The following is a 121354-nucleotide window of genomic DNA, read 5'->3' as shown; positions in this document are numbered from 1 at the left end:
TTTTTACTACTCAAGCTATGCTATGGTTTTGAGTGCTGCATTTTCATTTCGCAAGATGGAGAGTTTTGATGAACCAATTAACAATTAAAACAAACCAATTAACACAGTTTGTGTTCAGAGCTTTGAGAAACTGAGCCACAGTTTCCAGATATGTATATAAATGTCTGGGGAATAATATAATTTTGAAGTAGGGAATTGATGTTACATAATGAGTATGAGTCACTTATTTCCCCTTTTTTCTGGTTAAAAAATAAGTGAACGCAAAGATCATTGAAGTCAGTTTTAATGAGAATTGAGAGTCAGAATGATACACAGAGCCACCTTAAAAAATCACCACGTCTAAGCTTTTCAGAAAGATGTTATACAAGTTTTATAAGTCAAATGATTCACATACATATGTGTTGAGATGGATATACAACAATTAGAAAAGACATGGATTCTTAATAGAGTAATGATGTTTCTTACATATTCAGCTTAGAAACTTTGTATGGTGAAGTGACAGTGGGAAAGGGGAAGAGAATAAATGAGAACACAATAGACGAAAAAGAAGAATACAAAGAGCAAACAGAGAGAAAGATTTAATTTAACCCAAATATCATTAGAAACAACCAAGATTGTCAGTCTGTGAAAGCTTAAGGCTTGATCATACAGGAAACATTTATCTGGTGATTTCTGTTTTGTAATACAATTTGATGTATTTTGCTAGCCAATTGTGTCCTCCAGGAAGCTTGCATGTATCAAAATAGCATGCTTGCAGCATTTAGGAAAGTCTCTTGAGAAAACAGGATAAGGTTAACCACTCATAGCTGCCCCTCCCTGAGCCTGGTTCTGCTGGAGGTTTCTTCCTGTTAAAAGATAGTTTTTTCTTCCCAGTGTTACCAAGGATGTTGTTTGATTGTAAAGGTTTTCTCCATATTATTGTAGGGTCTTTACCTTACAGTATGAAGCACCCTGAGATGAGTGTTGTTCTGATTTGGAGCTATATAAATAAAATTGAACTGAACTGAATTGAATATGGTTCTGTTCTTCAGTTTCTTCTAACATGGCTTGTTGGGTCCCTAATTTTGGCTTGAGCATAAAAATAAAATTGAGATGAATGATCTTTTGCCCATTTCTTACAAACAAAAAGTGGAACTATGTACAAAATTGTAAAAATATAAAGTTTTTGTATCATCATCATAACTCCAAGCTGCTAGGAAGAGTTCCACTGCTCTCACTCAAATCTAAATCACAGTTTTGCAAATCTCTGAACACAAACACATTTTGTTCTAGAAACATGGCCTCAAAGTACACTCTGACTATTAATTCATCTCGCTCATGCTCCTCCTTTGAACCACTCAACCGGAAGAACGATCCTGTATCAGAGGATAGCATCAGCTTCAAGTGATAGGGAGAAGATGAAGCAACCAAAACACAAAGGAAGAGGAAAGGTAAGAAAAAAGCCTAGGAGGAAGAAGGCATTCTTTTATTTTTGTCAGTTCATCTGAAAACTTTGTATTGTGGTAACAAATAAATGTTTTGTTTGTTACGTTTTTTCTAAAAATCTGTGCACTGATTTGCTTTGTTTTGTTTCTCATTTATTTCCATTACAAAGGTTATAATGCACTAGATAACTGTAAATGGTATCTAAGGACAAAATAAAAATAAACATGTATACTTTTCCAAAACAAAAAAAAGTATGTACCATGGCCAAGCCAAGCCAAGACATAGTCAAACACCTCTGATGGTAGGTTTTGAATTGATCCAATCAGTGTTTTTTATTCTCTCTTAATCGTATAATAGCTGTTTGTGTTGTTTAGTTGGAAAGAATCAGTTTTGAGGGTGCTGTGTTTCATGTTGAAAGAGTTAACTTCTTTGATTTTATGTTTAGAGTTCTGTGCAACCGACTTTTTCTAGAAATGTGTTGAAATTTCTCTAAAATCTGGATTTTCTTTTGTGTGTAGAAAACAAATGAAACAAAATTTAATTCTGTAATTCACTAAGTAATACTGACTTCCTGGAGGACTTGGAGTAAGCAAACACTCATAGTGAGAGAAAGACACAATTTAAAGCACTGACACTAATGCAAATATAATCAATTTGCTCAAATGAAATGAATAGCTTAGAAACAAGAGTTCACATTATGGATGATACTTGGTAAGCAAGTCTACTGTAAGATAACTTTGATCATGTTTTATCCTAGCATTAGGATTGCAGTTTAGAAATGCACATATCTTTAATTACACAGCTCTAATCTAAATTTAGAAAAGATACAGAATCAGATTTCTTCATACTACCCAGGCAATGCAGGTGATGCACCTGCTTAATGTTTATACAATATACCTATATATCAATGCAAATCCCAGGTATATGTTCAGTTATTTTAGATGAACTGTTTTAGAATAAATACACTTTTGGGAAACAAAATCTTATAAAAACCAACACCAACTACGTGACACTCAAACATCACGCACAGAATAGGATGACAGTGACTCACAGTATTGTAAATCTGTCTCATTTAACAATAAGGGACGGAATAAATGAAGTCTGTCTTTCACTGTAGACTGATGATACATTCAAATATCAATAAATAATTAATTAAAGGCTTTTCATTTTGCTCTTCAGATGACTCTTCTAATGGCTTAGGAGGGGTTTCATGTATCAAGCTAATGGACAGCATGCTGCTGCCCTTTGTTGATTCAAGTAAAATAAAGAAAAATACCGATTCCTGCATCTCATGATGCTCGCTGAAAACTGAGGTATAGAGTCAGTAAGGCAATGCTAAACCCAGTACTCACTCATTGACCCAAGAGCATATGAAGTTAACAACTTTATGCACTGAATTCCTTGTGAGACTAGATTTTAAATTCTTTAGGCCAGTATGGACAAAACAGTTAAAATCTCAAATACAGTGTAGAGACTAGGTGCACGACACATCATTAGACACACTGATGAAAGTGTTGTCATTTTTTGACTGTGGTCGATGAATGACAAACTATTTCTTTTAAATTAAAGAATGCATTTGATCCTTGAACAGTTCTTGAAGAGGGCAATAAAACATTGACTTTTTAGCATTTGTAACTTTGTAGTTTTAATCGGTTTTCCTGACTTATTATTTTTTATTAATTTATTTCAATTATATGAAATGCCTCACAACCCTGAATTGGATAAGAGGAAGAATATGGATGAATCGATGGATGCATAGTATAAAATGACACAAAACAAATTGACATTTCTTAAATCTAGATTTTTTTTAGCCAGTCTCTAATGAGATAAATGCAACTCGTGACAGTAAATTACAACTGGAAAGCAAATCAAAAGATCTATTAGATTTAAATTAATCATATAATAACATATTGAGAAACAAGAAAATAATCCAACATAGGAAAACAAAATAAATATCTTAAGACAGACAGATTTACAGTATATACATCCTAGTGTCTCAAGTATTATCCTTTCAGTTCACACATATATCAGTTCATTCATTTTTTTTAGCTTTGGAAAATGGCAAAAGGTTATTTGTAAACGGTCTAGTAGCACACCTTGCTAATAGTGAGTTGGGCCAGTTTCTAATTTCAAAACTGCCATAATTCTTTGCGCCATAAAATCAACAAGGTACCCCAAACATTTCTCAGAGATTCTGATCCATGCTGACACAGTTAGTACAGTTTTTTTGGTTCTACATCCACAACGTGAAGCTGTGGTCTCACCACACCCCAAAAGATGGGTATGCTGTGATCATAGTTATGGCCAACAACAATGTCTAAATATGTCTAAATATACTGGGTTGCTGTCATGTGATTGGCTGATTTAATACTTATGCTAATGACCAGTTTAACAGGTATACCTAATAAATTGACTGGTTAGTGTATATGTAATGTAATTTCAATTTCACGTTGGGTAGTTTGGCTTTTAATTTTTTTTTTTTTTGCTTTAAATTTAATTTTTTTTAATACAGTAGATACTTATGAAACTAGGTAATAAGAAAAACAAGAGTTTACAGCTAGTGGCCATTAGGCAGGTAAACAAAATGTAAAAGTGCTATTATTTTGAAAGACTACTTTCCTGGTTCCTAGTGTTCAGAAAGAAGTAGGAGGCACTTAGGTCCATTTCTATAGTGGCAGACAGTCACTCAGGCCATGCTTCCAGGCTCAGGATTGGAAGGTATGGTCAGGGTCTTGTAAAGCTAAGCAGCTCAGTGAGCTATCATGAGCTCAGGACTTAAAAGTGTTGTAACAATGATGTTTCAGATAAAAACTGTGTTGCAAGCTGCCACTGAACTAGCACTTAAGAACAGCAGTCATGTGTAGCAGCTGCTGTACATGAAATATTTGATTTATGTGCATTGTTCTATTTTTTCACCTCCTTCCTTAATTTATACATGAACAGAAAGAAAAGTCAAGAAATATAATCTGCACATGGTCACACAAACTACACATTTCCTTGACATTGAGATACAACTATCTGGTCTTTGTAAATGCTCAATAACTGTGGTCTATTCCCCAAATACCTGCGTCAGAACAACTGTGTCACAAGTCACAAGACTGTTGGTGGTTTCAGGCAGAGGCAGAGCCAAATTGTGGCCACAGTGTAACATAAACAACCAACAGCAAAACGTTTTAGGGATCCATGTGCTGATCCACGAAACTGAATTACATCTAGTGAATACTGTTTCTCTGAAAAAGGGGGGATGGAAAGGGCTCTAAAAAGAAAGTGAATTTTCTGTGCTCAACCTCAGCCTTTCAGCCTGGCCACCCCTGAAAATATTTTGGCTCTGCCATTGGTTTCTGGGGTAGCCAAAAGTTAAAAACAGAAAACAGAAATGCTAGTACTTTGAAACTTTATAGTCACCATCATTACTTTAGATTAAAGATGGCTACCATTGCAACCCAAGGTATGAGAAAGATTTTGGGAAATTGACCAGCTTGGGCACAGATAAAAATGTAAATAATTAAAAAGAGAATAAATTAATCCTTCTGACTTTTCACATTTCACAAATGAAGACCTGGCGAAGATAAGCCAAAGGAAGACTAGAAGGTTACTTAAGGTTTGTGAAACCAACTGAGATCAATGTAATCCTGGGCAGGATTACTACCAGTAAACTACCAGTCCAGGTCAGGGTTTATTAACAGTTGATTAGAACTAGTGCTGCTATGATCAAAACAGGGTGAAACCCACATTATTATGATGTGACACCTTAACTATACCACATCAGAACAATCAGCATAATCACTCCACATCGTTGCAATATATACTGTATACTTAAGTCTTTTTAGTTACAATTCCATTTGAAAAAACAAAATGGGTATAGAATTTGCAGGTTCCAGATTATTAGGTACTGATGCAATTCAGATCATTTTGGTCCAGTTAAATAAACATAATATACAATGTGTTAGTTGCAGTCCTCAAATATCTGGCAGATGAAAACAGGGTATTTTCAGCCCCTAATCCACAGAGTATGCAGACAGATCACTTCTGTTCGGGGGCAATTCAGTGCTTTGAATATATTCCATTAGTGTCTCCTTGGGGCTATTATTATCCCAGTATGTCCAGATAGACTGGTGTGGCTTTCATCAAAGTAAACAGCATCTTCTGGATGTCCTTAATGTTGAGACGTTGTTGCGGTTCCCTCTGCCAGCAGCCAAGCATAATATCGTAGATTTCCTTAGGACAGAGTCTTGGGCGCTCCAGTACTCTGCCTTGAGTAATACACTCGATTACCTGTAAAGACACAGAGACCAGTAGTTGAGCAGAGATACTTTACTGTCTTGTTTAAGAAAGGACTGCTACGCAACCAGACTTGCATCAGTTGTGCAATGCACTGGCCGGGGCTATGGCTGTATTGTGGAGTGTCATTACACTGACAGGCAACAAGTGATGCACACAGTATATAATGACTACATCATACAAATAATCCAGGTACATATTATCCTGTAGAGTACAGTTTTAGAAAACAAAACAGCCTTTTAACAATAATGTTAAAATGTTTGAACCTTAGGAAGACTTCTTTTAAATACCCTTCTTACAAATGAAACCAAGCAGTACATCTACTGAGTTTTCCTGTTAATGCCAGGAGTATGAGGAAAATCTGAACATTGTTAAAGCCAGTGATTGTACTTGTTTGTGTCATCTGCATCATAAGAAAGAAATAAGGATATGTGAAGATTTTGAAGCAAAACTGGGTCTGTGTTATTGCTTCAAACTCTGACTTAAATTCCACTGGAAACCCACGGGGTGACCTGAAGACTAAGGTCCAACAAAAATAGCCTGGGATTGCTCAGAAAACATGTATGAAACCTTACAACAAGGATACACAACCTACTTTTAGCATGATTGGGGTAATAATTTTGACCTAATTTTTAATAGGGGGGCTAATAATTGTGTCGTCATCTGTAGATCATCAACAGACTCTTCCCTTGTTACGCCAGTAATGACCTCAATGGGCACTCAAGTGTCCACTGAGGATTGGATTCCACACCAGAAAGACCCTGCAGAAAGACCTCTGTTGTTACTGTGAAAGGACCAGATATTTTCTTACTGTACTGTCATTTTGTTTTCCTGATACCACAGGGTAGGTTTTCTATAGCTGTTGCAAGTCCTGTAGTGTCACCGGCCCTAAAGGCTGCCTTGGGGGGCCTATGAACCTGTCCTGTGAGCGATGGCTTCTGGTGAGCATGGACAGTAACAGTTTTGCAGTGAGTGACATTATCAGTGCATTTTGCAATGTATGCTGCAACAGCGTCAGCGTATTCCTTAATGTCTGTTTTAGGTGGGTGCTTGTTTGATGATCAAGGTTCAAGGTTTTTTATTTGTCACATGCATAGTTAGGGCCCGGATGGCTTGGGGATAGAAGCTCCTCTTGAGTCTCTCTGTCCTTGCCCGGAAGATGCGGAACCTTCTACCAGATTGCAGAAGTTGGAACAGTTTGTTGCCAGGATGGGACGGGTCCTTCAGTATCTGCGTTGCTCTAGTCCGGCATCTCCTGGTGTAGGTGTCCTGAAGCGGGGGGAGAGCAATCCTGCAGCAGCGTTCTGCTGTACGGATCACTCTCTGGAGAGCTTTTTGGTCCTTCACACAGCTGTTCCCAAACCACGATGTCATGTTCTGTGTGAGGATGCTCTCCACAGCGCCTGTATAGAAAATCCTGAGGATCTTTGGAGAGACCCTGAACTTCCTCAGTTGTCGTAGGTGATACAGGCGCTGCCTAGCCTTTTTGGTCTGGACCTGAATGTGGGCAGACATGTCAGGTCTGAGGAGATGTGGAGACTGAGATACTTGAAGGACTGCACCCTCTCCACTGGAGCTCCATTGATGATAATGGGCTTGTAGTCTCTGTGCTGACTCCTTCTGAAGTCCACCACCAGCTCCTTGGTCTTGCCAACGTTCAGCTGGAGGTGGTTTTCCTGGCACCACGATGCCAGATTCTTCACTTCATCCATATAGGCCGTCTCATCGTTGTTGGAGATGGCACCCAACACCACTGTGTCGTCAGCAAACTTCACAATGGTGTTGGAGCTGTGGGTGGACACATCCCTGTGGTGCTCCTGTGTTGATGGTGATGCTGTTAGAGACACATCTGCCCACCCTCACCACCTGAGTTCTGCCAGTGGGGAAGTCTAACACCCAAGCACACAGACGGCTATTGAGTCCCAGATCCCTGAGCTTTGTGAACAGTCTGCAGGGCACTATTGTGTTAAACGCTGAACTGTAATAAACAAACAGCATTCTCACATAGTTACCCTGTTTCTTGTCCTTGTGTTCACTCTCCTCAATGCCGTTCGGACGTCGTGCTCCGCGATGCTGATCACCGGTCAGATGTACCAGTTTGTAGTGCTGAAGCAATCCTTCAGAGCAGAGGAGGCCCCCTCTGGCTACACACATCTGATTTTGTGTTGGTCTGAAGGCCCTCACTCTGGGTCTGTATGCAGGTCTCAGAATGATGGTGATGTGATCAGAGAGCCTGACTTGGTGTACTCAGCATCCAGTAGTTATCTTCCACGGTCCTAGCTGTGGCGTTAGTGGTGGGAGGGATGCAAACAGCAATAAGGTCAATCGATGTAAATTCCCTTGCTAGGTAGACTGGTTGGCACTTAATGATAACAAACTCCGACAGTGGAGAACAGTGTTTGTGCACAGCAGTAGATTTCAGTACCAAACGCTGCTGATGTAAACATCAACACTGCCCTGCCACAAGTCCTTCCTCCTTCCATTAAGACTTGGTTGGCATGATAGATTGTTACCTGATCTAGCTGAATGGAAGAGTCCAGGATGTAGTCCAGGATTCCATGAAAATAAAAGCACATCTTGCACTGTGTGTAAGATATACTGGATCAATTTTGTTGTTTAATGAGTGAACATTGGCCAGAATGGCCTCTTTAGGCTAGTGGCTAGCCTAATCTAGATACCTTCATACTTGTCCCACTTGTGCTCTCTCTCACTGCCCCAGTGTCTCCTCTCTGGGTGAGATAGAGTCCGTTGATGTGGTAATCCAGCAGAGAAGTCTCAGTCCCCTGGAGTATCTCTGTAACTTTCTGGTCTAAGTTGAGGGTGTTTGGTTTTATTTGTTATATCCAAAAGGGAGTGGTTACAGTATCTTGTAAACTACATCAAGCACTTGACATTGTAGTAATTAAACACAGCTTAGACTCTAAACAACAACAAACAGCTTATTGTCAATTGCTGTTGACAATTCTTTTGAGCTTCTGGTACCCAAGGTACTGACAATCAGTTATCTGATTAAGGATACCTGTGAGTTTGGACCCTGCTACAGTGGTCAGTTGGTGTCTGTTCTGAACTTGCCATGTTTGACTAAATTAGCTAGGACTCGTGCCATAGGGCAACCATAAGCTGATGTTCTGCAAAACCAAGTGGCAGAAGTATCTGGAGTGAGTCCTAGTAAATAAATAAATACTAAAAAATACTAAAATACTAGTAGCATCTCTAAATTGAAGGCCCAGTTCCATATAACAGGGGATGTCAGAGACAGGGCACCAACTGAGCATTCCAAGAAAATTACACCACCAAAAGACAGATTCAGTCCAACTGAAATTTATTTATATAGCACAAAAGCACAGCAAGAATTGCTTCAAGGTGCTTTACAATGTAAGTTAAAGACCCTACAACATTATTTTGTGGAAATTCATAAGTTTTTGGAGAAGTTAGGTAAAATGAGAGTGGCTATTAGTTCTGCTCATTAACTTACAGTGATATATGCACCTCTATTTTTTTTCACAAAGCTGGACTAATAAATTGGGTCCCTAGGGGAAAAAGCTAATTTGAGTAAAATGTTCAAATGTTTTGTTCCTGGTAATTACATCATGTCCTCAGCAAATGACAGTGTTGAAATAATAGTTTACCTCATTATTGGCGAGCTGGAACCATGGCTGTTTTCCATAAGTGAAGATCTCCCACAGAATAACGCCAAAGCTCCACACATCACTTTCTGTGGTGAATTTTCTGTACATGATGCTCTCTGGGGGCATCCAGCGGATAGGCAGCATGGTGTGACCTCCCACCTGAACATACAGATACATACACACACATTGAAATGCTTTATGGGAAAGGTATAAGCAGTATGATAACTTCAAAACGTACACAAACAAGTCAGAATCAACATGGCAAATCTGACTTATACATTTGTGATAATCATTTGAATATAAAAGTAAATACATGAATTCATGCTGGACTGAATTTTGGGCACTCATAGTCTTTTTTGCAGATAACAAAGTAACACATTCCACTTAGTTACTCAAACAAGCAAAAGACATTTTCTTGGCTTTAACACGTTATAAAATAAATGCTGACTTCACAATGCAATGGCTGTAGAAGAATGACATCACACTTAGATTACCTGTCTTCAGAAAATGTAAAAGAAAATTATGCCATACACCAAATGTAAATGTACCAGAATAGCCCATCTAAAGTTTAAAAATGTTGTCTATATTTTTAGCCTTCATGTGTGCACTGTACAGGGTGGGCCATTTATATGGATACACCATAATAAAATGGGAATGGTTGGTGATATTAAAGTCCTGTTTGTGGCACATTAGTATATGTGAGGGGGCAAACTCCTCAAGATGGGTGGTGACCATGATGGTCATTTAGACGTCGGCCATCTTGGATAAAACTTTTGTTTTTTCAATAGGCAGAGGGCCATGTGACACATCAAACTTATTATTGTCACAAGTAATGTAATGTTAAGTAATGTCACAAGAAAAACAATGGTGTGCTTGGTTTCAACGTAACTTTATTCTTTCATGAGTTATTTACAATTTTCTGACCACTTATAAAATGTGTTCAATGTGCTGCCCATTGTGTTGGATTGTCAATGCAACCCTCTTCTCCCACTCTTCACACACTGATAGCAACACCGCAGGAGAAATGCCAGCACAGGCATCCAGTATCTGTAGTTTCAGGTGCTGCACATCTCGTATCTTCACACCATAGACAATTGCCTTCAGATGACCCCAAAGAGCCCACTATCGTTGTACCCCATATACCACACCAAACCATCACTTTTGTTGTTCCAACAGTCTTGGAGGGATCCATCCAATGTGGGTTAGTGTCAGACCAATAGCGGTGGTTTTGTTTGTTAACTTCACCATTCACGTTCATGAGTTATTTACAGGTTTCTCTTTGTTCACAACCATTGACATGTCGAAGAGGATGACCCAGATTGACCCAGATTGATTGACCCAGATTGACCCAGAAGTTAACAAACAAAGTTTGTTAACAAACAAAGTTTGTTAACTTCACCATTCACATAAAAGTTTGCCTCATCACTGATTGATTGACCCAGATTGACCCAGAAGTTAACAAACAAAGAAGTTAACAAACAAAGTTTGTTAACTTCACCATTCACATAAAAGTTTGCCTCATCACTGAACAAAATCTTCTGCATGAACTGAGGGTCCTGTTCCAATTTTTGTTTTGCCCATTCTGCAAATTCTGTGCACCGATCTGGGTCATCCTCGTTGGGATGCTGCATTAGCTGGAGTTTGTAAGGGTGCCATTTGTGAGTAGCTAATATCTGCCGAAGGGATGTTGGACTAATGCCACTCTCCAGTGACATGCGGCTAGTGCCACGCTGTGGGCTCTTGCTGAATGAAGCTAGGACAGCCACTGATGTTTCTTCATTAGTGACAGTTTTCTTGCATCCACATTTTGGCAAATCCAACACTGAACCAGTTTCACAAAACTTAGCAAGCAGTTTGCTAACTGTAGCATGGGAGATGGGTGGTCTCGTAGGGTGTCTTGCATTGAAATCTGCTGCAATGACCCGGTTACTGCGTTCACCAGATATCAACACAATTTCGATCCGCTCCTCACGTGTTAACCTCTTCGACATGTCAATGGTTGTGAACAAAGAGAAACCTGTAAATAACTCATGAACGTGAATGGTGAAGTTAACAAACAAAACCACCGCTATTGGTCTGACACTAACCCACATTGGATGGATCCCTCCAAGACTGTTGGAACAACAAAAGTGATGGTTTGGTGTGGTATATGGGGTACAACGATAGTGGGTCCATTCTTCATCAATGGAAACCTCAAGGCCACTGGATATTTGAAATTGCTACATGATGATGTGTTTCTCTCTTTATGCACTGAAGCTGGCACGTTCCCTGAGTTTTCCCAGCAAGATGGTGCACCACCACATTATGGGTGCCAGGTCCGAGCATTCCTAGATGAACAGTTTCCTGGAAAGTGGATTGGTCGTCGTGGGCCAGTTGAATGGCCCCCAAGGTCTCCCGAACTTAGACTTTTATCTTTGGGGTCATCTAAAGGCAATTGTCTATGGTGTGAAGATACGAGATGTGCAGCACCTGAAACAATGGATGCTGGATGCCTGTGCTGGCATTTCTCCTGCGGTGTTGCTATCAGTGTGTGAAGAGTGGGAGAAGAGGGTTGCATTGACAATCCAACACAATGGGCAGCACATTGAACACATTTTATAAGTGGTCAGAAACTTGTAAATAACTCATGAAAGAATAAAGTTACGGTGAAACCAAGCACACCATTGTTTTTCTTGTGACATTACTTAACATTACTGTCAAGTGTTCTCTGTCTGTGAGGTGCCCACACTTGAAAAAGACCAGACTTTGAATTTCACTCACTTTATTTTGACCAGCTAGTTAGATAGCTGATAGGTAGATAGATGGATAGGTAGATGGATAGGTAGGTAGGTAGGTAGGTAGGTAGATGGATAGGTGAAAAACCGATAACCCATCTAGCTCAAAGTCTTCCTCACAGTGGAAAGTGGATTGTGCTTTGTTTGCTGTCCTCTCAGTATGTTGCACCCAGGTCAAATGACTGCTGCATGCATTTTAAGGTCTACTAGGCACGCCAGCCCTTGATTGCTCTAATTCAGCTCACCTGGCGGAGCAGCTCGCACCAGGCCGCGCTTAGTTGTAGATTGCACAAGGTCTAATTAGCGGCCACGCGCAAGCAGCAGCACAGAGCAGGTAGTGAGCAGGAGGAGGAAGAGAGGAGTAACAGCCACACAGACCTACTAGGTCAGCGCGACAATTACATTACTTGCGACAATAATAAGTTTGATGTGTCACATGGCCCTCTTCCTATTGAAAATACAAAAGTTGTATCCAAGATCGCCGACGTCTAAATGGCCACCATGGTCACCACCCATCTTGAGGAGTTTGCCCCCTCGAATATACTAATGTGCCACAAACAGGAATTTAATATCACCAAGCATTCCCATTTTATTACGGTGTATCCATATAAATGGCCCACCCTGTATTCAGAAAATATATAGAACATATCATATTTTTGTTTTTAATAAATTTGCAGGAATTTCACACAAAAATTTTTCACTTCATCATTATGGGCTATTATGTGTAAAATTTTGAGGTGAAAAATAAATAAATAAATGTAATCTCTTTTGGAATAAGGGTGTAACATGACACAATGTGGAACAAAAGAAGTGCTGTCAACGCTTTCTGGATGCACTTGCAAAGGTCCCTGTCATAAAACAGATGTTACAGAACAATTCCTCTGCTTTTCCAGCTCTTGAAAATTTCAGAAAAGCTGTTTTTATAAACTGGCATTAAGCGTTTACCAATATGTCTTCAGAGTAAACACATCAGTGTAACTGTAATGAAACGTGTAGAAGATATGTCAAATGCAATGGTACTCACGAAGAAACACTTTGTGTATTTCTTGCCTTTTAAAAAGGCTTTTGATACTACAGGTCTTACATTAATGATGAACAATTCAGTAGAGTTGGATGTCTCGAGACCAAGACCGGTCTCGAGACATCCAACTCTACATCCGGTCACAAGGCCACTTTATGTGGTCTTTGTCTTGTCTTAGTTTGACAGACTTTGGTCTTGGTCTTGTCTTGGTCTCGCTGTCTCGGTCTTGCAGCTTCAGATCGACATAGTGGTCGGGAGATTTGGAGTCAACAGTATCCATGACACACAACGTTACGTTTGTTAATGTGTTGTGTGCAAAAGCATCAGCTCTAAGCGCCGTGCTTAGAGAGTGCTTTGTAGTGAGTAAGAAGAGTCGACTCCCATTGAGCGAGAGCCGGCTCCTCACTCAATTTCCTTTCACTGCTCAGCTCTCACACAGTGGCTCAGCTATGCTCCAATCCCTCCATATTGTGGCCAATCACATGCGAGGATATAGGATAATATCATTATGTGAAAAACAGAGAGGGTGAGAGACGCGACAGTCAAGTGGAGCGTGCGTCTGTCCTCTCAGTAAGTGAGTGAGACAGTAGACAGTGGTGAGGAGGGCTGTGCGAGTGCATCGCAAAAACACATAAATATGCCTGACACCCGTAAACGAAGCAGCATCTGGCTGCAGTTTAAAGACTTTTTTGTCTCGGTCTCGTCTTGGTCTCGATACCCTCTGGTCTTGGTATTGTTTTGGTCTTGGTTTTGGCAATCTTGACTACAAGTCTACAATTTAGCAATGTTGCCCATCTGCAAATAAAACTAATTTAGATTGTTCTGGGCAAAGCGTGTTCGCCTCAGTAATAACCACCATTTTGACTGAGCAGCCTAAATTAGTGACTCAAAAATCCACAGACCAGAGAAGGGGGTGTGAGGGGAAGAGTGGTGGCCTTATTAACCAAACTGATGCAGTATAGGCACAATGTCCATGATTTTTTTAAAGATTTGATTATTTGACTTGATTTATAACCATGCTTTACTAATATAACTTGAAGGTAAATGTAAACATTCCACAGATTACTGCTGTAACACCTCACAGTATAAGTGTACCATATGTGAAGAGCTGCACTTAATTAAACTTACCATTTCATTGCTCATCTTTGAAAACATTTCCAGTTTTGATAAAAAAGAGGAAGACAAAAATACAAGAAGAAAAATGTCCTTACCCTGTAATAATCTGTGCTGTAAATGTCTCTGGACATGCCAAAATCTCCTATTTTGACCAGAAGACCATTCCCCACCAAGCAGTTCCTGGTTGCCAGATCACGATGCACAAAGTGTTGAGATGCCAAGTAGATCATCCCAGCTGCAATTTGGCTGGCTATATGAAGCATCTGGGACAGACCGAGTTCACCACTCGTCTGCAAAGGCTGTCCATCCACTAGGATCATGGCATCTGGCCCATGGGCTCTGATGAGAAAATCATCAGAGGGTTGCACTGTTAGAATTGCAGGACATTCAGGACAATTTTAATGCAAGACGGTTCGACTTAAAACACGTAATCTTCTGCACAGAAAACGGAATGAGGCCTACGAAGAAAAGAACACAACACCTACCACAGACAAACATGGTGGAGGTTCTAAGGTGTTTTGGGGATGTTTTGCTGCTTCTGGCAGTGGATGTCTTGACTGTGTGCAAGGCATCACTAAATCTGAAGACTACCAAAACATTTTGGAAGTCAATGTAGGGCCCAGTGCCAGAAAGCTGGGTCTGCATTAGAGGTCATAGGTGTTCCAGCAACACAGTGACCCCAAACATCTCTCAAAGCACTCAGAAATGGTTGAAGACAAAGTGCTGGAGAGTTCTGAAGTGGCCAGCAATGAGTCCGGATCTAGATCCAATTGAACACTTATGGAGAGATCTCAAAACTGCTGTTGGGAGAAGGTGCCCTTCAAATCTGAGGGGCCTTGAGCAGTTTGCAAATGCAGAATGGTCTAAAATTCCAGTTGAGAGGTGTAAAAAGCTTGTTGATGGTCATAGGAAGTGAATGATTGCAGTACCAAAAGAGAGTGCAACCAAATATTAAGTTGAAGGTGCCAATAATTTTGTCCAGCCCAGTTTTTGCATTTTGTGGGAAAAGCTGTCAAATTCAAGTTTGTTTATGTTGATCCACTGCACACAAAGGAAATAAAGATGTGTACACCAAAACAAATGTAATTGTAACAATTTTATGGGAGAAATTGTGCATTTTTTGGAAAACTTCCAGGGGTGCCGATCATTTTGGCCATAACTGTATTTATAGATGGAAGTGTAATGGCTGCAATTATCTCCGTGAGTCTTTATTATATGGCGTGCTACTGGGAAAAGCCAGTTCTAACCTTTGAGTCCATACTCTTTTATGAGTCTTGCTTAGGTTGTGGAAGAGGTTTGTTGTGTTAATGTCTGTAGGACATGTTTGCTGCGTAATTTGTTCAATACAGTTTCCTGCTTAGTGTCAGACTTTCCATAATAAACCATGTCCATGCTACAGAGGTAGCCCCTCGTTTAGGAAGTTCTTTGGTGACCATTACTGTTATCTAAAGCAATGAAAAATGTTGACAGTAAACAGTGTGTTTTGCAACATCACGAAATAAATAATAGAGTACAATATGAAACAATAGATGTTTTAATGTGTGAATGTGCGAGTGAATGTGAGTGCGAATGGTTGTCTGTCCCTGTGTGTTGGCCCTGCGACAGACTGGCGACCTGTCCAGGGTGTACCCCGCCTCTCGCCCTATGACAGCTGGGATAGGCTCCAGCGCCCCCCGCGACCCTGAAAAGGATAAGCGGAAGCGAATGGATGGATGGATGGATAGATGTTTTAATATTGTCATCATATCTCTCACAGACACACATTAGTGAATAGCACTGTTACAAGTAGAATCTACTGGTAAAACTGTCATCAAAACCCTGTAGAAGAAGAAAGACACACCTGCTGCTTCAATGCTTGACTTACCTGAGAAACTTATTGAGATCTCCGTGCTTCATGTACTCAAAGACCATGATGAGAGGGTCTCCATCCACACACACTCCGTAGAACTTCACTATATGCTCGTGTTGAAGGTTAGTGAGGAGCTCAGCCTCACGCTGGAAATCCTTTCTGGCTGCAAGTGTGGGATCCTTCAGCGTCTGGGAGATTCAGAGAGTATTCTGTTGTCATACAATGGTATCACAGCACAAATGTTACACTCGGATAGCTCGGATAGCTATGGTAACAGTCCTCCCTCATGTGTATATCCATAAGCTTTTCAAAGTAAGGGAGTTATATGCACTCGTGAACTTTTCAACAGAAACTTCATTAATTACTTACAGTAAATGATCCTTAAATTGGGCCAGATTCTGCCAGCATCTGACCACAAATGCCAGTTATTTTCTGTACTTAACACCGGTGAGTTGTCACACAGACTTCCATTTTTTGGCACCCTGTTAAGTGGCAGCCTGTTACAGCACTTCCCATTATTGTTGTTGCTGTGCTGTTTTAAATGACTTTATCACCCGATAAGGTTGACCTTCCTTGCACAACTAAGTTGAGATAACTCATTGTTTTGCATCTCATGTCCTACAGCCTGGAGTAAGACTTGTAATTCTGAAGGAGCCACAGGGGAGACAGACCATGAAGTAAGTGGACAGCTAAGAAGAAATATAAACAGGATGTACCAGCTGTAATTGATGTAAAGTCCTTGGAAAATAGGGTGGACGAGCTAGGTAAGCTTATTAACAGAATAAAGGAAAACTGTGAATGCAGTTTGTAGTGTTTCATGGAGATGTGTTCACACTCACACTGGCTTTTTGAGTGGACAGGGATGATAACCTCAATGTTAATGAGAAATGTGCAGAGACTGCACTGTTTGTGAAGGGTTATTGCCATTGCTCTTTGAACTCAGTTTGAATCAACACAGTGCTTAGATTCCTTCACTAATATATTTTAACTTCGACCAGATGCTTTTGGTAGTCATCACCAAGCTTCTGACATAATTCTGGCTGGATATTTGACCACAGTTCTTGGCAGAATTGGTAGAGTTGATTTAAATTGGTTGATTTCCTGCCACAGACCCAGCTTTTAAGAATGGGCCAGAAATATTTTAAAGAAGTCAGGGTTTTGGGTTGGGCAACATCAGAGGTCAAGTTAAAAGACACCGAAGAGAGTGTAGTAGTCTGACTCATCTGTGTAGGTTCTCAGTCATCCAGGTCATAGTAAATGGTAAATGGACTGGTTCTTATATAGCGCTTTTCTACAAGTACACAATGTACAAGTACACAACCTGTACATTCACCCATTCACACCAGCACATTTTTCTAAGTGCTTTCTAAGTACCGTAATTGTCGGGCTACAAGCCGCTACTTTTTGCACAAGTTTTGAACCCTGTGGCTTTTAGTCAGGTGCAGCTTTTCTATGGATTGTCTATGATTTTTGTCATATCCTAAGACGATTTGTTTTGTTTGTTCCGCTGTTGTACGGCACTACGTTGCCTGGCGGAAGGGCGTGTGATCAGACACACAGTATCGGGGTTCAAGAGTGGTATGTTGGTCACATGTCCATCCGCCAGGCAACATAGTGCGAAAAACAAACTTCAAAGTAGCGCTACGCATTCAGCGGGAGTCGTGGATGACGAGCGGCGATAAACTTGCGAAAAGTTATGCTCAACTCCACCGGTGGAATCTGACAGCGTGGAAAAGTGTGAAAACATCCACGATCACCAACGGATTTTGAAGGGCTGGACTGCTGCATGATGAAGAGGAGGACACCGCCACGGCCCTTCTGAGGGTGTTCGACTCCGACACTGACAACGAGGATTTGTTTGGTTTTGAAAGTGACAACGAAGGAAAGAAGCGGAGAGTGGATGACGTAGCCATCCTGAGCCTGTTCGTATCCGACACTGGAGAAGAGGACTTTGGTGGTTTTAGTGGGCAGGAAGATGGTGGTGAATGACTGACTTTTCTTCTTGTTAAAGCCGTGTCACTGCACCTGAGCCTAAAAGGTAGTCCGAATCTATTTTTCTGGTGTGCTGTAGGTTATTGTTATGTACTACATTTGTTACTCATTTATGAAGCACAGTACATGTTTCGTACTTGTAATTACCACTACTTGTACATATACCTAAAAAGTTATGCAAATATGTACCCATAACTTGTTTTTCAAAATATTAATAAAAGTGATGTCTCCAAACAGCCATCTTTTTCCTGACAATTCCCTTTGTGCATATTCTCTTACATATGATAAGTCAAAATTGAAACACCTGCGGCTTTTAGTCACGTGCGGCTAATGTATGTACAAAACAGGATTTTCCCCTGATTTTAGCTTGTGCGGCTAATATTCAGGTGCGCTTTGTAGTCCGGGAAATACGGTAACATTCACACACACACACTCATACTCCGATGGATGCATCAGAGAGCAATTTGGGGTTAGTGTCTTGCCCAAGGATATTTGGCATGCAGACTGGGGAAGGCAGGGATCGAACCACCAACCTTCCGATCAGTAGATGACCCGCTCTACCACCTGAGCTAAAGCCTCTTTAGACAGTAGTCTGTTTCTATAATGCTCTGAGCACACACACACACACACACACACACACACACACACACACACACACACACACACACACACACACACACACACACACACACACACACACACACACGTTACATCTATGTAGCTTACCTTTACAGCCACCAGCATCTTGTCCTTAGTGGGACTCAGGTTGTAACACTCGGCCAGGAACACCTTACCGAAGGCTCCCTCACCAAGCTCTCTTTTCAGAATTATGTCCCGTCGCTTAATATGCTGAACATCTGAAAAAGACAGAGATAAGGAGGAAATGAGTTTTCAGCCATTATTATTACTACAAAACAGCCACTCAAATGAAACCTCCCAAGTATTCATTCCCGCTGCTTATGTTTGATTGCCACCTGTTGGCTACAATTTACATCATGAAGTTGAATAAAACTGCAAAACTTATCAATAGATCTACTTTAAACTAATCAAACAGAAGATTACTGAAACTGTTCTCTGTGGATGATCTAAAATAGTTTTGGGTTTGTTTTTTTTACATGTGTTTTGTGGATTAAAAAAAAGAAGATTTTTTTCATTTGAACACACTGTTTTGGGATTTAGCACAAGTGGATTTTATTTACAACAGATATTTTTCCTGCCTGTAGCAGTGAATGACACATTTTCAGAGACTAAAATGGGCTTCGATTACACCTTAATATTATATCTCAAATAGCGTATATTTATGCAAGGAATTATTTTAATATAAATTTATGTGATCATATGGCTGCTTGGTAATTAGTACAGTTACTGTCATTAAGGAGGAAGTTATCTAAGACACACACACACACACACACACACACACTGAAAACTGTTCCACCACTGGGTCACAATTAATGCCACTGTAATATACCATGGGACTCATCATCATTGAGTTTCTTACACACAGCTGCTACCACAGCTGAGGAAGGTGATGGCAGCAGAGTAAGTGCATATCATAATAATCATCGGAATAAAATGATAACAAAGATAACATTGTTACATACACAATCAATGAGTTTCATGACTGAATAACACTTTGTGGAATTATTCAAAAACATCAGCATCAAGATTTTATTTAACAGTGAACCAGTTTATTGGCATTTGACCATTTAATGTCAGGGGTATAAGGCCTTTTGTGGCGTTTCTTGTCCCTGCCTCTAATGCTCAGAAATGTGTGAAGCTCTGCTCCACCAGAACCATATCAAGTGCAAAGCACAGTTTGCCTTAGTGAATCATTGTAAGATTCATTTAAATATTCTCCTCTCAAAATTTGTGTGTGTATGTGTGTGTGAGAGAGAGAATCTGAATACCTGCATCTGAACAGTTCCCTCATTTTCAAGGGGAAGCTATTCAGAGACAAATATATCAGACTAAATCCACCTCTATTTTAAGTCCATATTGATATTTTTTTAAGAGCACAGTAATCAAACTGTTAACAATGAGTACACAGTGGCTGCTGTGATTGCAGCCATTCCCTAACTCTCTGTGAGTGGTACTCATGGCGACTAATCAATGGTCTCCGATCAATGATCAGTGGTCTGATCAATGGTTGTTGATCAATGGTCATGACAATTTGGATATTAATGATCAAAGACCTGACCTCACAGCCCATTGTTCATTCAGTGGGCTGGTTTCAGTTATTGTGCAAATGTACTGTTTATAAGGTTGGGGGAAACTGCAGTCAGCTGAGACTGAAGAAGTCACTTGGATGACTGTCAAAGCGCACTTCTCTCACTGAAAACGTTTCGTCCAGATGAACAGAATCAAGCTTCTGGCATTTACTTACCTGGTTGATTGAGCATGCATCAAGACATTAGTTATTATTAATCTCTGGTTCTATTTCACAGCATGTCTTTGTCCTCCCCTCGTCCCCAAATGGTCGCGCCAGATGGACTCACTTCCCTGAGCCTTGTTCTGCAACCAGTTCTTCCTGTTAAAAGGGACTTTTTCTATCCCCAAGTGCTTACTCATAGGGGTCGTCTGATTGTTGGGTTTCCTCTGTCTTTACCTTACAATATAAAATACTCCAAGAGTGTTGTTGTGAATCGGTGCTATATAGGTAAAACTGAAGTGAATCGAACTGAAAACTGAATACATGTTTTCACTTACAGGTGGTAGGTTTGTTGCAGTTGTGGCCATGTCTGAAGTACTGTGGGTTCTCTATAACAGGAATTCTAGTCATTCCAATCACCACTGCAGCTGGTCCAGCATCCAGTGTACAGGGGCTAATGATCCCATGGTTAACATGATGAAGGGGACTGGCAGAGTCTTCCTCACCACTTATCACTGCCACCGGACCTACAAAGACACAGATGGAGTGTTTAGATTGGATGAATATCTCTATACTGTCAGTCACTAACTGTTTCTAAGTCTAGGACACTTCCTCAAATATTTCCTGTTATTATAAGAAGAGTCTCTGAAACAAAGGGATGTGATGCAAGGGTAAAAGCAGAGTTTCTTCACTGACTTATCCTCCTGAGAACCGAGGAAAAAAGTATCTTTCAGTTCAACGGTTTTTATGCGCTACAGAGGACATAATGAATAGGCTGTGTTTTAGGACGATATAGCTAACCTTAACAATCAGTCATAACAATCAATCAACAAACTAGAATCCAAACAGCTTGTACTTCAAAGCCAGTTCAAGATATACTTTATGTCACAAACATGACAAATATAAAAACAAGGCAAACATGAATTATATTGTTGTCTTAGTGACAGTAGTTGTTTAAAGTGCTTTAATTCTCTCTGTTGACAGTAGACTGTGGGATATTTAGTAGTGAGGACATTTCATAGTTGGACTTGCACAGGTGGCATCCTATCACAGTATCATGGAAATTACTGAGCTCCTGAGAGCGACCCATTCTTTCACAAATGTTTGCAAAAGCAGTCTGGATGCCAAGGTGCTTGGTTTTATACACCTGTGGCAGTGGAAGTTATTGGAACTTCTGAATTCAATGATTCAGATGGGTGAGTGAATAATTTTGTCAGTACTACAGCTTTGTCTTATCTGCCTTATTAGCAATCCTACTAAGTTGTCAACTGTTTACTCAGTAGGTCAGTCCAGAGTTTTTATGTATCTGTGCTGCCCAGAGGACTGTACTACGAAGCAGGATTTCACCTTATCTCTGTAACGTCAGGGTTAACCCTGGGTTTTCTGTACTATGAAGGTGGTTGATTATTTATCGAAGTACAATCTCCATAGTAACATGCACTGCAGATTCGAGATCAACTGATTTGAAATCACTACCTATTGACTAGGGGTGCAACGATATTCGTATCGATATTGAACCGTTCGATACAGTGCTTTCGGTTCGGTACGCATATGTATGAACAATACAACATTTGTAATTTATTTTATCATCTTTCCTTCTGACGATGCTGTCTGTGTTGAGCGCTCAGTGAATCTGCGTTCGACTACTCCGCCTAGGCTGCACTGTCGAGCGCAGATCCACTGAGCGCTCAACACAGACAGCATAGTCAGAAGGAAGAGCGCAGGGCAAGCTAGCAAGACAGAAGTTAAGCTCTCCTTGCAACATGGACCTCCCCCACCCTCATTCAGATCTGGCGTTTGGAATTATTTTGGTTTTCATGTGACGTATGACCCTGAAGGTAAGCGAGTCATGGACTAAAGTAAAACAGTATGTTGGATGTGCCATGCAATGCTCAATTACATGGGTGGGAACTAGTGTGTTAGCGCAGTTAGCTCGTTAACGTGTTGGCCGTCCAGCCCCATGCACGGGGCGATCGGCGGTAGCTCGTTAACGGAGATTTGCCGTGTTGTGGTGTTAAGGTCATTTCAACGAGATTAACCTGAAAGCACTAGTGGGAACACAACGAATATGACTGCACATTTACGCCGACATCATCCTAGTGCAAAGACAAAAACAACAAGCATGCTACTAACTTTAGCCGAGTCATTTAGACAGCTGTTAGCACATGATTCTCCTTATGCTGCTGAGAATAAAGCCCAGAAGAAGCGGATAGTATAGCTTTTATTTTGGAAAGAGACATTTCTCTGTAATAAACTCTCTTTTCCAAAGATGCATGATTCCTCAATCAGATACAGGGCTTGCAATATCGCTAGCCCGACGTCCTGGGGCTAGCGATTTTTTTACCGCGGTAAAGTGAGCCGTCATTTGTGAGCCGCGGTCAAGCCAGCCGCCTCCTATCCGCCGCATAAATTTCCTTGCGCTTTTACACCAGTCTTTACGGTAGCGCCTTTTCGCTTTATATCCTGATTGAAAGCCTAGACTCGCGCACACGTGCGCGCGCGAACACACAAATTACAATGGAACAGCCCAATACAGCCATTGTGACAGTCTGGTTGCATATTCAAAAATTCATTAAAAATCATTCTTAAAAGTTGATGCCAAGCTTTCAACACAATCCTCTTCTCGGACACCTACTTTACCTCTGGGCCAGGTTTTACCCAGATTTACTGTAATATTACTCAGAAATCACAGTAAACTCATATTCAGTGCAATACAGTCAATACACTATAATTATGTTTATTTCAAAAATTCATTAAAAGTCATCCTGAGTAGTTGATGTCCATATATATATTGCTCATATAGTACGTGCGCGGGTATAGGCTTTCAATCGGCACATAAAGCGAAAAGGCGCTACCGTAAAGACTGGTGTAAAAGCGCAAGGAAATTTATGCGGCGGATAAGAGGCGGCTGGCTTGACCGCGGCTCACAAATGACGGCTCACTTTACCGCGGTATTTTTTTCAGTCGGGCTACCAAAATCTATCTCTTCCCTACCCGTCGGGCTATTGTAGGAAGGAAAAATATATGTCAATGCTTTTGCATTCTTTCAGAAATGTAGCTGGGTAATTATGTCATTGGCATCGGTGAGCCACTGTCAATATGTGACATATTGAAATCGCGTTTGAATTTGCGCTTGTTTTTTTGCTTTCACTTTGCAATCGTGCGAACTGTGTATAGAGAGCGACAGCACTGATCTGTGAGTGATGATAATTTGTGCACCAATTCCTCTGACATCGTCTTATTAATTGTTAGCTTACTATGCAAACATGACAAGTGAAATCTCCCGCAGCTTAAACATGTGAGAGGTTGATTGCGCAGAGAATCGCTGAGCTTATGTGAGTGTGTGTAAAAGCAGCAGGAGAAGTTATGACAAATCAGACTATAAGGCAAAAAGAAAGTGCAGCTTTATGGTTTCATGGACAAAAGAATTTCTGTGGCTGCAATATGACGAGCTAAATAACCAGGGCTGCACATAAGTGGTCCGCAGGTGCGCATTCGCTGTCAAAATAAAAAACACGCACAAGGGTTAGGGTTAAATTTAAAAACTGTACTTTTGAGTTAAAATATATATTTATAATTTTAATAAATGACAAATTAAAAAGGCATGAACATTTTTTTTGTATCGAAAAAATATCGAACCGTGACACCAAAGTATCGAACCGAACCGAACCGAACCGAACCGTGAATTTTGTGTATCGTTGCACCCCTACTACTGACTTCAAATAATTTCAACCTCATCTTCACTCAAATATTTGGATATCTATCGCAGATATCAGTGTAAACAATTACAATATAACAAATGACGCAGCTAGACTGCTGTATCATTTTTTGTTTTTTATGATTAAGGTGTATTAATAAGGCAGCACGGTGGCACGGTGGTTAGCACTGTTGCCGCACAGCAAGAAGGTCCCGAGTTCAATTCCAACATCAGGCCGGGGTCTTTCTGTGTGGAGTTTGCATGTTCTCCCCGTGTTTGCGTGGGTTCCCTCCGGGTACTCCGGCTTCCTCCCACCTCCCTCCAAAGACATGCAGCTTGTGGGGATAGGTTAATTGGATAAACCAAATTGCCACTAGGTGTGAATGTGCGAATGAATCTGAGTGTGAATGGTTGTCCCTGTCCCTGTGTGTTAGCCCTGTGACAGACTGGCGACCTGTCCAGGTTGTACCCTGCCTTTCGCCCTATGACAGCTGGGATAGGCTCCAGCGTCCCCCGCGACCTTGAAAAGGATAAGCGGAAGCGAATGGATGGATGGATGGATGATTATGGTTTGGCTGTGAGTTCACTTCCTGACCTTTAAGAACATTTGAGTTCGAAACTGTTTATCCTTTATTAGATAATTTAGTCATAGTTGCCAAAAAAGGCTGTACGCTCACGAAAAAGTGAGTGTACAGCCACAGACGGACTATATAAAGATGGCTAAAACACTCAGAGCCTTTTCACTGGCTTGGGTGGGAAACTCAGAGAAAACACTCAGTTGTCACAGCAACAAACTCATTGTGATGCTGGTTGCTGCTTTGTGCCTTGAATGTTACAGCAGTGTTGACAAACTGCAAACATGACATTCTTTGAAGAAATGAACTGAATAAAAAAAAGAATATGTGATTAATCCACAGATGAATATAGTTTTAACATGTGCAGCTTGTTAAAGGGGGGGGGGGGGCTAAAATTTTATCCCTCAGACACAATGAAAAAGAACCCTCTCAATACAATAAAGTTACAATTCAGATATTTTGTAAGTTAAGAATTGTCCACCAACATGTTAAACCTAAATCTACATTTTATTATCTAAACCCTGAATTACAAATGCACCGAACTAAATAAATATACAGTATGCCTAATAGTTTTTCATAATTAATTTTCATATAGATTTTCTGCATGTAGTACAGCCTCGATTGAATTTCACTCCCAGAAGACCTATATGACTATATGCATCAGACAGACAGCTGTAGAAAGACAGACCGTAGCTCAATGGGGGGAGAGCATGGTATCATTCAAGGTTTACAGTAGAATAAAACAACTAAAAAAGGGTCATACTAAAGAATGGACTGGACTGACCAAGGACCATAACACATTCAATTACAGACATTTTTTATTCTCCTAAGAACACAACAATCCTATTGGAACCAAAAGGAGAGTACAGTGACATAAAGATGCCAATGTTCTTAGAAGAAACCAGAGAGTTTCTCCCCAAAGAGTCTCTGAGGAGCAGGATTTATGAAGCCCTAATGGAATCATCCCTTTTTTATTCTTTTACAAACCATGCATTTGGAGCAATGGAAGTGAACAGTGACACAATATCAGTACACTTCATCTCACTGTAAGCTAAATGTCTTCAAAATGTGAGCGTGCATGCACGTGAACAGCCAGATGGTTCATATTGGGTTTCTGTGTGTTCATGGCCATTAAAACACAGTTTCTCTAGGGCTTCACTCAGGCCACACTGATCACACTGAGGGCCAGACATAGGTCACTGATGTATTTTAATGTAAAGTAAAATTGGCATCTCATTTATCATCTCATTCATCTCATCATATCATCTCATTTATCATCTCATTCAACCAGGCTCATTCCATGAGCCTGGTTCTGCTGGAGGTTTCTTCCTGTTAAAAGGGAGTTTTTCCTTCCCACTGTCGCCAAAGTGCTTGCTCATAGGGGGTCATATGATTGTTGGGTTTTTCTCTGTATCTATGAAGCGCCTTGAGGCGACTTTTGTTGTGATTTGGCGCTATATAAATAAAATTGAATTGAATTTACTCTCCTAACAATCTCTTTTCATAATCTATATCAATTAGATACAATTAATTATGCTTTGTAACAATTAGTTACAAAATTATTAATGATGTTTGCCATTCGCTGGCTGTAATTTTTAGCAATATTTTTTTTGTCAAATGTTGAATAATTCTTCTTTTAAATCCTTTGAGATACAGATGATGACGATTGGTTGGATTCATCCTTTCTATGTCATTTTAATCTGTAGACCATCAGGATCAGCTGTGAGTTTCTTAGTGTATTTTGGTGATTTCTTATTGTCCTCCATTAAGTTGGAAAGAATCATTCTGTTGGGGAGTTTAAATTTTCATGTTGATTACAGCTTGTGCTCCATAGCTTCTGACTTTCATAATCTTCTAGAATCTTTTCATTTTATTCAACATGTGACTCGGTAAACACATAGCTGGCCCAGCCAACCAACTATGATTCTGTCACTTGGCCTGGACATTTTTATTAGTGATTATAATGTCTTTTATTTGATGGTTTGTTTGTTTTTTAGCCTTGACAGCTTCTCTATTGCACATACCAAGTACTCTTGACACATTACTGGTGGAGAAAATTTGGAGAACTTTTTGCTAGAAATATCTTTGTGATGATATGGAAGTGTGTGCTGCTTTCACTGTGTTTAAATATACTAGCAAAGTGCCACTTTAGTCAAGCCAGCACTCCTTGGATCTCTGAATCCATCCACAGTTTTAGGGGAGTTTGCCATAAAACGCATAAGCGCAGACAATAGTCAGGACCCGTTCCCCAACCTGAAGGTGCAGGAAACAAACCTGCTCATCTACTGGGAGAAACCCAAATGTACAGGCAGGAAACTGGGTTGATACTAGGATACCCACCCCGGCTCACCACCTCTCTCCATGGGCAACTCCAGACTGAGACAGAGTCCAGCCCCTCTCCAAGAGACTGGTTTGAGAGCCCAAGCCATGTGTTGAGGTGAGCCCCACTATATCTAGCCAGTACTTCTCAACCTCAGGCACTAACTCAGACTCCTTCTCCACCTGGGAGGTAACATTCCATGTCCCATTAGTTTTGGTAGTCGGTTATCAGTCTGCCAGGGCCCCTGCTCCTGGCTGCCTCCCGACACACATTGCACCCAAACCCTACGGCTTCTGCTGTGGGTGGTGGGCCTACAGGAGGATGAGCTCATGTCACTTTTTCAGGTTGTACCTGGCTGGGCCCAATGGACTAAGGCCTGGCCGCCAGACGTTTGCCCTCCCCGGGCCTGGCTCCATGGTTGGGAGCCCTGGTAATCCTATCCCAGGCTGGGTAAACTGTTCCCTCAATGTTCTACTCATAGGGGTCTTTTGAAGACCCCTATGAGGTCTTAAAATGACTTAGAAGATATATCTGAAATATTGACCAAAATGAAACCTCAGTCCTCTGTAGTCACTCTGATATATTGCTCTTTGCGTTCAGGTTGTGTCGCCAGATGCTTTAAACGGGTTTATCCAACCACCACTGAAAAACAAACATTGACACACCACTGAAGAAAACCTACAGGCCCATTTCCAAACTTCCTTTCATTGCCAAAATATGTGCCCAAAAGTTTGAGACACAATTAAGGAATGTTGGAGAAGCACAATATTCTTGAAATTTTCAATCTCTCTGTGGAGACTACGAAACAACTGTAATCTAACTACACTGCAGTACAGCAATGTGAAGATGAAGTGATACACTCAGTATTTCTCTGTTGATGAGAAATTGTCCCAATAAGTATCACAGTTAATGGTCACCCATCACTGAGCTCTGACCTGTGTGCATACTGTCAAAGCTAATAATTATCATAATAACTGCAACTATGGGGTTTCTCATTTGTGTAAGAACATCATCACCTTAAGTAGTTCAACTCATTTTACCTCAGAGAGCACAGGGTATCTTTGCAACTCCAATATTTAACAGCCTTTAGTTTTATTAAGAATGAACCTACACACAAGTCACAAAGTGATTGTGCCTTCTGCAAGGTGAAACACCATTTTTTTTGTCAGTTTCTCTTCAGAAAAAGCTGCCTGACAGCAGTTTCAGGATAGAAAACATTCATCTAATTGGGCTTTTGTTGCCTCTTTCTTTTACACCTTTGTGAAACCCTTTAAATTAAAAATGTAAAAGCTGCACTTCAATCACATCTCAATTGTTCGATTTATGGATTGTGTTGGTGCACAGAAGAAATAAAAATTGTCTAGTAACTTTAATTCTCATCAAGACACTAAAAAGAAAATTTGGTTTGAACTGAAGCACATAAACTCTCCAACCAAACAGAGTGACAATGTGAAGCTGAGAAAAATCCAAGCTTGACTCATCATGCCTGGACCTTTTCCCACTCTAATCCCTTTCGAATCCACTGATATGAGTCAGGCTGGTAAACATGAGCATTCTGTGGACAGTTTACTTTCACTATTTCTAGATTTGATGTGTGCAAACACCCACCTCTAGATACCACCTCATGATGGCAGTGTGTGAGTTGACATGCAGTAGCTTTAAACCTCTGTTCTGCTGCAGACACTCAGCTAGGAGTGTGTACTACTGCACGGCAAAGGCCACATGCTACTCAGTGTACCCGTTCCACCCATACTGCATGCCAGTAGCATGCTTCTCTTTGTTGATTTTTTTATAGTCAAGTTTTCACCACTAGTGTCTCCCCATTTATTTTCAATGTAACATTTTGATTTCAATTCAATTCAGTTTTATTTACATAGCGCCAAATCAGAGCAACAGTTGCTTGAAGGTACTTTACATTGTTAGGTATAGACCCTACAATAATACCGAGCATGTTTCTAATTGCTTCTCAGAATAACAATAGGGAGAATAAATTATGCATGGAAACATCTGTTTCCCAATATTTCCAAGGAATTGTACTGCTTTTGTACACACTTGTGACATTTAGCAAGCTAAAAATCCCAATATCTTTGCCATCAGCAGTATAGCTAATCAAATAACATACAACACAATGTATTGCTTAGTCTTGCAATATGTTATCATAATCAGTTCATATAGATTTCAACAGAATGCTGTGCTGGTTGTTCCTTACTAGTCAGTAAATAATATAAAATAAAAATCTTATCCAACCAAAAAAATGATTTCATCCCAGCATGCATCAAATGACAAAGGGGGAAAAGAAAGATGCTGTAGAGGTCAAAGGTGAAAAAAACGCCCAGACTGGCCAAACAGTCAAACTGTTTTTTTGGCACTTTGTTGTCTCCTATGTGTTCTTCCATTGTTCCTCCATTTGGTCTTGACTGCACTTGTATTGCTTGCATAGTATAGTACCATGTTTGCATAGTATGTCACAAATATTATCTGCAATTTTCTGCAGCCCACCACACTATATACTCATATGAGTGTGTGCACACAATGAAAAAACGAGCAAAGCAGATTTCACACTTTTAATATTTCCTTCCAAGGATTCAGTTCAATTTTATTTCTATAGTGCAGATTTAGAACGACTACAATCAGCACTGTGAGCTCCTCTTTCTGCTGCCCACCTTCATACAAGTCACACATGTGATTTTTATTCCAGATCAAAGACAGAGTAGAAAGACTAAAAATACATTCGCTCTTACCTTTCATGCCAAACTTGGATCGTCCACCATACTTGTTGATGAGAAGAAAGAGAACCACCAGCATTAAACTTAGGGCAAACCCTGCCAGGCCCACTGCTATGGATACCTGTAAATCACATGAAGTCTAAACGTCACAGTCACACAGTTTCACGGCATTGAATTGAAAGTACCTGACTTCTAAAGTATTTTCAGGAGCGAGGACTCAGTATCTTTAGACCCACAAACATCACAAAATACTGTCTTCAGCAGGCAGTAATCTTTGAACTAGTAAGATTTTTAAGTTCTAAAACCAAATGGTGAAGAATCCCAAGTATTTAATCCCTAGATATGAGGGTCGTCAGCTCACTATCAATCATGGGCCTCACCACATGCCAAGGTGTGAAAAAAGCTGTGGGTCATTATCAGCAGAGGTTTCGGGTGAAACGATTGGGAGACCTTAGCTCACCCTATTATTTGACCCACTGAAATCACCTGATGCAAGATGTGAATGGCAGTTGAGATGCCTGGGAAGGGGTCTAAAAACTGCACTGTAGGCAGCAGACAGTTTCTCTTACCCCAAAAGTATCTTCCTCCGGTATGTGAGTCTCTGCAGTTGGAATTACTGTAAGAAAAACACAAAAAATGTTAGTTTGTTTTCCCAGGCAGAGGTAAAGTACAGGTGCATCTCTTAGTTGTTGGGTGTAGCTGGTTAGTGTTCGGGGCAACATAACTGACTCGTTTTAGGCGGTGGCATCTTATTCCACTCACCTTTTTCTGTGGGTCCTTTAAGAAAAAGAAAGAAATCACACATTATTAACAAATTCTTGCAGTTTTGCTTGATATGATTTCTGCTGCTGAACAGTTTCGTTTGTTGAATGTTTTTTTTCATAATGTTAGACAAAACAACAAAAAATAATACATGCAACAATTCAACTCAATTCAGTTTTATTTGTATACTGCTAAATCACAACAGTAATTTCCTCATGGGGCTTTTTATTGTAAGATAAGGGACCCTACAATAATACAGAGAAAACAGAGGAAAACCCTATGAACCCCTATGAACAAGCACTTTGGTGACATTGGGAAGGAAAACATCCCCTTTATCAGGAAGAAACCTCAAACAGAACCAGGCTCATTGGAGGAGCAACTATCTGCCACGGCCTGCATTACTCCATATTAAACCTTGGTGTGTGAAGAGGGGTCTGTAATTACATAAACAAGCACCACTTCATCTTCAGCATATGAGTTATTTGCTCTAAGGTGTGTGTTTAAGAGTTATACCAATGATTCAAGTACTGGTAGTGTTTCCCAGAGGAACCACAGTATGGAGTCTTACACAGTGAAGATGTAAAACTATTAGTAATATAATTTACCTCTGTGGGAGTCGAGTTCAGGAAGCTGTTCTGTATTGTGTTAGCACATGACACTCAAGTTGACAGTGAGGGAATTATATCCTTAAATTTAGTTAGACCACTTTCAGAAAGACATTTACTGCAATGAAATTTATTCCCAAATAATCTGTAATCTATTATTGTAAATGTTATTAGCGTTAGTAAGGAATTAGTTAGGGCTTGACCCTGAATCCTCAGCTGCAATAGCTCTAGGCTGATGATGCCTTGAGTGTTTCAGCTTTTTCACTCACTTTGTGTTTATGCACCTCTCTGAATTCAATGATTATTATTTATTAATAATCCCTGACTCTTTTCCACAGTGTGTCTTTGTCTTCCTCCCCTCACACGGCAGATGGCTGCCAGTTCTGTAAGCCTGATTCTGCTGAAGGTTTCTTCCTGTTACAAGGGAGTTTTTCTTTCCCACCATCACTAAAGTGCTTGCTCATAGTGGGGTCAAATGATTGTTGGGCTTTTCATTGTATTGTTTTTTTGTTTTTTTTTTAAAGGAAAACAAATGAAATGGAAAACTACATAATTTCCCCTAGTGATCAATAAAGTATTCTGATTCTGATAATGTATTGATGGATAATAAAACTCACCATAATCGTAATCATCTATAAAAGAAAGAGAAGAGAAAAAGTGACGATTGGAAAAGATCCTCTGTAAGGCATACTCTACAAAGGAATCTGATCAAACAACCTACGGCATCACTTCAAAGAAAGCAGGTGTAAATGACTGAAAATGACTTAAAACTGAAAATGTGAAAAATTTGGAAATAAATAACACTACTAAGAAGCTTATCATATCCTGTATGACTTTTCTAATTTCTCCGCATCTAATTTACACTTAGGCTAAATATAAGCATTATTTCACAACTATATCCAGTACTAACACAGGGCGATGATTAGAGCATGTTTTGTTTTATAAGAAAACTGTGACACTGAGTCAAACCGAATGCTAAGTCATGACAGTGTGCTTGATCGTAATCTCTGATAAAGCACAGGGAACTAAAATGTCCCTTTAGCAGAAACTTGTTGTTTTGTTTTGTTTTTACTTTTTCCTGCAAAGGTTCTAAACAAAACTGAAAACTGAGCTTGAAAGCAGCAGAATAATGCAGTGGTTCCTTGTGGTACAAGGCTAAATTAGACAGGGAACATTTCATGTTTTGTTTGTTTGAATATTAAACATTCTTCTTGTTCTAGTTTGTGAAAGATTTTGATAAAATAGAAATGGCATGGAACACATCTGCAATGATACATGTAGATTTCTCTCTGGACTGGCAGAAATGGATGACATTTAAACCTTTTAAGAAAGGGACTGGAAAATGTGCTCCAGCTACAAGAGGATCCCATTCCTCAGCCTCCCTAGGTAGATCTATGCCAGGGTATTGGACTGGATGCAATTAGTTAAACCTCGGATTCAGAAGAAACAATGCAAACTATCGGATTCCCAGACGGAGAACCGTGGTTTGACTTCCAGCCAATACTAAGATGGTTTGCAGCTCATCTGAACTGGCAGGAAAAAGAATTAGGAACTCGACATTCAAAGCCACGGCTCTCAATCAGAAAAGGATGGAGTGCCCACTCAAAATGTACTGCCCTTTCTCTGAGTCTTGTTCAAAAGTAAGGGGAAACTGGAGCAGGTGAGTGACAGATTGATGTAGTGCCGACAGCGATGCAGGTGCTGTGGTGAAGACACAGCTGGGGTGAAGGCAAAGCTTTTGATTTACTTTAGTATAACTCTAAATGATTGAACTTACCAAAAGGCTTTTCCAGGAAGTGCCCATACACAGTACTGGTGGCTATGCCCAGGTAGTTTCTGGCCTCCAGAGTATAATTGCCATTATTGTGGTGTGTTGGGTTTTTAAAGGTTAGGCATCCCTCTATGTAGTCCAGGTAAATATCCATGTCAGGCCGCACATACTCAGTGTGGGAAATTTCCTACATTGTCAAAAAATGACAAGGATTGATGTGAAAGAGATCAGCTACAGCCCTGAAAACTTATGTGCATGATACAGTATACAGAGCTCTGTAACATTTCTTCTAAGACTTTGTAGAAACCTTTACTTTAAAAGTAAGTTTAATATTTTTTTCTAAAACCCTAGTAGTTATTGTTGGTAGTTAACAAAGCAGGTTTTTTCTTAAACCAAACAGCAAATAGTAGTCCCTCAGAAATGTAATGATAAAGCTAGATAGAAGTCTAAATAAAATATATTAATAAGCTGATAACAATGGATGATATTTGATATTAATTGAAATTCATCTTCCCCTATGTTCCAAACATTGCCCTTTTGGCTGTTTTGAGGTAATGATGTGAAGAAAATGACATGGAAACAGTTATGGTAGCTTCTGTGTAACATTTGGACTGTTAAACAAACCTTTTCTCCTGCATTTCATAAAATAGAACAACATATCTAGCATTTGCTAATTCATATTGCATTATGATTCAGTGGACCCAAATTGTATTTTTATGCTTAGTGTCAGTCACCTCCTGTTTTTAAATTCTAACTGCAATGCCACATACATACTAGCACGGTTGTTTCCAGGATCTTTCAAAGGACTTGTCACGTGGGGAAACAGCAACAAGTCTGAGGGGTGCCACAGGAAATATGAATATTTAATCAGAAATAACTTTTCTTCTTCTGTCAGCTGCTCCCTTTAGAAGTCACAGCAGATCAACTGCCTCCATCTCTTCTTATTTCTAGAATCCTCCTCTGTCACACCAACCCTCTGCTTGTCCTCCTCCACTTAATCCATGAAAGTTCCCTGTACCCCTCATCTGCACATATCCAAACTATTTCAGTCTTGCCTCAAAACCTGAACTGTCCCACTCATATGCTCAGTTCTAATCCTATCTCATCCCCATTTAGGATTACAAAAAACAAATTTAGCATTTCTATGGTACATGAAACAAACCAAAAAACTAAAATCTGAAAGGACTATTTTCAACTTTATATAATCCATAGTAAGGTTATTAGAATTACCAAAATAAACCTTGGATAACTACAATTGTAAGTGGAATTGAAGCTTTACAGACAATATGTTTCTAATAAATGGTTGCTGAGTTACTTTCAACTTAAACCAGTCACAACCTCGCAGTACTCGTATTAGAGTTGATGAGTATGTCTTTTTTTATTTTATTTACCTCTTCCCAGTGGCATTTACCCAACAATTTACTGTAATGTACTGAGTAAATACTAACCAAGGGGCTGTAAATGTAACCGCTTTTTTGATGAGCATAGAAATTCTGTTTTTTCATAAATGACATTTCCTTTTACAGAGAGTAACAAGTACACAACACATTTTTATCAAACAAAAAAAAAAAGTGCACAATAGATTTACGAGCATGAAATTAAAAATATACCTTATCTTCATAGAACCATCGTAAGACTGGGTGGGGTGAACCACGAACGGTAAACTCAATGCACGTGTCATGGCGGCGTTCTGGCTCCTTCAGCCTAATAATGGTGGGAGGAACTTGAGAGACAAAGAGGACAAAGAATAAAGAAAAAAATGTAAACGATCTGCACTTGTATAGCACATGTTAACAGGTACTCACCTGCCTAAGTTAAAATTAAACCAAAGAAAGAAGTAAACTATTTTTGTGTTTCCCATATAAACTTGATCGTTTTTACTGTCAAAAAACCTTAAAACACTGAAATGTGCACTTCTGAAATTGCATTGGATTTCCTTTCAGGTTTAAGGTTTTTAAGGTTTTAAAGTAGCAGTTTTAAAAAAGAAGATTGAGAAAAACTGAATGATTTTGGCTGTCTTGTAGAAAGCAACAAAATGACAGAAGTATTTCTACCCTTTCTACCACCTGATCTGCTTGTGTCAGAAATTAAATCCCACTTCACCATCAGCCTCCAGAAAGTCTCATCAAAGCAAACTACACATCAGGACAAATTTAAAGGGTATTTGCATGTGGACAAAACTTCAAGTATGAAATTATTTTTATAGGTATTTTAAATAATTTTGCCTTTAACAACACCAAGATAGCGGATAGACAGTGCAGCAAGTTCCACAGCCAGACTCGGCTCATGTTCATTACATGTTCTTTTGGTCAGTTGGCCATAGCTGGTATAATTTTTTCAATAAACTAATACTGAGTAAATTACATAAACCAGTTTACCTTTGTAACATTTTCTGTTTTAGTACCAATAATAATCCTCTATGCTCCTCCTCATGGATCCCTTTGTGTGTAACTATGCTTGTGTATGGGATGAACTTGAACTTAAACATGCTTACATCTAGTGCTGAATTTATACATCATCAGGAACACAGTGGAGATGTCTCAAGAGGTGATAATATTAGATGATGTTTTTCTAGATGTACTGAGTTTATATAGCTGTTACCTTGGACAGGTCTCCATTAAAACGGGTTTTGATGTCAGTGGGACTTCCGAGTTAAACAAAGTTTATTATAATAATAACAATAATAATGATAAAAATAACAACAAATATCATTATACATAAATGGATGATTGTATATAGATATTTAAAGCTGTAATGAACACATTAAAAAAAAGAAAAAGAAAAAAAAAAAGCTTGGGTGGTAATGGTAAATGGACTGGTCATGTCCCCGGGTTTCTACCAAGTATTTTGAGTTTTTGTTTTGGGCTCATAATTTGTTGCTTTTAAATTTAGTTCTGCATTATTTAGTCTTGAGTATAGCTCTTGCTAGTGCCTCTGTGTTTTGTTTCTAGTTCCTTGTTTAACTGTGTTAATTCCCCTTTGTGTCCAGTCTGTCCTGTCCTGAAGTCAGTCTCATTTCTGTATTCCTTTTCATCTCTAGGGCGTGTCCTTGTCCTAAAGCTTTTCTTCTCTACCTGAGTAATCGAAGTGTTTTATAGAAGGTACCCCATTCACCGATTCATACAAGCACTTCTTTTTATTCATTCACACAGATTAATACACATATTAACACATTAATGGATGCATTGGAGAGCAACTTGGGGTTAGTATCTTGCCCAAGGACACTTTTGCATGCAGACTAGACTAGATTATAGCTACCCCAGTAAATAGGTGAAATATAGTGGGTAATCCCTAAATACCTGAAAATACCTGGAAATTGGAGCAATACAATAATTAATTTAAAAAATGAATACATACAAAATAAAAACTATATGGTCAGAGGTCCCGGGCAGCTCAGCAGAGTGAGCCCAAGCAAGTCAGGAAATTTGATAAATATATAGATCTCTGTATAATGGAGACCTTCCTCACTTTTAATGGTTACTAAGAATAGCATTACACAGATGTTTAGACTGGAATCACACAGCTGTCTTGATCAAAGGGAGGATGACCCAGTGCATGACCCCTGCCAAAAAAGCCCCCACACTATGCTGGGAGACAGCTTATTGGTTTCTTTGCATTTGCTGCCCCCTCATGGGGTTATTCAGACTGGTCCAGATCAATATACTACAATAACCTGCTGTTGATACAGATGAGGGAAAAAATCTACTGCAGCTTAAAAAAATAATTATGCAGCTTATTTCCAGGTGACTCATCCCCCTGTATTACTGCATTGTTAACCCTGAACTCGGTTTCTCCACCTGCCAGATCCCACTTTAAACACTGCTAAATAATAATAGAAATAAAAAATAACCAAAATAGTTATAGTATACATCACAAAAACAAAGTGGTCTTTCGGCAGTTGAACACAGCCTCTACAACACTTAGTGTGAGACTAGGTACCAAGAATAGAATAGAATAGAATTCAACTTTATTGTCATTGCACATGTCACAAGTACAAGGCAACGAAATGCAGTTTGCATCCATCCAGAAGTGCCACTTCTGGACTGGCAGAAAACAAAACCACACTGTAAGAAAATGAAGTCAACATGTAGTGATCATGAGCTGGCCGTGATGTTTCCAAACAAGAAATGTAAGAAACTGAGATTCCGTTCCATCCAATTCTGAGGAGAAGCAGCAGCAGGGAGACTGGTTTGATCCAGGAGTTAAAGCTGTATAATGGCCTTTATACATATTTCAGGATGTCAGTGGGACAGTTTGAGCTCTTGCTGGCAGAGTTGGGACCACATCTAAGGAGGCAGTGAAATCCTTTTAGAGTGCCCACTGACCCAGAGCAGCATCTACTGTAGCTGTGGGTCTGAGATTAAATAGGATTACTCTACTATTTCCCAAATCTTTTTTTTTTTATCAGTACTGGTTCTGAAAATTTAAAAAGAATCGAGCTTGGTTTGAAAACATAAATTCCGCCAGTTACATGGTTGGTGTAAACAGCTGCATTAAGAATAGTTGAGTCTGAAAACTAGTTTTAACACATAAAATATGTCCACTGATTTTACATGTCTGTTGTGCATAGGCCTTTATTGCTATAATATTCTTGCAGCCGCTTCAGTCCTTTACAATCCAAGGCCTACCCTACAATCTCAAACACAGCTGCAACATATTAGTCACTGTGTGACATTATTTAGCCCTCTGCATATACAGTACCCTTGGCTGCAATAAACCTTAAATACCACTAGTATGCACTCAAAGAAGACAACTGATACCACAGTAATTTCTCCCTGCAATATTCTAAGATTTGCACAAACATTAACCTAAGTACAAAGAAGCAGCTATCTAATAACGCTAATATATTATATACTACTATATACTAATACTTATAAATATTGATTCAAGACAATTACAAAATTTGGCAGCTAAAATAGAACTAAAACAAAAATAGATGTAAGGTCAAAATTTTGTCAGCTCCCATCTTTAACTAGTTATTACTATTATTAATCTCTTCCACAGTATTTCAGTCACTTAACTGCCTCATAGAAATCTCAAAGACAATCTCGTAAAGTAAAGCTAGAGTTTTAATTTATGAGTAGGGCTGGGCCATATTATACCGTTCACGATAATACCGGTATAATGTTAGGCAACGATAGGAAAATGAAATATCGCGATAGAATGGGAGTAAAACGCGCATGCGCAGTGCCTTTGTTTTCATACGCACATGGCCGGTCGTTGAGTGAAACAGATGAACCAGAATTGGTTTGTAAAAATGGTGCAACTTCAGTGATGTGGAACTGGTTTGGTGTTTGTCCGTCAGATACACAACAAAGCACATTTTTTTTGCAGAACATGCAAGCGGCCATCGTTATTGTCGTATTTGTCGGACTAAGATGCTCTTAAATCTGGGAGTAATCTGGGTCCTAAGCTCCGTAATCTTCAGGTCAAACAACACTGCAGCATCACTTAGAGTTAAAAACTGTCTAAATTCTTTCATCTTTAATAAAACGATCAGCATTGCTGCTTTACCAGGTGTAACTATAAAGTTTAACTTCCAGGCATTCATGAAAACAAAAGTTATTACATTTAACGGAGTTAGAAGTTAGCAGGAAGCTAGCGGAAGTTAGCTCGCTAGTTTCGCTAGTTACCTAAGCATGATATAGCATGTTCTGACTGAGAGATTTCTGAAAAAAAATCAAACGTACAGCTCTGCTGTCACTTCCAACATAAATGAAGACAGGAAACTAAACAGCAGTGACGTTTGTAGGGTTACTGAAGTTGGGCTAGCTGGTATATAATGATGTGCTACGTGATCGCTAGCGACACAGCTATGTTAGCATAACATAAGCAGTGAAGCTGGAGGACGAACACTAACACTTTTCCACTTATAAAAGTTAATGTGAAGGTTCTTCATGGTTAGAGACAAATGCAATCGCATGGCAGGATGCTGTAAACGGACCAAACTTCAGTCAGGAGAACAACTGAGATAATCCATCCACAATACGAGGTTAGTTATTAATATACTGCAACAACATGGGAATAGAGCAGCTGCAGAGAATTCAACATTAATGAATCAATGTTACAGAAGTGGAGGAAGCAAGAAGAATGAGTTTAATAAAGTTTGATTTATCTGACTGCTTTGTTTCGCTTAATGTGCCTTATAATCCTGTGCACCTTATGGTCCGAAAAATGTGTACTGCACACTGCAGTTTAATGTTGCAAAGCACCTCTTTTTAACTTCAGTGGATATTATACATGGTTATGCTCAGGATATGTCAGCCCATTTCTACTGGAAATGCCTTTTGGTTAAACTTTCAGCAAGGAATTTGCATTTGCACTGTTACATTTTTATAAAGCTTTAATGTACATAAAAACCAGCTTCTTGTTTAAGTGAAAATAAATGGAAGGTTGTCTTTTTGCACTAGTAATGTTGTGGAGTTGTATTTTGTCTCGCATCAATTATATCGTCGGTTATATCGTTATCGCAAATTTTCAAATATATATCGTGATAAATATTTTTGGCCATATCGCCCTGCTCTATTTATGAGTGCATCTTACTAAGATTTATATATTTAAAAGAAGAGAGCTTAAAATGGATACAGTAGCCAACTCACATTTCCACAACTATTTATAATGCTACTTTTCACAGTTTTTATGGAGTGCAGTTTTGTGTATAACGTTGTGTCTGTGGTGTATCTACTTACAGTGAACAGTTAGCTGAACTGAAGCGTTGGTCATGCCCACTATGTTGGTGGCAGTGCATACTAATAGGAAGTTGTTGTCATCTCTGCTTACATTGACCAAGGTTATGTTGATGGAGTGAATAGTATTGTCGTAGACTCTAGCCTGGAGGGACAACAAGATAAAATAAACAAGCATAAGCAACAAAAATATGGTCCAATAGAAACATTGATTGTTTAGAGGATGTCATGGTCCTGGGCCATGTTGGCCCAGCATTCTCAGTTTTCATGCGTCTTGTATTTTTCTTTATTTATGCCTTGGTTCCCAGGTTGTCCTGTTAAAATGTTCCTTATTTGATTACCCCCTGTGTGCCCCTCTGTGTATCTGTGAGCCCTCATTTCCCCTCCTTGTGTTTCATTCAATGTTTTCCCCAGCCCGTTATGTCTGTTCTCTCTCTCCCCTCCTGTCTGCACCTCTGTGCACTTCCTGTTTCACTTTGTCAGTCTCCCATCAGTGTTGTTTACTCCTGCCGTGTCTTGTTATAATTATCAGTGTCACCTGTGTTCCCCGTGTGCTCCTACTTCCCTCGTTAACCCTCTGAGTATTTATGTCCGCGTCTCCCTCAGTTCAGTGTCGCGTTCTCCCTCATGACTGTGTGCCCCTCCGTGTGTTTCCTCGTGAGTCAGTTCCTTTATGACTCCCCAGTTTAGTTTCATATTATTTTGTATCGCCTTAACTTCCATCAGCAATAAAGCTGTACTTTGAGTTCAGTCCTGTTCTCCCGTGAGTTTGCGCTTGGGTCCTCATCCTGCCTGCACACAGCCTAAATATGACAGAGGAAGCAATTAATGAACTATACTCAGCAAGACCAATCGAAGAGAAACAGTCTCAGCGGTTAGTTATACTTTTATTTATGAAGAAATTCATCGCTAGTTTAAAAACACACAGCTCAACAGAGTTCTTAATCTGAAGAAAGAAACTTGGTCTTGTTCCAGTTTTCCTCTATCAGTGACGAGTAGTAAGATGTCTTTTCTTTACTAAGGTTTTTTTTTTTTTTTTTTTTTTAAACTTAGAGTAACAAAACATTTTTAATAAATATCTACTAAATTACGGAAACACTTTCGAGCTACTGGGTTATCTGTTTTAAGGAGTGCGTTTGAGAATTATACTACAACTCAAACCAAGAGCACAAGTTTTGGAGTGTAGCTGCACTAAATAAATGGAAAAATTGCAATACTAAGCTGAGCACCAGATGCAATGTCCTGGAGACGCTGCTCCTACCTGAGATGCCACCTTTCCCTCCGGCGCAGCTGACTCCCATCAGCAATTAAGGGTATTTAAGCCCAGAGCAGGGTGAGCTCTGGGCCAGAGTGCCATTTTGTGTGGGTACAGCTAGTGAGCTGAGTGTTTGCGGTGGTTTCCAGCTAGTGAGCTGTGTAGTGTGTTGTCCAGCTAGTGAGCTGTGTAGTGTGTTGTCCAGCTAGTGAGCTGTGTAGTGTGTTGTCCAGCTAGTGAGCTGCGCTTTCCTTTTGACTTTTTGCTTTATTTGACCAACGCCTGAGTTTTGTTTGTGTTTTGTTGGTGTTTTATGGTGATAACGGCTTGTCCGTCTCTTTTAGTTGACTTACTTCAATAAAACTGTTTTATTTAAACTGTTTCGCCTCCTTGACTCCTTTTTCTGACCCGGTCACTTTTGTTACTTCCCCCTCACCGCCTAGACCCCCCCCCGCCCCAGGGGAACGTAACAAGTGGGGGCTCGTCCGGGATATTTGAAAAGGGAGTTCTGTGTTGGATTTGGTTTTCTTTTTGATTATCTCGCTTTGGCACCTTTTAGAGATTAATAACTTCCCAGTTAAGGTAGGTGAGTGCCCAGCTGAGCTTTTTAAGTTCCTCCTTCGGGCACTCTTGTTATTTTGCCTTTGTTGTTTTTGGAGTAATCCTGGGTGGGGATTAATTCTCTGTCGGGGGTAGGCAATTCAGGGCTCCGGTCGCTGAAGTTCTGCCTTTAAAGTTGCCTCGAGCCCAGCACGCTCCGGAAGATAGACAGGGCAAGGTTTTGGAACTGGGTAAGTTGTTTTGTTAACGTGTGTGTGGCGGGAGGTTAGTTGGTCAGCTAAAGGAAGTTGTGTAGTGGTCTGTTAACTGTCTTAATTAGGTTGTGTTTTTCTAACTCTTCACCATCCCCAAAATGGTTGACACAGCTGCTAGTGTACAGGTGTCTAGAGGCTCGTTTGTGAGCAATAACATTCACCTGGTTCCAGACTTCTGTGAATCCAGTGTTCACAGCTTTTTCAGTGTGTTCGAACGCCTGGCAACTGCACTGCAGTGGCCTCAAGATGTGTGGGGGTTGATGTTGCTGTGTCGGTTGACAGGTAAGGCTCAAGAAGCGTGTTCTGGTCTGTCTAGGCAGGACGGCCTGGTTTATGGAAAGATCAAAAGTGCCGTCCTCCAAGCCTATGAACTGGTACCTGAGGCCTATAGGCAGCATTTTCGAGGGTTGGAGTTGGCGCAGGGACAGTCCTATCTTGACTTCGCCAGGGAGAAGGCGAGGCTCTTTGATAGGTGGTGTGCGGAAAGCCAGGTTAAAGATGTGGGGTCCATACGTGAGCTTATGCTGGTGGAGGATTTTAAAAACTCTGTTCCCAAGTCTGTGGCCCTTTAAGTGAACAGAGGGTTACAACTCTACAGCAAGCTGCCACCCTGGCAGATGAGTTTAAGCTGATTCATACAGCAAGTGCGGTAGGACAGGATATCCCTCTGCACTATAGCGCAGCCTGGACAGGTAAAAGTGGGCCAGCTAAGAAGGAAAATGCAGTTATGGTGTTAAGACCTATGCCCAAACTGTGTTTTTTCTGTCACAAGCCTGGCCATGTGGTTGCCAATTGTGTCAAACTGGCACTCAAACAGAAAGCCCACTCAACACAAAAGGGGCCTGTTTTGAGAAAAGTCAGTCGTGGCTCTCAAACTGACAAGCTTGCCAGGCCTACGGAAAGGCTAAACCTGGAGCACAATTGCTCGGTAGCACCCCGTAATCGGTGTACGAGGCCAACTAACCCTGAGCTGCCGCTGGTTGATCCGTTCTCCGGTTCATGTTCAAAACCACCCTTCAGATCTGCACCCCTTGCTAACATAAATTTGACAAACCATGGGTTTGCATTTATGGGAGGGGGTGTTACGGCCCTAGCAGGGCCTCTCTCTCTCCTGAGGGTGCCTGTGTGGGCGTGTCCCACTACCTCCTACCTGAGATGCCACCTTTCCCTCCGGCGCAGCTGACTCCCATCAGCAATTAAGGGTATTTAAGCCCAGAGCAGGGTGAGCTCTGGGCCAGAGTGCCATTTTGTGTGGGTACAGCTAGTGAGCTGAGTGTTTGCGGTGGTTTCCAGCTAGTGAGCTGTGTAGTGTGTTGTCCAGCTAGTGAGCTGTGTAGTGTGTTGTCCAGCTAGTGAGCTGTGTAGTGTGTTGTCCAGCTAGTGAGCTGCGCTTTCCTTTTGACTTTTTGCTTTATTTGACCAACGCCTGAGTTTTGTTTGTGTTTTGTTGGTGTTTTATGGTGATAACGGCTTGTCCGTCTCTTTTAGTTGACTTACTTCAATAAAACTGTTTTATTTAAACTGTTTCGCCTCCTTGACTCCTTTTTCTGACCCGGTCACTTTTGTTACTTCCCCCTCACCGCCTAGACCCCCCCCCCCCCCCAGGGGAACGTAACAGTGGTCTACAAAAAATTTGTTCAGTGCCTTCTTGGAGAGACTGCACAGTAGGTCTGCTGCCATCGACCAGCGAGCCAACACACATGTATATTAAAATCTCTAACAATGAGAACACAATCATAGTTGGGCATAATCCCAGCTACAGTGGGGCAAAAAAGTATTTAGTCAGCCACCGATTGTGCAAGTTCCCCCACTTAAAATGATGACAGAGGTCAGTAATTTGCACCAGAGGTACACTTCAACTGTGAGAGACAGAATGTGAAAAGAAAATCCATGAATCCACATGGTAGGATTTGTAAAGAATTTATTCATAAATTAGGGTGGAAAATAAGTATTTGGTCACCCCAAACAAGGAAAATCTCTGGCTCTCACAGACCTGTAAAGTCTTCTGTAAGAAGCTTTTCTGTCCCCCACTCGTTACCTGTATGAATGGCACCTGTTTGAACTCATCATCTGTATAAAAGACACCTGTCCACAGCCTCAAACAGTCAGACTCCAAACTCCGCCATGGCCAAGACCAAAGAGCTTTCGAAGGACACCAGGAAAAGTATTGTAGACCTGCACCAGACTGGGAAGAGTGAATCTACAATAGGCAAGCAGCTTGGTGTGAAAAAATCAACTGTGGGAGCAATCATCAGAAAATGGAAGACATACAAGGCCACTGATAATCTCCCTCGATCTGGGGCTCCACGCAAGATCTCATCCCATGGGGTCTAAATGATCATGAGAACGGTGAGCAAAGATCCCAGAACCACACGGGGGGACCTGGTGAATGACCTGCAGAGAGCTGGGACCAAAGTAACAAAGGTCACCATCAGTAACACACTACAACGGCAGGGAATCAAATCCCGCAGTGCCAGACGTGTTCCGCTGCTGAAGCCAGTGCATGTCCAGGCCCGTCTGAAGTTTGCCAGAGAGCACATGGATGATACAGCAGAGGATTGGGAGAATGTCATGTGGTCAGATGAAACCAAAGTAGAACTTTTTGGTATAAACTCAACTCGTCGTGTTTGGAGGAAGAAGAATACTGAGTTGCATCCCAAGAACACCATACCTACTGTGAAGCATGGGGGTGGAAACATCATGCTATGGGGCTGTTTTTCTGCCAAGGGGACAGGACGACTGATCCGTGTTAAGGACAGAATGAATGGGGCCATGTATCGTGAGATTTTGAGCCAAAACCTCCTTCCATCAGTGAGAACTTTGAAGATGAAACGAGGCTGGGTCTTCCAACATGACAATGATCCAAAACACACCGCCCGGGCAACAAAGGAGTGGCTCCGTAAGAAGCATTTGAAAGTCCTGGAGTGGCCTAGCCAGTCTCCAGACCTCAACCCCATAGAAAATCTGTGGCGGGAGTTGAAAGTCCGTGTTGCTCGGCGACAGCCCCAAAACATCACTGCTCTCAAGAAGATCTGCATGGAGGAATGGGCCAAAATACCAACTACTGTGTGTGCGAAACCTGGTAGAGACCTATAGTAAACGTTTGACCTCTGTTATTGCCAACAAAGGTTATGTTACAAAGTATTGAGTTGTATTTTTGTTATTGACGAAATACTTATTTTCCACCCTGATTTACGAATAAATTCTTTACAAATCCTACCATGTGGATTCATGGATTTTTTTTTTTTTCACATTCTGTCTCTCACAGTTGAAGTGTACCTCTGGTGCAAATTACTGACCTCTGTCATCATTTTAGGTGGGGGAACTTGCACAATCGGTGGCTGACTAAATACTTTTTTGCCCCACTGTACAAAAAAAAAAAAAAATCAGGGAAGTTGTTTATGAAGTTCTTATTGTATTTCAGGCAGCTGCAGATGACAGCACAGAAAACTGGGTTAGTGCGACTTATTTGAAATGAGGTAAAGTCGAAGCTGGAGAATGAAGATTGTAGAAACCATTGCTTCCATTTGTAATCCTTTTTGTATTAATATACAGTATAGTCGCCAGAATTACTGAGCATAAAATCTGCTCGGACCAGGGTCTACCACCCTCGGCTGACAGGTTGGTAGAACAGCTGAAGACTAACAAAGAGGTGAGGCAGTTTTTGGGGGCTTGCTGGCTATGACGGCGGGTTCGTTCTCAACTTCACAGAGCTGACCAGCCCCCCAAAAGGGTGCCCCGAGTCTGGTTCGGTAGACGGGGCAGTGTTAGGTGGCATATGTGTTGGTGAAGAAGGCTCTCTGTGGGGAACCCTTGCTCTAAACCCCTGATTCTATTGATTATGGTAAATTTAAAAGTTGTCAAAAATGGTCATTAAAAAAGGAGGGTTTTTTTGGTATATGATCAGTTTTTATGTCCTATCCCAGGACAAGATCAGAATGCGATTAAACTTGTGAGTAAGCTTATTTTAATTTTGAGGACAGCCTGTTGACTCAAATATTAAATTAAAAGTAGTCTTGAGGCAGTTATTTCAAGCTTCTACGTGATTGTTAAAATCAACTCCCATAAAAAACAGGCAAGTGATTGAGCTACAACAATTAGTTGTTGCAGCTTTGTTAATTAACCCTTTCATATCAGTAGCTAAAGCTAACTTTTAAAATAAATCCAAAGAGTACAGTGGTCTCTTTCTAGTAATAATTATGTCAATAAATGATACCAAGAAGACATAGAAAAGCTATTTATGAAGGAACGTCCTGCTGCCATTTGGTATCAATTTACGGAATGCCGTCATTTCAAGCCTAGGATTAGTCCGTTCTCTGTGAAGTTGTGAATTTGTGCATGCCCTCCCTACCTCTTGTGCATTGATGGAGTGCAAGCCAGTGACAGGCCAATCCACTTCAGGTAATGGTGAACCAGAGCCATTACAGATTGCCGTTACTTGATCACCTTCGACAACTGTGAGGTTGCTGTGGCTGACGCTGATATCTGGTAGGTCTGAGAAGGGAATACAGAGAAGGAGAAAGAGAAAAATATGTTATCCTATGTTCCTCCTTCTTAAAGTATGTATTCACCAAAGTCGTTTCCATCCTTTTCACAAAACCCACCATCATCTGAACAATCTCTCCGTAACACCATACCTACCTAATACCTTCTCATCACCTCTGTTCCCTTCAGCTACAGGTCTATTAAAGTCTGCTCTAATCACTGCTCTCTCCACCCTGGGTATGCTCTACCACTGAGATTCAAACTGAAACTGATCTGATACCACCCCAAAGAGATTTTTTTTTTTTTTTAAATGTTTGAAAATGGCTAAAATTTCCAACTGTGTTAGGTTTCAAGTTCACCAAGTTGTCACTGTGGATGTCCAGGTACTTGCCCCACCATATCAGCACCTTGTCCCAGCACAGACACAGGCCATGCAGCCATCCTCTTCCTGCTGAAATGACCACTAGATCACTAGGTTGTCTAGCGCTGTTCACATTCAGAAGCAGATGATTACTCCAAGAACACTTCACAAAATCGTTCACATGTGCTTGATCCACCTCCTACTGTACTGCTCATCACTAATACACTGTTCAAAAAACTTTGTAAAAACATCAGATATTAATGAGGAAAAAACCCTGCTGGATATCTACAGTAATATCGACTGATAATGTGTTAGGAACAAAAGGATGTCACATCATTGGTTGGAAATGAAAATGATCAACCTACATTGGGCTGAATTCAAGTACGCAACAAATTCCTTCTGACTCTCTCTCCTGACTTCGAGAAAGAAATTCATGCCTTAATTCCATCCAGGTTTGATTACTGCAACAGCCTTTATTTTGGAATCAGTCAGGTCTTCTTTTCTTTGCAACTAATTTTGAAGGGGGCTCCTCCTGACATGTGCATGCAAATAGAGTAAGACCATATTTCTGATTTTTTGACTTCTTTAGACTGACCTCCAGTACATTTTAGAATTTTTTGTCATTTTAAGTCTTTAAATAGATTAGCACGCCCTCACCTTTCCAAAATTTTAACAATGCACGTCTAATAGAACTTTAGGGTCAGCTGATCAGATTCTTCTGGTTTTCCAAAAGCAGACTAAAGCATAGAAAAGATCAGGCCATTGCTGTAGTTGCACCTAAAATTTGCAACAGTCTGCTTCTTTAAATTAGGAACTCACCAACACTTAATACCTTTAAACACTTGAAGACCTATCTTTACACCCATATCTTTACGCCCTTGTGTTTAAATGTGACACTATGTTTTTTTTCTTGTCTGTCTTAAGTTTTTTTCTGCATTTTCCTGCTCTGTTTTATTCCTTTTATTTATACAACACTTTTGTTAACCCTTTTTGTTTTTAAATTTTGATTATAAATAAATTGACCTAGCTCAGTGTGGACCAGGGCATCACTAAGATCCAGGACAGATGGAACCTGGTGGGATTGGATGGACTGAAACATAATGTCCCAAAGGGGTTCTATTGGATTTATGTCAGGCAAGCGTGGGCCCAGTCAATGGTATCAATTCCTTCATCCTTGAGCAATTTCCAGCATATTCTCATCTCACACCTAATGGCAGTGAGGATGCCGTTGCCAAGCATGTAGAGGTCTGTGTGTCCCTCCTATTCCTACCATCACTGACCCACCATCAAACCAGTCATGCTGAACAACATTACCGTCAGCATAATGCTCTCCACAGCTTCTCCAGACCCTTTCACATCTGTCACATGTGCTCAGGGTTCAACTGCTCTCATCTGCACACAATGCCAGAGGTGAAGCTGCCAATTCTGGTACTGGGCGACTGTGGCTCAGGGGGTTGGGAATTGCATCTGTAACCGGAAGGTCGCCGGTTCGATCCCTGGGCTCTCTGTCCTGGTCGTTTTGTCCTTGGGCAAGACACTTTACCCTACTTGCCTACTGATGTTGGCCAGAGGGGCCGATGGCGCGATATGGCAGCCTCGCTTCTGTCAGTCTGCCCCAGGGCAGCTGTGGCTACTGATTGGTTAAGGGCCTTCTACGTCCTTGTCCAGCTCTCCTAGGGTCCTAGCATTTCCTTTGCCTCACCCTTTGGTCATGCTGCATTCTCCTCAGTTCTTCTCTGTGCCCGAACCTGAAGATGTTGGATTTAACCCTTTAATTAAGTAGTTCCTTTTGGTTACTAGCAATGCAAGGCTTATTGTTCATTTTGTTAGTCTGTGATGCAAGGGAAACTGTTAATGTCTCCTCCATGCAGATTATAAAGTACTTTCCAGGCTCCAGACTCAAAGCAGACCTGCAGTGTCTTCACAGCCTCATGAACAACTCTTGTAGATACAATGTGTTGTTAAGCAAGAGGAACCTTGGTGTCAGCAGGACTACATTGTGGTCAGATGGTCAGAAGAGGGATTGCAGTGACAACAATAAAAACCCCAGAATTCAGGGCTGGCAGGCATTTTACCGAGGAAAGAGTGATGTTACATGCTGCATCTTCATCAGCTGATGGTTCAATGTAAACAACACCAACAATAACCGATAAGAAGTACTATGAATGCAGTCTAACACCGTCCAGATCAATATCTGGCCCACATAGTAACATGTCCAGGATTGTACCATTTTTCAGTCACTAATGCTGTCATCTGGGATGTGTGAGTTCAGCCATGTTTAGATGATGCACAACATACTAAACTCACAGTAGTCCCTCTGTGTCATAATCAGCCCTCTTTAATCTATCCTATGCTCAAGGAACTCACATTCCCCATGATGTTAGCTGGAATGGACAGGTTACATCTCTTATTTTCGAATCACTTAGCTTTACCCATGCAAGCCCATTGTCTCCTCCGGAAGAGACAGATTATTCTCCTTAGAATACCAGGTCTTGCTCACCAGTGTTAAAAAAAAACCTAAATTAAAGAAAAAAAGCCCAATGAGAAAAAAAACGTGTTTAAGTAGCAAAGTCATAAACACAAGGGCTACTGCAACAGCTTGCATCTCAACACAGCACCATGGTAATATGAATACAGAGAGACGGAACAAAGAAGAACAAAGAGATACACATTCTTAGACGATTGTGTTTTGCTTGATTACTTTAGTAAGAGTGTGCCTGTGTGTGTACAAAGGGGGGGGGAAAGAACAGCTATCTGCTGGAGCTGCAGGTCCAGTCAGTGGCAGGTGCCTTCTTCTTTGATCTTTGAACCAACAGGTAACTGATAACTGAACATATAAGAATAATTTAACCAACTAGCATTTCTAGTATACAGTATATGGTGTATGTTTGTGTGTGTGTAAAAAACATTTCTGCCAACATTTCTATTATTATTATTACTATTATTATTATTATTATTATGGTAAATGGCCTGTATTTATATAGCGCCTTACTAGTCCCTAAGGACCCCAAAGCGCTTTACATATCCAGTCATCCACCCATTCACACACACATTCCCACACTGGTGATGGCAAGCTACATTGTAGCCACAGCCACCCTGGGGCGCACTGACAGAGGCGAGGCTGCCGGACACTGGCGCCACCGGGCCCTCTGACCACCACCAGTAGGCAACGGGTGAAGTGTCTTGCCCAAGGACACAACGACCGAGACTGTCCAAGCCGGGGCTCGAACCGGCAACCTTCCATTATTATTATTATTATTATCTTTTAATAACAATAAAAACAACAACAATAATCATCATCATCATCCTCAAGCTAGTGACTTTTATCCATTTTTGTTTAAAGGTGCTGTGTTCAGTTTTTCTCTCTGCTGATTTTATGAGGTTGACAGGGATACCTCAGTAGCATCGACAGACTTAAGCTGTGCAAACACTGTGCGATTTTTTTCAGTCGCGTTATTCAGCTCCTGCTCAAACTGTATGATTGACTTGCAGGGGTTAGAAGTTCGTAGGTCACGATGCAGAGTCTCACACTATAAAGCCCGAGGCTCTGATGCGACCTGAGTGCTCACACTGTGCGTCCATAACATGAAGGTTATAGCAGAAAATCTGTCGCTCGCTCTCCCTCTCTCTTCCTCTCTGTCTTTCACTCACACAGACACGCACACCACCACCATCAACCTTGCTAAATTGCTAATAAAAAACTATGAACAGGCAGCTGTGATTGAGCAGCAATGTCCATCCAATTATTTTCACGGTTGTTGTAGTCGTGATAATTTTGTGAGGCCGACAAGATTTCAAACAGGTTTGATTTTCTTATGACCAAACGATTGATGATCGGGAGCTGGACGTGAGGTGTTAATCGCTTCTCGTTACCCATGTATACTACATGATGCACGACACACGATGAAGTCGGTCGCACGACTGAAAAATCGGCTCAAAATGGGCCAAAAATCACACAGCGTATGCCCAGCATTACTGAAAGAAAGACAAATGCTCTGACCATCATTTTACTGGCTGCATCTTGATGGATGCTCAATCATCCAGGTAAGTAAATCTCCAATAGCTGATTCTGTTCATATCACATCAAATTCACCAGGGAGGATATGAAAAGTGGCAGGTTAGCCTTCTTAGACTGTGAGATTTCCATCAGCAATGGGGGACATCTAAAAGCTGATGTGTACCGTAAACCTACGCATACGGATCTGTATTTAAGGTTTGACTCTCATCATCCACTGGAGCATAAACTGGGTGTCATCAGGACGCTACAACACAGAGCGAACACCATCACCACAGACACAGCGGCCAGGGAAGCAGAAGAACAGCACCTCAAGAAGGCCCTGAGTAAATGTGGTTATTCCAGCTGGACTTTTGTCAAAGCTGGGAAGGCGCCAAAAGCAAGCTCCAGCCGATCCAGGAGAAAAGGACAACCACTGCTTAAGCGAAAACCTGTAGTGATTCCGTACGTGTCAGAGCAGTTGAGACACATTTTTTCTAAACACCAGGTCTCTGTGGCTTTTAAACACCAATACACGCTGCGCCAAAAATGGGTCCACCCCAAGGATCGGGTCCCCCGACACAAACAGAGTAACATAGTGTACGCTGTTAAATGCCAGGAGGATTGTCAGGATTTATACATCGGGGAAACAAAACAACCTCTGGCAAAGTGGATGGCACAACACAGAAGAGCCACCTCGTCAGGCCAGGACTCTGCAGTCTATTCACACCTACAGGCCCGTGGACACTCTTTCAATGATGAGGATGTACACAGCTTGGACAGGGAGGAACGCTGGTTTGAGTGCGGAGTCAAGGAGGCCATTTACATGAAAAGGGAAAGACCATCTCTGAATCGAGGAGAGCGCCTAAGGGTACATCTTTCGCCATCTTACAATGCTGTGATTGCAGCCATTCCCCAACTCTTGGTGAATGGTACTCATACCCATTGATCAATGGTCTTTGATCAGTGGGTTTTAGTCAGTGGTTGTTGATCAACGGTCATGAGAATTTGCATAATTAAGATTAAGGAACTGACCTCCCAGCCCATTGTTCCTTCAGTGGGCTGGTTTCAGTCATTGTGCAAATGTACTGTTTATAAGATGAAACCTGCAGTCAGCTGGGACTGAAGAAGTCACTTGGATGAGTGACGAAACATTTCTCCTACAAAACGCTACATCCAGATGAACAGAATCAACTACTGGAGATTTACTGGCTGCAATTAAATGGAATCAGCAGAATACCATGGTTAATGTGTATATTTAGAGTATAAATATAACCACACAAGCTTACCACAACTGCTGATGTTCATATCTTGAAGCAATATTCTCCTGTAGCTGTCAGCACAGTATAACTGCTGGCTGCTAAGACCTGCCTCTCCTCTCTGTTGCCATAGCTGCAGCCAGCGAATCTCACAGCCACAGGTGAACACCACATCCTCCAAATGCCTGAAAAGAGAAGAGCACTGACAGAATTAGCAATGCTCTAAATCTCATACTCACCTTTAGACTCACTGCCAGCGGAACAAGAACGTTTGTCATTTTCAAAACTTTTTAAGAAGGTTCTGATTAGATGTTAGTTCTATAGAACTAGCATCTAATCAAGAAGTGCAATGTTCCATGAGGTGACTTGCTCCCCAGCGGGCCTAAGCCGAACACACTCCAGTTTGGAAGTCCTGGAATCCATGGCAACAAAGACTGGTGTAACAGTGAACATTAATGGGTCTATTTGGGTCTATTTCCTTTGAACTGTGCATTTTCAGGCTGGTGAAATGAATCAGCCAAGTAATTATATTAAAATAAATGAGTCAGCTTGTATTTAAGATATTTTTAGAAACTTCTGGCATAAATTTAGAGAAAGACAACCATACTGGAATCTTACCAACATCAGCACAAATCAGCTAGCTGGTATATAATGATGTGCTACGTGATCGCTAGCGACACAGCTATGTTAGCACAACTTTTTTCTACTCGATGAAAGTTAATGTGAAGTAGGGCTGCACGATTTTGCATAAAATGAGAATCACGATTTTTTGGCTTAGAATTGAGATCACGATTCTCTCACGATTTTCTTTTCCAGTATACATATTTATTGCACTTATTAACTGCACATCAACTTCGTAACAGTTGAGACTGAACATAAAAACAATAAATAAACATAAAAACAACAAATGTCTCACGTTTTGTTGTTGCCGCAAAATGTTGTACTGCTTGAAATTCCAGCTCTTTATCCTCTCCAGGATACTTGAGGGTGCATGGGAGTTTGCCCAACCAGTCTACATGTGTTTTGTGGACTTGGAGAAGGCATTCGACCGTGTCCCTAGGGGTGTCCTGTGGGAGGTGTTGCGGGAGTATGGGGTGTCTGGCCCATTGCTACGGGCCATTCGATCCCTATACAACCGTTGCAAGAGCTTGGTCCGCATTGCCGGCAATAAGTCGGACTCGTTCCCGGTGGGTGATGGGCTCCGCCAGGGCTGCCCTTTGTCTCCGGTTCTGTTCATAATTTTTATGGACAGGATTTCTAGGCGCAGCCAAGTGGCGGACGGCTTTCGCTTTGGTGGCCTCAGAATCTCATCTCTGATTTTTGCAGATGATGTGGTTCTGTTGGCTTCATCGGGTGAGGGCCTCCAGCTCGCACTGGAGCGGTTCGCAGCCGAGTGTGAAGCAGCGGGAATGAGGATCAGCACCTCCAAATCTGAGGCCATGGTTCTCAGCCGGAAAAGGGTGGAGTGCCCACTCCGGGTCGGGGATGAGTTCCTGCCCCAAGTGGAGGAGTTCAAGTATCTTGGGGTCTTGTTCGCGAGTAATGCGAGAAGGGAGCCGGAGATCGACAGACGGATTGGGGCTGCAGCTGCAGTAATGCAGACGCTGCACCGGTCCGTCGTGGTGAAGAGGGAGCTGAGTGTAAAAGCGAAGCTCTCAATTTACCGGTCGATCTACGTCCCTACCCTCACCTATGGCCACGAGCTGTGGGTAGTGACCGAAAGAACGAGATCGCGGATACAAGCGGCAGAAATGAGCTTCCTCCGAAGGGTGGCTGGCCTCTCCCTTAGAGATAGGGTGAGAAGTTCGGCCATCCGGGAGGGGCTCAGAGTAGAGCAGCTGCTGCTCCACATCGAAAGGAGCCAGCTGAGGTGGTTTGGGCATCTGACAAGGATGCCCCCTGGGCGCCTCCTGGGTGAGGTGTTCCAGGCATGTCCCACCGGAAGGAGGCCCCGGGGCAGACCCAGGACACGCTGGAGAGATTATATCTCTCGGCTGGCCTGGGAACGCCTTGGTATTCCCCCGGATAAGCTGGAGGAGGTGGCTGGGGAGAGGGAGGTCTGGGCCTCTTTGCTTAGGCTGCTGCCCCCGCGACCCGGCCCTGGATAAAGCGGATGAAGATGGATGGATGGATGAATCAATAGTACGGAAGTGGAGGAAGCAAGAAGAATGAGTTGAGTAAAGTTTGACTTATCTGATTGTTTTGTTTTGCTTAATGCGCCTTATAATCCTGTGTGCCTTATGGTCCGAAAAATACGGTATTTAAAAACCTTTTGTTACCCAATCTTTCCTCCATTCATTGGCATAGGACACAGGTGTCGAACTCCAGGCCTTGAGGGCCGGTGTCCTTCAGGTTTTAGATGTGTTCTTGATCCTACACAGCCGATTTAAATGGCTACATTGCCTCCTCAACATATCTTAAAGTTCTTGAGAGGCCTGGTAATGAACTCGTCATTTGATTCAGGTGTGTTGACCCAGGGGGATATCTAAAACCTGCAGGACACCGGCCCTCGAGGTCTGGAGTTCGACACCCCTGGCATAGGATACATTTTCATTGCTCTACAGATGATACCCAACTTTATTAGAAACCAGATACTTACTCTGGATGGCATTACCTTGGCCCAGTAACACTGTGAGGAATCTTGGAATACTTTTTGACCAGGATATGTCCTTCAATGCACATATTAAAGAAATTTGTAGGACTACTTTCTTCTATTTGCGTAATATCTCTAAAATTAGAAATATCATGTTTCAAAAGGATGCTGAAAAACTAGAATTAGAATTAGAATTCAACTTTATTGTCATTGCACATGTCACAGGTACAAGGCAACGAAATGCAGTTTGCATTCATCCAGAAGTGCTTTAGCCATGATATAGATATATTACAGTATATATTAGCAATAATATAGATATGTGAGTATATTACAGAAATGGGTCTATTATGGTATGTTATAATGTACACGGTATGAAGTATGTTATGAATATGCTATAACTATAAGTATGTACAGGCTGTATTGAGTACAAGCTATGTACCGGCTATAAACAGGATATAAATATGAAAAACTATACAGAAATATGAGCTATACAGCTATACAGAAATGTGAACTATGCAAGTTATAAACAGTTGTAGATTTAAAATTTATCGTATGTACAGAATGATTATTTACACAGAATTATACAGTAGTGCAGTTAAGATAAGTGAGATATGTGGATAATGTCTACAGAGGCTATATAAAGTGCAAGTGGTTGTGAGTGGTGGTTCAGTCCATGTTATTATTGTGTGTATGAGGGTACAGTTGTCCATTGTGTGTGTAGGTGGTTGTGGGTGTGTGTATGTCCAGTCCATGTGATAACATGGGTCAGATGTCAGGAGGCAGAGTTCAGGAGTCTGACAGCTGTGGGGAAAACTAGTTCATGCATTTATTACTTCTAGGCTGGGCTACTGTAATTCATTATTATCAGGTTTTTCTTGAAGCTCCTTCACTTGAAATCACTTGAAAAATTTGTATTCAAAATGCTTGGAAATATTTTGCCCTTCAGTTTTCAGGCTCTTCTTTTGTGGATCCAGCTCCCAGTTTAGACGTGGGAGGGAGACACATTCTCAACTTTTAAGATTAGGTTTAAATCGTTCCTTTTTCCTAAACCATATAGTTAGGGCTGGATCAGGTGACTCTGAATCCTCCCAGGCTTCTTGGGGTTTCTCATAATGCACTGGGCGCTTCTTCTTTACTTGCCTCTTTCTACTCTTAGTTATTATTAATTTCTGTCTTTTGCATCAGATGTCTGCACCTTCTGCCAGAGGTTTTTTTTTCATCTGACAGGGAATTTTTTCCTTCCCACTTTTGCCAAGTGCTTGATTGTTTTGGTTTTCTATTATTGTAGGGTTTTTATCTTAAAAAGCACCTTCAGGCAACGGTTGTTGTGGTTTTGCGCTATATAAAATTGAATTAAATGTGCTATTAAATAATAAATACACGGCTGCATTTTTTACAAGCACTACAAAACAGATGGGGAGATGTGTCCGGTTTGATGCTCAAAAGCTACTTATTTGGTGCCAGTTCTTTACAAAATGGTATATTTATATCAATAATTGTGCATCATTGTCAAATCTTTTGATCACTAGTTATCATTATTGTCTGAAAACATTTCTATATTACACTTAAAAGAAATGGAGAATGTTAAAAAGGAAACTATCAATACATTATTTGTTTATGGGAATAAACATTTAATACATATGTATTAACCTCTGCTTTAAACCAACATCACCAATGATGATCCTCTACACTAGAGCAGGGCGATATGGCCAAAAATATTTATCACGATATATATATATGAAAATTTGCGATAACGATATAACTGACGATATAATTGATGCGAGACAAAATACAACTCCACAACATTACTAGCGCAAAAAGACAACCTTCCATTTATTTTCACTTAAACAAGAAGCTGTTTTTTATGTACATTAAAGCTTTATAAAAACGTAACAGTGCAAATGCAAATTCCTTGCTGAAAGTTTAACCAAAAGGCATTTCCAGTAGAAATGGGCTGACATATCCTGAGCATAACCATGTATAATATCCACTGAAGTTAAAAAGAGGTGCTTTGCAACATTAAACTGCAGTGTGCAGTACGTATTTTTCGGACCATAAGGTGCGCGGGATTATAAGGCACATTAATCGAAACAAAGCAGTCAGATAAATCAAACTTTATTAAACTCATTCTTCTTGCTTCCTCCACTTCTGTACCTTTGATTCATTAATGTTGAATTCTCTGGCAGCGGCTCTATTCCCATGTTGTTGCAGTATATTAATGACTAACCTCGTATTGTGGATGGATTATCTCAGTTGTTCTCCTGACTGAAGTTTGGTCCGTTTACAGCATCCTGCCATGCGATTGCATTTGTCTCTAACCATGAGGAGCCTTCATGTTAACTTTTATAAGTGTAAAAGTGTTAGGCTACGTTCACACTGCAGGCGAAAGCGCATCAAATCCGATTTTTTTGACCCTATGCGACCCATATCCGATCATGCTATGACAGTGTGAACGGCGCAAATCCGATATTTTCAAATCCGATCTGGGTCACTTTCGTATGTGGTACTGAATCCGATACATATCCGATGTTTTAGAAAGCGACTGCTGTTTGAACGGTCAAGTCGCATTAAATCCGCCTTTTACGTCACCGACACAAGACTGAAGCCAATTATCAGCGCCCGAGAAGACATCGCGAACGCTTCCTAGCCATCCAGTGTAGATGTCAGTGAAACTGTTGGGAAGACAACGTAAACATTTTATTTGTACTGTATAATCTGCAGATTCTGACAGAAATCTGCAGCTATCCTTTGAAGCACCGCTCCTCTCTTAAACAGCAATAAGGATCATTATTAGGTTATTTACATTATTATGTAAATAACAAAATAACTTAAAGCAAAAATTGGGAAACGTAAAGTCCGAAGTCTTTATATTAACGGCCATCAGTCAAACAATACTGTTTGTTCTTGGTCTAAACAGAGCGCGTTGTGTGTGACATCTTCTTTTGCGCATGCGGGCCGCTTTGAGCGTTCACACTAGAGCGCGTTTGCTGTCGCATTTTATTTGTAGTGTGAACGAGGAGACAAAAAAAATCGGATTTGATCAAAAAATCGGAATTGAGCATTAAGACCTGCAGTGTGAACGTAGCCTTAGTGTTCGTCCTCCAGCTTCACTGTGTATGTTATGCTAACATAGCTGTGTCGCTAGCGATCACGTAGCACATCATTGTATACCAGCTAGCCCAACTTCAGTAACCCTACAAACGTCACTGCTGTTTAGTTTCCTGTCTTCATTTATGTTGGAAGTGATAGCAGAGCTGTACGTTTGAATTTTTTCAGAAATCTCTCAGTCAGAACATGCAATATCATGCTTAGGTAACTAGCGAAACTAGCGAGCTAACGTCCGCTAGCTTCCTGCTAACTTCTAACTCTGTTAAATGTAATAAATTTTGTTTTCATGGATGCCTGGAAGTTAAACTTCATAGATACACCTGGTAAAGCAGCAATTCTGATCGTTTTATTAAAGATGAAAGAATTTAGACAGTTTTTAAACTCTCAGTGATGCTGCAGTGTTCTTTTGACCTGAACGATACGGAGTTTAGGACCCAGATTACTCCCAGATTTAAGAGCATCTTAGTCCGACAAATACGACAATTGTTGTGTATCTGACGGACAAACACCAAACCAGTTCCACATCACTGAAGTTGCACCATTTTTACAAACCAAATCTGGTTCATCTGTTTCACTCAACAATCGGCCATGTGCATATGAAAACAAAGGCTCTGCGCATGCTCGTTTTACTCATATTCTATCGCGATATTTCATTTTCCTATCGTTGCCTAACATTATACCGGTATTACCGTGAACGGTATAATATGGCCCAGCCCTACTCTACACCATATTTGGGTCAGTTTCTTTTTTAAAATCTTTTGGGTTTTTTCAACATTGGGTTGTGCAGCATGACCTTATCCCCCAGAGTGAGAATGTCAGTGTTCTCTTCTAATGTCATGTTCTAAGGTGTCTGAGGGAGAACCTTCAGAGGAAATGATGTATGGCATCATCTCATGCCTATCTCAGAGCACACTGTAAAAAACACTGTACAAAAACTATTTTTTGTTCATCGCTTACCAAATTTGCCATGCTGAAACTTTATAGATAAGAATACAGATAAGAGAGAAGCAAATAGGGAGAGATAATATATTGGGTTATTCTCACAAAGCCTCAAACATAAGATTGGCCAAATCAGCAAAAGCTTGTAATCTGTTCTTTAAACTTTTTGATCTTCTATATTCCTATTATTATAATGTAATATTTATTTTACTGGATGAAGTCTTGCACCATCTAGAGATTTTTCTTTAGATGCACTTGTGGTATCAATTTGAAGCTCCTACATTGCATTCTCCAGTTATCATATTCAGAATTTAGGTGTCTACGCCACTGATGGGGTGATGACACCATCGGTCTTTTATGACGGAGGGGTAAAAAGTTGGCACTATTGAAAATACTGCTTGCCATGGCTATCTGTGGTAAGCAGACAAAATGCATGATATGTATCAATTCTCTCCTAAACAAATAAACCTTCTGAAAATATTGCAGACAAGTTCTGGATACACTACTATAAACTTAAACGCAAAAAGAAAAACACAAAAAAACTTCAAAAACTGAAAATTATTTGGATAATAAAATGAGAGAGTCAAAAATCAAAAGGAGGATCAACCACTGAGAAGAGTGAAAATGTAATAAAACATGGCCTTTGTATCATCTGCAAACTTAAAGTCTAAGTTGCTGGTGTCTCAGGATCAGACAAAGGCTACGTTCACACTGCAGGCAAAAGCGCAACAAATCCGCCATTTTTGATCCTATGCGACCCATTTCCGGTCATGGTATGACAGTTTGAACAGCACAAATCCAATATTTTCAAATCCGACCTGGGTCACTTTCGTATGTGGTACTGAATAGGGCTGGGTATCGTCACTGATTTCTAGAATCGATTCAATTCCGATTCACAAGGTCCCGAATCGATTCGATCCACGATTCGATTTAATTCGATTTAATTCGATTTGATTCGATTCTGGGAAATTTTGACAGTCAGAAATATTATAATTCGACTGGTGCGTAACAAGCAAGCGAATAATACAGAAAAGAGAGAGAGAGAGAGAGAGAGAGAGAGCTGTGCATGAAGTGTGATTTTTATCCTGAAAAGTCGGCAAAAGTCAGAGGGAATTCATGACGATGTTTATGTGAAGCGTGGTTTGGATCTTCTTTTGCTGCTGGTTCGGTCAATATTGTTTGGAGAGAGATAAAACTAACAGCCATATGATCAGCGCAAAAAGGCAAGGCAAGGCAAGGCAAATTTATTTGTATAGCACAATTCAACAACAAGGTGATTCAAAGTGCTTTACAGAGACATTAGAAATAAAAAAAAAAATAAAAAGCATGATTTAAAATTGATTAAAACAAGCAAACAAACAAACTAAACACACACATTTCACACCTGTTCGCGCGATCTGAACCCTTATCGTAAGGGGAGCTACCAGTCCTTCTGTGGACGAGCTACTTTCTACTTTAAATTCCCTGAATTTAAAATACTCTCTAGACCCAGTCTAGACCCAGTTGGGGAGCTACCCAGAGCTCTAATCCCACACCTGTTCGCGCAATCTGAACCCTTATCGTAAGGGGAGCTACCAGTCCTTCTGTGGACGAGCTACTTTCTATTTTAAATTCCCTGAATTTAAAATACTCTCTAGACCAAGTTGGGGAGCTAAAAAAAGGGCGTAAACACACAGCGCGGACCCGCGGATCAGAATCAGCGAGCTGTCGGCTTTCAGCCCCGACTGTCAGCTGAGAAAGGCGACATCTCACTGATTCTGATCCGTCGGCGCTGTGTGTTTACGTCTTTGTGCAGAAGCCGTGTACCTGCTCTCATTTACTGTCTTAGCTGTTTGGTGGTTGTTGAACTTTTGTGATCTTTCACCTGAGATTCTGGCATTTCGGGCAAAATAAATTAATATTATAAAATCGATTCAGGATTTTAATGAATCGATTTTACGTTATCCAAGCCAGAATCGATTTTAATCGATAAATCGATTATAAAAACCCACCCCTAGTACTGAATCCGATACATATCTGATGTTTTAGAAAGCAACTGCTGTTTGAATGGTCATGTCGCATTAAATCCGTCCTTTATGTTACTGACACAAGACAGAAGCCAATTATCAGCGCCGGAGAAGACAAATGAGAAAGCATGGCGGCGGAAACTGGAGACGGAGCAAGTCAATGGACAGAAACTGAAGTTTTGGACTTGATTAACATATGGGGGAAAAAAAAAAACATATGGGGAGACAATTCTATTCAAGCTAAATGACTCCGTGTCCATATAAACCTCTGAGGTAGCAGCCACTGCTCCAAACAAGGCTATTGTTAAAGCACGGACTTTTTTCTCAGTGTCCTTCTTTCTCTAATTAATTTGTCAAAATTCTGTCGGTTACAACACCTACTAGCTCTGTAGCCACCATTTTTACTTCTGTAAACAGAGCGGGTTGTGTGTGACGTCTTCTTTTCCTCATGTGGGCCGCTTTGAGGGCCGTGAACCGTTCACACTAGCGCGCGTTTGCTGTCACATTTTATTTGTAGTGTGAACAACCAGACAAAAAAAAAATCGGATTTGATCAAAAAACCGAAATAGACCTTTTAGTGGGTCTTGGATGAGTTTTGAACCACTAATTTGTATTCTTTCTGCAGAATGCTGGTTTTACTGAAGTGAACTCCCTGCATCTTTGTATACACAGTAAATTATAGTGCATTGTTAGTATATCACCCTGTGATTGGGACATCACAACAATTTGCCTCATTAAGTAAATCTGACTATCATATAAAACTTAAATTCCTCTTATTTTCCTTTATTAATCTGCCGTGTAACTCATTTCCTTCTCTATGTTCAGCATTTCTATGACTGCAGAAAAATTTCCTCCATCCATCAGTTATCCCAGCTAACCTGAAGTAAAAATTATGGTTATCCTAAAGACTGCAATACAACAAAGTACATTACTAATGAAAACTGATTATACAGAAACTTAAGCACATTTTTATCAGTTAATATAGATCATAATCTCGAGGTTATATAGCATTCTGTCCTTCATCCAGCAACTACTCAAGAAGTAGTTTTTATTCCAGCATTACAATGTTCAGAGTTCAGCGGGTCATTTAACAAAAAACAAACAAACACAAAGAAAACCTCTAAATTTATCACCAGGTTATGGCATGAAATGGAAAATGCAGCTATAACGAACATGATCGACTCCACTTTGTTTATTATGCTGATGGTTTTAATGAATGTTTGGATAGCCAGTTAAAATCAGAATCAGAATCAGAATCAGAATACTTTATTGATCCCTGGGGGAAATTAAAAGGAAGAATTCTTACTTTGAGTTATCGATTATGTCACTAGTTAGCGAACAAACTAATGTAAGTCTATTAGCCACAACCAACCAACCGCATGACGTCATGTTGTGGCGTTGTACTGACAGAAGATGGCGCTATGCATGTTTTTCAAACTTTATCTTCGGGCACTGATTTCTTAAATCCAGCGTCACAGACACTGTTCATTTTTGAGAGCAGAGCTTAAGGGTGTATATTAGCCTGTATGTGTGGAGCATTTCATGTTCCCTTTAAGGTTGGTAGTTCGATCTCTAGCTGCTCCAGTCTCCATTCTGCATGCCAAATATCCTTGGGCAATGTTTGAATGCATGAATGTTAGCTAGAAAGCACTTAGGTGTAGATAAAATTGCTTGTATGAATGTTTGTAAATGGGTGAATGAAGTGTGTTGTTTAAAGTGCTTTGAGTCTAGAGTAGAAAAGGTGCCACTGAGGTGCCATTTCAGGACATAACACAATTCACTGATCATATTAACTCGGTTGAAAAAGACATCAACCCATTTCCTTGCAGATGTATTCAGGTCTACTGTGTGTCAGCAGCAATGAACTAAGAAAAAGACATGGGTCTACTTACAGCTCCAAAAGCGGCAGATGTTCAAAGATCTGCCAGGACAACGTGGTCAACATGGGGTTCTTGGACAGGTTTCTAAGAAAGAGAACAAGAAAGTAACAGAGAGTGTCAGAAACCTCACTTCAACGTGACAATAAAAGCTCATGGATGTTAGGTTTTCTACATGATGTTTTGTAATGAGTGCAAAACACGAGGGAAAAGTGAAATTCATAAAAGAGCAGAATTCCACTTAGGGTGTTTAGTCAGTTTAAATCGACTCTGGTTCATTTTCCCACTTAATGAAAGTTGTTTGAGCAGATGTGAACAGTAATAGTGTTTCTGACCACTGGTATACCACAACTGTACCCTTTCAACAGCTACCAAACGTTAAAGGACCTAGCTTGTATGAGCCTTATGGGATATTTATATAAAGATCCTCCAGCCTCAAACGGTATTACCCTTCAAGGACCTGCAGTTCAGAAAAGCGCCCCTCAGACAGCCAAACCCATCTGTTCTCTGATTCGATAGTTAAATTTGTGATTGACATGACATTGACCAATCAGCTGAAAGGAAGAAAAATCGGGTCAAAATCCATACTTGTAAGTTGAAACCTGAGTGCAGCGTTTCACACGTATTTTTTGGCTATGTCCACACACAAATCTTTTTTACGCACACACAAATTCTTTTTACACATATAAATCCTGATTTACAAGTACAAAATATTTATGACCACAATTTGAGCCCATAGCACTCCCTCACAACTATAGGAATAAGCCCAGGTTTCTCTTCAGTGCTGCAAAGAGGCTGACAAGGAATCAGAGCTCTGTTTAGCCGAGTATTCCTTTAACTTGAAATAGGCAAGGCAAGGCAAGGCAAATTTATTTGTATAGCACAATTCAACAACAAGGTGATTCAAAGTGCTTTACAGAGACATTAGAAACAAAAACAAATAAAAAGCATGATTTAAAATTGATTAAAACAAGCAAACAAACAAACTAACTAAACACACACATTTCACACCTGTTCGCGCGATCTGAACCCTTATCGCAAGGGGAGCTACCAGTCCTTCTGTGGACGAGCTACTTTCTATTTTAAATTCCCTGAATTTAAAGTACTCTCTAGACCCAGTCTAGACCCAGTTGGGGAGCTACCCAGAGCAATAGTGAGGACTTCACAAATTTCTTCATAATTAACCATAAAGAACCAACCATTCCTCAGATACATCATTAGGTACAACCACTTTTAAAATAAAGAACTGCTGATATTTACTTGTATTGTCTTTCCTCAGTGATTTTTCAGTCACTTCAATTACTTCCTCCAAACCATTAACATATCTACTTGACTCCAGATCCTACCATTAATTCATTCTTTAATCTGAAATATGATCAATCTTTATAGAGATCTGTATCACATGCTTTTAAGGTTGCAATAATTACACCACTTTTTTAAAAAGCAAAGGCTTTTTAAATTAACTGATCATCTACAAAAGAGCAGTTTATTCAAAGAGTTACATTCAGCATTTAGAGTTTACCACAGCTGCATGTTCTCCTTAAATTGCTGGCTGCCTTCTTATGGCTTCTTATCTTCTTATGGCTCAGTGTGTGAAGAGGACTCTCCATGTACGTGAACAAACCAAGGATAATTATGGAGTTCCACAGGGTTCTGTGCTAGGACTAGTTCTGTTTACATTATACATGGTTCCCTTACGCAGTATCATTAAAAGTTATAGCATAACATTTTCACTGCTGTGCAGATGACACATAACTTTATCTATCCATGAAGCCAGATAACACACACCAATTAGTTAAACTGCAGGAATGTCTTCTTGAAGACATAAAGACACAGATGACCTCTAATTTTCTGCTTCTGGCTGTCCCTCCCCAACCCTGGTTCTACAGGAGGTTTTTTCTTGTTAAAATGTACTTTTTCCTTCCCTCTGTCACCAAAGCACTTGCTCAAAGGGGGTATATGACTTTTGGGGTTCTGTCTGTTTTCTTTGTATTATTGTAGTGTCTTAACCTTCAAATATAAAGTGCCTTGAAGCAACTGTTGTTGTGACTCGCTGCTATATAAATAAAATTGAACTCAGTTGAAAACAAATACTAGTGAGCTTATGGTCAATGTACTAATTGATTACTTGTCCTGACCTCCTTTGATAGAACACAGAACAGGTATTTAAATAATCACCCTGCAGTGGTTTGAATCTCATTTATCTGCTTCCATAAGAAAACTGTGAAAACAGCAACACACACACACACACACACACACACACACACACACACACACACACACACACACACACACACACACACACACACACACACATCAGATGTTCTGCAGTATGTTCTTGCTTTCATCTGAACTTTTGTATAGTGATAGGATTAAAGCAGCTGATAGTGCTTTGTCCTTTTCAGCTGAGAAATTAGAGGGTGGAAGAAAACACAGAGAAGGAAAAAAACAGAAAGAGGAACAAAAAAATTTGGAGGAGAGGAAGAAAAATTTATTAGAAAAGCGAAGCTGACGGTTTGAAGAAGAGACTACCACTCACACCACAAGCAGTGATGAAGAATATGTAGCCCACTGAATGCACACTACTGGTCAAAAGTTTTAGAACACCCCAATTGTTCCAGTTTTTAATTGAAATTTAGACAGTTTAAGATTTCATTACACTCTGAAATGAAAGCATAGTACAAATAAGCAATTTGAGTTAAAAAGAGAAATTGTGGAATAAATTTATAGACCAAAATGTATTCTAAACCACCTTTGGCAGATTTAACAGCTGCACACACCCGTGGCATTCTTTCTACAATAGAAATAAATTTTCAATATTAACATTAATAAAACTATTAGTAATAACAAATATTATTAAGAAATTTCTTCCCATATCTTTTGCAGAAATTCCCATAATTGTGTGGCACTTGTAGGTTGCTTTGCTTTCACTCTTCTGTCCAGTTCATCCCAAACCAGTTTGATGGGGTTTAAGTCTGGAGACTGTGCTGGTCACTCCATGTTTTCAACTGACTGTCTTGTTCTTTTTTTTCCTAAGGTAGTTCTGGCATAGACTTATGTTTTGGGTCATTATCTTGCTGTAGGATGACCCCTGATCAATTAGGCGCATATCAGAGGGTATTGCATGGCGCTGCAGAATGCTGTGGTAGCTGTTTTGGTTCAGTGATCCTCTCACTCTGTACAAGTCAACGACCCTGGATCCAGCAAAACAGCCCCAGACCGTCACACTTCCTCCTTCATGTTGGACAGTTGATGCCACACACTGTGGAACCATCCTTTCGTCTACTCTACGGCGTACAAAGATCCTGAGTGATGAACCAAAGATTTCAGATTTTGATTCATCAGTCCGTAATACCTTCTTCCAGACTTGAGTAGTCCAATGATGGTGTTTAATGGCCCAGAAAAGCCTCTTTGTCTTATTCTGACATCTTAGCAATGGCTTTCTTGCTGCAACTCATCCTGTCAAACCTGCAGCTCAAAGTCTTCTCTTGACAGTTGACAATGAAACTTGCTCACTACGACCTCTATTAAGCTGTGCTTGAAGCTGTTGTGCTTTGAGCCACCTGTTAACTCTCAAAAACTCACCCTCTGATTCAGTTTCTTTTCCTTTTTATGGTGAAGGAAACTGGAATCACTGACACCTTGACTTTCTTTGCAATTTCTCTGTAGGAAAGACCTGCATTTATAAGTGTTATGATGGTCTGTCTCTCTTTCATTGTTAATTGCCTTTTTCTTGTCATTTTTGTAGCAACACAGAGAACTATTGTTCTGCAGTACAATAATGTTCCATTGATACTAATGAGGGTATGCTGCAACAGTGTGTTCCAACATAAACCCTTATGCAGACAGAGGGGGTGGTAAGTAATCCTGAAAAGTTGGAACACCTGTAGGAATTAGTAGCACCAGCTTTCAAGACTTGATAAACCTTCATAGCTGCAGAACAGCTTTACATTGTTGACCCATTTTGTGTTCGTTGAAAAAAGCTTTTTTGTATAATTCTGAAATGTAGATTATTTTTCAGTTTTAGGTAACCTTAGCTTATTTTTTTCAATCTCTGGCAGTTCACCACTTACATTTGTACCATTTCAAGCTATCCATTGGACAAACCTGCTGTTGAGGACTGCGCTTGAATATTCCCAGTACATTTATCTGACAGCTGTAGCTTTTAGCTAATTCTAATCACCAAAAGAAATATAATTCTCCATCTTCTCCAGCAAAGTTCTAGGTGCAGCAAAACTTTTCATTTCAGATTCTGTGAGAGTAAATGAAGTGCACATGACAATTAGCTTTCTTAAATGGGATTCAGTTTTAAGTGTCATCAACTTGTCCATTTCCTGCTACAACAAACCAAAATGCCCACTGCTCACAAACAATAAACTCTGTTTTTCTCTTCTGTGGTCACAAATTCTTTGATTTTGTTCTATTTGTTCCTCTCCTCTTCTTTCAGCTGGTGATGTAAGAGTGTTTATTATTCATAGCTGCTGAGATCCAATACCTCATCAGTATTCCACTCAGGACTGGGAGAGAAAAAGCATGCAAGAAATATAAAATACATATTTTTTTATGTAATTTCTGATGAGTCTTTAATGCTGTTTGACAAACAGCATTAAAGAGTCGAAATGTGATCTTTGGATGTATTTTGCTGTACCCAGTGATTCACAATAGAGGTAAAAATAGAAAATATAGTGATGATAAAAATCCAGGTCTCATTTTATAAAACCCTCCTTATTCCTGTCAGCCTTTCTCTATACAAACCAGTAATCACAGATCTTACTGGCAGCATTTCCTGCTTTAAAATAATTTAGAGCATAAAAATTACATGAAATTAGAAAAAAAAAAGTATTTCACTCACAGTACTGCACACACTACCACAGTGTCATAATCACTACAACTGATCATATAAGACTAATATTCTACCATTCTCAAATTTCTGACGACCATTGTGTTGCATGTCATGCACTCTGAGGATGGTGGGACTACAGATTTATCTTCAACCTTCTTAACACACACACACACACACACACACACACTAATTTATATTGCTCAAGAACATAAGTGTGTGATGGTAAAGTGCAAACTGCATCCAGCTAGCCAAGAACCCAGACTGATATTAAAGCCGAGTGAATGCTGACCTCAGCCCAGCAGTCTGACCCTGACCTTTAACAAATAACAAGGGGTTAAACAGTCTGTCTTTCTAACTGTTCATGTTTCTAAAGTAGAATCGCTGTGGCTGTCAGCTTTGTGTTCATGCGTAAATACTAAGAGAAAGAGTATGTGTCTTCATAGTATAGGGATTTGTGTTGGTATGTGGGACGATAGTCTGTAGGTTTATATTATAAAATGGTAAATATGTTTCAGGTCATTTTACAAAGGAACAAGAAAGTAATGTAATATGTAACAAATTACTTTCTTTGGAGAGTAATAATTACTGTAACGAGTAATGTGCAATAGATTACTTTTTTGAGTAATGACCTTAACACTGATCACAACAAAAATGGGAAATGCCTCCGACATGCACAAACATTTGTCCACACAGCATGCAATTCCTTGGCGAAACCAAACAGCCACTCCTTAAACCATTTGATTTTAGAACTGAAGCAGCCTCTTGGATGAGAGGTGAAACATCTTCACAAAACTTTAAAAAGTCCAGTTGCTTTCTTTCCAAGCTCCTGAGACATAAATAAGGACAGCTGTAATATTAATGTATCTACATGTGATCTACATCTGAATCTGTGATGGGAGTTTATGGGTAGTGGAATCAGTGCAACACTCCCTATACTCATGGATCCATGGATGACTGCATATATTACAGTAATGCATATCTGTAGTGACTGTAGTGAAATCTTATCTGAGTACAATACTAAACACAAGCACTGGTGATTAGTATGTGCTATTTTCAGAAGTGACAGATGTGAAATGACAGGTGTTGTTGCGGTCAGTCATTCACTCTGTCTGTGACACAATACTGAGTGTGTGGTTGTTTCATGTGTCAGTCTAAGTTCTGTCTGTTCTGCTCACCAAACCACTAATTGTGCTTCAGTTTTAATAGAGTTCCCTGCTTGTAAACACTAAAAAAACTTTAAAGGGACACAATGTTTATTTCCATTAATACACTCTGCTACTAGTTTATTAGGTTTTTTTATCAGTCCAATTCAAAAGTGTCCTGTGTTACTGTGTTAAAGAGACAGTCGATATGTGCAGGGTGCAGCATGGACAGGACAAAGGGTTTGTATGTGCCCAAAAACGGTAAGTGTTTCAGTATCAGTATTATCAATCAAGTTTTTGTGTGTGTGTGTGTGTGTGTGTGTGTGTGTGTATACTCACATGTAGCGCAAGTGTGGGTTCTTGGAGAAAACGCGAGCCTGGATTGTATGTAGGTTGCTCCTCATAATGGTTCTACCACACACACACACAGACAAAGAAGAGAGAAAGCACTTTGAATAACTTTCAGCTCTGTTACTCTGACAAACAGACAATTAAAAATGAATGAACGAATGAGCAGATAACAACTTAACAACTCGAGACGATTTATAGTTGGATCAAAATCAGGTCAACTACACAACAAATGTGAAAATCAGTGAAAGTATATTATTATTAGAACTTATTATCCCACTTCTGACAGTGAGTTTCTTGCTTGAAACAGCGCCAATGAATGGATTATTTTCCATTTTTGCTCGTAGTACATCTGTATATTTGCTCTCTGCTTAACTTATATACAGTGGCTTGCAAAAGTATTCGGCCCCCTTGAACTTTTCTGCATTTTGTCACATTACAGCCACAAACATGAATCAATTTTATTGGAATTACATGTGAAAGACCAACACAAAGTGGTGTACACGTGAGAAGTGGAATGAAAATCATACATGATTCCAAACATTTTTTACAAATAAATAACTGAAAAGTGGGGTGTGCGTAATTCCAATAACATTGATTCATGTTTGTGGCTGTAATGTGACAAAATATGGGAAAGTTCAAGGGGGCCAAATACTTTTGCAAGCCACTGTATATGTCATGTGAAAGTGTATGAAGAGAGCTGCACAACAACCAACATTTAGCATATACCTGTAGAAGCAAAAGATTTCAGCCAATTCTGGTCCACTTTAAATCCGGAGGGGAAAGTAGGCTGTGCGAGTTAATAAGCAGCACTGCCCAACCGTTGAGGCAGCAGTAAATCTGACAATTTTTAAAGGTCAATGGCCAACAACTAGCACATTTTGCTACTCACTCTTTCACCTGTACTGTAACAAATGTTATTTACAACATTTAAAGAAATAAGTTTGGTCTCAAGAAAAGTGAGGCCAAAATTAAGAAAGGTGTTGTTGCTGGTTCTAAAAATCCATGATCTGATATTTAATGATGAGTTAAAAAGGAAACTCAAGTCAACTGAATGAGTGGCATGGGAAGGATTCATACAGGTTGTCAATCAGAGCACACAATTACAAAGAGCTTTGGATAACATGAAAGCACATCAGCTAATGAGTGACAGAATGTCAGTGAAGATGCACTTTTTGAAATCACACTTTGACTTTCTTCCACCAAATCTGGGCGATGTCAGTGATGAGCTAAGGCAAAGATTTCATCAAGATACGAAGGTGATCGAAAGTAAGTGATTTTGGTTTTTTTGGAGATCTTTGCTATTCCACAGTGTTAAGCGCACTAATTAATAAACTAAACAGATTTACAACAATTTGCTCACCTAGAACATGCTGAAAATCATTTAATAGGAAATTATATATCAGCACAGTATTATGTATGTCTGTGAAATAAAGCTATAATAGAGGCTATTTAGTGTTTTCTATGAGAAACATTAATGGAAATGGTTGTAGAGTAATAGCCTCCAGAGAACCAGCCTATTCATTGATGTCCTCTGTGATGGACATTTGTTTTCGTTCTCTATCGTTTGACTTATTTGAGCTACTCTACTAAGTCTTGATGTACTAAAAAGAGTACAACCTGGGCTTTCCATTGATTTCTCATGTGTTTGTGTGGCCTCTATTAGATCCAAAGAGAAAGGAAATCACAACAAAAGTTCAATGGAAAGATTCTTTTTTCCACGGTTCTGAGGAGGAAAGTCCAAACGATAGTGAGCCTTTCTAATATTTCCCTAGAAGTGCCTCTTAGTCCTTAACCAAACTCTTAATACATGTTAAGATACACACTGATTTTAGACAGCAGTATGTCATTTTGAACTCAAAAGCATACAGGAGTTATGGCAGCTGGGATGAAACAAATCTCATCTATAACTTGCATCTTGTTGTGGAGACAACAAATGTTTAGCATAACAAGAAGAGAAAAGAAAGAAATGGAGGATGATAAAAGAAAAAAATTGACTGGTCAGAGATGCACAGAAAGAACAGAGCAGCTGTGTCTCTTGTTTGGAAGTTTTATGGTTCATTAAAAAACAAGTATGATTTGAGTACCAGTATACCCCAGTGGGTTGAGCAGCCGACCCAAATGCTGAACGGCTACTGCAGATCTGATTCCCCATGCCAGGACATTCCCTGCGGATCATTTCACTTGCTCCCTGTCCATCCTTTCCTGTCTGCACTATTGTCCTGCCAAAAAAATAAATGAAAATTTAAGGCCAAAATTGAATCTTAAAAAAAGCTGTAACTATAGTAACCTATTGCTAGTAAATCATAATGATTTAACAAAGTGAAGAAAAATTCGATGTGGAGGCCAGTGAAAAGCTGCTCTGTTGTTTGTTTTAAGGCACAGTAAAGCCACATTTTAGGTGTGGCCAAGTGACAAAGGGTTTTTGGTTTGGTGGCCTCAGGATCACCTCTATTTTGGGCGGATGATGTAGCTCTTCCGGCTTCATCAGGTGCTTGCAATGGTATTGGTTGCAACCAACAGTGAAGCAAAATGACTGTACAAAAGATGGACGACCTGGCTCCACTTCCTCCCACTATGCAAAATTGAAGCCAATATGTATTGCTCCAGGGGACTGTCATCTTATATAAGCTCAAAGATATAAAATGATCACTTTTTAATCCTAGTACAGCATCGAGTCAGTCAAACTTCTGGGATGTTGATCTGGTAAGTTAATTGGCAGAGGGGGGTGTTGATTGGTTTCAGCTTCGTTGGTATAAATTAAATTAAAGATGCACTAGAGAAGAAACAATAAGAGAACCGTGGAGCCTGACTGGCATTTGCCATAGAGTACCAGAATTGGCGGGTCCACTACTGGCACCCTGTGCTTTTCACAGATGAGAACAGGTTCACCCTGAGCACATCTGCGGTTAACATTATGCTGCCTGTAACATTGTTCAGCATGACCGGTTTGGTGGTGGGTCAGCAACGGTCTGGGAAGACATGTCCATGGAGGGACACACAGACCTCTACAGGCACCCTGACTGCCATTAGGTATGAGGATGAAATCCCTGGACCCTCTGTCAGAACCGACACTGCTGCAGCGTCGCAGTGCAGTGAGTCAAAATCACTCAAATGCTCATGCTTTCCCATTTTTTTCTGTTCTTAACACATCAACTTTGAGCACAAAATCTTCATTTGCTCTCTCATAGGATGTCAACAGTTCTACAAAAATTTGGATTTGGTTCATTCTTCATGTATTGGATCAAAACACTAAGCAGTTCTCAAAATGCACGTGTTAGGACAAATGACCTTACTTTCCAAAGCTTCAATCTAAAGAGGGACACCAGACAGCGCTGTCTGCTTTCAACCTCAGTTTTAGTCATTTTCATCAAACTACTGTTATGGAAAAATTCTAGTTTATCCTCACATTTAGATTTATATGTTTAGAATCTTACTGTATGATTTTTGTATAAACCTTTGCCTGCTTAAGATGAAGCAAGTGTGTGTCAGTATGACCTCACAAAGAACTGCTTAGCTACGCCTAACGATATTGTGGAAGGACGAAACTCCCAAGATGACCGGTGTCAGGAGCTTCCTGGGAAAAGATAGTGGCAGTTGCTCTCTGCCCAGCAACAGCCCGTGGGACAGAAACCTGTTGTAACTAAAAAGATGCAGAGAGTTGTGTGTGGAGGGGTATAAAAGAGGAGCTGAGACATCCCAAGGGCAGAGCTGGCATGACTGTGAACTGTGATGGTTGATGTGTGTGTTGGCTCTCCTGCGCAGTAATAAATAGCTTGATCACAGCTCTTTCCATGTTGCAGACTTTATTTACAAAATTCCATGACACTACTAGCAGCAGCAATCCGACAAAATGTAGATATAAATAGATACAGACCACAAGATAAGCCTGTATGCTGATGATGCATTACTGTTCCTTGGGAACTCTCAAACCTCTCTTCTGAAGACAATCACACTCATAGATAAGTTCTCATCCATGTCAGACTACTCCATTAACTCAACAGTTCTGCCTCTGAACTGTAAATTTCAGAAGACCTCCATCACTACACTACAGTCGGGCAACATTAGGTATTTAGGTATAATTTTTTCCACCAGCCTCTCGGTATGATTGAACCATATCCCTCTAGTAGAAATGGTAGAAGATAATCTCACGTTTTGGAAAACTTTACCTATAGCACTCAATGATCAGTCGTCACAATTAAAATCTGCCTAAAATAAACTACTTGTTCTCACTGATCCCTAACAAACCATTTACTGCCTGGTTTAAGACACTGGACTCAAACATCTCAAGTTTGAAAACTCTACAAAAGCCAAAACACAATGGTGGTTTAAAACTACCAAATTCTTATTATTATTTCTTATCCAATAGATTGCTTATATGCTTCAAAATGCATCAAATCAAGCTCGCTAGGTAGCCCATGGCTGGACCTAGGACAAGCACTCTGTGGAAAAGTAAAAATCTCTAATCTGCTTTTCATAAGGCATAAACCTTTCACCATGGAACGAGAAAGGGATAAAACACGTAGGAAATGTTATTCAAGGGGAAAACTTTAATGCCATTTCATTTAATTTCAGGAACTCTCATCAAGACATGGAATCAGCAACACTAAGTTTCTTGATTATCAGCAACTGAAATGTATCACACAGGAAAGATTTAATCCCGATCAACTGAACTTAGAAATACCTACTTTGGTAACAGAATTTTTACATTTCTGTATATCAAAATTTGTAATAAAAGCTTACTGTATATAGTAAGTTTTTATTAAAAAATGATGATTCAATCTTCCGACTACAAAGTGAGAGTGATATCTTTCCGTCAATCCAAATCACAACTTCTGAACACAAATACGCTTAAATACATTCAAAATGACTAAAAGCCCTTCTTACAACTTATACAATGTACTTGTACAAATATGCAATATACAAAGATGACCACTGCTGGGACTGGTGTCACACCTGTCTCCTCTATTTTAATAGCATTCTAGTTTTTCACACAGTCATGCTCACTATTTACAACTCATACACTCACTCAGTATAGAGCGAATGAGCTAAACAATTTCTTTAGCAGGCTTAGTTCACAGAGATGGTCCTGTACCACAATGCTGTAAAATACTCAGTTTAGCATCAACTACCAGGCTGCAGTCCATGAAAAATTCTCACTTCACATTACCCTATTTTGTAGTCAACTGCCTATCAGATGTAATTACTCAGTTGAATTTAACCAATGACTACACCCTGTAATACAATAACTTGTGGAGCTGGTGGACTTTCAGCATGTCACATCGCAAAGGAATTTTGCTCACTCTTTTTTTAATATGTAGCTCCTTGTTGTTTTCCTTTCTATTTTAAAAATTAAGGATTTTGCTTTAATTTATTTTGAAAAACTTTAGCTATTTCTGATACCAACAGAACAATTGCACGTGGAGGAAACACATCTATTACCTATTGTTGGAAGAAAAATAACTATAAAGCTATGCAGGTTACTTTAAGTTTGTTTTCCTATTGAAATTCTAATACCATGATAGTGAAATAATGTTTATGTCATTAGTCTACCTGTATTTATGGAAGTAAATCTAATTACAATTAAATATCTAATTGAATGGAATCAGTGAAATAAAGTCCTAATAGCTTTGACAATAGTAAAAGTAAAAAACAAAGAAAAGCTGGTTTAAGTAAGTCACCAGCAATTGGGGTGAAAGCAAACCAACCTATTCATGCACTGTTAAATGCTGTTTTCCTCGACGCCCTCTCTTACCTAGATTTGAAATAAATGACAAAGGCAACTCCAGACTAGCCATTTGTGTGCATGCATGCATTGAATTCTGCACGTAATCTGCACCACAAATTATTTTGCTACCACAATAAAACAGGAAGTGAGGGAAACAGACATAGAACTAAACATGGGGGAATTAACACAGAAGGGAAAGGCTGGAAAACACTAAGGGACTCCATAAAGATTAAAACAAACTGAAGATATTTAATAAGAAACAGGATTTGAAATTCAACACACAACTATGTATCAAAGCACTGCTAACAGCCTTACTGGACAATATTGTTTACTTCCCAAGTGGTCCAGCTCCAAAGTATGCTGAGGTGCTTCCTTTCATCTGCTGTAGACTAAACTGTGAATTGTGAACAGATTCTTTCCTGAGATTGGGATATCTCTGGGTCCAAATATTATTAGAACCCCATGCTTGGGTCAGTGGGTCTTTGAAGTGTGCAGGGCTGCTTGAACCTCTTTAGAGGAAACATTTGCTTTTGCGCATGTGTTTTTAAAGCACTGGTCTGATCCCCAAGAATAAAGTTAAATTTCACTGGCCAGACATTTCAGTGATAACATGTTGTAGAAAATGCCTTACTACTTACAGCCTCTGTAAGCCGGTGTAGAGCTCCATATCGAAATCCCTCAAGGTCTGCAGACCAGTCCAATTCTCGATGTGTCTGTAAAGGAATACAGGCAAGACACTGTAGTAGGGTGTATAATGTATCAAGTTACAAGTAACAAATTAATAATCTAACAATTTATTTCATGGATCAGATTTGTTGGGCTGTTTATTCTAGGGTGACCAACCGTCCTCTTTTCCTATATTCTGACAGAGGACCCGTGTGTGTGACATCACCCCCAAACTGCTGCTTGTTCTGCGCTCACAGACAGGACAGACAGCGTGTAGCAACGCACCTAATGATGTTTAAAAGATCCCAAAGCGCAAGTCCATCTTTCAGACGAACTGCAAAAGAAATTTCCCTCGTACCGACCATAGCTGGATGGTGATTTTTCGTTTTTATGGGCCGATGGGGGTTTTTTTGTAACGGTATAAACAATGAAAGGTGGTGGATTGGCCAGATGCTGGCCGATGTGTAAAAATAACTCAGTTGTTTGGTGGTGGCTGTGGCGGAGCTTCCACAGAGGTCAGCAGGTGGATGAGGGAAAGGGGAGGCAGGAGGAGGAGAGACCCGAGGCGGTTGCAGGTGAAATGAACTTCAGGTAAGAAGTTATGACCTGCAGTCTGAGTCAGATATAAACCAAATTTAGGTGGAGTTTATTTTCATTATGCTGACCTTTTACAGTCAGTTACAATAACTCGCACTGCGTACTAGCTAGCATGACAGAGTTTCTACAGCTGGGTGGGTGCTATGATGCTACTGATGTTGAACTTTATTCACAAGGTTAGTTATTAGAGTTGCCAACCGTCCTGTAAAAAGCGGAATCGTCCCGTATTCAGAGGAAATATTAAGCATTTCGTATTGAGGTGAAAAGGAACAGTTTGTCCTGGACTTCAGCTAGAATGGAAAAAGACACAAAGCTGGAGTTATTCTGCATCGTTACGCTGCACAGCTGCTTCTTCTTCTCTCATTCTCTCCCCCTCTCTCTCCTGTTGCTCCTTCAATCATGACACTGATCAGTGATAAGTGAAAGAAGAACAGAAAGAAGATACCGCCAGATGTCGCGCTAAACAACAGCAGCACGTTTAAGCTTGATCAGCTGTTGTTAGAATTTATTTAATATTAATTTCTAGTATCAGCTGATGTTTGCTGGAGCCACAGCTGTAAAAGCTGCTGGTCATGATGTCGGTTTGGATATGTGGTGAGAGGGAAACATGAGGATGAAACCAGGAGATGTCCTTACTGAATCATCAGAGCTGAACAAGTGATGGAGAAACAGGTTTACCTTTTAGGTGACATGAATGAGTTGAAGGGAAGTTATGAACTGTTTCTGAGAGACAAATAACACCAGGATCCTTTTTTATGTAGCTGACAGCTGGTAACTGTGCAGGGGTGGGTCTAGCAAAGCTTTGCCAGGGGGGCAGGTAGGGCATTAACAGGGAGAGGGGGACACAAAGAAATACTTTTCTTTCTTATTCTCATTTAAAATCTCTCACTTTTATTAAACTATTATCTGAATCTTACAACCAAAGTTTTTACCTGATGTAAAATGTATAGAAATCATACATATACCAACAAGACAGTGTATATCACTGTCACAACAGCGTTTGTTTTCATTCAAAGGCTTTATGGTTTTTCCTATAATACCTGGTGGGCCGGTCTGTAGTCAAAATGCCGGGGACGATTTTATGTTTCTTTAAGCAAGTTCTTCATGACTGAGCCAAGTGTCCTCTTTGTTGGAAATCTAAATATGGTCACCCTAGTTTATTCTATAACATGTCAGATAGTTAGCCCTGTAGCCCAGTTGGTTTCCTCCAGTTATGCTGGCCTCCTGCCACAGTCCAAGGACACTGAAGTGTGACATGTTAGGTTGACTGATTATTCTAACGTTGCTGTAGCAAAATAAATATTTGATAACTTTGAGCAGAGTGGTTGAACTGATGATTGCCATATGACATGGTATAAATACATTAGAGCAGGGATATCAAACTCATTTTACATGGTAGGTCACATACAGCCCACTTTGATATTAAATAGTCGGTTAGATCCCAGTTACCCCTGTACAGGAGGTCTGGACCAGCTCTCCATCTAACGGGTCAGAGTCTCTATATCCCTATGGGTATCACCATATTAGATGAACTGAGACTGATTTAAGCCGGTGTTGATGAGACTCACCATGGTAGACTGACTGGACCAGTGAAACTCTTCTTTGTGTCATTTTAAAGTTTACTTATACATTTAATTTCAATTGGTTGTCTCAGTTTTTCCAAAAGATTAGAAAATACTGCTTTAGTTAATGAAAAGTGTCCGTTTGACGTTTTTGGCTTTAATTTTAAGAAATAAAGGTGTAAAACTGCAGAAGAAGTTTTGGTAGCTCATTGCCCAAACTGTCCTGTAATTACAAAGCTATAGCACATAGAAAGAGAAAATGCTAAACACAGACTTAATTAAAGAGATGAATATTTGGTGGAGATCAGTGAATACTGTCACGGCTGCCGAGGCGAGCCGTGTGGAGTTAGAAGAAGGACCCAAGATGCAGGCAGTGGATGAGATGCCGGTGAGTTTATTTACACAGTGGTGAGAAGGCAAAACAGGCAAGAGGGAAGACAAAACTAAAGACCTGAACTGGGAAAGCTAAATGACAAACCTGAGATGAAACAAAAAAGGGAAGAGAGGCAGAGAGAGACGAGCAGGACACCGAGGAACACAGACTGACGCGGAGTTACACAGACGAACAGGCAGGAGAACACACAGGGCTTAAATACACACACACACCAGTAATCAGGGGATGAGAGACAGGAGGGCAACACAGCTGGGAGGAATCTGGGCTGACGGGACAGGGGAAACGTAAACTGATCACACTCACATACGACACGGACCTTCACAATAAAACAGGAACTCAGATACATGGAACCAGACAAGACATTGAACTAAACAGACAGATTCACAAACAGATGGGGAGACACCATAGACAGACAGATACAGACGCAGACTCAGAGGCAGATCGAAAATAACACAGAACTTAAACAATCATCATCTAGAAAATGATAACAAACTAAAAGCGCTGGGTCACCGACCCAGGACCATGACAGTACCCCCCCCCCTCAAGGGCTGGCACCAGACAGCCCAGCAGAAACGAAAAAACGGACCAAAACAAAACAGAAAACAACCCGACCAGGGCGGGCGGAGGGGGCCCAGGACGGAGGGACAGAGTCCAAAAAGGCCCAGATGGTCAAGTTCAGGAGGCCGACCATGCGAATGGCAACGGGGCAGGTCCGGATGCCGGCCACGCAGTAGGCAGTGGCGTGGAAACAGTTCTGGGGGCCGACTGTCCGGACGGCAACGGCGGCGTGGAAACAGTTCTGGGGCCGACCGTGCGGACGGCAACGGCGGCGTGGAAACAGTTCTGGGGGCCGACCGTGCAGACGGCAACGGCGGCGTGGAAACAGTTCTGGGGGCCGACCGTGCGGACGGCAACGGCGGCGTGGAAACAGTTCTGGGGGCCGACCGTGCGGACGGCAACGGCGGCGTGGAAACAAGTCCGGAGGCCGGCCACGCGGAAGGCAGTGGCGGCGTTCAGGAGGGCGTTCAGGAGGGCGTCCACGGTGGCGGAGATGCCCAACAAGCGGCCTGGCAGATGACCGAAGATGTGGAGGTGGTAGTAGGGGACCTGAAGGCTGCGTGGCCCCTGCAGCCCCAGGCGAGGCGCAAGCTGAGGCTGGACCAGACAAGGCGGAAGCTGAGGCTGGACCAGACAAGGCTGATGAGGATGACGAGGAAGCTGAGGCCGGACCAGGCGAGGATGACGAGGAAGCTGAGGCCGGACCAGGCGAGGCTGAAGCAGAAGCGGAGGCCGGACCAGGCGAGGCTGAAGCAGAAGCAGAGGCCGGACCAGGCGAGGCAGCAGCTGATGAGGATGCTGAAGCTGGACCAGGCAAAGCAGCTGATGAGGATGCTGAAGCTGGACCAGGCAAAGCAGCTGATACTGAAGCTGAAGAGGAGGCCACTGCAGGTGATGCGGGAGCTGGACCAGACGAGGATGAAGACACGGAGGCTGGACCAGGCGAGGATGAAGACACGGAGGCTGGACCAGGTGAAGCGGATGAAGCCGAAGCATGCGCTGGACCAGGCGACGCTGAGGAGGCTGAATCCGGACCAGGCGACGGCGTGGAGGATGCAGACGGAGGCGCTGAAGCAGGTGGCGGCATGGATGAAACTGCTGCTGCAAGCGTGGATGAGGCTGCTGGTGGAGCAGCTGGTGGCTGGATGGGCTCCTCGGGCCCCCCAGCTGACGAGGAAGGAGGCTGGACGGGCTCCTCGGGCCCCCCAGCTGACGAGGAAGGAGGCTGGACGGGCTCCTCGGGCCCCCCAGCTGATGATGCAAAAGGCTGGACGGGCTCCTCGGGCCCTCCAGTGAGAACAGTCTCAGGACCAGTGGGCACAGGGGCCCCTGGAACACACAGGACAGAACCAGCAGGCGCACGGGCCTCTGGCAGGCACAGAACAGGACCAGCAGGCGCACGGGCCTCTGGCAGGCACAGAACAGGACCAGCAGGCACACGGGCCTCTGGCAGGGACAGGACAGGACCAGCAGGCACACGGGCCTCTGGCAGGGACAGGACAGGACCAGCAGGCACACGGGCCTCTGGCAAACACATAGCAGGCTGCAGCTGCATAGAGCATCGACGCTGCTCAGGCAGCGACAGCCGGGTGCGGCCCTCAGCTGGCTTCTTAACCTCCAGGGGTCCGGAGTCTGCTGGGGGCTGAAACCCAGCCTCTGGGGAGGCCCTGGAGTGCACCTCAGTTTTAGAACTGGCCAGCCTTTGAGGAGTGTTGACATTATTACTAGGTGTGTCCCTCTGCTTGGAATGGACGGGCGAGGAATGGTGTTTTTCGGGTTGAATTGACTTGTATTGTTTTACAGGTGGAGCAATTGGTACAGGATGCCGGGCTAGCGGCTGCTGAACAGGAGGCTGGACTAAGGGTGACTGACATAATGGTTGTGATGACAACGGTGGTGGAGGTGGCGACTGAGCTTCGGGCCGGGCGGCTAACTGAGCTTCTGGCCGGGCGGCTAACTGAGCTTCTGGCCGGGCGGCTAACTGAGCTTCTGGCCGGGCGGCTAACTGAGCTTCTGGCCGGGCGGCTAACTGAGCTTCTGGCCGGGCGGCTAACTGAGCTTCTGGCCGGGCGGCTAACTGAGCTTCTGGTAGATAGTCTTTCTTATTTCCAGATTTTGGTTTGAAAGTCCGGGTTGGCATAACAGAGGACTCGGAAGAGGCAGAATGAAAGCAGTCCTCTAGATCCTCAGAGCGAGTGTTAACGGACCTTGGAGTATCAGACAAAGAATTAACAGTTTCCGAATTACTCTTTTCAAATTTGAATAACCCTGAGTTGACTGGTATTGAATTACTAGATTCAGGAAAAACTGACAGAGTGTTCATGAATGCACGCTCAGATGGAGCAGAAAAAACACTGCGCTCCTGACTCACGGAATCCGCCGGTAACTGACGGCCGTGCGGACGTCGCTTCCGCCTGGGAGAAGGGGCGAGACTGGCCGGGGAAGCGGACGGTGATGCGAGGCAGCTCTGAAGTGGCTGCTCCTGCTGTGAGGTGGATGGGCTGGGTGGAATGAGGATGATTCCCAGTGCTTTGTAAAAAGCCTGGGCTGGTGTGAGCTGGCCACTGGGGGGCTGCATGTACATGAAACCGTCACTCTCACTGACCCCGAGAGCTGGTTTGGCAAGCGAAGGATGACGGCGGCGTGACCGCCGTTTTGCCCGGAAGGAGGGGGAAGCCGACTGATCGGGCGGCATTGCGTCCAGCAGAGAGTCCTCTGGTGGACTGGGGAGAGAATCTTCCGGTAAGCCAGGCAGGTCAGCTGTCACAGTTGGAGGGTGAAGATGAAGCGTGTTGAGGATGAAGTCCTGTAGGAGTGGGTGAAGTGAATCCAGCAACCAGGGGTGATTGGAAGCTAGCCGCTGTATTCGGGCCTCCAGAGCATGACGAAATTCCTCCCCCTCATGCTCTAGCCACAGATTAGTCCATCTGGAAACTGAATCGGTTAATTCCTCCCGAAGCTCCTTGGAAGGTGCGAATGCCGCTGGGTCCATATTTGGCCGGTTCGTACTGTCACGGCTGCCGAGGCGAGCCGTGTGGAGTTAGAAGAAGGACCCAAGATGCAGGCAGTGGATGAGATGCCGGTGAGTTTATTTACACAGTGGTGAGAAGGCAAAACAGGCAAGAGGGAAGACAAAACTAAAGACCGGAACTGGGAAAGCTAAATGACAAACCTGAGATGAAACAAAAAAGGGAAGAGAGGCAGAGAGACGAGCAGGACACCGAGGAACACAGACTGACGCGGAGTTACACAGACGAACCGGCAACAGGCAGGAGAACACACAGGGCTTAAATACACACACACCAGTAATCAGGGGATGAGAGACAGGAGGGCAACACAGCTGGGAGGAATCTGGGCTGACGGGACAGGGGAAACGTAAACTGATCACACTCACATACGACACGGACCTTCACAATAAAACAGGAACTCAGATACATGGAACCAGACAAGACATTGAACTAAACAGACAGATTCACAAACAGATGGGGAGACACCATAGACAGACAGATACAGACGCAGACTCAGAGGCAGATCGAAAATAACACAGAACTTAAACAATCATCATCTAGAAAATGATAACAAACTAAAAGCGCTGGGTCACCGACCCAGGACCATGACAAATACTGCACTCTAGAAATTGATCAGCTAGACACAACACCAGTCCAGATATCTCTGAGTATTTCTCTCCATATTGCATATTTACAGCAGACAGTTAAAAAAGTGGTCAACCACATTTTGAGCAGTAGTGCTATTACGTAACCCCCAGGTAAAGCATGCACATACTGTAGTCTTGAGGTTACTAAATATAACAGAAAATGTTCAAACCAACTATTTTTGTGCCCAACAGTACTACTACTGCCTGTCCTTACTCCTCCTCCTCTCTCTAGTCCTCCTTTCTATTTCTACCCCTCTCCTCTTTCCTTCCTTAACTTGGCACTGTTTGAAAAGTCACAAACAAACCATCAATGTTTGCTTGCCAGAAGGAACTGCAATGTTACAGCAGCCTCCTACACACTCTGCCTCCAAAGTGTGAGAAACACAGCCGTAGAGAGAGGGAAAGCAAATTTGGAAAGAAATTCACAGACCGAATGTCATCTGTTTGGTCGTAGGGATGATGACTGCCAAGTGTGGAGCTGAAAGAGCAGTTTATTGCTAAAGTCTTTATTCGTTTCCCTTCTTATTTGATGTAATTACAACAAATATATATCAATATATTGTTTTAAAAAGCACATTTTATTGCACATACAGTGTTGTGCAAAAGTCTTGAGCAATCCCCATTGCTTTGTATTTTACTTACATGGAGCCAGACTCTTAATTAAATAATTCAAGTGATCTTGAGTAACAGTCCAGGTCTGTCAAAGTTTTTCTTTGGACTTTTTCACTTAGTTTATTATTGTGTAATTCATTTATCATTGACCTGAATCACCCAAGCATAAAAAAACACCTAACTCAAGTAATGAACCAATGTGGTGTATGCACAGAACAGTCAACTTGGGATGTCTGTAAATGGACCGATTATTTTACAGTGCTTACTCTACTTGAGCATGCAGAGTGCTTTATATAACATGCCTCATTCACCCATTCATAGAAGCATTTGTTTTATATGTCTTAGTGGTTTTTTTTTAATGTTTTGTTAAACTGTTAAAACATGGGTGATGTCAGCTTAAAAAAAAAACTAAAAGCTTTCCACCTTTAAAGTGACCTTGAAATTTTTGGATGGAAAATTTCTAGTTTATTCTCATATTTATATTTAGGTGCTTAGAATTTCACTGTAGGATTTTGTATTTTCTTTTATCTCTTAGGTGAAGGACATATGTGTCAATATGATCTGCTGTAGGCTGCTTAACTATGTTATCTGCCGACTGTTAGGGTGTAGAAGGATGAAACTCCTAGAAAGACCAGTGCCAGGTGCTTCCTGGGACATAGATAGTGTGAGCTCGCTCCCTGTCCAGGAATTGCACAGCAAAAGCTTTGGGGGGGTGGACTGAAAAACCAGTCCCCATGGGACTGAAAAACCATGACTATTAGGCTACAACAGTCATTTTGGGCGATTGTGGCTCAAGAGTTGGCAGTTCGTCTTGTAATCGGAAGGTTGCTGGTTTGAGCCCCGGCTCGGACAGTCTCGGTCGTTGTGTCCTTGGGCAAGACACTTCACCTACCGCCTACTGGTGATGGCCAGAGGGGCCGATGGCGCGATATGGCAGCCTTGCTTCTGTCAGTCTGCCCCAGGGCAGCTGTGGCTACAACTGCAGCTTGCCTCCACCAGTGTGTGGATGTGAGAGTGAATGAATAGTGGAATTGTAAAGCGCTTTGAGGGTCTCGAAAAGCGCTAAATAGATGCAATCCATTATTATTATTATTATTTTAGTATTAGCTAATAAACAATAATTGTATTATATACTACATTAGCTAATATAATATGGTCAACATTACATTTATTGTATTATAATATGAAATATTTTTAATTCTAAATTTACAGTAGTGAAATTGAATTCAAATAGCGAGCTTCAGTAAAAACTCAAGAAAATTCTTGACTTTAAAAAGAACACAAGCTGTGATCAATTGTATGTTTGTGATAAAATAAAGTGTACACTGATACATTAAATATACCTTTATTTCCTGTTAGAAAGCTGAATCATGCCATATCATAACCATGATTTTTGCTGAATGGGTCAAACAGAGATTTTTTAAAATTGTGGAATTGTTATTTATTCACACGTATCAGCATAAATAAAGTGCAAAATATACAAATAAGCATATACATCTCAAAAACACTTCTCAATTTTTGGTTCAAAAATTTAATTTGTTATTTAGTACGGAGGTGTTCAAAAGAAAGGTAGAACAATGAGTCTGTAGCCATCTGTAAAACACGATGGAGGCGCTGACATGTTTTTGGGCTGAATTTCAGCCAGCGTTGTGAAAATTGATGTAATTATATACACAGACAGGTACCGTCAGTTTCTGATCATCCATACAGTGCCAACTGGGAAAGATCTGAAACTTCCCTGTCTGTCATTTTAAACTTCAATTACACATTTAATCCCCGTGATATCTCAGAATAAGAAATAACTGCACGAGTATGTCTATTTTTTTCTAAATCATAAAAAGGATGCTGCTGTAGTCGGTGAATTAAATCTGTCAGCATGACTCTCTGTGCTTAAACTGTAAGAAATAAATGATTAAGCCATATTCTTAAAAATTAAAACACTCAGTGCTCATCAGTGAACTTCAGGAAAAAGTAATGAAGGTTAGAATTCAGCAAGTCATCTACTATCGATCCCTGGCTACTCCATCGCTATGACAAATATCCTAGGGCAAGATACTAACCCCAATGTCTCAAGTTAAAAGTTTGGTGGAGGTGGAATTATGGTGTGAGGGATGTTTTTCAGGAGTTCACCTCCCTACTAGCAGTGTATGGAACTCTTAATGCTTTAGCATACCAGGACATTTTGGACAATGTCAGGCTCCCAACTTTGTGGGAACAGTTTGGGAATGGCTCATTCATGTTCCAACATGACTGCACACCAGTGTATAAAGCAAGGCCCATAAACATCTGAGTCAGTTTGGTGTGCAAGAACTTGACTGACCTGCACGGAGTCCTGATCTCAACCCTATAGAACAACTTTGTGATGAATTCGAGTGGATACTGTGAGCCAGGCCTTCTCGTCTAACATCACTGTCTGATCTCACGAATATGTTTATGAAAGAAAGGTCAAAAATTCCCATAAACACACTCCTAAACCATTGTGGAAAGCCTTCCCAGAAGAATTAAACCTGTTATAGCTGCAGGGTGGGCTGACATCCTTTTAAACCCAATGGATTAAGAATAAGATGCCAACTCATGTTAAGATAAATGCAATATAGTGTACATATTATAGATGTTCATATCATGTATGAATTTTAAGGTAAGTTAATCTATCTCTATATCATGTTTCACAAGGATGTTATATGCTTGCATTACCTCTGTCCTGTTAGAGCTAATTTGGCAAAAAATCAGTCTGTTTACATAATATGTAATACATCAGTGTGTCTTTAGCATTAGCATTTAGCATTAGATATCAATTACCAATGAAACATCTCAGAGTATATCACCCACCATCGCTGTAGTCCTGACTCACAAAGTTAAAAAACTTTATCCCGACTGGCACCAAAATATTATGGTTCATCCACTGCTCATTGTTTTACTTTCATTTTTGACATGAGTGTCAATTATCTTACCTGTTGACAGGTAGTGATCACATAACAGAGTAAGAAAAACAAAAAAGCAGAAGAGGGGATTAATGACTTAAATCAATAATTTCCATTAATAATTAAAAAGCTCTAAATTTTGGGTTGAAGAGAAGAAGACAAATGTTCAAAACACAGTAAATGGTAAATGTAAATGGTCATCAGTATGCTAAAGAAAGATACATTTTCTTTGAGTATTAATTTAAAGATTTTGTTTAGACTTCATCTGACTTCACCAGCTTAACAAGACTCTAAAGGTCTTTTCACACATGACTATTAGAGGAAACTAGGCTAGAACATTATCTGAAGTTTCCTTTTTTTGCACTTAGCTCACAATAGTCATGTTCCTACTCCTGGAAATACTTTGTCTATTTTAGGCAAAAGTGCTGCCTGGATAGACTGGGCAAGACATAAGACAGGAGCTACAAATAACATGCATGAATTCTCTGGACTGTAACTTGCACTTATTTTATCTTTATTTATACTATTCTCTTATCTGAAGAATGTGAATGTAAAAACCTACAAGCTGCCAATGGAGAGATGCCAAACTGTGTTCATTGTTCTGGTAACAGTGACAATAAAGATCTATCTTATCTTATCTATTATCACACTGCTGCAAATTGAATATCATAGTGATTTTGAAGACCATTTAATACCCATTTGCATTCTCAGATACATCTCCATCACATAATCTCGAGAAAAGTTATAGGCCACGGTATATGTTTTTAGTTGTGGCATTCAATTGTATGAGCCATGATAACATGGTCATCAAGATCACTTAACATAGTGTTTTCACTAAAAAGTCTTAAGATTCAAGAATCCACCCATACAACTGAACACAAATCCCCAAACAAGGCAAATTTGTTTATTTCACTACTTTTGAAATATTTTCACAAGATTACATACAGCATTGTGGTGTGACTTAAAATTTAATTTAAAAGGCTTGTGGTCCAAACAAATTCCAAACGCTGAAGCCAAAGTAGCCACGGCAACCACGACACACCCACAAAGCCTGGGATCAGCTGTTCTCTAAAATTACTTTGCATTCAGCAGGAGGAAACACTGTCAGCAGAGCTGTCCAGTGCTGGTTTTCAGCAACCCTCGAAACCTGCTTCTAAGAGCTGCTGGTGAGGAAATTCTTGGCTATTATTACCACATGATTCCAAATTTAGTACTAATCAAGTCACTATATCCATACCAGAACCTATTGACACAAGCTCGGGCAAAATGTCACTTGACTGCATTGATGACATTGGACCTGCCACATATATCAGTAAACTTGACATGTTGAAAGGATATTGGCAAGCTTGTAAACAAAGCACTGTGTGATGTGCCAAACTGCAGAGTATATCTTTATGAGGTCATCGTGCACTCCAATCATTGGGCTGACCACCTTGCTACTTTCATATGCAGAGGATGCCCGGCTTTCTCCATAATGTCCTGCAGTTTCTTTAATGTCCTCTGCTCTGCCACTGTCACCAGAGTGTCCAGCTTCATGCCAACCACAGAGCCAGCCTTCCTGATTAGTTTTTCCAGCCTGGATGAGTCCTTCTTTGCTGTGCTGCTCCCCCAGTAAACCACAACATAGAATAGTACTCCGGCAACCACTAACTGGTAAAACATCCTCAGGAGCTTCCTGCAGTAGTTCAGTCTCCTGAGGGAGTACAGTCTGCTTTGGGCTTTTTTAATACAGGTGCAGTGTGTTGCATGACCAGTTCAGTTTTTTGTCCAAACATAGCCCGAGGAACTTGTACAGGGTGAGTCTTGGCTGATGCACTGTCATGTGCCCTATGATCTTGATCTCATCTTGCTTGGACTTGTAAGGGCATGTGTCTTGCAGACTGTTTGTTTTTTCCCTGCCTTTGTTTTCCGTTTCTCCATAGGTACACAGAATGCAGGCTGGTGCCGATTTGGAATCCCCAGCTAACTGGAGGGAGGAGAATTTGAAAGGACCAACCTGGATTGAGGACTCCATGGTGTCCTGGGACAGCCTCAGGACAGCTGAGATATTACATATCTCGGCTGTCCTGGGAAAGCCTAGGTGTTACCCCAGATAAGTTGGAGGAGATGGCTGGGGAGAGGGAGATTTGGGCATCACAAACTGCTTCTGGATAAGCAAAAGAAAATAGATGGATGGCATTTACCTTTTTTTACATAATATATTTGAATCACCTCCTTCCATCTCACTTTGAGACTGCAGTGGTTACTGCAGCCATTATATATAGACTTAGACTTGACTTTTTTAGACATTAATCCCACAATGGGGATATTGGGGATATTCACATTACAGCAGCACAAGGGTCAGCAACAAAATGTGAATTAGAACTATAAAGGACTGCAACCGTTTATCGAGTAATTGGAATAACTCAATTATAAAGAATCCTCAACACAATGTTTTTGCTTTGATGTTTTGTTAAACGGACAGCTCTATATCATCATGTGAATGCAATCATTTCATTTTCCATTGCAACTAAAAAGAGATGTGCATTAGACATGCATCAAGGAGCAGTGTGTGAATAAAAAGTCTGACAACATTAGGCCCATGCAGCCCCCAGTTTTTAAACAAAAAGATGGATAACACAGATAAACGGCAGCAGTGACAATCATGCCGTCATAGTTGAACATGGAGCCAGAGTGCGTCTGCACACACCCCGTAAAGAGCAAAGACGCGGCGCTGTTACTGAGACAGTCACTTCAGGTGGAGTGAAAGAAAAGTTTTTTCCAGCATCCCAATGAGCAGCACAGCTATCACCATCAAGATGTTTACTTGGAAAAAGCTAGCTTCATCAAACCACCTGTTTAATAAGCTCTGATGTGAAGGAAAGTGAACTTCATTTCTTATACACAGCAAAAATCTACAGTAAAGCTACAGAAGTTACATTAAAATATACAGAACTGTTAATTTTAGTCAAATAAAATATTACATTTTACATGGCAGCGATACCTGCAAGCAGAACAAGGAGGAGTGAGTATAAACGGCGGCATTGGGTGTACTAGACCATATTTATTTCAAAGCTTTTGAAACATTTTTCAGATATAAAGTAAAATAATGTAAATATCACATTTATTAAATTGTTTTAATATTTTAAAAATTCAAAAATAAAAGCTTTTTTTTCCCCACAGGCCAATAAAATTCTACATGGATCAGTAAAACTCTGGGCCACTGACTCAGGGCTGTTGGGTTGGACACTTAGCTATTATTAACATTAATTATTAACATCTACACCAACATAATGTCTGTTTTCAGCACAAAAATGTTGCATTAAAACACCGGGCAGACTTGAGAATGCTGAGATGCTGCCTTTGTTTATTGCAGCCGCCACATACTCCTTTAAAGGCGTACAGACACAAACTCATTCACTTACACACTTAAATATGCAGAAACACACACACTAAATCCACATCATCCAGGAGATACAACACTGTCAGAACTCTTTTTGCTCCTATTAATGTAAGACCGTTTTCCAAGAAGAACAAATTCAGGTAATTTTTATGGCTTAGTTTATTTTACTTGACTTAACCTTAAAACTTGAAATATAATAAAAATTAAATAAATAAATAAATAAGAAAACATGGTGTACAATAGTAAAACTATTTGGTAGTGATCAGAACTATCTATGCATAACAGTTTGTTCAGTGACCTCCTTTACACCACAACTTCAGAAGTCTCCAGTTTGCAGCCAATCACAGAAAAATCTGTCCTGATCAGTTTATTAGTCTGTTGGTGAGTATACTGTGTACACACCACAACTGACTGACAGGAAATAGCCATGTTTTTACATTAAAGGAGCTCAGTGTACTTAGGAAACAGAGTCTGCTAATCCACTTCTTTTTTAAACTTTATTTAATCAGGAAGTGAATATCTGGAGACAGAGAATATCCTTTGTGAGTGTGTACTGGGTTGGCATGGGAAGCATTAATCTAGCCTAATTTTTTTAATACCCCTGAAGGCAATGAATGTGTGTAAGGGCCATAGTGTGTAGAGTGTGTTGTGGGGAAAAGCAGCAGAGGGCTGTGAACCAAAAGTGTTTTAAAAATCGTTCAGCTTTTCTGCTCCCTTCAGGTTTCCTTGCTGGTGCCGGTTATTGTCCGTCACCTTAAAACCAGTGATTTTCTTCATTTCACTCCACACATCCCTCACACTGTTCTGCTCATACTGTCCAGCTTCCTCTTGCAGGAGTCCTCAGTTTCACCCTTAGGTCGTACTATGCTCTCCTCAGTTTGTCCCCATCTTCAGAAATTCAGGTTTTCTTCTTAAAAATTTAAAAAATTAAAAAAAAAACAAACTATAATTTAAGATATTAATCTTAAATTATAGTTTGTTTTTTTTTAAATTGTTTTAAATTGTCTTACAGCCATGGTTGGTAAGATGGTATGTTCACAGAATTTGATACATTTAAACTGTACTCCCTATGTGGGTCACATTGTACATTCCAGTCTGTAGTCCTCAAAGCCTAACCCATCCTACTCATGCCAAGATATTACTGTTATTATCATTATTATTATTAAATCACAATTCAATTACAAAAAAACTGTTTTCCAGATAACAGATACTTTATTTACTCTCTGACTTACTGTGACATATCAGACATCTCTTTGTTCTCTGCGTAATCTGTAATTTCAGTTAGTGCATTAGTGAAGAACTTATTGACTTTATCTTCATGGTCATAAATGACAGCATTTTAATATTGATGTCAGCACAGTATTGATGTTGTGTCATAATGTCTTTCAAAAACAGCTCAGTTAAATACATAAAGGCATGAAAAAGAGGACACAGTCACATGTTTATTGTCAGTATGACTGTTTAATGAATACAGCTCTTAAAGTCAGCATGTTGGTTTGTTCACAGCAAATAATTAATGATTTTAAATTAGTCGTTGGTTGATTTTCCTGGCACTTTTCCATCATCATAAATTTCAGAAATCTACTATATATATCCACTGAATTTATTTTAACTTTAAACAATGGCTGCTAAAGGGGGAAAAGTGCCAGAAACCATGATAATTTAGTGGCAATGAATTATATTAAACCTTAAATACTTTTCTCTGAAATTAAACTTAAAATGAAATAGACAAAAATCCAAAGTAAAAATTATCCCCCCAAAAATTTAAATTCAAAGCCAAATATATTAAATCGTGAATTTACTTCAAATTAAAGATAACCCAAACCTACTAAAAAGTACATTCTTACACAATAAATACAATTATTCATGATGATTTGTGCCAATTTGACCATTTTATTAATCAAGTTACCGTAACCACCCAGGATATGCTGGTGGTCTCGTAGTTAAACGAAGCTCCTTTCAGAAATGAAAAGATGCTTTTATTCACGTTAATATCCTGACATGACTTCAAATAAACTTTATTTCCTGTACTTACACACACTTTATCTCATATTATTACATGTTAAAACTCAACCCCTCACTTAACTGTGTGGGATATGCAACTGAAACCAATCCTGTGTTTTTCAACCAGTTTTCCACTATTGTGCTGATGAGCACAAGGAACAATGGAGCTGACATCTGACACTACACATGCTTCACTTATTCTGCTTAGGCTTCCTGGCTATTATTATTATTATTATTATTATTATCATTATTATTGCAAGTAAAACTGCTTTTTTACACGGTTCCCTTATTTTTCCGGGTGTAGCGATCAGTGTTGGAGAAGCAGGAGGGAATTCGATGTTCAGCAGCTCCTTTGATCAGTAATAATTTTTCAGAAAACCAGGTTAATAATGAAGTGAGGTTTTGTGCTCACAAAATAATCTGTGCGTGTAGCAATGTGTTCTGCCATCTTGTTGTAGACTGGCCACAGTTTACAAACTCTTCCCGTTCTTATTAATTACTGTGTGTTTTACTGTAGTGTGTGTACAAGATGTGTGTTTTGTTGGCTACATAAGAGATAAAAACAAAGAACCTACAGATGCTGTGACAGTCAGGTCCACTTCAGTCCACAACAACAACATGATGGACCACAGCCTGTGCGCACGCGTGTATGTGTATGTGCATTATCCCTGAGCCCTTGAGCACATGTGTATGTGTGTGAATGGCGGGGTGAGGTTTTGTAGTTTAAAATCACTTTGACTGGTCACTGAGATTAGGACTGTCCACGTAAACTTTACCTAATACTAGAGTGGACTTTATATTAAAAGGAAAGGGTTTATAGCAAAGCTCTAATATAAACTGTCAGTGCTGCAGCAGGTGCACTCCTGACAACTAGAGGAGACAAGAGGCAGTAATGATCTGGATCTTCTGATCAAAGTGACTGCAGTGCCACTCCCAAAGCAGGATGTCCACTCAGCATGACCTACGTTCTCAAAGAGGCTCTGGAAGAATATGACAAGGAGAGAAGACACCACATCTTCTCAGATAAAACCAATCTGTAGTTAATGAGGAAGAGTTATCAGAGCATCAGGAAAATTTATATATTTATATACTAACCCCGACACTACAACCACACTAACCCTTAGAGGACTTTGACCACACCATTTTGGGGTTCAGTATGTCACCCATGGACATTTCAACATATATTTGATTTAATGAATTAGGATTTAAAGCATCACCCTTCCAGCTAATGGATGAGCTGGTCTACCTCCTGGGCAAAGTGACTGATTGAATTCACAGTAAGGAAACATACTGTACAGCGAAAGTCAGTGTGATTTGACAAATGCAGCCATGGCATATGCTGAACTAAGCAGGCCACCAAAAAGAGCACGAGCAATGCTGAGCAAGAGACTAAAGGCTCAGAAGAAGACTGGACTTTGGTTTAGTCACAGACCAGTAACTAAACACTATCCCTAAACTTAGACAGAGTGCTACATTTATTTATTTATACAAAAAGCCACATTAACCCACTCACACACATATCTCAGTCGTTGTGTCCTTGGGCAAGACACTTCACCTACCGCCTACTGGTGTTGGCCAGAGGGGCCGATGGTGCGATATGGCAGCCTCGCTTCTGTCAGTCTGCCCCGGGGCAGCTGTGGCTACAACTGTAGCTGCCTCCACCAGTGTGTGGATGTGAGAGTGAATGAATAGTGGCATTGTAAAATGCTTTGAGGGTCTCGAAAAGCGCTAAATAAATGTAATCCATTATTATTATTATTATTATTATTATTATTATTATTATTATTATTACAACATTTCCTCACCAAAGAAATGAATATAAATTTAGTTATATTAAAACCTTATGATATACTGAGGACTGTTTGCCACTCTCTTCCAAAGCAAGAAGAAAGTTTTTGAGAAAAATTCACTTGTGGTCTGATGTGGTCAGTTTTCAGTATCTGCCCAGATAACATTTTTCATGGATATCTGGATGGCTGGTTGGCTCTTCATCTTAAAGAAACAGACTTCTGCACTAAAATTTGCTTAATATTATCTGAGTCATGACTGTTCTTATAATGCAATAAAAAAGCTATTTGGAAACATCTGGACCTATTACCTCTCACGCTGGACTGTTTCCTATAAAACCATGGCATTTAGCAATGTTATGCAGGAACAGCTAAGGGAGAGGCACACTTTCCATCAACAGATGGCTATGTTTAAAAGTATCAAATATATTCATGCATTTCAGATTTCCATTTCCTATATAAATTGATTCATTCACATCTTTTAGATCAGTTCGGAATTCGGAATTTGAACACTTGAACACTTGTGGCATACCAAAGACCTGTTTAATACCCTAAACACAGACAAAGATCAAGCCTCCTCATGTGAGATAAACCATATTCATCATCATTCTAATCTTTTTAGACCTGCTCAATTCTTTTACATTTAGATTACTCATTTATTTTACAAGAAATTAATAACAGAATGTAATTTTTATAAAGTAACTCCAGACCTGCCAGCTCTGCTTGTTCTGATGGGGTTTTACCATCACCATTAATCACAGTGTACGGTTCCCGAAAGTGAGGAACCACTGCACATGTGCACAGATGAAGGGAAGTTTTGGAGAAGACTGAAGTTTCTCAAAAAATGTTTAAGAGGATGTTTAAGATGGTTCATTATAAAGTCCTGAATAAAGCAGGTACATTTATTATTTGAGTCAAGTGGAACATTTATTTGCATAATCATTCTTCGGTATTCTGAGCCTGGATCCCTGAGTCATCTGGATCATTATTGATGTTGCTGTTATTCATAGTAATATTTATTAATAGTATCATTAACAAGAAGAAGAATCATTTTATTTTATTTCATTTTATTTTTTTTATTTTTTTATATATTTTAAGTATTATATTTAAAATTTGCCAGATTTTCAAAAAGTTTACATTTTTTGAACAATTCTGTGATTTCAATTTTATTCTATGAAAAGAAAAACACCAGAACTGTTTGAACCAGGAATCTCGCCTTTTTGCCCCAACCGAGGAACCATCACTCATTTCTGTAGCTGGATCTTATCGTGGGTTTTTAGTCCACTTGTTAAAAAAAAAAAAAAAACTATAATAAATTCACCAATTAAAAGGACAAAACTTCTCTTAAATATCCTTAAATCTTTGATCTAGAGAAGCAGCACTCACATGGAGGTGATGTTCTGGAAAAGATCCTCGATGCTCCCGGTATTATTCCCAGCATTCCCGGTCCCCTGGAAGGACAGCAGCGGGAAGAACTGGCTGTTGTCGGACTTACTGCAGAAGATTTCAGTGGGAGAGCAGGTGCAGGTGGGGGGACAGTCCAACAAGGAGCTCGGGCAGCTGTGAAAGAAAACGCTGAGCAGAACGGAAACCTTCCAGCAGCACCGGATCCCGAGAAGGCGACGCGCGCCGAACAAATCCATGCTGTCACGATTCAGTCCCAGATTCCAACTTTGAAGCTGAACGAGAATGAAAATGACTAAAAATGAAAATGACTCAGTCCGTCAGAGTCTGAAGCCGTGTGAACGCTGCGCTCGCCTTATTCCGCTCAGTGGAGTCCAAACGGTCAAAGCTGTAAACATCTCCCTCCGTGTGTTCACGCGTGTCTGAGTGTGCGCGTGCTTGTGGGGGTATCAGAGGTTTTAATGATGCCAGTCACGCCCCCCTCCCTGCTCGTCACACCAACAACGTTTGGATGGAACAAAGAGGACAAAATAAGAAAAATCCAGAATATTCTCCCGCTGTTTGATGTGTACGGTCGCAGTGAGCATTTCTCTCATTTTCATCTCCTTTTTGAGTCATCTGTCCATCTCTCAGTCTCTCCCACACACTCTCTCTCTTTCTCTCTCGCTCCCCGTGGCGTTTCTTCCACCAGGGGTCGAGTGAGAGAGAGAGAGAGAGAGGCCCCATCCTCTGAGTCCACCTGCTGGGCAGAGGAGCGCAGTGGACACGCGTCAGCTTTGCTTTTGTGCGCACGCACACACACGAGCGAGAGAAAGAGAGAGAGATTCACACTGCTCTGATCAGGCTGAGTTACAGTAAAGAACAGTTTAAATAGCAATTGGGATAAATATGAGTTCGTGATTATCAGACACATATGTGTGTTATATTATCTCCATCAAGCTCTCGAACTGTTGTAAAATGAGCAGCTACTCTTTCTCAGGTGACGGTGCAAGAGTAAAGGTTTGGTTAGGTGGATGAAAGCTGGCCTTTGAGGCAGCTGCGCTGTGACCGCTGAGCCACAGCGCTCCCTGTTTGGCCTGACTGAAACTATAGCATTATGTGACCACTAGAGGTCCCTGAATGACAGAGTGTAGCTGTGGGATCATACAGGCTTAGTTTTCCTTTCTAACATAATGTATAGCTCCAGTTTTGGAGCATACTGTGATCTACGTGTAAGTATATGTGTCTGCATACGTGTTGGATCCCAAGGAGATGTTACACAGATTCTCCTCCCCTGCAGATCATGTCCTGTGGAAATCACAGTTCACCTGGAAATGTGTCCACACATATTACCCCCATATTCTGTTCTCCACACACTCTCACTCAACAATAAACGGTCTATACAAAGCATCTCGTGAATGTTAATGTAGAGCAATGAGCCTGCTGACCATTATTCTTCCATTCATGTTTTCCTCTGTCTCCGTTTAATCACAGCTTATCAAACTGATCGTCAGGCAGTTTTCCTCCATCCAGGGATATCAGTTGAAAATGTGACTTTCATCTCATAGTCACTTGGCCTGTAATATTAAAAGGACTCATAAGGAGGATATCCACTTTAATGACTGTTTGAGACCTATCACTAGTTTTATGTACAGATGGCAAATTTACACCGAGGGGGAAGAGTTTGTGTGGGAGCCACCACAGTGTCTCTAGTGGGCTCTTTCTACCCGATGGCACAGTCATGTTCACTGGTATGTGTATAAAATTTGAAAAAATTACCAACACTAGGAGTGGTGTATATTTGTATATCAATATATTCCACGTATACTCGCAATTGATATCAGGGGCAGACAAAACAGAATGATGATGCATCCTGTATCATCCTGCACTTCAGCTGGAGTGGTACACAACTGATCTCAGGCATTGATAACTGGTCCACTGAGGAAGAAGTTGTTAATCCTTTTCTATTTTTTGATCGATATAAAGGAGGTCAAAAAGATATTTTAAAAAAACAACCTGGTTGGAATAAATCTTTATCAAATCTCAGTATCATTTATGAAATTAATTTTCTCTCTCTTTTATAGAGTATCAATGATATAAATTCTTTCAAAATATCTCAACAACAACTATAGGCAGGGCAGTGCGTGTGAGTGTTGGGGGAGCCTGACCTCCATAGGCAGTATCTTTCATTGCAGCTATGAAGCAAATTTCCAGACATGAAGTGAATGCAAAAGAATTGAAAGCATACTTATTGCCCAATTTACTCGCATTTTAAAACAAGTCGAGTCAGTTTGACTTGTATTCCATTACAATCGAGTACCATCTAATGTGTATTGGCTCGTTACAGCAATGCGGCGAAATATTTGTATGCGACATGAATGCCGCAACAAAGTTGGATCTTGAGGCAACGGTATACCTGCTGCTTGGTCTGTTGTTTTTGGTCAGGCTCGATGACCACAGTGTTGTTTTTGTGCAGCTGTTTCCTTCATTGCCAAGTTTCAAAAATGGTGGTTTGATTTTTCTCAAAGACACGCTCTCATGACTCATCGAGTGACGCCACTGACTAGCCAATCGGCACGTAGGCTGTGAATGTCACATTTTTTGGATCGTTCAAACCACTTCAAGTAGCTACTAAAAAAGTAGCTGGTATGAGGGACTATCATCAAATGGAAAACCCTAAAAACTGTATCAAGCCATTAGGTAGTAATGGAAAAAAAGTTATAAGTGACAATTCAGGGTCCAGCCCTAATTATATACTTTATTAAAAAGGAAGTTTTTAACCGTATTCTTTGAGTAGAGTAGTAGAGAGGGTTTTTGTCCTGTGAATTCAAACTGGAAGCTGGTTTCACAGAAGGAAGCCTGGAAGCTGAAGGCTCTGCCCGCCATTCTCCTTTTAATACCCAAAGCACCACAAGTAAGCTTGCAGTCTGAGAGAAAAGTGCTTTATTGGGGTGATACCATGAGGTCTTTTAGATTAGATTAAGCTTGATTATTCAAGGCCTTGTATGCAAGAAGTAGGATTTTAATTTCTATTCTGGATTTACCAGGGAGCCAATGAAGAGAAGCCCGTATAGAAATATACTCTTCTGTTTCTAGTCTATTTCAGTTCTCTTAGTGCAACATTTTGGATCAAGGGAAGGCTTTTAGTTTTAGTTTTAGTTTTAAGGCAACCCAATAATAATCAATTATAATAGTTCAGCCTAGAAATAATAAAATTAACTACTTTTGTTACCATCACTCTGTTTTACTAATAGGAAGCTCTATAGTAGGGTACAGGAAAGGAGAGCTAATTAGTCAAACTTCAGATTAAGGAGGAACGATGTCATTTTCATCTTAGTTGAGGAATGTAAACCAGTTCTTTATCCTCTTCAGGATATTCAAATATGCATGGGAGTTCGCCCATCCAGTCCACATGTGTTTTGTGGACTTGGAGAAGACACTGAACTGCATCTCTTGGGGGACCCTGTGGGGGGTCCACTGCTATGAGCCTTTCAGTCACTGTATAACCATTGCAAGACTAGGCCCACATTGCTGCAAATAGTTGGATCTTGTTGGATCTCTTGCTTACGAGTGAGGGGGAGGAGAGCAGAAGATTGAGAGATAGATTGGAGCCAAGTCTGATGTGGATGTTGCACCAGTCTTTCCTGTTGAAGAAAGACATGAGCATAAAATAAAGCTGTTGGTTTACTGGTCAATCTATATCTTCACCCTCACCTATGGTCATTAGCTCTGAGTAGCAACTGAAAGAATGAGATTGCTGATACAAGTGGCAGATATGAGCTTAGTCAGGATTGCTGGTTTCTCTCTTAGAGATATGATGAAGAGTGCAGTCATTCAATAGAGGGTCAGATTAGAGCTACTGCACTTCCACATCGAAAGGAGCCAGTTGAAGAGGTTCGGACATCTGACTAGGATGGCTTCTGGGCAACTCCTGATTGAGGTGCTCTGGGAATATCCTACTGGAAGGTGGCCCCAGGGCAGAACCAGGACCGGCTTGAGATATTAGATCTCTCAGCTGGCCTGGGAAAGCCTTGGTGTTTCCCCCCGATAAGCTGGAATAGTTCGCTGGGGAGAGGAAGGTCTGGGCGTCCTTGGTTAGGCTGCTACCTCCGCGACCCAACCCTGGGTGAGCATAAAAAAAATGGATGTATGGATCGATAGATGGATGGAGTTTTTAAAACCTTATTGTTGTCATTGTCCCTCAGTCCCTGATAGTCATGCTTTGCATCATTGAACTACTCAGTTAAACACTGGCTCTTACTTCTATGTGTGTGTCTGCCTCTCGTGTCTCACGAATTCTTACCCTGTGTTTTACTCTGTACAAATCCCCGGATTCCCTTCTCTGGTGTGCTGAGCTTGACGTTTGAGAGCGAGTGTTACCTGTAAATATTGAATGTGTAGATTCCCTACCTCCCTGGACCCGCCTGGAGCACTATTCCCCTGTTGCATTGTTCACGGTGTAAATATCTATTCACTGGAAATAAAAGCCCTGAACTGTGGTCTTCTAAACCCTGCATCTGAGTCCTACCTGCCCATTAGCCTTGATAATTTTAGTGTATTATGAGTCTTAGGTATTTGTATTATTGGCTTTTTGGTGTTGTCTCACCTTTATTATTTTTCTAAAGAGGAGTTTTTAAAATTTGAATTAAGTTAAATTTAAATCACACGTTAGTAGAATTTCCTGTTTCTGTTTCTTTTGCTAGGCTTCTGGCTTTTGAAAAATTAAGAGGAAGAAAAGAAAAATTGTCTTTGCTAATGTCATACTATAAGCTGTGCACCTGTTTTTTGTTTTAATTAAATTTAATTTTAGTTTGTTCTTACTGTAAATCACTATATATCTATATTTATTCCACTTAGGTTTTGGGCTAAAAGGGTTTGGTGCCACCCATTCTGATGAAATCAATCAGATGTTAATGTCATGACTTCTTAATGTACCTATGACCATAATGCATTATGGATGAGCCATTGATTCCTAATGGCTGGTTAATGTAGAGCATGTGACCAGGCTGTGGTTTCATGATAGATGGATAGAAACAAACCTCTCTGTTTTTAGGTCTTTCAGCGCCTCTGTCATGTTCTTATACACACACACACACACACACACACACACACACACACACACACACACACACACACACACACACACACACACACACACACACACACACACAACACAGGCCTGCAATATGTTTTGCAATAACAGGGGTGTTGCTAGACTCTTGAAACACTGAGGGCATCACTTGATAGCTGCACATTTTAATTGTTATTTATTATATTTTATAGTAAAATTCATATAACTATAAATAGAAAACATCAAACATTATGTGCTTCCTAAAGGTTGAAGACACAGAATACTGAGTACTGAAATCAAACACCTGTGCAACTGGAATTCTTCTTCTTATCATTTTTTTTTTAAGCAGCAGGAATAAAACCTTAAAGGTGATGAAATGATGATGACAGTACTTAGTTCAGTTTTTAAACTTTACCAGCTCTGGCCTCATAGCATCTGCTTTTGTTGTGCCATACTGGCTCCTTTAAACTGTGTGCTTTTGGTGTATTGTTTGTCACCTTGTCCATAAAAAGAATGGGCCAATCAAACTCCATCCAAACCTATCAACTTATTTAATACACGCTGACTCAACCAACTATTCAATTATTATGTTTTCTTGTCTTTGTCTCATCCCCGTGTCTCCTGTGACAGTCTGTCATGTCCTCTGTGTATGTTTCCTCAGTCATGTATTGATTTATTCCCTCTCTGTCCCATGTTTGTTTTCCCATTTGTGTCTTACTCTGTGTCTCTTGCTCACTCGCCCTCCTTGTCTCTGGGTTTGTTCCCATGTTCTTCTCCTTGTGTTTCATCCTTTGTCTCCCCAGTCTGTCATATGCTTTCATGTTTGTTTATCATAAATCTTCACATCTCACTCTGTTGCAGACACTCAAAATCTATTCCAAAAAGTTATACCTAATAAAGACAGTGCAGATGAAGGTGGTACATTATCCATAGCTTCAGCCCATAACAACTGAGCAGTATTACCTCTGGTGGGCCACTAGACTGGGAGTGTCACAGTGCAGCTATAAACGGATGAGTGAGATAAAGCTACAAATTCTCCTTTCAGTCTGGTTAGCTTTCTTAATATTCATTTTAGCCCTAACAAATATATTTATGTCCCCCCTATTGAATTATTTCACCCTCTATCTGTGGACTCACAGAGCTGAAGGACAGATGAGTCCATTTAGGAAAGTAATGTCCCTATTTGTTCTATGAAAAACAAAACATACAAGCACACACACACACACACACACACACACACACACACACACACACACACACACACACACACACACACACACACACACACACACACACACACACACACACACACACACACACTATTACACCATTACAGTCTGTGCTGTGCCCCTGGCAGTATAACCCATTAGCCTTTAGCCATTAAGAAGGTTTTTAAGGACCAGACCACAAACAAATCTTTAAAAATCAAAACACAGACACATGTACTCATGGACCACTTCCTTTTTTCTTCATACAGATGTTACACAGATGATACGTAACTGTGCATCCTAATGAAACCTGGTAACCCAAGCCTATCTACCCGATGTAGTACACTATAAAAAATGCTAACTTAACCATAAAATACCTAAAATAGTGATGCTCATGTCTGGCTGCTGGCATGAGTGCTTTTCAAAAGTGTGTGAATTTGAGAGCGAGAGCATGGGAGAGCACTTGGAAATGGCTTTGAAGGACAGAACAAACACCAGAAAAAGTATTAGCAGGTCAAAAATGAGAAGAAAGTGTTAGGTAATCAGGTGTCAGCTGTTAATGTTTTAACTACAACAATGAGATTCCACACTGGTATCAAGACTGAAATACACACTGATTTCAAGTGGAAATGCACAGTTCAACCCATGGTTGTCAATAAGTCCGTCCTTTTTCTTTTGTTTTTGTAATAATGGAGAGCTTTCACGATGTTGTGTCTTTGATTCAGATATTAGTTTATACACATTCTTCCATTAAATGTATCTTGTGATATTATTGTTGTAATATCTGTAATATTATCTAATAATCATGTTATCTCTGCAAAGGAGTTTCACCAGCAATCTTTGTGCTCCATAAAAGCGTTTATGTGACTTGACATCTTTCCTTTTTATATCCGCTTCTTTCCTTTTTTAGCTTTTCCCCTTCCCCCTCTATCTACCAATTAACATCAGCATCTCCGTCATCCAGAGCTCTTACTGCCTATCTCTTCCTCTTCTCACAGACTACATCATCTAATGTTCTTAATGCCCACCAGGATCATCTTCATTTATTTCATATTTGACTGTATATCCCAACCTCAGCCTCCTATACTCATGTCTTCCTGCATCCTCTTCCTCTTTGTGCACTATTCCCTCGGGCTGTTTCCAGTTATAACTTCAAAACATATGTTTCAGTCCCACAACAATTTCTGACAACACAAAAAACCCCATGGTGGTTTGTTGTGCTGTGGTCAAAGGCCACACAGAACAGCAGCACATATAGATAGGGCAATATGATTTAATGATCAAGGCACATATTCACGTAACAAGCCTGTAACCATTTGCTACAGTCAAATCTTATACTGTGAAATCTCACACACGTCAAACTGAAGGCAATTCACCACATCACTGAATGTGTATGCACACATTATAGTTCGGGGACATGTACCTGTTTATATATGTGTGTGTTTGTGGGTATGTTTGGGGCAGAGGGGGTGTTAAAAAAAACTGCCACCAATCAGAAACAGCCTGCATTTAACTGGTGGTTTCAAAAAAAAATTCAGTGCTTCATTTTCATGCACTTTAGCTCCAGGTCTAGCTTTTTTCCCTATGTTTTTGAAAATGCAATTTCAGATTGCTTTAGATGTTTTAGCTAAATGCTTGTTCTCTCATCTCCTCTCTCATTTTTCAAGTATTCAGTTGAGGGCCAGCACAGTGGCAGTAGTTACCACAGTTTCCTCACAGCAAGAAGATCCTGAGTTCAACTCCACCACCTCACCAGGGCCTTACTGTGTGGAGTTTACATGTTTGGATGGGTTCTCTTCAGGTACTGTGGCTTTCTCCCACAGTCCAAAGACACTTTGTTAGTGTTAACTGGTGATTCTAAAAGTTAGTGTGTGTAAGGTCCTACTGCTCAAGAAGGCGCAAGTACAGGACTAATCTAAATTTGCCTGTGAACATCTAAATGATTCAGAGAAGCCTTAGGGGGAAATGCTGTGGAGTAGATGAGGCCAAAATTAAGTTTTTGGCGTTAACTAAACCAGTCGTGTTTAAAGAGACATGCTGTGTAAGAAATGCTGTTCATGACCTGGGGTAATTTATTTATTACAGAAAATCAAGATCTTTCATGTAAAATACTGGTGACCACAGCAAACTGCTAGAGCACAGATCAACCAGAAGGAGGTTTCAGCTGCTGCACTCTCTTTACAACTGAGTTGCCACAAGTGTTACAAAATTTATCACCCCATTCAACCTGATGGAGCTTGAGGAGAGAGAATGACAGAAACTGCACACAAAGGGGGGTCCCAAGTTTGTAGCATGTGTGATACAAAAGAAACTGAAGCATAGGCTGCGTTGTGGAACAGTACACATTTTATGTAGCTTTGCCATGTTACTCTTCTCAGCCCACCCCTTTGGCTGCTCCGACATGGCTGAAATAATGAGCACTAGTTCTAGTTGTCCTAGCTCTAGTCGGCCAGCCTCCCCTCCAACTATCCCCTGAACCCACTGCACCACTGCACCACCCCTGCACCACCGCATATCTCCATTGCCCGACTTAGGCTCGGTAGCCGTCCAACCTAAGTTAGGCCACCTATGTGTCAGTTTAATTTCCCCCTGGGCTTAAACCTTCCTCCCAGTTTTCTTTATTTAGGTCCAGCACTAATATAGTATAGTTTATAATACAGGGAGTGCAGAATTATTAGGCAAATGAGTATTTTGTCCACATCATCCTCTTCATGCATGTTGTCTTACTCCAAGCTGTATAGGCTCGAAAGCCTACTACCAATTAAGCATATTAGGTGATGTGCATCTCTGTAATGAGAAGGGGTGTGGTCTAATGACATCAACACCCTATATCAGGTGTGCATAATTATTAGGCAACTTCCTTTTCTTTGGCAAAATGGGGCAAAAGAAGGACTTGACAGGCTCAGAAAAGTCAAAAATAGTGAGATATCTTGCAGAGGGATGCAGCAGTCTCAAAATTGCAAAGCTTCTGAAGCGTGATCATCGAACAATCAAGCGTTTCATTCAAAATAGTCAACAGGGTCGCAAGAAGCGTGTGGAAAAACCAAGGCGCAAAATAACTGCCCATGAAGTGAGAAAAGTCAAGCGTGCAGCTGCCAAGATGCCACTTGCCACCAGTTTGGCCATATTTCAGAGCTGCAACATCACTGGAGTGCCCAAAAGCACAAGGTGTGCAATACTCAGAGACATGGCCAAGGTAAGAAAGGCTGAAAGACGACCACCACTGAACAAGACACACAAGCTGAAACGTCAAGACTGGGCCAAGAAATATCTCAAGACTGATTTTTCTAAGGTTTTATGGACTGATGAAATGAGAGTGAGTCTTGATGGGCCCGTGGCTGGATTGGTAAAGGGCAGAGAGCTCCAGTCCGACTCAGACGCCAGCAAGGTGGAGGTGGAGTACTGGTTTGGGCTGGTATCATCAAAGATGAGCTTGTGGGGCCTTTTCGGGTTGAGGATGGAGTCAAGCTCAACTCCCAGTCCTACTGCCAGTTTCTGGAAGACACCTTCTTCAAGCAGTGGTACAGGAAGAAGTCTGCATCCTTCAAGAAAAACATGATTTTCATGCAGGACAATGCTCCATCACACGCGTCCAAGGACTCCACAGCGTGGCTGGCAAGAAAGGGTATAAAAGAAGAAAAACTAATGACATGGCCTCCTTGTTCACCTGATCTGAACCCCATTGAGAACCTGTGGTCCATCATCAAATGTGAGATTTACAAGGAGGGAAAACAGTACACCTCTCTGAACAGTGTCTGGGAGGCTGTGGTTGCTGCTGCACGCAATGTTGATGGTGAACAGATCAAAACACTGACAGAATCCATGGATGGCAGGCTTTTGAGTGTCCTTGCAAAGAAAGGTGGCTATATTGGTCGCTGATTTGTTTTTGTTTTGTTTTTGAATGTCAGAAATGTATATTTGTGAATGTGGAGATGTTATATTGGTTTCACTGGTAAAAAATAAATGATTGAAATGGGTATATATTTGTTTTTTGTTAAGTTGCCTAATAATTATGCACAGTAATAGTCACCTGCACACACAGATATCCCCCTAAAATAGCTAAAACTAAAAACAAACTAAAAACTACTTCCAAAAACATTCAGCTTTGATATTAATGAGTTTTTTGGGTTCATTGAGAACATGGTTGTTGTTCAATAATAACATTATTCCTCAAAAATACAACTTGCCTAATAATTCTGCACTCCCTGTACATAACTAATATCAAGCAATGTCCACGTGCACTCTTGTAAAATGGCCTGAGGTCCATGCGCTCAAACTGACTCTCCATCAGCAGTAACTTGTGGCACTCCCGGGATGGCCAGCTGGTTCACCTGCTGACACACCTGACAGGATGGGCACCACCAGCAACCCAGACAAACACCTGTACCTTCACTGATGGAGGTGTTGGCCCAATAGTGGTGGAGCATAGGCAGCGTGATGGAACAGTGCACCTCTGGAAAATATTTGCAAGAATTTCAAGCAAACACTTAACTTAGTTGTTATTGGGTATTGTGTGTAGAATTTTGAGGAAAAAACGAATTTAACCTTTTTTTTTTTTTTTTTAATAAGGCTGCAACATGACAAAAAAGAACAAGTGAAGTGCTGTGAATACATCTCAGATGCACTGTAAGATTCACTAGAGAAGTTTGCAGCCAAGTGTGAAGCAGCAGGAATACAAATTTTTCTGAGGCCATAGTTCCCAGCCAAAAAATGTAAAGTTTGCATCGGGGAGAAGTTGAAATAATGTGAGGAATTCACCTTTCTACCAGGTGAAGAGTTTCAAGGGCTTGGATGAGGCCTTGAGACAGAGCCACATGAGAGAGAAAACGTCTTGGCTTGCTTCAGAATGCCCCAGTGTTTCCCTGGAAGTGCTGGAGGAGGTGGCAGTAAAGATGAAGTACTGAGAATCTCTGCTTAGACTGCTGTCCATCGTATGGACCTGAATAAATAGCACAAACTGTATGGATGCCAGAAGATTTATATTTTACCCCATTTCCATGTGTTGTCTGATGTTTTGCCTCAGTGACTTCACTCACTGCAGACTATGATTGTTCATTTTAAGTTGAGAAACAAGCATTTTAGCACACCCAATGCCAGTTGGCTTTGAAATAAATACAACTTAATCTTTTCTAATGGCTTTTCCTCTTATCTCAGCACATTACGGGACAATATTTCCTCATTTGTATCCATTAATGTATTTGGTTTCTTGCTGATTTTCAGATAAGATGGCAAACAATCTGCCTCGTTTAAATTGATCTTGTTTTGTTTGTTTTTTTACTAAACTGCTCAAAGTGCAGATGAAGGTGTAAACCAATCCTGGACAACCCAATTACCTGTGGTCACTTTATCTTTTAAGTCATCGATAAGAGGCATTTTATCCCTGCTGTTTATGATTTTATGTTGTTATATTGATGTCAGCAGTCCTCCTATACCTCCACACACACCCACACACACACACACTTTCATAACCCTGTTTCATAGCACATACACACATGCACTCCCAAACCAACTTTATGACTTGATCTCTACCCATTCAGCCACGTTAATGGAAGCAGACCACACATCCAGTGCTGTTTTAAATCCCATTGCGAAGTTCTTATGATTCACAAATGCTTCCTCTCCTTTTTACTAATGCTCCTTCACCACAAAAGCCCACGAGTCAGCAGACCTCAACAACCTATTCCCCACACACACATACACACACTCACACACACAAACCACGATTGCCCATTAAGTGGCATTAGAGCCTCTTTCTGGTGGCTTATTCTGGCTTCATGGCACCAAAGTAGCATTCCACAGTTACCCTGTAAGACTCTAAGTCTCACCACACATTTCACATCAAAAACTACTGCTAATGCACTAGTTCACAATATTACAGCATATTGCAGACCGTTACCTGGAAACATCTATACTTGTCACTCTGTCTGCTTCATCTGCATTCTCTTTTTCTCTGTCTTTGACTATGTAATACTATGTGGATATGGTTTTATGTCCTAACAATGTAGGCAACAGTCCTGCTAGGACATACATTGTCCCTTGAAAAGATTGTTTCACTGTATTTTCCTTCACTCAAGAAAAAAAATGCTGTTGCTGACTTTAATTGCTTTAATTACAGCTACATTTTTCTTGTAATTTTGTGATTTAAGTATAGTAACCTCAGTTTCGATAATCACATCAACAATGTTACCAGAACTGTTTTCTATCACTTAAAAATCTGAAACTGACTCATTATAGAATTGCCTTTAAAAATAGTTTTACATTTGTGCTGTTTTACCCTTTTACTACTTTAAACCTGTACAGTTCTTTGCAATGTTTCTTCATTTCCTGTGTTAAGCATATTGAGTTTTCATGTATTGGAAGGTGCAATATAAATGAAATTTTCACTGTCATTTTTATTGCGAGAAAGGACAAGAGCAAGCATAGTAAGTAAGCATAGTAAGCATAAACTGTGCCTGGAACAGAAACACCTGCATTAAACTGTTGGCACAAGAATCTGCACCAAAAACACGGTAACACAAAGCCAGTGTCCAGAGTGATGTAAAAACCCAGCCCATTAGCCAGAGCCTGATCTTCAACATGGTCCAAGGCATAGCAATGATGAGCAGTGAGGTTTGTAGCCTCTGTTTCTATGTATGTAAGTATTATTGTAGGGTCTACTTTACATTATAAAGCGCCTTGAGGCGACTGTTGCTGTGATTTGGCACTGTATAAATAAAATTGAATTGAAATGAATTACCTGTACATGTTTTTACAGAAGACACAATGTGGTATTTGCCCTAGGCTGGGTGTCTTTGGGTTCTGTGACTGAAGCTTGAATTCAGTGGGAAACAAAATTATTACATAAGCTGTTTAGGAATTTTTTTTTTATACATAGTCCCCCTTTTTCAGGGGTTCAAAAGAATTTGGGCACCACACAGGGTCTAGCTGCTGGACTGGGGTCACATACGGGCAGCTTTATCATTACCCTGTGTTCTTGGATAGCTCTGCATTAGCTTCCTGTCTGTACATCTACTTGCAAAGAGCAGCAGTTATGTTAGCAATATATTACAGTTGTTTCTGTCCTGGACACACGTTCCCTTGCTCTGGTCCTTTTGTAGAATAAAAATAAATGTAATGTCCATATACACACTCCTCAAAAGTTGCATCACAGTACTGCTTTACTATTTTCCTCCTCCTGCACATGAACTGAAAGCAGCAGATTGTACCACAAGCATGAACATGAACAGAACAGAATCATGAAACACTTGAAACCTGACGGGGAGGGAGGAAAACAGACGCACAGACACTGAACAGAGGAAGACAGAGGACTTAAATACACAGAAGGGTAAAGAGGGAAGTGGAAACACCTGGAGAAACACAGCTGACATAAATGAACATGATGCTACAAGGGAAGTGAAACTAAACACAGCGAACATGGAAACACTAGACCTTTCAAAATAACACAGGAAACATCGATAGATGAAGACACGGGCATAACTTACACGATTAACACAGGGGACAAGACAGACTACACAGAAGACAGGAAAAGACTCGGAGAACACGGAGAACTAGAAGAAACATAGACCAGACTCAACTAAGACACACTAAATAATAATACTAAAAACGAAAATAATACTCATAAGTAGGGATGGGTACCGGTATCCGGTGCCATCATGGCACCGGTTCTGTCATAAATGGTAGTAACCAGACCGAAAAGCAGCGCACATTTCGGTGCTTTATTTCGGTGCTTTAATGTTGTTCGTGTGTAATTTACGTTGAGTAGGCTAACCACGTTATTACATTAATGCATGTAAGGTGAACTAGCAAACATCATCATAGCTACATGCGGCTGTCTTCTTGTTTGATGGCAGATACTCCCTTCACCCTGGCCAAAAAGGCTAAAATGACCAAAGAAAAAGTGGAAAACAGTTAAACATGAGAGGTTTTTGGACAAGAAGACCCCCATGAAAAGAATATCGAGGGAACAGTTTACCCTGCCCGGGATAGGGTTACCGGGGCCCCGCCCTGGAGCCAGGCCCGGGGAGGGTGCCCGAGGGCGAGCGTCTGGTGGCCGGGCCTTAGTCCATGGGGCCCGGCCGGGCACAGCCCGAAGAGGAGACATGGGCCCATCCTCCCGCAGGCCCACCACCCGCAGGAGGCGCCATAGGGGTCGGGTGCATTGTGAGCCGGGTGGCGGCCAGGAGCGGAGGCCCTGGCGGACCGACCCCCGGCTGCCAAGACTGGCAATAGGGACATGGAATGTCACCTCTCTGGTGGGGAAGGAGCCTGAGTTGGTGCGTGAGGTTGAGAGGTACCGGCTAGATATAGTTGGGCTCACCTCTACGCATTGTCTGGGCTCTGGAACCAGTCTCCTGGAGAGGGGCTGGACTCTGTCTCAGTCTGGAGTTGCCCCTGGTGAGAGGCGGCGGGCTGGGGTGGGTATTCTTATATCCCCTCGGCTTGCTGCCGGTACGTTGGGGTTTTTCCCGGTGGACGAGAGGGTTTGTTCCCTGCGCCTTAGGGTCGGGGAACGGGTCCTGACTGTCATCTGCGCTTATGCGCCGAGTGGCAGTTCGGAGTACCCAGCCTTCTTAGAGTCCCTGGGGGGGGTGCTGGAAGGTGCTCCACCTGGAGACTCTGTTGTCCTGCTGGGAGACTTCAATGCTCACGTGGGTAACGACAGCGAGACCTGGAGGGGCGTGATTGGGAGGAACGGCCTCCCTGATCTGAACCCGAGCGGTGCTTTGTTATTGGACTTCTGTGCTAATCACAGTTTGGCCATAACGAACACCCTGTTCGAACATAAGAGTGTCCATAAGTGCACGTGGCACCAGGATGCTCTAGGCCGTAGGTCGATGATCGATTTTGTAATCGTATCACCAGACCTGCGACCATATGTTCTGGACACTCGGGTAAAGAGAGGGGCTGAGCTGTCAACTGATCACCACCTGGTGGTGAGTTGGATCAGGTGGCGGGGGAGGACGCTGGACAGACCTGGTGCACCTAAACGCGTAGTGAGGGTGTGCTGGGAACGTCTAGCAGAGGCCCCAGTCCGCGAGATCTTCAACGCACACCTCCGGCAGAGCTTCAACAGCATTCCGAGGGAGACTGGGGACATTGAGTCCGAATGGACCATGTTCAGTGTCTCCATTGCCGAAGCTGCTGCATTGAGCTGCGGCCGCAAGGTGGTTGGTGCCTGCCGTGGTGGTAATCCCCGAACCAAATGGTGGACACCAGAGGTGAAGGGAGCCACCAGGCTGAAGAAGGAGGCCTATCGGGCTTGGTTAGCCTGTGGGACTCCGGAGGCAGCCGACAGGTATCGACAGGCCAAGCGGAATGCGGCTCGGGCAGTGGCTGAAGCAAAAACTCGGGTGTGGGAGGAGTTCGGAGAGGCCATGGAAAAAGACTTTCGGACTGCCTCGAAGAGATTCTGGCAAACCGTCAGGCGTCTCAGGAGGGGAAAGCGGTGCTCTACCTGCACTGTGTATAGTGCTGGCGGAGCGCTGTTGACGTCGACTGAGAAAATTGTCGGGCGGTGGAAGGAATACTTCGAGGACCTCCTTAATCCCACTGACACGTCTTCCGGGGAGGAAGCAGAGTCTGGGGATGAGGGGTGTGACCCACCAATTTCCGGGGGCGAGGTCACTGAGGCAGTTAAACAACTCCTTGGTGGCAGAGCCCCTGGTGTCGATGAGGTCCGCCCCGAGTTCCTGAAGGCTCTGGACGTTGTAGGGCTGTCTTGGTTGACACGTCTCTGCAATGTTGCGTGGAGATCAGGGGCAGTACCTGTGGACTGGCAGACCGGGGTGGTGGTCCCCATCTTCAAGAAGGGGGACCGGAGGGTGTGTTCCAACTACAGGGGGATCACACTCCTCAGCCTCCCCGGGAAAGTCTATGCCAGGGTGCTGGAGAGGAGGGTTCGTCCGCTAGTCGAACCTCGGATACAGGAGGAACAATGCGGTTTTCGTCCTGGTCGCGGAACACTGGACCAGCTCTTTGTCCTCTCGAGGATACTTGAGGGTGCATGGGAGTTTGCCCAACCAGTCTACATGTGTTTTGTGGACCTGGAGAAGGCATTCGACCGTGTCCCTCGGGGCGTCCTGTGGGAGGTGTTGCGCGAGTATGGGGTGTCTGGCCCATTGCTACGGGCCATTCAATCCCTATACAACCGTTGCAAGAGCTTGGTTCGCATTGCCGGCAATAAGTCGGACTCGTTCCCGGTGGGTGATGGGCTCCGCCAGGGCTGCCCTTTGTCTCCGGTTCTGTTCATAATTTTTATGGACAGGATTTCTAGGCGCAGCCAAGTGGCGGAGGGCTTTCGCTTTGGTGGCCTCAGAATCTCATCTCTGATTTTTGCGGATGATGTGGTTCTGTTGGCTTCATCGGGTGAGGGCCTCCAGCTCGCACTGGAGCGGTTCGCAGCCGAGTGTAACGCAGCGGGAATGAGGATCAGCACCTCCAAATCTGAGGCCATGGTTCTCAGCCGGAAAAGGGTGGAGTGCCCACTCCGGGTCGGGGATGAGTTCCTGCCCCAAGTGGAGGAGTTCAAGTATCTCGGGGTCTTGTTCGCGAGTGATGGGAGAAGGGAGCTGGAGATCGACAGACGGATTGGGGCTGCGGCTGCAGTAATGCGGACGCTGCACCGGTCAGTCGTGGTGAAGAGGGAGCTGAGTGTAAAAGCGAAGCTCTCAATTTACCGGTCGATCTACGTCCCTACCCTCACCTATGGCCACGAGCTGTGGGTAGTGACCGAAAGAACGAGATCGCGGATACAAGCGGCGGAAATGAGCTTCCTCCGAAGGGTGGCTGGCCTCTCCCTTAGAGATAGGGTGAGAAGTTCGGCCATCCGGGAGGGGCTTAGAGTAGAGCAGCTGCTGCTCCACATCGAAAGGAGCCAGCTGAGGTGGTTCGGGCATCTGGCAAGGATGCCCCCTGGGCGCCTCCTGGGCGAGGTGTTCCAGGCATGTCCCACCGGGAGGAGGCCCCGGGGCAGACCCAGGACACGCTGGAGAGATTATATCTCTCGGCTGGCCTGGGAACGCCTTGGTATTCCCCCGGACAAGCTGGAGGAGGTGGCTGGGGAGAGGGAGGTCTGGACCTCTTTGCTTAGGCTGCTACCCCCGCGACCCGACCGGATAAGCGGATGAAGATGGATGGATGGATGGATGGTTTTTGGACAAAGTTTGTGTTTTTTTCCATTGTTTAAGCACTGCTTCCAGCCAAGAGTGATACCATATATGCCCCATAGCTGCAGAAAGGCTAACATTGTTATCTTTTTACAAAAAAAACAGCTGAACATGAGAGGTTTTAGGACCAATTTTGTTTTCTCCATTCTTCAAGCACCGGTTTGAGCACCGTTTAAGCACCGGCACCGTTTCAAAAGTACCGGTTTGGCACCGGTATCGGATAAAACCTAAATGATACCCATCCCTACTCATAAGTAATCAAACATACAAAATTCTCAACTCAACCTCAACTAAGAACAACACACGAACTAAACAATACTTTACCAAAAGACATCAACAATTCTAAATAGCTCAAAGAGCTGGGTCACAGACCATGCCCCCGACAGCTGTAGGAGGAAGGCCCAGAGAAGCCTCTCTGATCCCAGTAATGATGTACCGTTGTATATGACAAATAAACTTGATAAAGTGCACTGTGAATGGGTAATAGGCCTGTAAGTGTAAGGGCACTTTGAGTGATCAATAATGACTGACATTCAATTTTCCCAGTACGGCCTTAATGAAACTGAGTTTGACACTTTAAAACTTAATAAATTTTTAATTCCAAAACAAAAAACAAGCTGATTTCTTTCTCTAGCAGAGAACAAAAACAAGAAAACAACTCATAGCTGTGGCAATTTTTTAGATAAACTTACAGTGCATCTGGAAAGTGTTCACAGTGCTTCACTTGTCCCACAGTTTGCCATGTTACAAAATTCCAAATTAATTAAATTCCCTTTTTTTCTTTTTCTTTTTTTTCTTTTTTTTACCTCAAAATTCTACACACTATATCCCATAATGAGAAAAAGACGTCAGTAGTCCAATCATCCGCCCCTGGAGCCAATCAGCCTCCACTCTACAAGGTTTTAATCTGTGCTATCTGTCATTTTCCCTTTCAGACTCTTGTTTGTGCAGCCCACCTCTTTCCCATCTCCAGCTCACAGACACCTCAGTCAGAGTTCCATCCAAGCCTCAGCCTGTTACTGCAATCTGAAGACTGCTGAAGATTCTAAGAAACATTCTGTTCTTCGACAAAGTCTACAGCCTGTTCGAATGTTCTTCATCAGTGTTAATGCTGTACAAATATATCAGAAGCTGTGTATAAACCTCTTTGTGCATAGAATGTGCCCATATGGAAAAGAAATAGTAAAAACATATATGATTTACTTATGAAAGTGGCCACTTTCTCATTACTTTCATATATTTTTTTAGTAAGTATACAAAACATACAAGTTTCATTATATAATTTTTCAAGGGATCTTATATGTGTTTTCACTTTTGTATGCTTTTCATACAAGTTTCACACAAGACAGATAAAAACTTTATAAGATTTATATATATCTTTTCCATATGGGTGAGCTTAGAGAATGAGTTATATATCATGTCTATGTTAGACTTAAATGTTGCAATCATTTTTCCAATAAAAAGAACCTTGACAAATGTCCTGACAAATTATGTTGTAGGTTACTTTGGAAACACTCTGGCAACCAAATACAATATGCTCAGACGCTTAATAAACAATACTAAACTGAACAAAGAAGCTGGATTATGAAGGAAAGGAGAGCTAGTGAAGTAAAACAGTAGGAGTCATGTGAAAGAGACATCAAGGACAGAATCCATGAGGACCCAGAGCCAAAAAACGAGAAAGAGATTTCAGAAATTATAACAGTAAAGGCCTCCTTCTATACAGAAATCACATCTGGTGTGTGCTGTGTGTGCGCTAAATGGATATGCCACAGGGCCTTTGTCTTATTAAAGTTATTACAGGGACATATCCAGATCACCACTGCTTCTTGTTTATTGAAGATAAATTACAACCACTGTAACAGGAGCAGGTTTCATAAAAAAAAAACACCACTGTTCTCTTAGAGTCTAGGCAGTGTTTGGCGAATTCTGTCATTTTTCTTCAAGATACTGACATTTCATTTGATAAATCATGAACGTAATTGATTTTATTTCAAGAGGCTCACATTGTGGCAATACAAGGTGTTCTCAGTTATTGAGCTGTTTGAATATAATTTAGCACCTTTGGAGAAACAGTCGGATGTCCCACAATACACTGTGCCGACCGTTTGCTGACTGTCGGTCAGCTTTTTTTCTTCTTCTCTGAAGCTGTGCACATCTTTCATTTCTCTGCCGCAGCTGACAGCCGACATCCAGCTGAACAACAGAGTCCGGAATCCTCTGTAATGGATTATGGGAATCTTCAGTGATTTTATGTGCACACACACACACACACACACACACACACACACACACATATAATGCCTTTATTGTCACTGTGATGACACCATATGAAGGTGACAAATGGTGATTGATTGTTTAAAAAGTTGGCTTTAAAGGGAAAGTGAGATGCAGTGAAGTTCAACATGAGGAGAGAAATGCAGACAGAAGCACAAAACAGAATCAAAAGAAGAACAGCTGAGATGCAAACAATGGATGCAGCAACCAACCTCCTCTGAACAAACAAGAGCAGCATATATTTACAGTCAGCTGACAGCACCATCTAGTGGTAATAATATAAAGCAAAGAGGAAGTTAGTGAGGCTGTGATGAAGACACAAGACATATTGGTACAAGCTATCACAGTACAATGCTGGAATTCACTGAGCCTCTGAGAGCAACCCATTTTTCACTAACATTTGTAGAAACTGTCTGTGTGCTGCTTGAGTTTATCTATATATTTTATTCTAGTCTAGAATGACACATTATGTCATTAACTGCCAGAACTCTGCTGCCCGTGTCATCACCAGGACCCCTTCTGCCCACCACATCACTCCTGTCCTGCAGCAGCTTCATTGACTCCCGGTCAAATATCGCATCAATTTCAAAATACTCTTGTACACATTTAAGGCTATTCATCATCTCTCTCCTCGATATCTCTCTGACCTGGTTAAGATCACCGCCCCATCTCGTTGTCTCAGATCTTCTTCTTCCCTTTCACTCTCCGTCCCTTCCCCCCGTCTTGCAACCATGGGGAGCAGGGCTTTCAGCTGCTCTGCTCCATGACTCTGGAATTCCCTACCTCCTGATTTAAGAAACATCTCTTCCTTCTCTCTCTTTAAGTCCAAACTCAAAACCCACTTGTACAAAATAGCTTATCCCACATAACCTTTCCACTCTCCTATTTTATTTGTTTATGTCTTATGCTTTTATGATTCTGTAAACTTCTTGCTTTTATGTTGCTTTTATTCTACTGTGTACAGCGACCTTGAGTGTTTTGAAAGGCGCTTTCAAATAAAATGTATTATTATTATTATTATTATTAGTATTATTATTATTATTATTATTATTATTATTATTAACTTCTTTCTCCCTTCAGACTTTCTGTGCATGCCCAATTGGATTTTTTTAAACAACACTAATTACAAACACTGATTTATGTATGCCAACATTTATTATCAAGTTTTTCTAAAAACTCCCTGAAAGTCCTTATTTAGGTGTGTCTGAAAGGTGAGAATAGTAACAGGGAATACAAACTTCACTTTTACATCTAGATTTGAATTTGAAATCCTTTCACTGACTGGCAGAGTCCTGAATGACCAGATCCCATCTCATTAAAAATTCAATTTGATTTTATTTACATAGTGCCAAATCACAACAACAGTTGCTTTTATATCATAATGTAAAGACCCTACAATAATACAGATTCAGACAAAGACTCCATGGTATCGTTTTATGCCAATATTGCACTTTTCTCTCAGACTGCTGGTGCATTTGTGGTTATTAGAGTTTGGGAGGAAGAGCCTTTAGCTTTCAGGCCCCTCCTGTTAAAACCAGCTCACAGTTTTATTCAGGACACAGACATCCTCCAGATTCTTAATTATATTGCATAAAGACAGCTTTTGTTGTGAATTAGTGCCATGTCAATAAAATGATTTAAACTGAATAATGTAATAAAAAATCAGAAATGATGTTTGCATTCTTTTTGTTTTAAACTTATTTACCACTAAAAGTGCTCTTTGCACTGCAATCCACATGCAGACAGTCACAGTTATTAATTCAATGTACTGTGTGGTTCAACACTCAAAGACAAAATGCAGTCTAGAGAAGCCTATTACTGAGTGCAGATTAAATTTATCAAGACAATGTCCTGAAAGCCATGAGACCACGACCCCCAGCATCTGTCAGGACTGCTGCTCACACTCTGTCAGATCACCAAAAAGACGATAAGCTAACTATAAAAGTATCACTGAGCTTTTTTCACATGAGAACCCTCGGCCCTTGACCTTCACCATCTGTTACAGAGTGATTTGTTTCAGCTATCCAGTTCCAAAAGTAAGAATCAATGCTAAGAACAGACTGGATTGCACTGAAGGCATATCTAGGGAATTGATTGCATGAATTCACTATCAGTGTAGGCTGAAGGAAAAAAGGACTCAGGACTGATTATGATACTTAGGATTTGACAGAATACATCTTTATTTACTTATAGGATGTGTTAATATCTGATTATATCTTACCTAATATTTATGCATAAATGTAGAAAAACATGAAAAACCTTGTTCATCTCAAAATATTTCATTTCAGTCAGTGCTCTGTATGCTACTATGATCTTGTAGTAGAATGACCCAACTGCACACCTGCAATCAATGCTTATTTACAGTCCCTTCAACTTTATTTTGCTTAACTCAGAGTCGTAACTTTTTTAGCTGCATTCTGCTTCTGGATATTGAGTTGCATAATCCACCAAAACTAATACAATGTGATAACCTTGTGCACTCCAGTGAAACAGCTCAATGAGGTCCATGCCAATGTGCTCAAACAGGACCTCTATTGAAGGTAGTGCACAGACACAGAACAGACTTCCTTGGAACCTTAGTTCCTGGGCCGGAGAGACATACAAATCTTAAATACATCTCAAAGCAGGATGAGTTTTTTTAAAATACAGGAACACAGGCAGGCAGATATGCTGGAGAGAGACAGAAGTGCTGTACATGGAGAAAAACCATGGTGTACAATCTGGACTCATAACCAACAAAACAAGCAAAACAAGCAAACAAATACATGACCACTTCAAAGTCCACCTCTGTTGTTTAGTTGAGGTGTTGGTGCCCTCCAGAGGCCAGGAAATGTATCACTTGTACAGGTTTGATTTCAAACTGCATATCTGGTTTGTATATGTGCATGAGGAAAGAGGAAAAACGGCGTTATTTTGACACAAAAATCTTGTCACACTGTTGATAATAATGTAATTTCAAGGCCTTATACACTGACATTAGTTTAAATAGAGCAAAACTGTATTTTCATCAAAGTTAGGGTCTCCACTTATTCTGTTTTTGATTACTTTATTATTCTTTAGAAATGTCAAAACACAGTTGGATTAGCATATAAGTAAAGACTGTGACAAATATTGCTACAGAATGGATAAATTATGCAAACCTTAAGCAATCACTGTCTAACAAAATGAATCTGTGATGACTTTTTGTGGTCTGGACTTCTTCTTTGACTGGGTGCGTGGAGTTTAAATTAAGTGGATGAGAAAAACACAGACACTTCATAATCTAGGAAAAGTTGTTTCAAATGCCATCATAGCTGTCAAGAAAAAATAGACAAAGTATTGAAATGAGTATAAACTATATGGGTGACTGCCAACTAACTGCACTTTGAAGTTAACCAAAGTCTAAACAGTTATCATACCTCAGGAACCTGCCTGACTCTCACTCCTTTAGCTCCTCCCCTTGATGAAACTGCATCCATCAGTTTTTGGGTCCAATGGTCAAGTTTAGCCATGAAGGTAGATTCAAAGCTTACAGTGGTTATTCTCTTGAACTCTTCTTTTATCTGTAGACAACACATACAGAAAAATTGCTGTAAGAAACGTTAACCCTTATTACAAACAAATGTCAGGCTTCACAATTTAAACTTGCTTAAAACTGCAGACAGATAATCCACCACAGTTATAATTTAATATATTTTTAAAAATATTAAATAATGTTTATCTATGCGCAAATTGCTTACGTAAAGTCTTAATGTCCTGGCATTCACATAGTGTATGCCAGGATGCTACTGCCAAAATCATATCAACAATATTTCACGAAACTTGATGTGTTAAAAAAGTAATAATGATACATACAGCTCTTAAGATCAAGAACAATACGTAGCTGTTTCACAACAGTAACCAAAATCATTTACAATGTAATATCATGTAGCAGGTATCCTTCTCACAGAAGTATTCACAGTTTGAAGGCGTCTAACTTTTAAACACACAAACAACAAAAAAGAGTCTGTGACTGAAATTAGATATAATTAAAAAGCAACGTTTTAATCGTGCTTTGCTCTCATAAGTATTATCCACTTCTATGCTAAAGTTCAGAATGACTATATACAGTGTTAAATATTAGCATTACTTACATGTGGTATGGTACATTTGTAACATGAGCGTAACATCATAAACAAATCCACTACTGCTCATAACATTGCTTTAGTAGAACTGCTATTTGTAAAACAAATGTTACTTACCTTAAACATGCAACACATTATCTACCTGATTTAATTAACTGCACCTTGAATTTCACTTTAAACCCATTAAAATTGGGATTTAATTTCAAATTACAGTTTTTTCTGATTGCTTAAGCACATTTTTTGTAACTATTGGCTAATTTTGCAAAACTCTTCACACAAATAAGAAAACCTGTCACCCAATCATCAAAACATTGTAGTTCTCTTGCAAAAGCAAACACAGCTAGATTAACTCTTCACACCTTCGTAAAAATGGTGTTTCCGTATCAAACAGTACACACAAGCCATCATCTACTAAGCACACAATGCGCCAACTGCACACTGATGGTATGAATACAAAACACATCTGGCTTTTGCTTTCTCTGTGCACAAGGTAGGCTATGTCAGTTTGAGCTCATACTTCTGTCATAGATCCATAAGCATAGAGGGATCCAAACTTCAAGTACTGGTGTTTATTTAAACACATCAAAACAAACACAAGTGTTTATTTCCAAGTATAGGATTATTTGCAATCGCCATAATGACTATATGGGTTACTTGGTCTGCAGTGAACATGCTTCCTCTGCCCCCAGCATCTGGTCATCTAGCAATTCTGTAAAGTAACAATTTCAGTATTTTTACATCAATGGTATTGGTGTGTTTCTCATTGGCATATGGCAGTGCTACAGATCTTAGTGCGAAGTGACTGTACTAACCGATTCTCATTTCAAAATGTCCCTATGGTACTTGCTACAGTGTAGCGGCTCGAGTTAGGCTGGACCCGTTGGCCAGCTACCCTCAGGGTCATTCCACGGTTGATGACATGGTCCACTATTGTAGCTCTGATGTCATCAGCAATTCTATTTCTTACTCTTCCTACCCTTCCTCTCCCCCCTCCTCATCTTCCTCTCCCTCCTCCTCGTCTTCCTCTTGCTCCTCCTTGTCCTTGTCGTCCTCTTCATCCTACTTCTTCACCTCCACGTCCTCTTCCTCGGCCTCCTCTACTTCTCACTCTTTCTGCTCCCTCCATTGTACTCCGCACACACAGCTTACCTGGATTATAGTGCTTAGGCTGATTGCAAAGTGAACGAATTATCTAAAAAAGTTTTCACATGTGAAAGTGTGCCAGACAGTTGGCAAATTAGTGTTAATGATAGCCATACATGTGTATACTTTTGCTAGGAGTGTGTTGGAAATTTGGTAATTGAGTGTTGTGCAGTGAATTGTGCCTACCGTTTTGCAAAGTGTGTGTTACAAAATTGCAAACTGAGTGCAAAGCAGTTTTTGTGCTTTTAGTTTTGCAAACTCAGTGAGTGGTTTTGCTATAAGTCTGAATAGTTTTAGAGATTGTGCTACAGGAATCACAGTTGGGGTTTAAGCATTCAGAAAAAACTGTAAATAAAAAATTAAGTTGATGGAGTTTCTCAAAATTATTCAGTCAACACAACCTAACAAAATAAAGTTTGCAATTTAGAAGATGTATCTTAATAAATTTTTCTCTTGCAGTAATGCATTTAATCAAGTGGTGGTAACAGGTGTGGTGAGTGTAGAGACCAGATCGAGGATTCTCACAAGGAGGATTTTGCTGCAGCACCCTCTTTCCAACTGAGTTCTGCTAGCTCCTGTGAGGAACTAATCACCAGCCACTTACACATTTTCCCCTAAAGTCCTTCTTTGTCATCTTCAGGGATTCCATGTTGTTACTGAAATGACAATATAAAAGTGACTGTGCCACAGATGGACCAGTCTATGACATTTTGGTATGTTGTGCTAAGATTAGCTGAGGTTGTAGCAGTATAAAAGGTTTTTCACTACTATGTTCAAATATAATGGAACTTTTGTTGAATTCACACCTCACGTGTGGAAAACAGAAAGGAGGCGGGCTTGCTATTCTTGTTAACAACTGGTGGTGTAACCCTGTTCACATAACAATGAAAGAGCGGAGTTGTTGCCCTGACATTGAACTGTGCGCTCTCGAACTCAGGCCGTGTTATTTGCCCAGGGAATTTACCCATGGTGGCTGTTTATGCTGCTCCCTCTGCTAGCCCCACAGCTGCATGTGACACTGTTCACTCTGCCATGGCCCAGTAACAGACTGCGCACCCGAGTGCCTTCATTCTATTTTGGGTGACTTCAACCAAGTCAGCTTGGACAATAAATTGCCAGCTTTTTGCATTATTTCCTCAGGCATTAATAAAGTTTTCTGATTCTGATTCCAAAAAGATAAGTTTGCACATGCAGGGAAATTACTGTTACTACTATTTTAACACTGCTGTGTTAATGTTAATGGCCCTTCCGGGTCTCCTCTCTGCTCTCTCCTATCTTGTCCCTTTTGTCTTACTTCTCTCTATCACCTTTTCTATCCCTTTGAAGAAGTGAGACTCCATAAATGCTAAAGAGGTAAGTATTATTGCTCAGTTGTAGTGAATAGATAGAATAAACTGTAGAAAACTAAACAGAAGAAAGAAGAAGAAATAACAATTTAACATAAACCAGTGACACACTCCAGGGCCTGATCAACCCTGGCAGGGCCTCCTTGGATGAGGGTGTCTAGTGATAATGGCCGAAACACCCGATGAATCCAAGGTCCACTACTGACGATGTGTCCCAAATCTTAATATCTAATCTAGATCAGATCTCTAATCCCTAAACCTAACCAAGGAAAATTAGCCTGGGGAAAAGACCGAAAGTTGATGCACACAACGATGTGTGCTGCTGGTAAAGTTTCTGGGCTGCTTTTCCTCATAACAGCCATCCCTCAAGAGTCTCTCCATCTAAAGCAAAGCATTATCAGGGACTGTAACATCTAGTCCTTTTTACTGAATTATAATACAAAGATGAAGAACTTTCACTAGGCTACTGCTTACATAGTAAAAGTAAATCACATCTTGTGAAGTTGCAGTTTCATTTTACAATGAAAATTTCTGCTTCATTCAGAGTCGTAACATAAATCTACTTATTAAAAATAGAAAAATTTGCAAAATAAACAAAAACAATACAAAAACTAAAGCTCATTCTCATTTTCATTTGCATCAGTGATTTTTGAAGTATGGGCTGAAAGTCATCCATATTTTTCCTTTTTTGAACAAACAGTAGGGTAAAGTAAAAGCAATCATAAAATCATCTGACGTAGGACAAGACACTGGTATGCAGATCCTATTGTGACTAGCAGTCAAGAGGCCTGAGTGTATGCTGGAATGTGTGCGCGTATGACCTCCACCCTGTATTGTTACACTGGAAACCAACCAGAAAAACACGTGACACAGATAAAAACCTGTTCTACAGCATCACCACCTGTCACACCTCAACACACAAAACTAACTTACCTTTGAAGCTGGGACATACCACACATATCAGACATACAAGAGCAGGACCTGCAGAAAAATGTGTGTGAGGTGTTGCTAAAAGCATGTCTTACTTCACAAAAGTATGCCAGATGTTATCTTTGGGGGAAAAAAGTGGTCTCCATAGTAAAGACGAGTGTGAAGAAGAAAAAGGAAAAGCACTAACCATTAAACAGAAGAACACATTAAACTGAAACCCCTGAGGCTGAAGCACGAGAA

At 41.0% G+C, this 121354-nt stretch overlaps 1 protein-coding gene across 3 annotated transcripts; it reads right to left on the bottom strand.

Moving 5' to 3' along the window:
• Positions 1-281: 281 nt before the first annotated feature.
• On the bottom strand, positions 282-94626 carry LOC147325239 (NT-3 growth factor receptor-like). Of its 3 annotated transcripts, none has more exons than XM_086299654.1 (19): positions 93875-94626; positions 74989-75063; positions 68614-68685; positions 62305-62376; positions 51797-51951; positions 46019-46161; positions 39601-39742; positions 34522-34634; positions 32918-33098; positions 31758-31772; positions 30503-30550; positions 30343-30389; positions 29789-29894; positions 20794-20982; positions 18814-18944; positions 16111-16283; positions 14342-14585; positions 9336-9494; positions 282-5700 (listed from the first exon to the last, which is right to left on the bottom strand). In XM_086299654.1, the coding sequence occupies exons 1-19, from the start codon at positions 94129-94131 to the stop codon at positions 5515-5517; spliced, it is 2508 nt and encodes an 835-aa protein (XP_086155780.1). In that variant the 5' UTR covers positions 94132-94626; the 3' UTR covers positions 282-5514. The 3 variants fall into 3 exon arrangements, with proteins under 3 accessions (XP_086155780.1, XP_086155781.1, XP_086155782.1); XM_086299655.1 differs by having other exon boundaries at positions 30536-30550; XM_086299656.1 differs by lacking the exons at positions 282-5700; positions 9336-9494 and having other exon boundaries at positions 14444-15927.
• Between the last annotated feature and the right edge of the window lie 26728 nt (positions 94627-121354).

This window comes from Aulonocara sp. 'chitande type north' Nkhata Bay, linkage group LG7 (assembly GCF_057382095.1).
Source record: "Aulonocara sp. 'chitande type north' Nkhata Bay isolate Kocher_YH1m ecotype deep benthic linkage group LG7, A_spYH_male_GT1.1, whole genome shotgun sequence".
Lineage (NCBI taxonomy): Eukaryota > Metazoa > Chordata > Actinopteri > Cichliformes > Cichlidae > Aulonocara > Aulonocara sp. 'chitande type north' Nkhata Bay.
Note: the sequence above shows the minus strand (reverse complement) of the source record. Positions and strands in the feature narration are given on the sequence as shown.

Excerpts from the sequence above, each read along its gene's own strand:
- LOC147325239 (XM_086299654.1), bottom strand. The coding sequence starts at position 94,131 with ATGGATTTGTTCGGCGCGCGTCGCCTTCTCGGGATCCGGTGCTGCTGG. Across the intron at positions 62,377-68,613 it reads AACCCACACTTGCGCTACAT|AAACCTGTCCAAGAACCCCA; the intron begins GTGAGTATACAC and ends TCTCTTTCTTAG. Across the intron at positions 30,390-30,502 it reads GATGCCACCGCCTAAAACGA|TAATTCCAACTGCAGAGACT; the intron begins GTCAGTTATGTT and ends TTTTTCTTACAG.